The sequence below is a fragment of the Copadichromis virginalis genome, linkage group LG3 (genome assembly GCF_057382275.1).
Source record: "Copadichromis virginalis isolate Kocher_CV1m ecotype Utaka linkage group LG3, C_Virginalis_male_GT1.1, whole genome shotgun sequence".
NCBI lineage: Eukaryota > Metazoa > Chordata > Actinopteri > Cichliformes > Cichlidae > Copadichromis > Copadichromis virginalis.
Genome location: NC_140620.1, coordinates 38,710,285 through 38,852,939, shown reverse-complemented (window position 1 = coordinate 38,852,939; position 142,655 = coordinate 38,710,285). Strand labels below are relative to the sequence as shown.

The following is a 142,655-nucleotide window of genomic DNA, read 5'->3' as shown; positions in this document are numbered from 1 at the left end:
TACAGTTGCAACACTTGGTGTTGATCCAATTCTTAGTTTTATCTGAGCCACAATAGCAGTTCCAGAGTACTGCTGACTGAAAGCCAGCTGTGATGCAAGATATCTGTGAAAACTATATTCTAACTGAAAGCCAGCAGTATTTTCACCAGAATCTTTATTTGGATCCCACAATTCAGGTGTTAAAGAGGGTCACCGAATATGTGTTAATGATCAGACTGTACCATTCTGAGGCCATGCGATTCAACAAAGGCATCTGCATTAGAGCAGAGTCCATATAAAGACGGAGGGATGGAGCAGTCAACTTTGTGATTTTCCATAAAACTGCAAAAAGGTCATCAAAGTGTGTTTGGTGGACTCTCCTGTGCTAATGTGCCCTGACAAAAGCAGGATTTGAGAATGAGCTCTGGAGATTCAGCGGGAAACAAATCAGACAATGATGCCTTTGCTCTGGATGTCTGCATCACAGCCCAGTTACTCGTCTTTGTATGAGGAATAACAAAAGACTATGAAGGAACTGGCAGTAGTGCCAGTCAGTGATAGGGACTACAGTAGGAAGTGATTTGTTCTTGAAGGTAACTCCATGCTTAGCTAAGGCTTAACCTGCAATGGGATACACTGGCAGGTTTTACAACCTATGGATGTCCAAATCTGACCAGGAAGAATGCCAGACTTCACAAAAGGCCCAGTTTCTTATGTGGCCCATTGGAAAAATTCATTGCTCACCATTGGATTGGAGCCCCCACACCCCCAAGAAAATATTATGTCAATATGTTTAGAAAGAAATAATATTTAGATAAGGCATATTCCTCTGGGGACTCAGTACATCACATCCTTACAATGATGAAAGTGCACACTCTGCTTATAAACATGCTGATTTCAAAAGGATAGAAACACAGTGCAGATTTACTGTGTTTATGCAAAGATACAAAAGTACATCTCCAAAGAATGGATGAAAAAAAAGCCTTTTTAGTAGAGTTCTAAGGAGGACATGTTATGCTCTAACATTCCCTTTCTTTTTATTTACTGTAAATCTCAGGAAAAGACAAATGCTGTTTATCGTAAGGAGAACTGTAAGTAAACTTTGAGGAGAGTGCAACAGAAAGAGTAAAAGATTAGGCATCAGCGCTTCTGCTGTCCAAATTGTTGATATTAGACTGATCGTTGAGAGAGATTTCACTTCTCTGGAAGTAGCTCAGCAACATAGAAGTTCATTTATTCTCAAGACTCACACATTAGTGACTGGAGTTAGTTCAAACATGAAAAGAGAAGTCTGACGTCAGTTTCAGCGAATACAAGCAACACCTGAAGGCAGGCATGTCTCAACATAAAGAAGTCACAGACAAAGTCCTTACAATTAGGTGAATGTAGAAAGTTTAAATGCCAAAGAATTGCGACAGCAGGATTTACAGTGTGGGAGAACGCAAATCAAAAAAACAATTTTTTATTGCAGCCACTTCTTAGGAAGACATCCTTGGCCGGGGTCCACGTACCTGTGAGTGTATATAAGGAGGTTCAGAGATGATGAACCTCACAGTCCTGCACACTCAGGCAGCTCGAGAAGTGAAGGAGACGCACAGCAGCAGAGATCCTTCATATCTGAGAAGAACAAATCAGTTGAAGACTGAGCCTTCAGTAGATCCTCCACTCAATAATTTAAAAGCTTTAAGATGAAGACAAGTGTTGCCATCCAGTGCATCGTTCTCCTGGCCTGCATGGCCCTTTGCACTTCACATGGTAAGTGTGTTTCATCAGATTATGGAAAACTTTGTTGTATTTGTGCAGTTTGAGAGAAGCTAAGTTATGCTAACAAATCAATTTAGATATATTTATGTTTAAGTAAAATATGAAACTGCAGCAGTTTAACCTTAATTATCACTTTCTACCTTTTCCAGTTATTCCAAGGTGCCGGTGTTTGAAGACCAGTAAGTCTGTAAGAGGTCCCATCACTGAAGTTAAGGTGGATGAGCCTCGTCCATACTGCAACAGGAGAGAAGTCATGTAAGTACCCACAGTGACAGGAGCACATTATTAATAAGAGCTCAGTCATTAATAAGGATTGTTTATAAAGTGGTTTTAAATCAAAGCTTTCTTTACATGTTACAGAGTCACACTGAAGGATGGGAGTGAACGGTGTCTCGATCCTGAGTCTAAATTCACCATAATGCTGCTAGAAAAACTGTAAGTCACACAGATGTTTTTTCTTTCATTCGCTGTTATTCAGCTAAATGTGAGTTAAATGTTATAGAGGAAGTCAGTGAAGTTAAAACAGGAACATCAACTCACTTTGGAGCATCAGTGCGAGGCTCTGCACATCAGTGATTAAAAATCAGAATCAGCATACTTTATTAAACCCTAAGGAAATTGTGTGGGTTAGAGTTTCTCTTGTATGGTAACACAACACTGATGGTTTTACTGATGGTTGTAGAGCAGCAGTTTAAAGCTCAGGGTAAAAATGCATGACTTGATCTCTTCACTACCACTGGAGCTTCAAGGTCTCATCTCTGTGATACGTTGTCTTTGCAGGAATCAGATGAAAAATACGACCATCAGCCCTCAAACAACCACATCACCAGCCGCAGTGCCAGAATCATCATGATCCACTTTGCATGTTTAGCGCTGGTACAACATGTGTCGATCAAGAAGGAGCAGCACAGCTCGGGTTCTCATCACAAAATATAAATGCAAAGTAGACAGTGACAGCTACAACTGACAGCAAGTTGTAAACAGATTTAATATCAGATGTAAAATATTTATTATCCAAGTTCTCAGTCATTTTTTTCCGGAGACAATCAGGGACGGGCGTTGGAAATCTTATCATTCAGCCTGTCTTCTGATTGAATTTCTGATTAATAAGCTTTTTTTTTTTTTAAAGTATGTTTTTTGAGTTTTGTGTCAGACAGCAGTGCTCTTATTCAGTGCACATGCAGACATGATGTGTGTGATAAATGTGAGCAGTGGTTATAGGTTAATGTGTAATTTAGGGTTTGTAAACAATTAAAGAAGTGAACTTTTGTGGATACAGCATGTTTATGTACCATGTTTATTTTTAATGCTGAAAAGTTCCTCAAAATAAATAATAAATCTGGCGTTTGTTAAAAAAAATTACATCTTTTCACTTTATTATAACTAACAACTCACCAGTTTACCACCACTTAAGACACAGTCAGCAAAAAGAGAACAAAAACAAACAAAACAAAAGGAGAGGCCGAATCTAAATATCAATATGTTTGGCATTAAACCTGGTTTCACTTCAAACTATGAGCATCAACTGAAAGAAAAAAAGGTTCCAAGTCATTAAACTGCTTTGCTTTTATCTCTGAGCTGTGAAAGAGATTGATTCATGAGTGGTGATGTGTTACAGCATCGCTCACAGTAGATCAAGACAGCAGATTGGATGTAAGCATGTGTAAAAACACAGATATGCTTAAAAGGGAAAAAGTTTCTTTCTTCTGTAATTTGTACAAATTAGAGATCAAGATCAGTGTTATGTAGGACACTCACTGGCCATTGTATTAGGTACACCTCTCTAGTACTGAGCCCACTCTTGCTTTGGACTTCCTGTTTCCTTCATATCAGCTTGAAGCACTCTGGTCGTTTTCTGGCATCAGAACTCCCGCTCACTGGAAATTTCTTCTTTTTCTGCCCTTTCTCTGTAAACCACAGAGGTGGTTGTGTGGGAAGAAATCTGTAAATAAAAGTTTACAAAGAAGTCCCCTTTATAATTCCTGGACTGCAACTAAAAAGATGATAAACCTGAAATATCTAAATTATGACTGTTTTATGCAACTAATGCAACCATTTCACAGACTTGCTTGTTTTTTTAAAAAGCTTTATACACTTACACACTTTGCAAAACAAAATATGATCACGTTTAAATTGTGTAATTTCATTTGTAGTGAAGCATTTCTGGGATAGGCTCCAACCACCCCACCCCGCCCCGCCTGCAACCCTGACAACATTAAGTGGAGGATAATGAATGGATGGCATTTCTGAGTGGACTTGTTGTGGTTAAGCATATGCAGCTCCAGAGTTTGACCATTTTTTGTGCATTTTTGTAAAATTCCTTTGAACTTTGTTTTCTGTTGTAACTTTTTCAGGCCCTCTTGTAACTCATTGTTTATTTTGCATATGATGAAACACTTTCATCCCATATCTGCAGAACTGCCATTCCTCACTAAAAGGAAGTAAAAAATTTTGAACTAACGCCTAAAAGATGGTGTCAGCTTTTTCTGCAGACAAGATGAATGTACTTTTTGTCTAACTGAATAGTTTGTGTTTATTATCTCGGAAGAGGGCCAAATTAAAACAAAACAAAACAACAAAAAACATTATCATATAGTTTCAATACTGTTCACTTACCTCTGCCAAACAGTGACTGTATAAAGACTCGACCTGCATGGTTAGCTGTGTGATTGCAGAGGAATGTGCTGGGTGTCTGCCAGAAGGGAAATATCTCACTCTGCTCTTGAGATAACAGAGGTCAATGCTGTCACTATACCTGGTTTTGAGCCAGTTGTCGGTGTTACTCGTCATTACTCACATGAACTCCAGAGTAGTACTGTTGGCTCCAAGCCAGCAATAGTGCTGGAAAGTTACTCAAAACATCCAGAGCTTTTATTTGAATTCCACAGCCCTCCTTCAGCAGGTAATTCAGGTCCCAAACATGAACCCATCATACAAGAACAAAACCTCAGCACTGACAGGAATTAGTCTAGACGCAGGTGGTGAAGGTGGAGGCTTGGATGGAGCTCTGAGTGACCAGCATGAAGAGAGAGATGGGAAGTAGGTGGGCTGAGTGAATGAGAGTCAGAAAGGCAGAATAACACAAGAGAGCTGAGATATAAAGTACGCTGAACGGGAGCTGATTGACTCGAAGAAGTTGGTCAAGAAGATGATTGTACTAGAGCTGTGATGTCAGCAGTGTGGTAAAGTGGAAGCGTTGTAAAGGACAGACTAGCAGCCGAACACCCAGGAAAGCAGGCAGATCACTGATTACAGATCTTCCTTAGTGAACTTGCACATAGGATTCATTACAACTTCCAGCCTGAGAGACTGAACTTTAGAAATATACACTGTTTGGTCTTCTTGTAGACCAACTCTGCATGTGAAGTACAGATGGTATTAAGTCCCAGAGCCCAGATAAAGGAAGATCTTGACAACCTGTCCCTCCAGCCTTCAAGGTCCACTGCAACACAGCTGTATGGTCTCGCTGAAGGTCACGTTTGAACAACTTTCCTTGGAATTGAATATTTGTAAACTCAAATGTGACGCAATGAGGAGCTGTTAACAGGAATTGAAAGTACAACACAGCCACTGGATTTCTGCTGTGAGAGGACAGGAAACAGATTTTTTGCAGCCACTTCTTAGGAAGACATCCTTGGCCAGAGTCCACCCAGCTGTGGGTGTATATAAGGAGTTCAGAGATGATGAACCTCACAGTCCTGCACACTCAGGCAGCTCGAGAAGTGAAGGAGACGCACAGCAGCAGAGATCCTTCATATCTGAGAAGAACAAACCAGTTGAAGCCTGAGCCTTCAGTAGATCCTCCACTCAATACTTGAAAAGCTTTAAGATGAAGACAAGTGTTGCCATCCAGTGCATCGTTCTCCTGGCCTGCATGGCCCTTTGCACTTCACATGGTAAGTGTGTTTTTATGGAAAACTTTGGTGTATCTGTGCATCTTGAGAGGAGCTGAATTATGAAAACAAATCAATCTAAATATAGTTATGTTTAAGTAAAATATGAAACTGCAGCAGTTTAACCTTAATTATCACTTTCTACCTTTTCCAGTTATTCCAAGGTGCCGGTGTTTGAAGCCCAGTAAGTCTGTAAGAGGTCCCATCACTGAAGTTACGGTTCATGAGCCTCGTCCATACTGCAACAGGAGAGAAGTCATGTAAGTGCCCACAGTGACAGGAGCACATTATTAATAAGAGCTCAGTCATTAATAAGGATTGTTTATAAAGTGGTTTTAAATCAAAGCTTTCTTTACATGTTACAGAGTCACACTGAAGAATGGGAGTGAACGGTGTCTCGATCCTCAATCAAAATTCACCAAAGACCTACTGAAAGAACTGTAAGTCACACAGATGTTTTTTTTTCTTTCATTCACTGTTATTCAAATTAATGTGAGTTAAATGTTAGAGAGAAAGTCAGTGAAGTTAAAACAGGAACATCAACAGTCACTTTGGAGCATCGTGCGAGGCTCTGCACATCAGTGATTAAAAATACTGATGGTTTTAGAGTAATAGTTCAAAGCTCAGGATGAAAACTGCTTCTGGGTCACAGGACAAATCTGATGGATGAACAATTAACAAGCTACAATAATTGAATGGCTTTATCGTGTTTTTGCTAGTAAAATTCAGGATCGTCATTCTCATAATTTAGAAGGTGAAGTAGTTAAGAGAGAAATCACTGCTTGAGTGTTATGAGTTATGAATCTGTTCACTATCACTGGAGCTTCAAGGTCTCACGTCTGTGATTTGCTGTCTTCACAGGAGGCAGAAGAAAAGTCAGCATAAGACGACCGTCAGCCCCCAAACAACCACATCATCAGCCACAGTGTCAAACTCATTATGATGCACTTTGCATGTTTATTACTGTTACACAAAAGAAACCAGACATCATTCAATGAGAAGAAGGAGCAGCCGAGATCCGGTGCAGGTTTGTCCACCACATCCCACCGTGGTTGATGGGACTGAAATCTGGTGACTCTGGAGGTCATTTACATGCAGTCATCTCACTGCCATGTTCAGGACACCAGCTTGAGTTGTGAGATATGGCTCATTATACTGCAGGAAGTAGCCATCAGAAGATGTGTACACTGTGGTCATAAAGGGATGGACATGGAAACAGTAAACAGTGAACATTGTTCAGCTGTTGGACTGGATACATGTTTAAGTATTTGGGATTTTTTAATCTTTTTTTAATGCACTTATCATCAAGAGTGGCTCCTCCAGCTGATTTTAAACCAAAGCTCTCCAAACCAGCTGATATGAGAGATCCACTTGAGCTCGCTTCATAGTTCACCCCTCTGTTTTCCTTCCCTCGAGTGCAGCCTTTGTGTTTTGTGTTTTATTTCATTTCATCGTTGGTCTGTTCTGGATTATTTTTATAACGTGTATATTTTTGGATTCTCAGTGACTGAAATAAAGGTTGTTTTCTGTTTGCTTCACTTTCTTGCCTTTGAGTCCAGTATCTGGGTTCTTAACCTTGCACATAGTGACACAATCTCCTCTTTCATATCTAAAACAACCAATTCTGAGATTTTAAGAACATTTTGCTCTCTAAAAATGAGGCTTGATCGTCAGTGTTCAGTGTCAACACTGTGAACTGTTTACTATGATAATTTTGCAGTTTGCTTTAAAAATTTTGCTTAAACACGATGCAAGAACATGATACACATGTGTGACTCAAACAGCTTCATCATGAACTCGAGATCACTGAATCTGAATCCTGCATGAAAAGGTGTGTCGGGTTCTGAAGACATAACCATTAATCTTGTAAGAAGTGAGGGGATAAAACATCACTCTTTCACATTTAGCTGGTGAAAACTGTTTTGTGCCAAGACTAAATTTATTAGCCTTGATTTTGTGTTTAAGTCACTGCTTCCTGTAAGTAGTTGAACATGGGAATAATAATAATAATAACACATTTCCAAACTCCAGATGTGAAAAAGTTATCTGAGGTTTGGGAACTGGGAGCTGAGCCTGTCGTGGGTTTCTGCCAGGAGTGAATGAGACCTTTACAGGGGGACCCTCGGTCAAGGTTTAAATCTAAAATACAAACTCTCCAATCAGTTATGTGTTGATACATTTTATTAAGATTATATTTCACCCAACATATATTTTAGTTAGCAATAGACAGAAAATAGAAATCTAGAAAACCAGTGGTCATCACATGTACAGTAAAGACATCACTAAAACCATTTAAACGAACACTTTGTGGTGAAACTCTCCTGAAGTAAATGTCGACATCTGGATATTTGGTTCTGAAAATGTTGCACAGATGCTGAACTTTAACTGGAAGCTCTACTTGGATACTTTCCAGCACCATCCTCGAGGGTCACATGCAAATATGTTGATATAGGCTACTGAAGTAAAAAGTTGCGTTTCTCAGCTGCAGAGTTACACTGAAAGGATACATATTTAGGCTAGTTAGTGCCCAGTGACAGATTAATAAAATACTAGAAAATTCATTCAATTCAATTTTATTTACCAGCAAGCACCAAAAACATTGGCAACAAAGTGCTTTATATTGTAATGTAAGAGTAAAGAGAAAACTCCAACAATCAGATAACCACCTATGAGCAAGTACTTGGTGACAGTGGGAAGGAAAAACTCCCTTTTAACAGAAAGAAACCTCTGACAGAAGCAGGCTCAGAGGAGGAAGACAGGACAAAGACACGCTGTGAAAGAGAGCCACAGACTAATAATAACTAGTGACTAAATACAATAAAAAGTGAAGAAGTAGCACTCAGTGCATCATAGAAAGCACCCAGCAGCCTAGACCTCTTGCAGCATAACCAATTGGGCTGGGATTTCTAGAACCGATTCCATTACGATTCAATTTTGATTCAGACAGAAATGTTGTAATTCTTCATTTATCAGTACTGACAGTTGTGAGACTTCATCAGAGGTGTAAACATCACAGCAGATGCCATTCTGTCAAAGTAACAGAGGATGAAACACAGAAAAACATGAAGGAAATTTCTTGGCTTGTCTTTTTATAGCAGTTAACCTTAAAAATACTCTGCAGTAGATCAAAAACAGAAGAAAACCATGAACCAACATATGAACATTACCTGATGCTGCTGAAGTGAAGCAGAGCAAAGTTACAGAGGTTTTATTAGAGACACAGCCAAGGGTTTTGCAATTTCTCAGAATTTTAAAAAGTTTACACTTCTCTGGTATTGAACAGCAGAAATTAGATTTTCTTGTAGGAAGTCATATAAAAACAACAGCAGGAGACTGCGCTGTAAACAACGGTAGACTGGTGCGTAATACGCAAATCCAAATGTGCAAAACTGATATTCACCACAGTAATGCTGATGTCTGTCACAACACAGTAGACGGATAAGACAAACACATAGGGACTTGTTATTATTTCCAGTGTAGCTGCTAATGTCTGCAAGTGCTGGAATTGAGCATGACTCACACTGATTTCATCACAAGAATAAGATTAGATCTAAAACCCATCTAGCCCAGGGACTAGCTGACTGTGACTGACTTCCCATATCATTCACACAACATCGTCTGGTGTTTTCTCGCTGAGGGCAGGAAACTGAAGGAGAAACAGCCTCACCCACCAGACTGACAAGAGGCTGAACTCGCTCCCCTCTTCACAAAAAAAAAGACTGAGTTGTAATAAGCACACACACCAGCACCAGTCCCTTTACTACATTGCTACTGCTACTATTTCATACATTTCAGAGGCGTCCAAATAGACTACATGTCTTCATGCAAGGTATCTGTCAAAATACCTGAATATACCTGTCCAGTGGAAGCACGTTGAAGGAGTGGAGAAGAAAGTGTGAAACATTCTTAATGACGAAGTCTGCCTTGGTTTCTGCTGTGATTGGTGACCTTATTAATCTGAGAATTTCAGTATTTTTAAAAGTAATGGAGACGTTTTTTCTTGCATTCCCACACCCTTACAGATTTACTGCATTTACTAAATGCAATGATATACATGCACATCTGCAAACAATGAATAGAAAATGATCTTTTCAGCTGTGTTTAAAGGAACTTCCCATTTTCTTTCTTTTTATCATTTTATTTATTTATTTTATTTATTGGAAAGTGTTCAAACACTTTTATCATAAAGAGAAGTGTAAGTAAACTTTAAGCAGAGTGCATCAGAAACAGTAAAATATTAGTCATATCATATCATATCATAATTTGAGCTGTCTAAATTATTAATATTAGACTGATCATATAAAGACTTTATTGCATTTCACCTCTGTAAGTAGATCAGAGATACAAAATATCCTTTGTCAGCAAAACTCACATGTGAGTGATTGGAGTGAGTCCAAAATGAGTGAAATGTGACGTCAATTTCAACAGATACAAACGACACCTGAAGGCAGGCATGTCTCAACATCAACCAGTGGCACAGGAAATCTTTGCGAGTAAGTGAACGTATAAAGTTTAAATGCCAAAGGATTGCGACAGCAGGATTTCCACTGTGGGAGGACAGACATCGGAAAGTATTTTTTTCAGCCACTTCTTAGGAAGACATCCTTGGCCAGAGTCCACGTAGCTGTGAGTGTATATAAGGAGGTTCAGAGATGATGAACCTCACAGTCCTGCACACTCAGGCAGCTCGAGAAGTGAAGGAGACCCACAGCAGCAGAGATCCTTCATATCTGAGAAGAACAAACCAGTTGAAGACTGAGCCTTCAGTAGATCCTCCACTAGATACTTGAAAAGCTTTAAGATGAAGACAAGTGTTGCCATCCAGTGCATCGTTCTCCTGGCCTGCATGGCCCTTTGCACTTCATTAAGTAAGTGTGTTTTATCAGATTATGGAAAACTTTGGTGTATTTTTGCATCTTGAGAGGAGCTAAATCATGACAATGAATCAATCTAAATATATTTATGTTTAAGTAAAATATGAAACTGCAGCAGTTTAACATTAATTATCACATTCTATGTTTTCCAGTTGTTCCAAGGTGCCAGTGTTTGAAGACCAGTAAGTCTGTAAGAGGTCCCATCACTGAAGTTAAGGTGGATGAGCCTCGTCAATACTGCAACAGGAGAGAAGTCATGTAAGTGCCCACAGTGACAGGAGCACATTATTAATAAGAGCTCAGTCATTAATAAGGATTGTTTATAAAGTGTTTTTATATCAAAGCTTTCTTTACATGTTACAGAGTCACACTGAAGGATGGGAGTGAACGGTGTCTCGATCCTCAGTCTAAATTCACCATAATGCTGCTAGAAAAACTGTAAGTCACACAGATGTTTTTTCTATCATTCACTGGTGTTCAACTTAATGTGAGTTAAATGTTAGAGAGGAAGTCAGTGAAGTTAAAACAGGAACATCAACAGTCACTTTGGGGCATCAGAGTGAGGCTCTGCACATCAGTGATTAAAAATACTGATGGTTTTACAGAAGCAGTTTTTTCCAAATCAAGATCCTTTTTTTATTCAGAAAGTAAATAAGACAAAAAAGTTGGTTGATTTTGTTGTTAAAGCTTTAAAAGTTGTGATTTTTTTTGCAACCCAGCCTCATCTCTCTGATATGTTGTTTTCACAGGAATCAGATGAAAAATACCACAGTCAGCCCTCAAACAACGACAGCATCGGCTGCAGTGCCAGAATCATCATGATGCACTTTGCATGTTTAGTGCTGTTACAACATGTGTGTATTAAGAAGAAGGAGCAGCACAGCTCTCGTTCTCATCACAAAATATAAATGCATTTAATTCCTCAGCCTATCTTCAGGCTTAAGTTGTGATTACTAAGCATATGCACATTTATATATCTGCATCTATATATATTTATTTTTGTAAAGTATGTAACACAAACATTAATTTATTTGTGCTATTTTAACATTTTCACAGGTGAATTTAATGTATATTCGTACCATGTTTGTCTCTTTGATTCTGAAATGTACAACAGTGACTCCGACTCAATAAATCTTTAAGTTGTTGAATAAGTTACATCTTTTCACTTTATTATAACGACTAAATAATGTTTTAATTGTAAGGAGCTAGAGCTGGGCGATATGAGATTTTTTCATATCACGATATGTTTTTTTCATTTCAGGCGATAACGATATCTATCACGATATAAGCCAAATAACTATATTTGTAAGATTTAAATGTGCCGTTGCTCACAAGTAAAATGTGAAATAATCAGCAGCTTGTTTTTATTTAAATATTTATTTCCCATAATAAGTTCAACAGGGTAGATGTACTTAAGGAACATGAGACTTTTTCAGATAAATAAAGGCAAATATTGCAAACTACACAAAAGGCAGCCGCTAAAGCGTTTAAGTTTCAAAATAGAACAAACGAAACAGACTAAATTGTCAATTCCACTTAGAAACAAAATATTAATTCTAAAAATAAATCTTAGTTTGTTTTACAGAAGAACAGACAAAACTGACTAACTTTTGTCAATATCAAATAAACTGAGAACTAAAAGGAAATTCTCAATCTCTCCTTGTTGTATAGCTGAGCTTTTCAAACAGTTTTAACAGTTACTTTAGTCTGACAAAAGCCGAATGACGAATTAGCGCTTCCAGTCAGAGACTGAGGCTACGTCCACACGTACACGGGTATTTTTGAAAACGGAGATTTTCCGTTTAAAAAAATAATCCTGTCCACACATAAAGGCAGAAATGAAGAAAAACGCTGCTATGAACATGCCAAAGCAGCAGGTGGCGCTAGATTCCTAACCGTGAAGAAATGTTGGCCAATCAGAAGTCTAGAAGCCTCGGTGGGAAAAAGTAAACAAAGCTGCGGCATAGAAGCAGAACCGAGTCGTATGTGTGGACGGACAGTAACTGTGTGTATATGTAAGCATTTAAACACTGCAGAGAGTAGAATTAACAGTAACAGTATTGTAGAAATTCATTTCACCGAAACAATAACGTGGCGCACAGTGTGACGCATGCACCAGTTTATTGTATTTCCAGACTTGCTTTCGGCACAATTTACAGTGCACGCTACTCTGTTTTTTGTCAGACTTGAAATAGCCGAAATACCTTCACACTACGGAACTTCTATGGCTCTTCCGTTCGACAATCTCTCCGGCATTGGAACCATCATCTGTTTTCTCTTCGGTCACGCTCGGTTGATTTTTCTAGTCGGCACACTCATTTCCTCCATTACCCGCTGGCTGCTTCCCAAACAAACACGTGCGGCTTGGCACTTGTGCTGTACGTAACAAGTCACGCGACGTGACGCTGCGGCTGTGGTTGGTTCGGCTCTGCGCTACTTAGTTTGGATCGGCTGACCTTTTTTTTTTTTTTTTTTTTTCTTTCTTAAGAGGACAAGAGCGGCGAGGTCTATCGCGATAGCTTAATTTCTCTATCGAGTAAAAGTTATATCGCGATACATATCGTTATCGTTCTATCGCCCAGCTCTATAAGGAGCCAGAGGAAATATTAGACAAACAGGAACATACAAAGAGGGAAAGGTGCAACCAGCACAACAACAACATGAAAAAAAAAAAAATCCAATGAAACATTGCCTTTAAAATCTCAAAAGTAAGCAGCTGCTTCAGTTTAAACAGGACTTTTTTGAAATTACCAACACAAGAGTGCTGCGTCTTTGATAGAGTTTCTAGCAGGATAACAAAGTGTGTGTTATAACACAATATGTGTTATCCTGCGCACACCCAATTACACCACCAGCGAGACTCCTAACCTCTCTGTCCATGCTCCTCCCCTTCCCTCTCACACAGGGTTTCATGCTACTAGCACTTACATACTTAAAGTGAGAGGTACCCCCTTTTAGGTTCCAATCCCAAAACACTGACTTAAAAGTACTTTATGTAAACACATATATTTTCACATTTATTAATCCTGAAAAAATGACTTATGTAATGAATCTATGAATTATAAAACAAACATGAACTCAATCGTAAATAAAAATATAAAGCAGACGTCTGGCGCTTACACCAGGTATTACCAATTACGAGGTATTCCTAACAAAAAAGCAGAAAACTGTTTACATATTTAATGCAGGACATAGGATCTGATTATCTTATGATTATCATATCAAGAGTTGTACATATTGCTCCAGGAGTATAGAAGTCACATGGTCTAATGTCCAGGGCTTTTATTGTGAAAGATAAGCAGAAGCAGAAGTGTTTCCCGCACACTTTGCCCAAAGAAATGTTTGAAATTATAAATAATTTACAAAATTCTTCATATCATTTACAAATCCATCAGTATCTGTCCGACCTGCTGCACCCATACACGGTGTCAGGTGCAACGATCCTCAGCCATGGGTCTGCTTTCTGTCAGTCACACCAACCTACAAAGCTTTTAGTGTTTCAGCTCCACCCTCCGGAGTCATTTCAACTATTAGTAGTAATAGTAGTAGTAGTAGTATTGTGGTTGGGCGTGGTCTGTGGCGCGGCTGTGGGGGACGAGGACACACCTGAGCGGCACCCGTCAGTTTGACCCAGTATTTTGAGTTATGTTTTGGTGTGTTTTTGCATTTTGGATTCTTTTCTTATTATAATGATAATGATGATTATGACTCTATGTTTCGGTTATTCTTGTTTAGGGATTAGTTCGTAGGTTTTTGTGTTCTCATGTTTATTGCAGGTTTAGTTCAGTGTCTAGTCTGTCTCTCTGTGTCGTGTCTGCGTTTTTATTTAGTGGTGTCTTGTTTCCTGTTTTACTCTGAAGGTTCTTGTTCCCCTCTTATGTCAGTGTTTCTAGCTTTGTTCCCCCTGTCTCATTAGGTCTTATTCCTCCCAGCTGTGTTCCCCTTCTGTCTCTAATTCCTTGATGACTTCCTCAGTGTATTTAAGCCCAGTGTGTCTTTGTGTCAGTGTCAGATCGTCTGTTATCCTCACCTTGTATTTTCCCTTATTGTGACACTGTGTTTCATAGCCTGCTTAGTTACTCTGTGTTTATAGTTTTTTCCATAGTTCCTTCACAGAGTGTCTTAGCCTTTTTAGTTTACACGGTGTTCTCTGTCTTCTTAGTTTCAGTGTTCCCTAGTGTTTTTGTTATGCCTTCAGCCACAATAAAGGCTTGCCTTATTTTGGAAACCCAGTTCTGTCTCCACCGTGTCTGCTCTTGGGGCTACCTCATTCTTCACACCGGTGCACCCCGCCGTGACAGTTAGGGCTGTACAGGTCACTCTAAATCCTCTCACTCATGCTGCAATAGGTCTTGGCTGCTGGGGAATTCCCATGATGCATTGAGTGTTTCTTTATCAGTCACCTTTCTCAGTCACTGTGTTATACACCTCTCTGCATTTAATTGTGTGGATGCCCTCAGTGGGCATCCACACTATTGAGTTCCTCTTTCTCTTTATCCTTTATTCTTGTCGCTTCCGTACGTTTTTTGAGTTCGAACTACTCCCTCAGTTTTCAGCCGATTTTCTCCGTTCAAACTCTAAACTGTTCTGCTCTTTCTGCTAATGCCGGCTATATCTTTTGGTGTTTATTACTATTATACTTTTTAAAATATTAAGCTTTTTTCCTTTAATTTGTCCCATTGAAATGAATGGAAAACTTCCACAATTCTGCTAAAACTTGCTTGTTTTTCAAACTTAACTACTTCCTCATACTTTCACCTACTCCATTCAAACTTTAAAACGTTCTCAAATGATTGGGCTATTCCTGTGTGATTCAGCTTTTTCATATCTGTTACCATTTTCATTTAATGCCTCTTTAAGTTTTCAGTTGCAGCTTTGTGATTTTTCACAAAATACATGCGTTGCTATGGTTGCTATGCAATTAACTCAGAGTGGACAGTGAAACTTTGCGAATTTTCTCTTCATGTCCAAACAACTTCTTGCTACTCGCTCGATTTCCACTCAACTTCCACAAATTATACATCAAAACGTAGGTATTTTTGCTGGCTTTCAGAAAATGTCACTATCACTGTTGTGGAAGTTACAGATTTTTATCAAATCGCCTCAGAGCAACACAATGTCTGAAAACTCTCCATAGAAAGTGAATGGGGACTTTGTTCAAAATCACAGCTGGAACTCTCTAATGAGAGGCATTTTCAAATCGTCATATCTCCTTAACAAAGCAAAGTTAAGACATGAGGCTTGTGCCAATTCATCTTCAGACAGTGCTGACACTCAAGGTCGAAGCAGTTTTTGCAGTCATCTTACCGTTGAGCCATAAATTACGTTTGTTTGAGGGGTGGAAATCTGTCCTCCTCTCATTTTTCAAACTCCGAAAATGAAGCCGTGTCTTCTCTCGTCATATCTCCGCGACGAAAGAGCTACAAAGAGCTATGAAAATCGCAGTCACAGTTCACCAAAGTCCGCTGATTCACCCAGTACAAGAATTATGATTTTATCCCACCTAGTTTTTGAGATACACGACGTTTTGTAACTCCAAAGAACGGCGTTTTTCGCCTCTCATCGCAATCTAATTCTGACTGCTCATCACCCTGTTTTTCAGACACCCGCCCCCTTTCCAGGTGGCATGATTGGTAGGTCGTGGGTTCGATTCCACCTTGTTCAACATTTTTTTTTCACTACAAATTTATACACTATCACAGACCTGTAATTTATATTGATAATTTATTACAATTCTGCAAAGTTTTATGATTTTACCAGCTTTTCTAATATGGACCTCAGATTCTTGTTAACAGTCCATGGCAGAAATACATACAAGTACACAGCCTGATGAAGCAGACAGAAGCAGTACCTCTGATTGGTTCAGCATTTTCACCTCTTATCAGCACAAATCTCAGCCTCTTCTGCTGTTTTCATTAGAATTTTAAGCTTTTCCAGAAATTCTGCTGATTGAACTCTTTTCAGCAGAATTCTGCTGATTCACCTCTTTTCTGCAAAATTTTTAGCCTTTTCACCTCTTATCAGCACAAATCTCAGCTGTTTTCAGAAAAAACTCTTTTCAGCAGAAATCCTGCTGATTGAACTCTTTTCAGCAAAATTTTCAGTTTTTTCTGCTGTTTTCAGAAAAAACTCTTTTCAGCAGAAATTCTGCTGATTGAACTCTTTTTAGCAGAATTTTCACCTCTTTTATGCCCAAATTCTGCTTATTCACCTCTTCTGAAAAACTTTCAGCCTTTTCACCTCTTATTAGCACAAATCTCAGCTGTTTTCAGAAAAAACTCTTTTCAGCAGAAATTCTTCTGATTCACCTCTTTTCTGCAAAGTTTTTAGCCTTTTCACCTCTTATCAGCACAATTCTAAGCAGCTTCTGCTAATTTCACCAGGATTGTCAGTCTATCCACCTTTTCTTTGTGAGAATGAGTTTGGTGCTGTGAGGTGAGTCGCTGCCTTTAGAATAGAATAGAATTAGAATAGAATTCAACTTTATTGTCATTGCACATGCACAGGTACAGGGCAACGAAATGCAGTTTGCATCCATCCAGAAGTGCTTTAGTGATATAGATATATTACAATATATATTACCAATAATATAGATATGTGAGTATATTACAGAAATGGGTCTATTATGGTATGTTATAATGTACACGGTATGAAGTATGTTGTGAATATTCTATAACTATAAGTATGTACAGGCTGTAGTGAGTACAAGCTATGTACAGGATATGAACAGGATATAAATATGAAAAACTATACAGAATATGAAATAAATAACTTTACAGAATCTGGGATATACAGCTATACAGAAATGGGAACTATGCAAGTTGTAAACAGTTGTAGGATTAAAGATTATCGAATGTACAGAATGATTATTTACACAGAGCTATACAGTAGTGCAGTTAAGATAAGTGAGGGTGTAGATAGTTTCTACAGAGGCTATATAAAGTGCTAGTGGTTGTGAGTGGTGGTTCAGTCCATGTTATTATTGTGTTTGAGGGTACAGTTGTCCATTGTGGGTGTGTGTATGTTCAGTCCATGAGTTTAACGTGGGTCAGATGTCAGGAGGCAGAGTTCAGGAGTCTGACAGCTGTGGGGAAGAAGCTGTTCCGGTACCTGGTGGTCTTAGTCCGGAGGCTCCTGTGGCGCCTCCCAGAGGGCAGGAGGGTGAAGAGTCCATGTGATGGGTGACTGGGGTCTTTGATGATTTTCCCAGCCCTTTTCAGACACCGCTTCCTGTAGATGTCTTTTATGGCAGGAAGTGGTGCTCCGGCGATGCGCTGGGCAGTTTTCACGACCCTCTGCAACGCCTTCCGGTCCGAGGCAGAGCAGTTCCCGTACCAGACTGTTATACAGTTGGTCAGGATGCTCTCAATGGTGCAACGATAGAAGTTCACCAGGATGTCTGAGGACAGGTGGTTCTTCCTCAGAGTCCTCAAGAAGAAGAGGCGCTGGTGAGCCTTCTTGACCAGCTTGGAGCAGTTGGTCGTCCAGGTGAGATCCTCGGAGATGTGGACTCCCAGGAACTTGAAGCTGCTCACACGCTCCACAGCCGTCCCCTTAATGTGGATGGGTGGATGTGGGTCAGCATTCCTCCTGTAGTCCACGACGAGCTCCTTGGTCTTCTCGGTGTTAAGCAGCAGGTTGTTTCTGTCGCACCACTCAGCCAGACGATCCACCTCCTCCCTGTAGGCGGCCTCATCGTTGTCACTGATGAGGCCAATCACCGTGGTGTCATCTGCAAACTTAATGATGGTGTTGGAACCATCAGCAGGTCTGCAGTCGTGGGTGAAGAGGGAGTAGAGGAAAGGGCTCATCACACAGCCTTGTGGTACACCGGTGTTCATTGTGATGGTAGATGAGCAGCGGTTATCCAGCCGGACATGTTGGGGGCGGTTGGTCAGGAAGTCCAGTAACCATTTGCAGATGAGGGAAATGATACCCAGGTCTGTCAGTTTCCTGATGAGTTGTGAGGGGTGGATTGTATTGAATGCTGAACTGAAGTCTATAAACAGCATTCTGGCGTAGGTGTTGTTGTTGTCCAGGTGTGAGAGGACAGAGTGCATTGCGATGGAGACTGCATCCTCTGTGCTCCTGTTCCGGCGGTATGCGAATTGGTGGGGGTCCAGGGTGGGGGGGAGACAGGATTTGAAGTGTGCTAGGACCAGTCGCTCTAAGCACTTAGTGATGATGGGGGTGAGTGCTACTGGGCGGTAATCATTGAGGCAAGATGGGTTGGAGTTTTTGGGTATCGGGACGATGGAGGTGGATTTGAAGCAGGCCGGTACCACAGCGTGGGCCAAGGACAGATTGAATATGTCTGTGAGCACTCCTGCAAGCTCCCCAGAACACGCTCTGAGAACACGCCCGGGGATGCCATCAGGGCCTGCAGCCTTGTGGACATTGATCCTGCTCAGCACCGCTCCTACATCGGTGGGGGAGAGAGTCATAGGTTGGTGGTCTGGCGTCATGTCTGCTTTGGTTGTGGTTGTGGGGTTCCCTCGCTCAAAACGAGCATAAAAGTTGTTGAGCTCGTTGAGGAAGGAGACATCAGAGGATGCGGGGGAGGGTTTGGTGGTCCTGTAGTCTGTGATGGTCTGGAGTCCTTGCCACATGCGTCGGGGGTTGGAGTTGGAGAAGTGTTCTTCTACCTTCTTTTTGTAATGGTGTTTGGCTTTTTTGATGCCCTTCTTTAGATTAGCCTTGGCTGTACTGTAGGCGTGTGCATCTCCTGACCTAAAGGCAGTGTTGCGGGCCTTCAGGAGGAGACGAACATCCCGGTTCATCCAAGGCTTCTGGTTGGGGTACATGGTGATCCGTTTCTGGGTGGTGACACTGTCTGTGGTTTTGGAGATGTAATCCAGTACAGATGAGGCGTACTGGTCCAGGTCTGTGTGGGTGAACATATTCCAGTCTGTGTTTTTAAATCTGTCCTGGAGCACTGCGTCTGTCCCCTCTGGCCACACTTTAATTGTCCTCACAGCAGGTTTCACACGTTGGATGAGTGGTGAATACCGAGGTGTGAGGAACAGGGAGAGATGGTCTGATTGTCCAATGTGGGGGAGGGGTGTGGCTTTGTAGGCTCCAGCCAGGTTGGAATACACATGGTCTAAAGTCTTGTCTCCTCTGGTGTGGCAGGAGACATGTTGGTGGAATCTGGGGAGGACTATCTTTAAGTTGGTGTGGTTGAAGTCGCCAGCAACAATAAAAGCAGCCTCGGGGTGTTTATTCTGGTGTTTGTTAATGGCTGCAGAAAGTTCTTTCATGGCCAACCTAGCATTAGCGTCGGGGGGTATATACACGGCAGTGAGTATGATCGAAGTGAGTTCTCTGGGGAGATAATAAGGTCTGCATTTGACCATTAAAAACTCCGCATTAGGTGAGCAGTGACTCTCAGTAGTAGTGGAGTTCATGCACCAAGCATTGTTAATATAAATGCACAAACCTCCACCTCTGGTCTTGCCGGAGTCATCTGCTAGCCTGTCGGCTCAGTGTGTGTGGCGTCCTGCTAACTCGATAGCATTGTCCGGGCAGCTGTTGTTCAGCCATGTTTCGGTGAAAAACATGACATTTGAGTCCATAATCCGTCTGTTGTTAGTGATGGAGAGCCGTATCTCATCCATTTTGTTTGCCAGAGAACGGACATTGGCGAGAAAAATACTGGGTTATTAGTTATTATTAATCTCTGGCTCTCTTCCACGGCATATCTTTTGTCCCCTCACACCAGCCGGTTGAGGCAGATTGCCGCTCCTCCATGAGCCACAGTGCTTGCTCATGTGGGGGTCATATGATTATCAGGGTTTTTCTCTGCTTTCTTTGTATTATTATAGGGTCTTTACCTTACAGTATAAAGGAAACTATTGTTGTGATTTGGCACCATATAAATAAAATTTAATTAGACTGAAATGAGAACGACTTTCATTATTTTCAGTAGTGACAGAGACTTTTTTTCTTGCATTCTCAATTCCTGTTGTGAGTTTTAGTTTCCCTCTTAATAGTGGTGAATTTTTAAAAACAGTTCAATGAGTCACAGGTATGCAGCTGTTAAAACTGTCCTGTCGTTTAGCCTCCTCAGAGCCTCCTTAGATATGATCTATACATTAAATATGCATGAAAGAAACATATTTAATGTAAATCTCCATCCATACAAACAACAGGTTTTAAGCTACACTGAACCTCTCAGAGAATTTTTATCTCTTACAAAAATATCTATGGTTTTAGAGCAGCGGTTCAAAGCTGAGGGTAAAGACGTATGACTTGATCTGTTCACTACCACTGGAGCAAAGTCTCATGATATGTTGTGTGTAATTTAACATTTAAAGGGTTTGTAAACAATGGATACAGCATGTTTATGTACCATGTTTATTTTTAATGCTGGAAAATCCCTCTGGAGGTAGTTTTTAAAATGTTATATATTTTCACTTTATTATAACTCACCAGTTTACCACCACTTTATACACAGTCAACAAAAAGAGAACAAAAACAAACAAAACAAAAAAAGAGGGTGAATCCAAAAATCCCAAAGTTTGCCATTAAACCTGGTTTCACTTCAAACTATGAGCATCAACTCAAAAAAAATGTTCCAAGTCATTTAACTGCTTTGCTTTTATCTCTGATGTAACGGTAACTCAATCACATATTAACAGCTACTCCAGTTTAAACAAGATATTCTTGCTATTACTAAGGCAGGAATGCAGAGAATTTTATTTTAACAGATTTTCTGTCTTCCTCAGTACCTCCTCTCTTGGATAATTAAAAGCTTATCCTACACTGTAAAAAAATATTCCGTAGAAAAACAGAAAATGTCCTGGTAATTTTCTGCCAGTACATTTTCTGTTTTTTTACGGAGGTTTGACGGACCTTTCTGTAAATGATAAAACGGAAAATTCTGTAGATTTACAGTATACTCTCTGTACTATTTACGGACATTTCCTTCAGCTATAAAACAGAAAATTCCGTTTATTCACAGTATATTTTCTGTATCATTAACTGATATTTTCCGTTAATAGAAAAATTGAAATTTCTGTTTATATTACTATTTCCAAGCACTTCTTTTCACTGTAACTCATTAAATATAGTTCTTTATATCCTTAAACGTACATTTCTATGCAATTACAACCTAGTACACCATGTACTCAAAAATTCATAAATTAAAACTTAAATTAATTTGTGCTTCGTACACAACAACATTGGTACAATTAATGTTAAATATTCTTTTATTCTCCTTAACTCAAACACTATACTTAAATATAATGACAGCATCCATCTTGTCATAAAACTACTAAACAGCTGATACATGAACAAAATAACTCACAAGCTTTCAAATTTGAGCATTTTTATTTCCTTGAAATCAGGTTGCCCTCATGTAAATGTGTTTATTTACATTCATTCAAGTGGCTACCAAGTGTTTTCTTCAAACAGGACACCTGACAAACAAAAAATGTCATATTTAACGACATGTTCACATTTAATAATATCCAGAGTACCTTTTAGTTAGAATCACTGCCTTGTGGTAGTTTTGCCTCAGCCAAATGGTTAAGGTGTGGTTTACATCCATCTCTGTCCACTTATGATACAGTATACACATGTAGTCAGTTATAGCCAAACACCTTTGATTACTGAATTGCATTCACTTCATTAATGAAGTGAATGTAATTCACATTTGTGTGAACATTTGTCTGAGATTAACTCTTTGGGCTCTTTACCTTACAATATAACATACTTGAGTCAAAATTTGTTGACTGTTTAAGTGGTGCCACATGAATACAACTGAACAGATCTAAAGAAGATGTTCCTGAAATTTGGGTTTATTCGAACAGGACTGATGGATAACCACAGGACTTTTCCCCATATGATAACTACAACACATAATAAATTAAGACAGATTACTGTCCCAAACTTAAAGATAAAAGTGTATTTACGGGACTTGTTTTGTCAGTGAGGAGCAAAGTATAATTAGAAGTGCTTGTTCTGATGAAAAGTTAAACTGTAAACAGCAGCATAGTGAATAAGGATCTGTGTCCACGAATCCTCAGCAGTGACAACACTTAAACATCATAGTTCAAAATCCTTAATGCACACCTTTTTCTCCACGGTGTTCAAATTCTCTAAGCTGGTTAAGTAGAGGAAAAAGTCTGACATATTTCATGACCATTAAATGTTAGACAAGGCTCTGAAAACGAGGTTACAGTTACAAACAAAAACCTCTGCTTGTGCGCACAGACCCTAAATCACAACAAATAAGACAATAGTAAGACAAATTACTACAAAGTCTTGTTACCGCTCTTCATATAACAGTGTGACAAAGTCCTGAATGCAGCCTGCATGTTAGTACATCAAGGTCCATCTGAGCTTTAAGTAAAATACACTCAGCTTTTCCTTGGATTTTAAGAGTTGCTCAGTTCATACAGGAACTGCAGCAGTCGGAGTTAACGTGTCGCTGTGTTGCTCCTCCGTGTCAGCCATTGAGACTAGTCGCAATTTATTCTGAGGAAAAAAAGAGAAACAACAAGACATTTTTAAAAAGTTTGTAATTTTATAATTTTTTTTTACCTAGAGCATAAACAACATAAACAAAAAAAGGATTAGGGCTGTGCGATATGACGATATATATCAGATTACGATATAAAAATGTCTATCGTTTCATATTATACACTATTCTTTGTTTTGTGGTGTTGCAAAATAAACTGTTTACGGCAATATTTTTTTCATGGTTTTGATGGTCACTGTAGTTGCTATATTATTTCTTAAAGTTCTCTCCTTCTCTTATACTTAAAATAACCACACTATGGACGGACAAGTGACTGTTTTTACGCGTACTTTCGTTACCAACAATGAGGATAAAACCATCGTGTGGCTCCGCCGTCCGCTTGTTTATTTTCCACATAAACCTTTCACAATAAAGCTCAAGTTTCTGTTGAGACTTTTCAAACTAAACTGAAATGATATACATTATTCTCAAACATAAAATTTCAGAATATGCATCAAACAAATGACCTCAAATAAAAACATCAAGTAACTATAAATGGCGCTTACAGTCACCACGCAGATGAAGGCACAGAGAATACCAGCATGGCCAGCAAGGATGAGGCAGAACCAGAAGGACCAGTCAAAAGAAATCGAGGACCTTATTGTTAAATGAGGGGCTACCTCTGTAGCATGGACATGGTTTGGTTATGAAAAGTCTGACACGCCCCAGAAAACTGTACTATGCAAATTATGCCACAAACTGGTCCCCACCACCACTCGAACACGACAAACCTCTTTAACCACCTACACAAGAATCACATGAAAGAGTTTCGAGAGAGTTTACGAATGAAAAGCAAAAAAGAGTCGTCAGGTGCTCAAAATAATCCTTAGACTCAAACGTTAGAACAGGCTTTTCCTTGCAGCACGCCGTCTAATAAATACTCAGAAAGAAAATGACGGCCATTTAAACTCATGTCTAAAAATGTATAGTTTCATGCATCGGTCAAAACACTCGACTCCTGGTACACGACGCCCAACTGAAAACATTTCACATAAGTCGAGTTGCCCGAGAATCACAGAATGTACAGAAAATGCACTATTTTGTGATATATATCGTTATCAGGAGAGATACGTCTTATATTGGGATATGAGACTTTGGTCATATCACGCAGCCCTACAAAGGATTATAATTCACGTAGAGTTGCATACACATAACACCATTCTGTTGCAACAAAAGCAGTTTATAATTAAAGTAACATACATACCTTGAAAAACTAAATCAACCACAACATTAAACTCACCTTGTGTTTGTAGAGAAGGTGATCAGGGTTTTTCTTCATTTCCTGAGACCAGCTGCTCTGGATCATCACCAGCTTGTATCTTCATCTTTTTTTTCACTCGGGGAAGTCTTTCCTTTTCTTGGCCATTGCTCTGCACTGGAAAACCAAAGTGTGTGATCAAAGGTGAAATAAGGGATATTTTTCCACTGCAGGACTTAAAGTGCTTCAAGTAGTGATAGCTGTTGATCCATTTCTCAAATAATCTGTAAGGATCTGGATTTTTAAGAAAGATACAAATATCTCTGCTTATATTTGGCTAAAAGCTTGATATAGACAAGGCATATAGAGCCCCTGCACACCAGCACTGCGCTTACATTATAGTTCAATCAAGAAATAGTTATTATTGATTTATTATTGAATTTTTTTAGTAATAATTTTTAGTATTTAATCACATTAGCACAGTGGGGTGACAAAAATATTCCACATACAAGAAATGCTGCTCAGCATTTCATAAATTACATTTTCAATAAATGTTGGAGTAAAAACACAGTTACAGGGAAAATGTGTCTGTCTGTAAATATTAACTAAACATTTCTATGTGCTACAAAATAGACATACTGTAATTGTAAATGTGCTGAGGTGAAACTATACTTTCAATAATTTTACCACTACAGTCTGTTAACCACCGAAATAATCTATGCTGGTCAGCTAGCTAAAAGTCTTTACTTTAGCAGCCCAAATCAGAGGCTAACATTAGCATTTGCTAGCGTCAGCCAGGAAGGTCTGAGGCTTAAACTAGGGTTAGTGTAACTTTGCCTGAAACCCTTTAAAGTGTACAGTAGAGCCAACTGTAAAACACAGGTATTGATACAGTACTTATTAGAGTCCTAGAATAATTTCTAGAACCATGAAGTTCTCACTTTCCCAGTTATCCACATCGCTGACTTTCGCTAATTAGCTAGTTAGCAGTCACAGCTGTGTAATACCCAGAGAGACACAGACAGTTAACTATAATATTTATGAAAACTGGTTCAGCCACTGAAGGGCAAAACTGGTGGTATCACAGTAAAAATTATTTTAACATTAATTAAAATAAAGCTTAAGTCATGTTAAACCTAAATAACAATTATTTTAAAAAATGAGTCAGCAAAATATTCCTGACTTGTCTGGAGACAGCCGAAACCAGTTAACAAATACATTAACAATTCTTTCTAAATAAAAACACGGAGTCTTTTGAAAAACATTATTTTAATAAAACGAAACATGAGTTTTAATACTTACCACAGAAATTTGAAGGCAGTTTTTCCAACTTCAGAATCCAAAATCCAGATGAAGCCTGAAAGAAGCCTAATGGCTGCTCTTGCGCTTACTTTTCCCTCCTTTTCAGGTTCTTTTTCCCACAATGCATTGCAGTAGTTGAGAAATACAGAAAAATACCTGTAAATGACTAATACGGAAAATTCCTTCACGTTTATACAGTAGATTGTACTGTATTTTTACGGATTTTTTTTACAGTGTATGAAAGAGACTGATTCATGAGCAGTGATGTGTTACAGCATCACCGAGAGTAGATCAACAAAGCAGATGTAAGCATGTGCAAAACCACAGAAGAAACAGATAAAAACCCTAAAAACCATACATTTCACACCCGAGCCTCAACTCTCGTGGCCCGGTACCAAACGACTCAAGAAACGTTACAACAGAAAGTTTCTTTCCAGTGTTTTATAAAAATCATTGTCAGCCCACATTTGTACAAATTACAGATCAAGATCAGCTTTATGTAGGACAGCGGTCCCCAACCCCCGGGCCTCGGACCGGTACCGGTCCGTGAGTCGTTTGGTACCGGGCCGCGAGAGTTGAGGCTCAGGTGTGAAATGTATGGTTTTCAGGGTTTTTATCGGTTTTCAGTTATTTTGTTATCGTTTTTATTGTTAACTCGGTTTTCCTTGATCTTTTCACGTGTGTTATGAACAGTGTTGGGAAGGTTACTTTTAAAATGTGTTCCAATACAGAATACATGCCCCAAAATGTATTCTGTAACGTATTCCGTTACGTTACTCAATGACAGTAACGTATTCTGAATACTTTGGATTACTTACTATATTATCATGCTTTTTACAACAACGTGAATGTACTATTGCTGTGTGATTTATTACTATTACTGAACCGCGACTCCGAACTGTAGTAAAGGGACCTCTGACTAATACGGCGGGGTCCCTGTCGGCTCGTAGCCGAAAAATAGCTTTACTTTGTTGTGTGGGTCAACTTTTCTTGCGAGAGACAGAGAGAGGCGTTGAAAAGCTGCTCCAACGGAACTTATTGTTTTCGGAGGAAAACACGAACACGGTGTACAGTCGAGTCTTAATAGCTTACTTACAACTGGGCTCGTCAGGCACTCTTCTTGGCTGAAGTGGTTATTATTATATTTACATGCTTCCAGCTCCCGTTTTTGCTCGATGATAACTCCAACCTTTCCACTCCCCTTTTTCTCCCTCCTCGCGCTCACAGACACATAACGTGTATGGCAGTCCATTCTCCCTGCAACACGGACTACACTGCCCATGATGCTACATTCTTTAGAGCTATGCTTGTAGCATTCTGCCTGTTAGCTTAGCACAACAACAACAACGAAAAGGCGCTCTCTCACCCAGGAAACACACAGTCGCAGAGAGAGAGAGAGCGTCGCCCTGTAACCATGGCAACCGTAATGCTGCCGCCTGGAACAACAGAACGTAGCTGTCAAACAAAACCCAAACAGTCCTGACCCGCGACAAAATGAAACAGGAAAGTACCGCAGTGTAATCCATTTATTTCAACAAAGTAACTGTATTCTGAATACCACCTTTTTAAACGGTAAATGTAACGGAATACAGTTACTCATGTTTTGTATTTTAAATACGTAACAGCGGTACATGTATTCCGTTACTCCCCAACACTGGTTATGAATAAATCTTCTTTTTTCGGTACCAGTACTGGTTTTATTTTGTTGTATTTATCCGCGACACCTTAAAGGCCGGTCCGTGAAAATATTGTTGGGCATAAAGCGGTCCGTGATGCAAAAAAAGGTTGGAGACCGCTAATGTAGGACACTCACTGGCCATTTTATTAGGTACACTTCTCTAATACTGAGCTGCGCCCACTCTTGCTTTGGAGTTCCTGTTTCCTTCATATCAGCTTGTAGCACTCTGGTCATTTTCTGGCATCAGAACTCCCGCTCACTGGAAATGCATTATTTTTCTGACCATTCCCTGTCAACCATAGAGGTGGTTGCGTGGGAAAATCCCAGTAAATTAACGGTTTCTAAAATTCTCAGACCAGTCTGGGACCAACAACCATCCCACATTCAAAGTAACTTAAATCATATTTTCGTCTCTATTCTGATCCTTATTATGATGATAATTCTTTTCATTTCTGCAGTAACGTTTTCTTTCTCTTCTTTTCTCTTTCCATTAAAGTCAGTTTCTTGTTTTGCACCACACTCAGTTTTCTCTTGTCAACACAAATCTGTAAATAGCTTTATAAAGAAATCCTACTTTATTGTAACTGGATTGCAACTAAAAAGATGATAAACATGCAATATATAATTCATGCAACTAATGCAACCATTTCACAGACTTTATTTTTTATACGCTTTTTATAGTCAGCTGCATATTTCAGCTTCATTAGTAGATTTTAGGCAATTCATTGACAAAAGAAAAACTAAAACCTGAGATGAGACTTTATTTACTGTCTCATAAATTACTTTGACAAACTTCTATAATAATCTTCATTTTAGTTTATTATCAGCAAACTCCTCTAACAATCGCACCTTCTAACATCAGGGACTTTTAATGTGAAAGGTAAAGACAAGAAGGTGTCTTATTTACACACTTTGCACAAATAAAATATGATTACATTTAAATTGTGTAATTTCATTTGCAGTGAAGCATTTCCGGGGCAGGCTCCAGCCACCCCACCCCAACTGCGACCCCGGCAACATTAAGTGGAAGACACAGAATGGATGGCATTTCTGAGTGAAGTGTATTCAATTTGCTTACACATCTATTCATTAGCAGCCAACCTGTTCTGATTAAACATGCAACTCCAGAGCCAACAAACTGACAGCGATTCATCTTCTGCAGAGCATGTGTGCCAAATGTCAGTTAGCAGCAAATGTTTCAAACAATCACAAGCTTGATTTATCTTGAGAGACGAGGATTAGCGGATAAGCGACGTCGAGCATTTCTGGTGCTCAGTTTGCTTGTTCGGAGGTGAATTTTTTCCCTGTCCCTGCTGGATTTTGCAAGACCTGGACTTATGAGATTGTGTTACCTTAGGAGTGTTCATCCAGACTCTCCGGTTATTTGGCCCTCTGCCCCAGCAGCAGTGTTGGGAAGGTTACTTTTAAAATGTATTCCATTACAGAATACATGCCTCAAAATGTATTCTGTAACGTATTCCGTTACGTTACTCAATGACAGTAACGTATTCTGGATACTTTGGATTACTTAATATATTATCATGCTTTTTACAACTACGTGAATGTACTATTGCTGTGTGATTTATTACTATTACTGAAGGTCCGCGACTCCGAACCGTAGTAAAGGGACCTCTGGCTAATACGTCGGGTTCGTGTCGGGCTCATGGCCGAAAAATAGCTTTACTTTGTTGTCTGGGTCAACTTTGCTAGCAGAGACAGAGAGAGGCGTTGAAAGGCTCCAACGGAACTTATTGTTTTCGGAGGAAAACACGAACACGGTGTACAGTCGAGTCTTAATAGCTTACTTACAACTGGGCTCGTCAGGCACTCTGTTTGGCTGCAGTGGTTATTATTATATTTACATGCTTCCAGCTCCGGTTTTTGCTCGATGACAGCTCGTACTTTTCCTTTTTCTCCCTCCTCGCGCTCACAGACACATAACGTGTTTGGCAGTCCATTCTCCCTGCAGCACGGACTACACTGCCCATGATGCTACATTCTTTAGAGCTATGCTTGTAGCATTCTGCATGTTAGCTTAGCACAACAACAACAAAAAGGCGCTCTCTCACCCAGGAAACACAGAGAGAGAGCGTCACCCTGTAACCATGGCAACCGTAACGCTGCCGCCTGGAACAACGGCACGTAGCTGTCAAACAAAACCCAAACAGTCCTGACCCGCGACAAAATGAAACAGGGAAGTACCGCAGTGTAATCCATTTATTTCAACAAAGCAACTGTATTCTGAATACCACCTTTTTAAACGGTAACTGTAACGGAATACAGTTACTCATGTTTTGTATTTTAAATACGTAACGGCGGTACATGTATTCCGTTACTCCCCAACACTGCCCAGCAGCAAGTGGTATCTATTATCGTCACAGATCGAACCCGCAGTTTCTACATCCCCTAAAACGGGTCAGTAATGGTCGGTAATGGTTTGACTTATTCCTCATTGAGCATGGCGCTTCTCAATGCCCGATCTATGACAAATAAAATGTTCTTGTTGAACGATCTTATTCTTTCCAAAAAGCTGGATTTTTTTATTTTTAACTGAAACCTGGCAGCGTGATGGTGACTATTCTTCCCTTATCAAACTTTGCACGGGTGGGTACTCCTTCATCAGTCGGCCGCGGCATTTTGGTCGTGGAGGAGGTCTGGCTGTGGTGTATCGAAACTGGTTTCACTGTCGTTCATTAATGGTTGAAAATTTTTCATCGTTTGAACTACAGCTGGTTAAAATTGGAATTAAAGATCCGTGTTACTGTGCTGTAGTGTATTGTCCACCTGGCCCTAACAGTCCATTCTTAAGGGAGTTCGGTGACTTTTTGTCTTCCATCTTGAAGTTGTCCAGATTGTTAATAATTGGGGATTTTAATATACACATTGATGATGACCTCTGACCTCTTTGCCAGAAGTTTTCTTAGCATCATGGACTCGTTTTATTTCACACAGCATGTGTCTGGCCCCAGTCACACCTATATAGACTAGGGTTGCCAACCGTCCCTTAAAAAACGGAATCGTCCCGTATTTAGAAACAAAAGCACACATCCCGTGTTGAGCTAATAAGGGACGCACTTTGTCCCGTAATACAGTGAGAATCAAAAGTAGTCTATAAATGTTTATGGAATTAACGCTTTGTTTGAAAGCATAACTCCCAGCCCCTCTCCTGCTTTGTGACCAATGAGCTGACAGCACACTTATGACAATTCAGATTACCGCTCATCTCATTGGTCGAGGAAAGGTCGCTTGCGGAGAAAATACCGGAAGACAACAGATGACCACAACAAGAAGCATGGCCAACAGGGAAACAAACGCCGACACTGCGGTCTCGGACGACAGTACACCTAAAGCTGGGCAGACACTGTGTGATTTTTTCAGTCGCGTTATTCAGCTCCTGCTCAAACTGCACGATTGACTCGCAGGGGTTAGAAGTTGGTAGGTCACGATGCAGGTCTCACACTAGACCACCCGATGCTCTGATGCGACCCGAGTGCTCACACTGTGCCTCCATAACATGAAGGTTATAACAGAAAATCTGTCGCTCTCTCTCTCTGTCTTTCACTCACACAGACACACCACCACCATCAACTTTGCTAAATTGCTAATGAAAAACATTGATCAGGCAGCTGTGAATGAGCAGCAGTGTAAATCCAACTATTTTCACGGTTGTTGTGGTCGTGATAATTTTGTGATGCCACATCGAAAAGGCTCGGATGAGCTTTCCGAAGTTCTACAAGTTGTGCCTCCATCGCTTGTGTCCAGATCACACGCCGCACAGCCGTGCTGCTCCGTCTTTTTCACCGACGTTTACGTGTTTGCGCGTGAGCAGTGTGAGCGGCTCACGAGCGATTGATGATCGGGAGCTGCTCGAGGTGTTAATCGCTTCTCGTTACCCCACGTATACTACACGACGCACGATGAAGACCAAAATCGGGCCGATCACCAAATCGGTCGCACGACTCAAAAATCGTCTCAAAATGGGCCAGAAATCGCACAGTGTGAGCCCAGCATTAGAGCAGCAATGTTTGTTCGCCCAGAGAAAGAAAAAAAGGCTGCAAAAGCACAGGGAGGAATGGGAAAAGGGAAACACCTGGCTGGAAAAGGTCACCATAACACCTATAAAGCGCACTGCACTGTGTGCCGGCGCACTTTTTCCATAGGCATGCTTCTAATGGTGGGCACATGAAGAACATGAGGGGCGTGAAAGCTCAGGGAACCCTTAACCAATTTCTTGTCCACCAGGCCACGGCAGAAGCAGATATGGTATGTAAACACTGGTTTGTTTTTTAAACCCTCTGGTTAAGGTTAATATGGGCATGTGCAGTGAATATCAGCGCTATGTGGCCAGAAGTGTAATAATATAATTTATTTTGTGTAATAGACAACTGCAAGGATAGATGATTACAACAAATAGATGACTAATACATAAAAGTAATACATAGATGAATAATGATGATGAGTTAAGATGCGTAATCATGGGAACAAGCGGGTTTACAAACAGGAGCAGCTGATTAGCATTAGAAAAGCTGAAATAATACCTCAACTGAAGCCAATTGTACTAAATGCACTAAATGTGCACAGTTACAAGAATATTTTTCGTTCTATTGCTTTCTATTAATTTATATAATTTTAAGTTAAGCAGGACAGAGTTCTTTTAAAGAAAGATTTACTTTTATTCTCAAAAGTTAAGCATGACAGGCTTCTGTTTAAGAAAGAGACCTGTTTTACTGTGTTAATGTTGTCATTTTGAGCTAAAAATAAATGGCTAAATGATCATTTGTTTCCCATATGGTCATATCACAAAGAATAGAATATGCATCTACTTAAATCAAATTCAAGTCAAATGGATAAAAAATAATTTCACACACACAAAAAAGAGCTACAAAATTCACCACACTGGGAAGGGTGAAGACAACTAGGTTGCCCGGCCCTGGCCACGAGGTGTCCCTTATTTATTTTTCAGGGAGTTGGCAACCCTAATATAGACAGACAGACAGATAGACAGACAGACAGATAGACAGACAGACAGACAGATAGATAATGATAATGGATTGTGACAGTATTGGCCTCTGTTATCTCATGAGCAGAGTGAGCCGTATCCCTGCTGGCAGACACCCAGCACATTCCTCTGTATTTCCCTGGCAAACCATGCAGATAGAGTCTTTATACAGTCAGCGTTTGGCAGAGGTAAGTGAAAAATATTTAAACAAAATAATCATTTTTTTCTTAATTTGGCCCTAATACTCCTTCCTAGATAATTAACAAAAACTATTCAGTCAGAAAGAAAGAAATGTACATTGCTCTTGTCGGCAGAAAACGCTGACACTCTTTTACACTTTAGTTTAAAAATATTACTTCCTTTTAGTAGGAATGGATTGTTCTGAAGACGTGTGGTGAAAGTGTTTCATCATATGCAAAGTAAACAATGACTTACAAGAGCGCCTGGAAAAGTTACCACAGAAATCAAAAATGAAAACAAAATATGGTGTCACGGTGGTTAGCACTGTTGCCTCACAGCAAGAAGATCCTGAGTTCAATTCTACCATCAGGCCGGGGTCTTTCTGTGTGGAGTTTGGATGCTTGCGTGGGTTCATTTCAGGTTCCTCCAAAAGTCCAAAGACATGCAGTTAGTGGGGCTAGGTTAATTGGAAACTCTAAATTGCCCATATGGTTGTCTGTGTCGTGTGGGGGGGGGGTTTGGTGTTTCTTTTTTACACTTCTCCCATTCCTGGTGAACATTCGACGGATTCACAGCATCATCCAAGAAATGTACAGCTAGGATTTTGGAGCACTGCACAGGAGCGTGATTGTGAATACTGTCAAAAACAGTGGTGCCAGTGGTGGCTCCATAAGTTAAGCATACATGCTGGAAAATGATTCTTATAAACACCAGCACAAACTCCCTGACAAACCCCACTCTTTGAAACAATAAAAACACAAGCAAATAAGAGTAAAACACTGGTGATGATGGTGAACTGACAAAGTCTCTTGTAGACTGGAAAGAACAAAGCCAGTGTTCCTGATTAACTAATGTTTAATAAGGTGAGATAAATCCCAGTATGCTAGAACTTCACCAACAGACCAACAACAAAATGAGTCAGAGAAGCACACAGACCGGATGATCCATGCAGGACTGACACTGCCTCCATCTAACAACAGCCGCTCACTGCAGGTAAACAGGCTGTCTGAAGTGGCCCATGAGCTGAAAGTGCATAATCAGAATTTCCCTTTATACTATTAGCTGTCAGGTTCACTACTTATTATACTGTGGCCTGTAAGCAACAGCAGCAAGTCTGGTAATGGACAGGTGCAAGGTTATCAATGGTTACACTCACGTGCAATAAAGGGGATGTATGCTGTCTAACAAGACGTCTGATCAGTTAGTTTCACTAACTTATCTATACAAGGCAAGAGATTTCATTTTGTTTTCACGCATAACTAAATCTGTCTTTTAGCTAAAAATGATCATGATTCATCTTATAAGTGCTCATGGATCTAAATCAGTGGTCCCCAACCCCCGGGCCTCGGACCGGTACCGGTCCGTGAGTCGTTTGGTACCGGGCCGCGAGAGTTGAGGCTCTGGTGTGAAATGTATGGTTTTCAGGGTTTTTATCGGTTTTCAGCGTTATTTTGTTATCGTTTTTATTGTTAACTCGGTTTTCCTGGGTCTTTTCACATGTGTTATGAATAAATCTTCTTTTTTTCGGCACCGGTACTAGTTTTATTTTGTTGTACTTATCCGCGACACCATAAAGGCCGGTCCGTGAAAATATTGTCAGGCATAAACCGGTCCGTGGCGCAAAAAAGGTTGGAGACCGCTGATCTATATTAACTCATATTGTATTCTGTGTACAATACTCTGTCATGGTTCGGCTGTGTGGCAGGCAGGATGTAGGACCCAAATGCAGGACTCCAAGATGGGAATTTTAACTGAAAGAGGGGCACAGAGGAAAAACACACAGCAGAGCGACCACATGAAGGTTAACTTGGAAATACAGCCCAGACCGTGACATACTCACCTGCATTTCACTTTCTCCTTATCATCTAATGGAAAATCACTTACATTGATTGATTGATTGATTGGTAATTTATTTCAACATGTGAACAATATACAAGTACATTTAGAAAAGAAATAAGAGAGAAAAAAATACTATACAAATTACATACAAAAAAACATTCTGATTAATTTACATGTTGAAAGGGAGTGGGAAGAAGTATACACTTATTTAATCCCACCCCTGTCCCATAAATTATCAGTGAATATTTAGTCAGCTTCCTTACTGATATAATTTGTAATAAAAATAGTGAACAGATTTCTGATATACTATATACTATAATATCACATCATGAATTTTTTGTTTGTTTGTTTTTAAATAGAGACATTCACTTAATTTAAATATTTTCCTTTTCTTTATAGATCGAGAAGATCATATTTTTATAACTCTTTTTGAACAGTTTTATGTTTGGACATTGCTTTAATTCCATATTCAGTTTGTTCCATAGTTTCACTCCTTGAACAGAAACACAAAAGCCTTTTCTTGTAGTACGTACCTTCATTGTTTTGAAGTTACAAAAACCCCTTAAATTATAACTTCCTTCTTTCAAAAAAAAACATACTCTGAATATTACCTGGCAGTTCTTTATTTTTTGCTTTGAATAGAATTTGTGCTGTTTGGAATTTCACTATATCGTCAATTTTCAATATTTCAGACTGCAAAAATAGTGAGTTTGTATGTTCCCTATAACCTGCATTGTGGATGATTCGAATTGCTTTCTTTTGAAGAGTAAAAAGTGAATGTAATGTGGTTTTATAGTTATTGCCCCAGACCTCTGCACAATAGCTTAAGTATGGTGAAACCAGTGAACAGTAGAGAATATGAAGTGATGTTCTGTCGAATACCTGTTTTGCCTTGTTTAGCACTGCAATGCTTCGTGATACTTTGGAATGAATATATCTTACATCGATTATTACCCCCAGAAATTTATTTTCACTGACTCTTTCAATATCAACACCATTTATTTGAATCTTTGCATTTGTATTTAAACTACTATTTCCAAATAACATCAGTTTAGATTTATTCAAATTTAATGATAATTTGTTTTTATCAAGCCAGAACTTCACTTTACTTATTTCATTAGTCATATCCTCCAATAAATTCTGCAGATCATCACCAGAGCAAAAAATGTTTGTATCGTCAGCAAAGAGAACCATTTTTAATACTTTGGACACTTTACAGATGTCGTTAATGTACAAGTTGAAGAATTTTGGACCCAAAACTGACCCTTGGGGTACACCACAAGCAATGTCCATACATAAGGAGCAACCACCATTTATTTTCACAAACTGCTTTCTGTCACTTAAATAACTCCGGACCCAATCTAAAACTACCCCTCTGACACCATAACGTTCCAGTTTTCTTATTAATATATCATGATCTATAGTGTCAAATGCCTTTGTCAAGTCTATGAATAACCCAGCCACATATTGCTTTTTGTCTATGGAATTTGTGATGTATTCTATTGAATCTAATAGTGCCGATGATGTTGATCTGCTTGATCTGAATCCGTACTGACTCTCAGTGAGTAGTTTATGTTTATCTATAAATTTTTCCATCTGCCAAATACTGACTGTATAAAGACTCTGCCTGCATTGTTAGCTGGATGACTGCAGAGGAATGTGCTGGGTGTCTGCCAGCAAGGAAATGACTCACTCTGCTCGCGAGAAACCACAGAGGTCAATGCTGTCAGTATAGCTGGTTTTGAGCCAGTTGCCGGTGTTATGCGTCATTACTCACATTAATTCCAGAGTAGTACTGTTGGCTCCAAGCCAGCAGTAGTGTTAGGAAATTGGTTAAAATATCCAGACCTTTTATTTCAATCCCACAATCCCCCTCCAGCAGGTAATTCAGGTCCCACATATGAACCCATCAGAAACTCAGCACTGACAGGAATGAGTCTAGACGCAGGTGGTGGTGAAGGAGGAGGCTTGGATGGAGCTCTGAGTGACCAGCATGAAGTGAGAGATGGGAAGTAGGTGGGCTGAGTGAATGAGAGTCAGAAAGGCAGAATAACACAAGAGAGCTGAGATATAAAGTACGCTGAACGGGGGCTGACTGTTTAGGTCAGGAAAGCGATTCCGCTCCCTGAAGACCAACACAGAGAGACTGAGGAGGAGCTTCTTCCCGCAGGCGATACGGTCTCTCAATCACACCACCACACAGTACTGACTCACACATACAGTTCTTACACACTTACACACACACTGGACATTCTGGACATTGTTTTCACTTCATCACTTAAATCACTTTACGCATATTTGCACTGCACAAGACATAATGTGGATTGCACAACACTGGACATTATATTCTTCATTTCCAGTTAGTACTTCTACAGCTGCTGTTATTGTGTATATATTTATTTATATTTCTTCAAACATTCTTCTAAAGTTCTATATTGTGTATTTTGTTGTACATTTATTTTATTTTCAACTTTAATTTATATATTTTATCTTATTCTTTCCCAGTTAAATTTACCCTTCATTCTAATTTGTGTTGTACAGTTATTTCATTTTTAACCTTAATTTATATTTTATTCCTTCCTAGTTAAATTTACCCTTTTTAATTTTTCATATTTATTTCCTGTCTTATTCATAGCCTTTTCCTTTTTTGTTTTCTTTAGGTCACGAGCAGTTGTCCAAGCATTTCACTGCATATCGTACTGTGTATGACTGTGTACGTGACAAATAAAATTTGAATTTGAATTTGAATTTTGAATTTGACTGGCTCAAAGAAGTTGGTCAAGAAGATGATTGTACTAGAGCTGTGATGTCAGCAGTGTGGTAAAGTGGAAGTGTTGTAGAGGACAGACTAGCAGCCGAACACCCAGGAAAGCAGGCAGATCACTGATTACAGATCTTCCTTAGTGAACTTGCACATGATTGATTACAACTTGCAGCCTGAGAGACTGAACTTTAGATACAAGATAAGTGAATAAGGAGGAAGGCTTTATGTGCATTACTTTAAAACTGGTTGCCGTGGCTGGAGATGCTCTGAAGCCGCTGTCTAATAAAGATGCCTCCAGGGAGAGAAAACATGAGTGTGAAGCATCTTTATTGGAGGCAGCAGTAATTTTTTGTTGGTTTCTCATTGCTTTTTGTGAACTGTCAATTTCTCCACTTATACCAGGATGCAGTGTTGGCAGTTTTATATTACCCGGGTATACAGCCATGTAATTATTCTGTCTTTCATAAAGAGGCTTCATAAGAAAAATACACTGTTTGGTCTTTTTGTAGACCAACTCTGCATGTGAAGTACAGATTGTCCCAGAGTCCCAGAGCCCAGGTACAAGAACATCTTGACTATCTGTCCCTCCAGCCTTCAAGGTCCACTGCAACACAGCTGTATGGTCTCGCTGAAGGTTACGTTTGAACAACTTTCCTTGGATCTGGATATTTGTAAACTCAAATGTTACGCAATGAGGAGCTGTTAACAAGAATTGAAAGTACAACACAGCCACTGGATTTCTGCTGTGAGAGGACAGGAAATAGATTTTTTGCAGCCACTTCTTAGGAAGACATCCTTGGCCAGAGTCCACCCAGCTGTGAGTGTATATAATGAGGTTCAGAGATGATGAACCTCACAGCCCTGCACACTCAGGCAGCTCGAGAAGTGAAGGAGACGCACAGCAGCAGAGATCCTTCATATCTGAGAAGAACAAATCAGTTGAAGACTGAGCCTTCAGTAGATCCTCCACTCAATACTTGAAAAGCTTTAAGATGAAGACAAGTGTTGCCATCCAGTGCATCGTTCTCCTGGCCTGCATGGCCCTTTGCACTTCATTAAGTAAGTGTGTTTTATCAGATTATGGAAAACCTCGGTGTATTTGTGCAGTTTGAGAGGAGCTAAATCGTGACAATGAATCAATCTAAATGTATTTATGTTTAAGTAAAATATGAAACTGCAGCAGTTTAACATTAATTATCACTTTCTACCTTTTCCAGTTATTCCAAGGTGCCGGTGTTTGAAGACCAGTAAGTCTGTAAGAGGTCCCATCACTGAAGTTAAGGTGGATGAGCCTCGTGCATACTGCAACAGGAGAGAAGTCATGTAAGTGCCCACAGTGACAGGAGCACATTATTAATAAGAGCTCAGTCATTAATAAGGATTGTTTATAAAGAGGTTTTATATCAAAGTTTTCTTTACATGTTACAGTGTCACACTGAAGAATGGGAGTGAACGGTGTCTCGATCCTCAGTCTAAATTCACCATAATGCTGCTAGAAAAACTGTAAGTCACACAGATGTTTTTTCTTTCATTCACTGGTGTTCAACTTAATGTGAGTTAAATGTTAGAGAGAAAGTCAGTGAAGTTAAAACAGGAACATCAACAGTCACTTTGGAGCATCGTGCGAGGCTCTGCACATCAGTGATTAAAAATACTGATGGTTTTAGAGTAATAGTTCAAAGCTCAGGATGAAAACTGCTTCTGGGTCACAGGACAAATCTGATGGATGAACAATTAACAAGCTACAATAATTGAACGTCTTTATCGTGTTTTTGCTGGTAAAATTCAGGATCGTCATTCTCATAATTTAGAAGGTGAAGAAGTTAAGAGAGAAATCACTGCTTGAGTGTTATGAGTTATGAATCTGTTCACTATCACTGGAGCTTCAAGGTCTCACGTCTGTGATTTGCTGTCTTCACAGGAGGCAGAAGAAAAGTCAGCATAAGACGACTGTCAGCCCCCAAACAACCACATCATCAGCCACAGTGTCAAACTCATTATGATGCACTTTGCATGTTTATTACTGTTACACAAAAGAAACCAGACATCACTTAATGAGAAGAAGGAGCAGCCGAGATCCGGTGCAGGTTTGTCCACCACATCCCACCGTGGTTGATGGGACTGAAATCTGGTGACTCTGGAGGTCATTTACATGCAGTCATCTCACTGCCATGTTCAGGACACCAGCTTGAGTTGTGAGATATGGTTCATTATACTGCAGGAAGTAGCCATCAGAAGATGTGTACACTGTGGTCATAAAGGGATGGACATGGAAACAGTAAACAGTGAACATTGTTCAGCTGTTGGACTGGATACATGTTTAAGTATTTGGGATTTTTTAATCTTTTTTTTAATGCACTTATCATCAAGAGTGGCTCCTCTGATTTTAAACCAAAGCTCTCCAAACCAGCTGATATGAGAGATCCACTTGAGCTCGCTTCATAGTTCACCCCTCTGTTTTCCTTCCCTCGAGTGCAGCCTTTGTGTTTTGTGTTTTATTTCATTTCATCGTTGGTCTGTTCTGGATTATTTTTATAACGTGTATATTTTTGGATTCTCAGTGACTGAAATAAAGGTTGTTTTCTGTTTGCTTCACTTTCTTGCCTTTGAGTCCAGTATCTGGGTTCTTAACCTTGCACATAGTGACACAATCTCCTCTTTCATATCTAAAACAACCAATTCTGAGATTTTAAGAACATTTTGCTCTCTAAAAATGAGGCTTGATCGTCAGTGTTCAGTGTCAACACTGTGAACTGTTTACTATGATAATTTTGCAGTTTGCTTTAAAAATTTAGCTTAAACACGATGCAAGAACATGATACACATGTGTGACTCAAACAGCTTCATCATGAACTCGAGATCACTGAATCTGAATCCTGCATGAAAAGGTGTGTCGGGTTCTGAAGACATAACCATTAATCTTGTAAGAAGTGAGGGGATAAAACATCACTCTTCCACATTTAGCTGGTGAAAACTGTTTTGTGCCAAGACTAAATTTATTAGCCTTGATTTTGTGTTTAAGTCACTGCTTCCTGTAAGTAGTTGAACATGGGAATAATAATAATAACACAGACTCCAGATGTGAAAAAGTTATCTGAGGTTTGGGAACTGGGAGCTGAGCCTGTCGTGGGTTTCTGCCAGGAGTGAATGAGACCTTTACAGGGGGACCCTCGGTCAAGGTTTAAATCTAAAATACAAACTCTCCAATCAGTTATGTGTTGATACATTTTATTAAGATTATATTTCACCCAACATATATTTTAGTTAGCAATAGACAGAAAATAGAAATCTAGAAAACCAGTGGTCATCACATGTACAGTAAAGACATCACTAAAACCATTTAAACGACCACTTTGTGGTGAAACTCTCCTGAAGTAAATGTCGACATCTGGATATTTGGTTCTGAAAATGTTGCACAGATGCTGAACTTTAACTGGAAGCTCTACTTGGATACTTTCCAGCACCATCCTCGAGGGTCACATGCAAATATGTTGATATAGGCTACTGAAGTAAAAAGCTGCGTTTCTCAGCTGCAGAGTTACACTGAAAGGATACATATTTAGGCTAGTTAGTGCCCAGTGACAGATTAATAAAATACTAGAAAATTCATTCAATTCAATTTTATTTACCAGCAAGCACCAAAAACATTGGCAACAAAGTGCTTTATATTGTAATGTAAGGGTAAAGAGAAAACTCCAACAATCAGATAACCACCTATGAGCAAGTACTTGGTGACAGTGGGAAGGAAAAACTCCCTTTTAACAGAAAGAAACCTCTGACAGAAGCAGGCTCAGAGGAGGAAGACAGGACAAAGACACGCTGTGAAAGAGAGCCACAGACTAATAATAACTAGTGACTAAATACAATAAAAAGTGAAGAAGTAGCACTCAGTGCATCATAGAAAGCACCCAGCAGCCTAGACCTCTTGCAGCATAACCAATTGGGCTGGGATTTCTAGAACCGATTCCATTACGATTCAATTTTGATTCAGACAGAAATGTTGTAATTCTTCATTTATCAGTACTGACAGTTGTGAGACTTCATCAGAGGTGTAAACATCACAGCAGATGCCATTCTGTCAAAGTAACAGAGGATGAAACACAGAAAAACATGAAGGAAATTTCTTGGCTTGTCTTTTTATAGCAGTTAACCTTAAAAATACTCTGCAGTAGATCAAAAACAGAAGAAAACCATGAACCAACATATGAACATTACCTGATGCTGCTGAAGTGAAGCAGAGCAAAGTTACAGAGGTTTTATTAGAGACACAGCCAAGGGTTTTGCAATTTCTCAGAATTTTAAAAAGTTTACACTTCTCTGGTATTGAACAGCAGAAATTAGATTTTCTTGTAGGAAGTCATATAAAAACAACAGCAGGAGACTGCGCTGTAAACAACGGTAGACTGGTGCGTAATACGCAAATCCAAATGTGCAAAACTGATATTCACCACAGTAATGCTGATGTCTGTCACAACACAGTAGACGGATAAGACAAACACATAGGGACTTGTTATTATTTCCAGTGTAGCTGCTAATGTCTGCAAGTGCTGGAATTGAGCATGACTCACACTGATTTCATCACAAGAATAAGATTAGATCTAAAACCCATCTAGCCCAGGGACTAGCTGACTGTGACTGACTTCCCATATCATTCACACAACATCGTCTGGTGTTTTCTCGCTGAGGGCAGGAAACTGAAGGAGAAACAGCCTCACCCACCAGACTGACAAGAGGCTGAACTCGCTCCCCTCTTCACAAAAAAAGACTGAGTTGTAATAAGCACACACACCAGCACCAGTCCCTTTACTACATTGCTACTGCTACTATTTCATACATTTCAGAGGCGTCCAAATAGGCTACATGTCTTCATGCAAGGTATCTGTCAAAATACCTGAATATACCTGTCCAGTGGAAGCACGTTGAAGGAGTGGAGAAGCGAGTGTGAAACATTCTTAATGACGAAGTCTGCCTTGGTTTCTGCTGTAATTGGTGACCTTATTAATCTGAGAATTTCAGTATTTTTAAAAGTGATGGAGACGTTTTTTCTTGCATTCCCACACCCTTACAGATTTACTCATTAACAGATTTACTGCATTTACTAAGTGCAATGATACACGTGCACATCTGCAAACAATGAATAGAAAATGATCTTTTCAGCTGTGTTTAAAGGAACTTCCCATTTTCTTTCTTTTTATCATTTTATTTATTTATTTTATTTATTGGAAAGTGTTCAAACACTTTTATCATAAAGAGAAGTGTAAGTAAACTTTAAGCAGAGTGCACCAGAAACAGTAAAATATTAGTCATATCATATCATAATTTGAGCTGTCTAAATTATTAATATTAGACTGATCATATAAAGACTTTATTGCATTTCACCTCTGTAAGTAGATCAGAGATACAAAATATCCTTTGTCAGCAAAACTCACATGTGAGTGATTGGAGTGAGTCCAAAATGAGTGAAATGTGACGTCAATTTCAACAGATACAAACGACACCTGAAGGCAGGCATGTCTCAACATCAACCAGTGGCACAGGAAATCTTTGCGAGTAAGTGAACGTATAAAGTTTAAATGCCAAAGGATTGCGACAGCAGGATTTCCACTGTGGGAGGACAGACATCGGAAAGTATTTTTTTCAGCCACTTCTTAGGAAGACATCCTTGGCCAGAGTCCACGTAGCTGTGAGTGTATATAAGGAGGTTCAGAGATGATGAACCTCACAGTCCTGCACACTCAGGCAGCTCGAGAAGTGAAGGAGACCCACAGCAGCAGAGATCCTTCATATCTGAGAAGAACAAACCAGTTGAAGACTGAGCCTTCAGTAGATCCTCCACTCAATACTTGAAAAGCTTTAAGATGAAGACAAGTGTTGCCATCCAGTGCATCGTTCTCCTGGCCTGCATGGCCCTTTGCACTTCATTAAGTAAGTGTGTTTTATCAGATTATGGAAAACTTTGGTGTATTTTTGCATCTTGAGAGGAGCTAAATCATGACAATGAATCAATCTAAATATATTTATGTTTAAGTAAAATATGAAACTGCAGCAGTTTAACATTAATTATCACATTCTATGTTTTCCAGTTGTTCCAAGGTGCCGGTGTTTGAAGACCAGTAAGTCTGTAAGAGGTCCCATCACTGAAGTTAAGGTGGATGAGCCTCGTCCATACTGCAACAGGAGAGAAGTCATGTAAGTGCCCACAGTGACAGGAGCACATTATTAATAAGAGCTCAGTCATTAATAAGGATTGTTTATAAAGTGGTTTTAAATCAAAGCTTTCTTTACATGTTACAGAGTCACACTGAAGGATGGGAGTGAACGGTGTCTCGATCCTGAGTCTAAATTCACCATAATGCTGCTAGAAAAACTGTAAGTCACACAGATGTTTTTTCTTTCATTCACTGGTGTTCAACTTAATGTGAGTTAAATGTTAGAGAGAAAGTCAGTGAAGTTAAAACAGGAACATCAACAGTCACTTTGGGAGCATCAGAGTGAGGCTCTGCACATCAGTGATTAAAAATACTGATGGTTTTACAGAAGCAGTTTTTTTCAAATCAAGATCCTTTTGTTATTCAGAAAGTAAATAAGACAAAAAAGTTGGTTGATTTTGTTGTTAAAGCTTTAAAAGTTGTGATTTTTTTGCAACCCAGCCTCATCTCTCTGATATGTTGTTTTCACAGGAATCAGATGAAAAATACCACAGTCAGCCCTCAAACAACGACAGCATCAGCTGCAGTGCCAGAATCATCATGATGCACTTTGCATGTTTAGTGCTGTTACAACATGTGTGTATTAAGAAGAAGGAGCAGCACAGCTCTCGTTCTCATCACAAAATATAAATGCATTTAATTCCTCAGCCTGTCTTCAGGCTTAAGTTGTGATTACTAAGCATATGCACATTTATATATCTGCATCTATATATATTTATTTTTGTAAAGTATGTAACACAAACATTAATTTATTTGTGCTATTTTAACATTTTCACAGGTGAATTTAATGTACATTTGTACCATGTTTGTCTCTTTGATTCTGAAATGTACAACAGTGACTCCAAAACCGACTCAATAAATCTCTAAGTTGTTGAATAAGTTACATCTTTTCACTTTATTATAACGACTAATTAATGTTTTAATTGTAAGGAGCCAGAGGAAATATTAGACAAACAGGAACATACAAAGAGGGAAAGGTGCAACCAGCACAACAACAACATAAAATAAAATAAAAAAACGAAACAAATTGAATGAAACATTGCCTTTAAAATCTCAAAAGTAAGCAGCTGCTTCAGTTTAAACAGGACTTTTTTGAAATTACCAACACAAGAGTGCTGCGTCTTTGATAGAGTTTCTAGCAGGATAACAAAGTGTGTGTTATAACACAGTATGTGTTATCCTGCACACACCCAATTACACCACCAGCAGCCTGGTTTAGGGATCACACAATAATCTTTGTAAATACTCTTTACCAAAAAGGGAAATGTTTTCTTAATGACATTTTTAGTTACCAGGTATTACCAATTACGAGGTATTCCTAACAAAAAAGCAGAAAACTGTTTACATATTTAATGCAGGACATAGGATCTGATTATCTTATGATTATCATATCAAGAGTTGTTCATATTGCTCCAGGAGTATAGAAGTCACATGGTCTAATGTCCAGGGCTTTTATTGTGAAAGATAAGCAGAAGCAGAAGTGTTACCTGCACACTTTGCCCAAAGAAATGTTTGAAATTATAAATAATTTACAAAATTCTTCATATCATTTACAAATCCATCAGTATCTGTCCGACCTGCTGCACCCATACACACAGTGTCAGGTGCTACGGTCCTCAGCCATGGCTCTGCTTTCTGTCAGTCACACCAACCTCCAAAGCTTTTAGTGTTTCATCTCCACCCTCTGGAGTCATCTCAACTATTAGTAGTAATAATAGTAGTAGTAGTATTGTGGTGGGGCGTGGTCTGTGGCGCGGCTGCGGGGCCACCTGAGCGGCACCCGCAATCACGCCTCGCCAGCTTAAAACAGACTGAACTGGGTCCTGGCTGTTGTTGGTGGTGTATGGGCAGCTGGGAGCTGGAAAGCTGCAGATGTGAGTATTGCTGTGAACAGCAACCGCAACGAAGAAAAGTGTTAACAAGTGCTGAAAAGTGCAAACATGAGGTCGGGTCTGTTGTGCATTATTGTTGTTAGTAGTAGTATCAGTAGTACCAGCTTACAGCGTGGGCCAAATTGGTGAACAACCAAACGAGAAATTTAAATAAAAACTAAGAATATAAAATTACTCTTAAACAGACTGAACTTTAGACAGAAACAGCACTACAGCTGAATAACAGAAGTGGTTGATGGGGATTAGTTTAAAATAGGCTGGAGTGCTCTGAAGCAGCTGTCCAATTAAAGTGACCAGGATATGTTCTTCAATGCACATATTAAACAAATATGTAGGACCGCTTTCTTCCATTTGTGTAGTATCTCTAAAATTTGAAATATCCTGTCTCAGAGTGATGCTGAAAAACTAGTTCATGCATTTATTACTTCTAGGCTGCCCGACTATAATTCATTATTATCAGGATGTCCTTCTGTTAATCCAAAATGTTGCAGCAAGAGCACTGACAGGGGCTAGACAGAGGGAGCATATTTCTCCTATGTTGGCTTGGAGTCAGGAGGCAGACATTGTCTCTACTTTTAGGATTAAGCTTAAAACTTTCCTTTTTGATAAAGCATAGTTAGGGCTGTACAGGTCGCTCTAAATCCTCTCACTCATGCTGCAATAGGTCTTGGCTGCTGGGGAATTCCCATGATGCATTGAGTGTTTCTTTATCAGTCACCTTTCTCAGTCACTGTGTTATACACCTCTCTGCATATAATTATTAGTTATTATTAATCTCTGGCTCTCTTCCACGGCATATCTTTTGTCCCCTCTTCCTCCCCTCACACCAGCCGGTTGAGGCAGATTGCCGCTCCTCCATGAGCCACAGTGCTTGCTCATGTGGGGGTCATATGATTATCAGGGTTTTTCTCTGCTTTCTTTGTATTATTATAGGGTCTTTACCTTACAGTATAAAGGAAACTATTGTTGTGATTTGGCACCGTATAAATAAAATTGAATTAGACTGATTATTTTCAGTAGTGACAGAGACTTTTTTTTCTTGCATTCTCAATTCCTGTTGTGAGTTTTAGTTTCCCTCTTAATAGTGGTGAATTTTCAAAAACAGTTCAATGAGTCACAGGTATGCAGCTGTTAAAACTGTCCTGTCTTTTAGTCTCCTCAGAGCCTCCTTAGATATGATCTATACATTAAATATGCATGAAAGAAACAAATCTCCATCCATACAAACAACGGATTTTAAGCTACACTGAACCTCTCAGAGAATTTTTATCTCTTACAAAAATATCTATGGTTTTAGAGCAGCAGTTCAAAGCTGAGGGTAAAGACGTATGACTTGATCTGTTCACTACCACTGGAGCAAAGTCTCATCTCTGTGATATGTTGTGTGTAATTCATCTAACATTTAAAGGGTTTGTAAACAATGGATACAGCACGTTTATGTACCATGTTTATTTTTAATGCTGGAAAATCCCTCTGGAGGTAGTTTTTAAAATGTTATATATTTTCACTTTATTATAACTCACCAGTTTACCACCACTTTATACACAGTCAACAAAAAGAGAACAAAAACAAACAAAACAAAAAAAGAGGGTGAATCCAAAAATCCCAAAGTTTGCCATTAAACCTGGTTTCACTTCAAACTATAAGCATCAACTCAAAAAAAAAATGTTCCAAGTCATTTAACTGCTTTGCTTTTATCTCTGATGTAACGGTAACTCAATCACATATTAACAGCTACTCCAGTTTAAACAAGATATTCTTGCTATTACTAAGGCAGGAATGCAGAGAATTTTATTTTAACAGATTTTCTGTCTTCCTCAGTACTTCCTCTCTTGGATAATTAAAAGCTTATCCTATGAAAGAGACTGATTCATGAGCAGTGATGTGTTACAGCATCACCGAGAGTAGATCAACAAAGCAGATGTAAGCATGTGCAAAACCACAGTGTCATGCGGCGGCTGTGTGAAGGCAAGAGAGGACCCAAATGCACAGCTCTAGACACACAGGGATGAACTCAAAGGCAGGTCTTTATTAACAGGAACATAAGAAGTCATACAAAAACTATACTGGGAGCAACTAAAGCTGAGGCGCTGGGAAGACACGGTAAATGCACACAACCTAGAGGGACGACGCAACACAGAACAAAGGGACACTCTGACATAAATACACAGAAGGTAACGAGGGAAGTGGGAACACACGGGGAACACAGCTGAAGACAATTACTCATGACCGGGCAGGGAGGACACGAAACTGAAAATACTGACACCAAGATGTGGACCTTAAACACAACACAGTACATAGAGAAGAGCACAGAGAGAGAGGCAGAGAACAAGGATGAATACACGAGGGGATGAGGAGAACACAGAACACAAAGGACGGGAACACGGTACCAGAACAAACACCAAAATAACAGCATGGATAAAGGGGGGATCCAAATACCAAACCAAACAATCCAATGAACATAAGGAACGAAATACAAAACCACAGGAAAACTAAGAACACTGGGTCAAAATGACCCAGGACCATGACACACAGCTGCGCTTCAAAAAGAAAAGGTTTCTTTCCAGTGTTTTATAAAAATCATTGTCAGCCCACATTTGTACAAATTACAGATCAAGATCAGCTTTATGTAGGACAGCGGTCCCCAACCCCCGGACCTCGGACCGGTACCGGTCCGTGAGTCGTTTGGTACCGGGCCGCGAGAATTGAGGCTCTGGTGTGAAATGTATGGTTTTCAGGGTTTTTATCGGTTTTCAGCGTTATTTTGTTATCGTTTTTATCGTTAACTCTGTTTTCCTGGGTCTTTTCACGTGTGTTATGAATAAATCTTCTTTTTTTCGGTACCGGTACTAGTTTTATTTTTGTTGTATTTATCCGCGACACCTTAAAGGCCGGTCCATGAAAATATTGTCGGGCATAAACCGGTCCGTGGCGCAAAAAAGGTTGGAGACCGCTTATGTAGGACACTCACTGGCCATTTTATTAGGTACACCTCTCTAATACTGAGCTGCGCCCACTCTTGCTTTGGACTTCCTGTTTCCTTCATATCAGCTTGTAGCACTCTGGTCGTTTTCTGGCATCAGAACTCCCGCTCACTGGAAATGTATTATTTTTCTGACCATTCCCTGTTAACCATAGAGGTGGTTGCGCGGGAAAATCCCAGTAAATAAATGGTTTCTAAAATTCTCAGACCAGTCTGGGACCAACAACCATCCCACATTCAAAGTAACTTAAATCATATTTTCGTCTCTATTCTGATCCTTATTATGATGATAATTCTTTTCATTTCTGCAGTAACGTTTTCTTTCTCTTCTTTTCTCTTTCCATTAAAGTCAGTTTCTTGTTTTGCACCACACTCAGTTTTCTCTTGTCAACACAAATCTGTAAATAGGTTTATAAAGAAATCCTTCCCCACCTCTCTGGTGGGGAAGGAGCCTGAGTTAGTGCGTGAGGTTGAGAGGTACCGGCTAGATATAGTCGGGCTCACCTCCACACATGGCTTGGGCTCTGGAACCAGTCTCCTGGAGAGGGGCTGGACTCTGTCTCAGTCTGGAGTTGCCCCTGGTGAGAGGCGGCGGGCTGGGGTGGGTATTCTAATATTCCCTCGGCTTGCTGCCGGTACGTTGGGGTTTTTCCCGGTGGACGAGAGGGTTTGTTCCCTGCGCCTTAGGGTCGGGGAACGGGTCCTGACTGTCATCTGCGCTTATGCGCCAAGTGGCAGTTCAGAGTACCCAGCCTTCTTAGAGTCCCTGGGGGGGGTGCTGGAGGGTGCTCCACCTGGAGACTCTGTTGTCCTGCTGGGAGACTTCAATGCTCACGTGGGTAACGACAGCGAGACCTGGAGGGGCGTGATTGGGAGGAACGGCCTCCCTGATCTGAACCCGAGCGGTGCTTTGTTATTGGACTTCTGTGCTAATCACAGTTTGGTCATAACGAACACCCTGTTCGAACATAAGAGTGTCCATAAGTGCACGTGGCACCAGGACGCTCTAGGCCGTAGGTCGATGATCGATTTTGTAATCGTATCAGCAGACCTGCGACCATATGTTCTGGACACTCGGGTAAAGAGAGGGGCTGAGCTGTCAACTGATCACCACCTGGTGGTGAGTTGGATCAGGTGGCGGGGGAGGACGCTGGACAGACCTGGTGCACCTAAACGCGTAGTGAGGGTGTGCTGGGAACGTCTAGCAGAGGCCCCAGTCCGCGAGATCTTCAACGCACACCTCTGGCAGAGCTTCAACAGCATTCCGAGGGAGACTGGGGACATTGAGTCCGAATGGACCATGTTCAGCGTCTCCATTGCCGAAGCTGCTGCATTGAGCTGCGGCCGCAAGGTGGTTGGTGCCTGCCGTGGTGGTAATCCCCGAACCAAATGGTGGACACCAGAGGTGAAGGGAGCCACCAGGCTGAAGAAGGAGTCCTATCGGGCTTGGTTAGCCTGTGGGACTCCGGAGGCAGCTGACAGGTATCGACAGGCCAAGCGGAATGCGGCTCGGGCAGTGGCTGAAGCAAAAACTCGGGTGTGGGAGGAGTTTGGAGAGGCCATGGAAAAAGACTTTCGGACTGCCTCGAAGAGATTCTGGCAAACCGTCAGGCGTCTCAGGAGGGGAAAGCGGTGCTCTACCTGCACTGTGTATAGTGCTGGTGGAGCGCTGCTGACGTCGACTGAGAAAATTGTCAGGCGGTGGAAGGAATACTTCGAGGACCTCCTTAATCCTACTGACACGTCTTCCGAGGAGGAAGCAGAGTCTGGGGATGAGGGGAATGACCCGCCAATTTCCGGGGGCGAGGTCACTGAGGCAGTTAAACAACTCCTTGGTGGCAGAGCCCCTGGTGTTGATGAGGTCCGCCCCGAGTTCCTGAAGGCTCTGGACGTTGTAGGGCTGTCCTGGTTGACACGCCTCTGCAATGTTGCGTGGAGATCAGGGGCAGTACCTGTGGACTGGCAGACCGGGGTGGTGGTCCCCATCTTTAAGAAGGGGGACCGGAGGGTGTGTTCCAACTACAGGGGGATCACACTCCTCAGCCTCCCTGGGAAAGTCTATGCCAGGGTGCTGGAAAGGAGAGTTCGTCCGCTAGTCGAACCTCGGATACAGGAGGAACAATGCGGTTTTCGTCCTGGTCGCGGAACACTGGACCAGCTCTTTATCCTCTCCAGGATACTTGAGGGTGCATGGGAGTTTGCCCAACCAGTCTACATGTGTTTTGTGGACTTGGAGAAGGCATTCGACCGTGTCCCTCGGGGTGTCCTGTGGGAGGTGTTGCGGGAGTATGGGGTGTCTGGCCCATTGCTACGGGCCATTCGATCCCTATACAACCGTCGCAAGAGCTTGGTTCGCATTGCCGGCAATAAGTCGGACTCATTCCCGGTGGGTGATGGGCTCCGCCAGGGCTGCCCTTTGTCTCCGGTTCTGTTCATAATTTTTATGGACAGGATTTCTAGGCGCAGCCAAGTGGCGGAGGGCTTTCGCTTCGGTGGCCTCAGAATCTCATCTCTGATTTTTGCAGATGATGTGGTTCTGTTGGCTTCATCGGGTGAGGGCCTCCAGCTCGCACTGGAACGGTTCGCAGCCGAGTGTGAAGCAGCGGGAATGAGGATCAGCACCTCCAAATCTGAGGCCATGGTTCTCAGCCGGAAAAGGGTGGAGTGCCCACTCCGGGTCGGGGATGAGTTCCTGCCCCAAGTGGAGGAGTTCAAGTATCTCGGGGTCTTGTTCGCGAGTGATGGGAGAAGGGAGCCGGAGATCGACAGACGGATTGGGGCTGCAGCTGCAGTAATGCGGACACTGCACTGGTCCGTCGTGGTGAAGAGGGAGCTGAGTGTAAAAGCGAAGCTCTCAATTTACCAGTCGATCTACGTCCCTACCCTCACCTATGGCCACGAGCTGTGGGTAGTGACCGAAAGAACGAGATCGCGGATACAAGTGGCGGAAATGAGCTTCCTCCGAAGGGTGGCTGGCCTCTCCCTTAGAGATAGGGTGAGAAGTTCGGCCATCCGGGAGGGGCTCAGAGTAGAGCAGCTGCTGCTCCACATCGAAAGGAGCCAGCTGAGGTGGTTCGGGCATCTGACAAGGATGCCCCCTGGGCGCCTCCTGGGTGAGGTGTTCCAGGCATGTCCCACCGGGAGGAGGCCCCGGGGCAGACCCAGGACACGCTGGAGAGATTATATCTCTCGGCTGGCCTGGGAACGCCTTGGTGTTCCCCCGGATGAGCTGGAGGAGGTGGCTGGGGAGAGGGAGGTCTGGGCCTCTTTGCTTAGGCTGCTGCCCCCGCGACCCGGCTCCGGATAAAGCGGATGAAGATGGATGGATGGAAGAAATCCTACTTTACTGTAACTGGACTGCAACTAAAAAGATGATAAACATGCAACATATAATTCATGCAACTAATGCAACCATTTCACAGACTTTATTTTTTTATACGCTTTTTATAGTCAGCTGCATATTTCAGCTTCATTAGTAGATTTTAGGCAATTCATTGACAAAAGAAAAACTAAAACCTGAGATGAGACTTTATTAATGTTAGAAGGTGCTATAACAATTGCACCTTCTAACATCAGGGACTTTTAATGTGAAAGGTAAAGACAAGAAGGTGTTTTATTTACACACTTTGCGCAAATAAAATATGATCACGTTTAAATTGTGTAATTTCATTTGCAGTGAAGCATTTCCAGGACAGGCTCCAGCCACCCCACCCCAACTGCGACCCCGACAACATTAAGTGGAAGACACAGAATGGATGGCATTTCTGAGTGAAGTGTATTCAATTTGCTTACACATCTATTCATTAGCAGCCAACCTGTTCTGATTAAACATGCAACTCCAGAGCCAACAAACTGACAGCGATTCATCTTCTGCAGAGCATGTGTGCAAAATTTCAGTTGGCAGCAAATGTTTCAAACAATCACAAGCTTGATTTATCTTGAGAGACGAGGATTAGCAGATAAGCGACGTCGAGCATTTCTGGTGCTCAGTTTGCTTGTTCGGAGGTGAATTTTTTTCCCTGTCCCTGCTGGATTTTGCAAGACCTGGACTTATGAGATCGTGTTACCTTAGGAGTGTTCATCCAGACTCTCCGGTTATTCGGCCCTCTGCCCCAGCAGCAAGTGGTATCTATTATCGTCACAGATCGAACCCGCAGTTTCTACATCCCCTAAAACGGGTCAGTTTCGGTAATGGTTTGACTTATTCCTCATTGAGCATGGCGCTTCTCAATGCCCGATCTATGACAAATAAAATGTTCTTGTTGAACGATCTTATTCTTTCCAAAAAGCTGGATTTTTTATTTTTAACTGAAACCTGGCAGCGTGATGGTGACTATTCTTCCCTTATCGAACTTTGCATGGGCGGGTACTCCTTCATCAGTCGGCCGCGGCATTTTGGTCGTGGAGGAGGTCTGGCTGTGGTGTGTCGAAACTGGTTTCACTGTCGCTCATTAATGGTTGAAAAATTTTCATCGTTTGAACTACAGCTGGTTAAAATTGGAATTAAAGATCCATGTTACTGTGCTGTAGTGTATCATCCACCTGGACCTAACAGTCCATTTTTAAGGGAGTTCAGTGACTTTTTGTCTTCCATCTTGAAGTTGTCCAGATTGTTAATAATTGGGGATTTTAATATACACATTGATGATGACCTCTGACCTCTTTGCCAGAAGTTTTCTTAGCATCATGGACTCGTTTTATTTCACACAGCATGTGTCTGGCCCCAGTCACACCTAGATAGATAGATAGATAGATAGATAGATAGATAGATAGATAGATAGATAGATAGATAGATAGATAGATAGATAGATAGATAGATAGATAGATAGATAGATAGATAGATAGATAGATAGATAGATAGATAGATAGATAGATAGATAGATAGATAGATAGATAGATAATGGATTGCATTTATATAGCGCTTTTCGAGACCCTCAAAGCGCTTTTACAATTCCACTATTCATTCACTCTCACATTCACACACTGGTGGAGACAAGTTATCGACAGACAGACGGACGGATATTTTGACCAATTTCCCTGCACTACTGCCTGCTTGGAGTCAACAGTACTACTCTGGAGTTCATGTGAGTAATATGAGTAACACCGGCAACTGGCTCAAAACCAGCATTGTGACAGTATTGGCCTGTGTTATCTCATGAGCAGAGTGAGCCGTATCCCTGCTGGCAGACACCCAGCACATTCCTCTGTATTTCCCTGGCAAACCATGCAGATAGAGTCTTTATACAGTCAGCGTTTGGCAGAGGTAAGTGAAAAATATTTAAACAAAATAATCATTTTTTTCTTAATTTGGCCCTAATACTCCTTCCTAGATAATAAACAAAAACTATTCAGTCAGAAAGAAAAAAATGTACATTGCTCTTGTCGGCAGAAAACGCTGACACTCTTTTACACTTTAGTTTAAAAATATTACTTCCTTTTAGTAGGAATGGATTGTTCTGAAGACGTGTGGTGAAAGTGTTTCATCATATGCAAAGTAAACAATGACTTACAAGAGCGCCTGGAAAAGTTACCACAGAAATCAAAAATGAAAACAAAATATGGTGTCACGGTGGTTAGCACTGTTGCCTCACAGCAAGAAGATCCTGAGTTCAGTTCTACCATCAGGCCGGGGTCTTTCTGTGTGGAGTTTGGATGCTTGCGTGGGTTCATTTCAGGTTCCTCCAAAAGTCCAAAGACATGCAGTTAGTGGGGCTAGGTTAATTGGAAACTCTAAATTGCCCATACGGTTGTCTATGTCGTGTGGATTTTTTTTGGTGGTGTTTTTTTTACACTTCTCCCATTCCTGGTGAACATTCGACGGATTCACAGCATCATCCAAGAAATGTACAGCTAGGATTTTGGAGCACTGCACAGGAGCATGATTGTGAATACTGTCAAAAACAGTGGTGCCAGTGGTGTCTCCATAAGTTAAGCATACATGCTGGAAAATGATTCTTATAAACACCAGCACAAACTCCCTGACAAACCCCACTCTTTGAAACAATAAAAACAAAAGCAAATAAGAGTAAAACACTGGTGATGATGGTGAACTGACAAAGTCTCTTGTAGACTGGAAAGAACAAAGTCAGCTTTCCTGATTAACTAATGTTTAATAAGGTGAGATAAATCCCACTATGCTAGAACTTCACCAACAGACCAACAACAAAATGAGTCAGAGAAGCACACAGACCGGATGATCCATGCAGGACTGACACTGCCTCCATCTAACAACAGCCGCTCACTGCAGGTAAACAGGCTGTCTGAAGTGGCCCATGAGCTGAAAGTGCATAATCAGAATTTCCCTTTATACTATTAGCTGTCAGGTTCACTACTTATTATACTGTGGCCTGTAAGCAACAGCAGCAAGTCTGGTAATGGACGTGCAATAAAGGGGATGTATGCTGTCTAACAAGACGGCTGATCAGTTAGTTTCACTAACTTATCTACACAAGGCAAGAGATTTAATTTTGTTTTCACACATAACTAAATCTGTCTGTGACAAAGTGGGTGAGAAGACCATTTGTCTACATTCTTAGTTAACATTCTTGTTTTGATTTAACCATATTTCACATGTAATCTGCAATAGGCAAACATCTACTATCCCGGGTTTGTTTATGTTCTGCACTTTTACAGATTATATAATATAACATCTTGGTTTAAATCAATTCATGCAAGTTTGTTAAGTTAACATGTTATTTATTTCAACTGTTAATTTGTATTGTTTTGAACTTACCTTTACCTACCTGTCTTCCAGAAGCAAAAGGAGGAAATGTAGTTCTACTTCCTGCTTTATACCTTCTGGGTTCATCTGAGGTCCCAGGAAGGGACCAAGGGCAGGAGGGGAAGAATTCTTATAATTTAATAAAGTTGATTTTAAAGGGTTTATAAAGAAATAGATTTAATGTTGTGATATGTATTGATTACACCAGAGTTTATGTTGCCAGTCAAGAGGAGTAGTAGAGGATGAATATAATCATGTTCATCTCACCTACCTACTGAATGGAATAGTCCAGAGGAGAAAGTGTTTGATTAAGGGGACTATTTAAGCAGACGAACTCAGGTGTTTCAGAAGAAGGGTTCAGGTCAGTGTAGCTGTGTGCAGTTTGACCTTAATTTCCGTTGATTTAAGTTCAGTTATGTTTATTTGAATTGAGTTAATTATAGAGTTGAGTTTCTTATTTGTTTCTTTGTAAATATTCTTGGGCCACAGAATGGTGAATAAATCACTTGCTACACTGGACAGCATCAGTCTCCTGCACTTCTTTGACCGCTTAAGTCGAGTCCTACCACACTGTCTTTTAGCTAAAAATGATCATGATTCATCTTATAAGTGCTCATGGATCTAAATCAGTGGTCCCCAACCCCTGGGCCTCGGACCGGTACCAGTCCGTGAGTCGTTTGGTACCGGGCCGCGAGAGTTGAGGCTCTGGTGTGAAATGTATGGTTTTTAGGGTTTTTATCGGTTTTCAGCGTTATTTTGTTATCGTTTTTATCGTTAACTTGGTTTTCCTGGGTCTTTTCACGTGTGGTATGAATAAATCTTCTTTTTTTCGGTAGTTTTATTTTGTTGTACTTATCCGCGACACCTTAAAGGCCGGTCCGTGAAAATATTGTCGGGCATAAACCGGTCCGTGGCGCAAAAAAGGTTGGGGACCGCTGATCTATATTAACTCATATTGTATTCTGTGTACAATACTCTGTCATGGTTCAGCTGTGTGGCAGGCAGGATGTAGGACCCAAATGCAGGACTCCAAGATGGGAATTTTAACTGAAAGAGGGGCACAGAGGAAAAACACACAGCAGAGCGACCACATGAAGGTTAACAAAGCGACAACAAGCAGGGGAAGAGTGAGGATTAAAATACATAGACATAATGAGAAAAAAAAAGCTAATCTAGACATAATTCGCACAGGACAGGGGCTATCAAAATAAAACTGGAAGCATGACATTCTTCAGCGTGCAGACTAGACACTAAGACTTGGAAATACAGCCCAGACCGTGACATACTCACCTGCATTTCACTTTCTCCTTATCATCTAATGGAAAATCACTTACATCTGCCAAATACTGACTGTATAAAGACTCTGCCTGCATTGTTAGCTGGATGACTGCAGAGGAATGTGCTGGGTGTCTGCCAGCAAGGAAATGACTCACTCTGCTTGCGAAAAATCACAGAGGTCAATGCTGTCAGTATAGCTGGTTTTGAGCCAGTTGCCGGTTACTCGTCATTACTCACATTAATTCCAGAGTAGTAGTGTTGGCTCCAAGCCAGCAGTAGTGTTAGGAAATTGGTCAAAATATCCAGACCTTTTATTTCAATCCCACAATCCCCCTCCAGCAGGTAATTCAGGTCCCACATATGAACCCATCAGAACCTCAGCACTGACAGGAATGAGTCTAGACGCAGGTGGTGGTGAAGGTGGAGGCTTGGATGGAGCTCTGAGTGACCAGCATGAAGTGAGAGATGGGAAGTAGGTGGGCTGAGTGAATGAGAGTCAGAAAGGCAGAATAACACAAGAGAGCTGAGATATAAAGTACGCTGAACGGGGGCTGACTGGCTCGAAGAAGTTGGTCAAGAAGATGATTGTACTAGAGCTGTGATGTCAGCAGTGTGGTAAAGTGGAAGTGTTGTAGATAGGGTTGCCAACCGTCCCTTAAAATACGGAATCGTCCCGTATTTCGAAACAAAAGTACACGTCCCGTATTGAGCTAATAAGGGACGCACTTTGTCCCGTAATACAGTGAGAATCAAAAGTAGTCTATAACTTTTAATGGAATTAACGCTTTGTTTGAAAACATAATTCCCAGCCCCTCTCCTGCTTTGTGACCAATGAGCTGACAGCACACTTATGACAATTCGAGTATGACAATTCAGATTACCGCTCATCTCATTGGTCGAGGAAAGGTCGCTTGCGGAGAAAATACCGGAAGACAACAGATGACCACAACAAGAAGCATGGCCAACAGGGAAACAAACGCCGACACTGCGGTGCAAGTCTCGGACGACAGTACACCTAAAGCTGGGCAAACACTGTGCGATTTTTTCAGTCACGTTATTCAGCTCCTGCTCAAACTGCACGATTGACTCGCAGGGTTAGAAGTTGGTAGGTCACGATGCAGGGTCTTCCACTATACCGCCCGATGCTCTGATGCGACCTGAGAGCTCACACTGTGCCTCCATAAAATTAAGGTTATAACAGAAAATCTGTCGCTCGCTCTCTCTCTCTGTCTTTCACTCACACAGACACACCACCACCATCAACTTTGCTAAATTGCTAATGAAAAACATTGATCAGGCAGCTGTGATTGAGCAGCAGTGTAAATCCAACTATTTTCACGGTTGTTGTGGTCGTGATCATTTTGTGATGCCACATGGAAAAGGCTCGGATGAGCTTTTCAAAGTTCTACAAGTTGTGCCTCCATCGCTTGTGTCCAGATCACACGCTGCACAGCCGTGCTGCAACGTCTTTTTCACCGACGTTTACGTGTTTGCGCGTGAGCAGTGTGAGCGGCTGTGGTGAGACCCTCACGAGCGATTGATGATCGGGAGCTGGTCGTGAGGTGTTAATCACTTCTCGTTACCCCACGTATACTACACGACGCACGATGAAGGCCAAAATCGGGCCGATCGCCAAAACCGTCGCACGACTCAAAAATCGGCTCAAAATGGGCCTAAAACCGCACAGTGTGAGCCCAGCATTAGAGCAGCAATGTTTGTTCCCCTCAGAGAAAGGGAAGAATGGGAAAAGGAAAACACCTGGCTGGAAAAAGTTAATATGGGCATGTGCAATGAATATCAGCGCTATGTGGCCAGAAGTGTGATAATATAATTTATTTTGTGTAATAAACGACTGCAAGGATAGATAGTCATCTATTTGTTGTAATCAATACATAAAAGTAATACATAGGTGAATAATGATGATGAGTTATGATGCGTAATCATGGGAACAAGCGGGTTTACAAACAGGAGCAGCTGATTAGCATTAGAAAAGCTGAAATAATACCTCAACTGAAGCCAATTGTACTAAATGCACTAAATGTGCACTGTTACAAGAATATTTTTCTTTCTATTGTTTTCTATTATTTTAAGTTAAGCAGGACAGAGTTCTTTTAAAGAAAGATTTACTTATATTCTCAAAAGTTAAGCATGACAGGCTTCTGTTTAAGAAAGAGACCTGTTTTACTGTGTTAATGTTGTCATTTTGAGCTAAAAATAAATGGCTAAATGATCATTTGTTTCACATGTGTTCATATCACAAAGAATAGAATATGCATCTACTTAAATCAACTTCAAGTCAAATGGTTAAAAAAAATAATTTCACACACAAAAAAAGAGCTAGAAAATTCACCACACTGGGAAGGGTGAAGACAACTGGGTTGCCCGGCCCTGGCCACGAGGTGTCCCTTATTTATTTTTCAGGGAGTTGGCAACCCTAGTTGTAGAGGACAGACTAGCAGCCGAACACCTACGAAAGCAGGCAGATCACTGATTACAGATCTCCCTTAGTGAACTTGCACATGATTGATTACAACTTGCAGCCTGAGAGACTGAACTTTAGATACAAGATAAGTGACTAAGGAGGACAGGTTTATGTGCATTACTTTAAAACTGGTTGCCGTGGCCGGAGATGCTCTGAAGCCGCTGTCTAATAAAGATGCCTCCAGGGAGAAAAAACATGAGTGTGAAGCATCTTTATTGGAGGCAGCAGTATTTTTTGTTGGTTTCTCATTGCTTTTTGTGAACTGTCAATTTCTCCACTAATACCAGGATGCAGTGTTGGCAGTTTTATATAACCCGGGTATACAGCCATGTAATTATTCTGTCTTTCATAAAGAGGCTTCATAAGAAAAATACACTGTTTGGTCTTTTTGTAGACCAACTCTGCATGTGAAGTACAGATTGTCCCAGAGTCCCAGAGCCCAGGTACAAGAACATCTTGACTATCTGCCCCTCCAGCCTTCAAGGTCCACTGCAACACAGCTGTATGGTCTCGCTGAAAGTCAAAGTTGAACAACTTTCCTTGGATTTGGATATTTGTAAACTCAAATGTGATGCAATGAGGAGCTGCTAACAGGAATTGAAAGTACAACACAGCCACTGGATTTCTACTGTGAGAGGACAGGAAACAGATTTTTGCAGCCACTTCTTAGGAAGACATCCTTGGCAAGAGTCCACCCAGCTGTGAGTGTATATAAGGAGTTCAGAGATGATGAACCTCACAGTCCTGCACACTCAGGCAGCTCGAGAAGTGAAGGAGACGCACAGCAGCAGAGATCCTTCATATCTGAGAAGAACAAACCAGTTGAAGACTGAGCCTTCAGTAGATCCTCCACTCAATAATTTAAAAGCTTTAAGATGAAGACAAGTGTTGCCATCCAGTGCATCGTTCTCCTGGCCTGCATGGCCCTTTGCACTTCACATTGTAAGTGTGTTTTTATGGAAAACTTTGGTGTATCTGTGCATCTTGAGTGGAGCTGAATTATGAAAACAAATCAATTTAAATATAGTTATGTTTAAGTAAAATATGAAACTGCAGCAGTTTAACCTTATTTATCACTTTCTACCTTTTCCAGTTATTCCAAGGTGCCGGTGTTTGAACACCAGTAAGTCTGTAAAGATCGCTCTCATCACTCAACTCAAGCTGGATGAGCCTCGTCCATACTGCAACAGGAGAGAAGTCATGTAAGTGCCCACAGTGACAGGAGCACATTATTAATAAGAGCTCAGTCATTAATAAGGATTGTTTATAAAGTGTTTTTATATCAAAGCTTTCTTTACATGTTACAGTGTCACACTGAAGGATGGGAGTGAACGGTGTCTCGATCCTCAGTCTAAATTCACCATAATGCTGCTAGAAAAACTGTAAGTCACACAGATGTTTTTTCTATCATTCACTGGTGTTCAACTTAATGTGAGTTAAATGTTATAGAGGAAGTCAGTGAAGTTAAAACAGGAACATCAACAGTCACTTTGGAGCATCGTGCGAGGCTCTGCACATCAGTGATTAAAAATACTGATGGTTTTAGAGTAATAGTTCAAAGCTCAGGATGAAAACTGCTTCTGGGTCACAGGACAAATCTGATGGATGAACAATTAACAAGCTACAATAATTGAACGGCTTTATCGTGTTTTTGCAAGTAAAATTCAGGATCGTCATTCTCATAATTTAGAAGGTGAAGAAGTTAAGAGAGAAATCACTGCTTGAGTGTTATGAGTTATGAATCTGTTCACTATCACTGGAGCTTCAAGGTCTCACGTCTGTGATTTGTTGTCTTCACAGGAGGCAGAAGAAAAGTCAGCATAAGACGACCGTCAGCCCCCAAACAACCACATCATCAGCCACAGTGTCAAACTCATTATGATGCACTTTGCATGTTTATTACTGTTACACAAAAGAAACCAGACATCACTTAATGAGAAGAAGAAGCAGCCGAGATCCGGTGCAGATTTGTCCACCACATCCCACCGTGGTCTATGGGACTGAAATCTGGTGACTCTGGAGGTCATTTACATGCAGTCATCTCACTGTCATGTTCAGGACACCAGCTTGAGTTGTGAGATATGGTTCATTGGGCGACCGTGGCTCAGGGGGTTGGGACTCGCATCTGTAACCGGAAGGTCGCCAGTTCGATCCCTGGGCTCTCTGTCCTGGTCGTTGTGTCCTTGGGCAAGACACTTTACCCTACTTGCCTACTGGTGTTGGCCAGAGGGGCCGATGGCGCGATATGGCAGCCTCGCTTCTGTCAGTCTGCCCCAGGGCAGCTGTGGCTATAACTGTAGCTTGCCTCCACCAGTGTATGAATGTGAGAGTGAATGAATAGTGGTATTGTAAAGCGCTTTGGGTGCCTAGAAAAGCGCTATATAAATCCAATCCATTATTATTATTACACTGCAGGAAGTAGCCTTCAGAAGATGTGTACACTGTGGTCATAAAGGGATGGACATGGAAACAGTAAACAGTGAACATTGTTCAGCTGTTGGACTGGATACATGTTTAAGTATTTGGGATTTTTTATTCTTTTTTTAATGCACTTATCATCAAGAGTGGCTCCTCTGATTTTAAACCAAAGCTCTCCAAACCAGCTGATATGAGAGATCCACTTGAGCTCGCTTCATAGTTCACCCCTCTGTTTTCCTTCCCTCGAGTGCAGCCTTTGTGTTTTGTGTTTTATTTCATTTCATCGTTGGTCTGTTCTGGATTATTTTTATAACATGTATATTTTTGGATTCTCAGTGACTGAAATAAAGGTTGTTTTCTGTTTGCTTCACTTTCTTGCCTTTGAGTCCAGTATCTGGGTCCTTAACCTTGCACATTGTGACACAATCTCCTCTTTCATATCTAAAAAATGATGTTGTTACTCCCCGCTTTCTCCAAAAAGTATTTCCCATCCTTGGACCTTATATCCTGAAAATTATCAATACTAGTCTGTTAACCGGTCAAGTTCCTAGTGGGTTTAAACATGCAGTCATACACCCCTTACTTAAGAAACCTGGCCTTGATAGTTCTACTATGTCAAATTTTAGACCTATCTCCAAACTTCCCTTTTTAAGCAAGATCTTGGAGAGGATTGTACATACCCAACTGTTGGATTATTTGAGCGACTCGCAATTGTCTGAAATTTTCCAATCTGGTTTTAAGCCCTTTCACAGTACGGAGACAGCTCTTGTTAAAGTTATGAATGACATTCTTGTTGCTACTGATCGTGGTAAATATGCTGTGCTTGTCTTATTGGATATGACAGCTGCATTTGACACAGTGGACCACGACCTGCTGATCTCCCGCTTACATCACTGTGTGGGAATTTCTGATCTGGCATTGTCATGGATAAAATCATATCTTTCCGAAAGGAGTTTTTGTGTCAAGCTGGGGTTGGCCGCTTCCTCTGTGGCCCCTCTGCTTTGGGGTGTGCCCCAGGGATCTATCCTTGGGCCATTACTTTTCTCGCTGTATTTACTCCCCCTTGGTGCGATTTTTCGTAAACACGGAGTGTCATTTCATTTGTATGCCGATGACTGTCAGCTTTACTTACCTTTTAGTCATTTGGATACCTCCCCATGTCAATCACTCCTTGACTGTCTTAGCGATATTAAATTATGGATGGCAAATAATTTTTTGAATTTTAATGGTCGCAAAACGGAAGCAATTTTATATGGCCCGCATCGTTCTACTGATTCTCCAGATGTTGATTTTGGTGATTTGACCTCTCATCTGAAAAGTTCAGTCACTAATCTTGGTGTTAAACTTGATTCTGCGCTTACTTTTGAAGGTCATGTAAGTGGGGTGGTAAAATCAGCTTTTTATCACCTCAGACGCCTGTCGAAGGTTAAGCCTTTCCTTTCCAAACCCAATTTGGAAACTCTTATTCATGCTTTTATCACCTCACGTCTGGACTATTGTAATTCCCTTTTAATAGGGGTCGGGTCGGGCACCTTGTCACGCCTGCAGTTAGTGCAAAACGCGGCAGCGCGATTTTTAACCGGTAGTAGGAAATTCGATCACATCACTCCGGTTCTGGCTTCCTTGCATTGGCTTCCCATTGATTTTAGGGTTCGTTTTAAGGTCCTTTTATTGGTTTTTAAATCTTTAAATGGTCTGGCTCCTGTGTACTTAACTGACTTGCTGAAGTCACATGTTCCTCCTCGCTCGCTCCGTTCAGCTGAGCAGCTGCTGCTGTCGGTCCCTAAGTCGCGGCTGAAATGCAGAGGAGACCGTGCCTTTTCAATTGCGGCTCCGATGCTCTGGAATAACCTTCCCCTCCAAATTAGACAAGCGTCATCAGTGCAGGTCTTTAAGTCCAGATTGAAAACCTATTTTTATTCCCTGGCTTTTAACTCTGTAGGAAACTGACACCTTCTTATTTATTTTATTGTTTGTAATGATTTTATGGTATTTTTAATTTGGTTGTTGTTTTGATCTGTGTTGTTCAGCACTTTGGTCTGCCTGGTGTGTTCTTAAAGTGCTATACAAATAAACGATGATGATGATGATGATGATAAAACAACCAATTCTGAGATTTTAAGAACACTGAACATTTTGCTCTCTAAAAATGAGGCTTGATCGTCAGTGTTCAGTGTCAACACTGTGAACTGTTTACTATGATAATTTTGCAGTTTGCTTTAAAAATTTAGCTTAAACACGATGCAAGAACATGATACACATGTGTGACTCAAACAGCTTCATCATGAACTCGAAATCACTGAATCTGAATCCTGCATGAAAAGGTGTGTCGGGTTCTGAAGACATAACCATTAATCTTGTAAGAAGTGAGGGGATAAAACATCACTCTTCCACATTTAGCTGGTGAAAACTGTTTCGTGCCAAGACTAAATTTATTAGCCTTGATTTTGTGTTTAAGTCACTGCTTCCTGTAAGGAGTTGAACATGGGAATAATAATAATAACACATTTCCAAACTCCAGATGTGAAAAAGTTATCTGAGGTTTTGGGAACTGGGAGCTGAGCCTGTCGTGGGTTTCTGCCAGGAGTGAATGAGACCTTTACAGGGGGACCCTCAGTCAAGGTTTAAATCTAAAATACAAACTCTCCAATCAGTTATGTGTTGATACATTTTATTTAAGATTATATTTCACCTAACATATATTTTAGATAGCAATAGACAGAACTCTAGTTAGTCACATGTACAGTAAAGACATCACCAAAAGCATTAAAAACGACCAGTTTGTGGTGAAAATCTCCTGAAGTAAATGTTGACATCTGGATATTTGGTTCTGAAAACGCACAGACGCTAAACTTTAACTGGAAGCTCCACTTGGATACTTTCCAGCACCATCCTCAGTGGTCACATGTGAATATTTTGGGCAATACAATCAGGTAAAAATCTGCATTTCTCAAATGCAGAGTTGCAATGAAGGATACATATTTAGGCTAGTTAGTGCCCAGTGACAGATTAATTAATAAAATACTAAAAAAAATTCATTCAGTTCAATTTTATTTACCAGCACCAAATCACAACAACATTGGCAACAAAGTGCTTTATATTGTAAGGTAAAGACAAGAATATAGAGAAAACTCCAACGGATAATCACTTATGAGCAAGTACTTGGTGACAGTGGGAAGGAAAAACTCCCTTTTAACAGAAAGAAACCTCTGACAGAAGCAGGCTCAGAGGAGGAAGACAGGACAAAGACATGCTGTGTGGAAGAGAGCCACAGATTAATAATAACTACACTGTTAGCCTTTGCAGTAATTTCCATAGCTTAGTACTGCAAAATCAACAGTAAAAAACTCTAAAGGATGTTAGCAGTTTAGTACTGTAATTTGCATGTAATTGTGGGAAAATTCCCTGAGATTACATTATTTTTACGGTAACTCACTGTACTCATGGAAACAGCTGTAAAATACAGCAAATGTAACAATTGGTGATGTTACTGAGATTATACTATTACACCATCTGGATATCTGTTGTTTTCTACTGTAGATCTAAGAGTAATTACTTAAATCCTCATTCAGAGTGTATTACTATAAAATGCGATTCACTGTGAAAGTAGTATAACATATAAACTACAATATACAGCATAGATTTTAACTTAAGGAGTAAGTTGCAGCCACACTAAAATTTAATTCCTTGAACTGAATGGAACCTCATATATTAATAAATGTATTTGTTTATTCAAACAATGTGAAACATTATTAATACTATTAATTAATAGTATACTTGTAAGGTTAGTATTGTGATAGAGTCGAGTATATTTAATTATACTCTTGTAGACATTATGACATTATGCTAGTACAATTATGGTGAACAAAAAGTACATCCAAAAGTTAATTTCAAGAATACTGTTATGTACTAAAACGGGGGCCAATATAGTCCCAAGAAGCATTATTAGTATACGTACTAGGTAAGGTATACTTAGGAAATATAATTGAAGTATACTTATTTTTGTATGGCCAACAACAAAAACGAATGGCTACATTTAGAGTAATGTTTAAAAATGGCTTCATTTAGCAGGGTGTTCCTTTTTTCTCTTCTTATTCTTTCTTATACTGGACCTTCATTTGTTTTGTATAAGGTGGTACTTTTTAAGACGCCTCTGCCTAACTACAGTGAACTAACCTAATAATATGCTCTGGTCGTCATTTTACACAAGTTAAGGTGTCACATCCATGAAACCTACACCACTAACCAGCATCAGTCCTACAACTTCACTCTCAAAATTAATAAATCCTGGGACAAGCAGAAACTGTATTTTTAGCGGTGCATTTTGTTGCAGGCCAGACTGCTATTAAATGCTCTCCTAAAGAAATAATTCCTTTGTAGCACCACTTCGTCTTGGTTCAGAAGAGATGTCCTGGATATACGTGATAATGTAACACGGGTGTTTATGTTTGTTCATGTTCAGCACGTTGGGTTGTGTTTTTAAAGCGATTGTTACGTTTTTAAAGCTTTGTAATGCGACAGGTGCGATAGCCGACACCACACCTTCACCTGACGTACAACGTGACGTATGACGCACACGTCGGGTATGCACTTTCTAAACAACAATGGGGATAGAAAATATTGCTCGAGTGGTTAATGCTCCGTTCGCTGGTTGCCAACCACCATTAAATAACAACAAGAAGAAAATATTGATCTGCTTCTCTTAGTTTTGCACGTTTAAGACGCAATTCAGACTCAAACAAAGCTGTAAAGCAGGAGAACAACATGACCATCAACTATTCGGTGCCACAGATCCAGTTCGCTGCAGCACAGAGTGATGATGAGACCGTTAACATGTGCAAAAGTAGTCAGAGGTAACTGGATGTTCAATCGGGTTAAATGCAAGGTTGATTGGATTATATCTGAAGATCATATGCTATTCGTGATAACTCTGCTAGACTCCAAATTGCTCGTCCATGCGGGAGTATCTCAAAATTAAATGAAACCACTTAACACTTTTTCCCTAAAACGGACTGACATGGGACACATTAAAGTTGGATTGACACCAGCTAATCAGTCTGAAGGTAAGTGTTTTTTTTACTTATTCGAGAGAAGTCCAAAATGCGTTCTTATTACTGTTTGTTTTGACTTTTAAGCTACCCTACCAGGATATTTTCATTCAAATGCTAAGACAAAATGTCAATATCTATGAATGTGGAGACTCAAAAGACTAGTTAGGTTATGAGACTTGATAGAAAACTTGGACGTTTGCAACAGGTGAATCGGTGAACTACCGAGGTTGCGCCCAAATGCTTAAAGCTGTTAGCTGGTCAGTGTTTTCAGGTGTGCTTGTACTACCTGTACGGTGCGGAGTGCTGACTAAGTCACGTTAAACCCATTAAAGAGTCGAGCTCAAATATCTTTTCATTTTTGTGCACTGCTCTCTTGTCGGCACACATTTTCTGCCTTTTGTGAATAATTTTGATCATGTAAAAACTGGGAATTGGTCCCTATTGACAAGACTCTTATTCTTTTATTTTTTGCATTGCATATGTCATTTAGGAAAGGTAATTGGTCACTGAACTTTTTGCAACTATGTGTATTTCTAAATTTTGTGGCTTCAGTGCACGCAAATTTATATTGTTCAGTTTGCATGTTAAAAGCCTGCCAAGCACCCCAAGGCTGATTATGCTTGGTCAGAAGTCATTTATGAAATAGAGCTGATTAGACCGTATTAAAATTTCTGTTTGGCACAGGAGCTTTTCTTTGACACAGGTATCCAGTCTCTGTTTTGTTAGCTCAAATTTCTGTAATTTCCTTTATAAACCAAAGTTGTTGGACATGTGTCTCAGTGAATCCAGCAAAGTAACAATATTAAATTTCACATTACATATTACTGATCAACATGGTAGTCTAGCTACACCAACAGCAGAAATACTGAAGTCAATACTGTAAAGTTTAACAGCAGCACAAACTATAAACTCCAAAATAACCATACAGTTGATTCATCTCCGCTAATTTAACTGGGCTGACTCTTTGTTAGGTGTGTTTCATGTGCAGAATAATTCCCAATTATGTACAATTATAATATGTTAAAAGGGACTTATGTACATAAGGCCATTAATAATTAACTGTACATAGCTATTTGCTTTATGACTATCTAGACAGTGTGAAGAAGTGAAGTATTGAAATTATTTTATGTTGCATAATGACAACATGTTGCCCCTATACATTTAAGGACAAAGTTCAATGACCGCCACCTGCTGGATGGTGAGTGCAGAGGGGCGTGTAATCTTCTTTGGTTCATTCTATGTATTGAACCTGGAATACCAGGAGTCAGCGTGTGCAGGTTTTTTGTAAGGATAAACCCTGAAGAGGGAACAAAATGTACCTCCAAGTGTGGGACAAGCAGAAGGACTGGGACCACTGTGAAGCGAAAGGTTGTTCACATTAACCCTCATGTCACAACTTTCCTCCAGCGGCTTACTGAATTTGAGTGGAGAACTTCAAATTAGGTAACTGTTTTTGCCATTTTTAGTGAATTTCTTGTATAATTTAAGTGACCAATGTGTTGTTACCCATGTCTCCACAGATGATCCATGGCCCATGCTTTCTGGACATTTACACAAGACGAGCAACAATGAAGACAAGCTCTCTTGCCATCTTGCAAGACGCTGTCTCTGTCCAATAGGTTTTTTGAGTGCAACAGTTTTGATTTTTTTTCCTTCTTTTACCCGTTTGTTAAAAATTATTTCAGCTACTTACACTTTAATTGTCACATATATTGGCTCACCCTACAAATCAATGAACTCAGTCCACAAAACAAGATCAGGGTTCAGTGCAGGTCAATCAAGTTCCTTCACACCACACACGCTCATCCATGTCCTTGTGGACCCTGTTTTGTGCATTGATTTGGTGGTGTGAGCCAGTATTTTGGACAAAGTGTATATAAAGGCAGAAGTGTGGGGCTTGATATTATATTCATTACAATTCAGTTTATTTGTATGGTGCCAACAAAATGAATGCCAAGGCACTTCACACTGTAGGTTTAAGACCCTACAAAATATAACTAAGAAAACCCAACACCTGAGCATATGTTGTCTGCCATGATATGGATATTGCATCATATCGTTATTGTTTGTACAACCATCTGAGAAAATAATGGATTACATGGTTTAGTAAAAACAAGTGCTTCCTCAATGAAAATATGTTTTCAGTTCTTTTCAGTTTTTGATTTTGGAAATGTGTATTTCAGCAGGGAAAAATCAGAACTGAAATAAAGTGGTGTGAAGCACATGAATTATATTTTGTGTGTGCGTGTCTATCTATCCATCCATCCAATTTCTTTGGAACCCTCCAGTCTCTTACAGTATGTTACTGTTAACTGAAATTACGGTCAATTCCGACCTGTTAAACAGTAAATGGCCGCCTGTTGGGACACGGTATCCTCTAGCAGAGATGAATATTTTTGGTACTGATGATGCGTGATAACGGTAAGTTACTGGTTAATATATTGCAGTTTATTACCTTGCAGCGGGCTTACAGTGACATACCGTGAATAAACGGTAGTATACCAATTTCTTAATCACAGTATGATGTTACTTTGTTGATGTAATTTATGACATAGCGACATAACGGTATCTCACTGACATAACTGTCGCCAGTGAGATACCGTAAAAAAGGCTACGGTGCGTTACCATAATTTGTCCAAGAGTATTATACCACACCAGCAAAAAACGGTATCATCCTGCAGAACGGTAAGCTACCGTAACACGGCTTCACAGTATGACGCTGGCAACAGTGACGCCAGTATGTTACCGTAAAGTGGCGATGAAAAGTCTAACAGTGTAGTGACTACATACAGAGAGGTGTGTAGAAACACAAAAACATAGAAAGCACCCAGCAGCCAGGACCTACTGCAGCATAACCAATTGGGCTGGGATTTCTAGAACCGATTCCATTCTGATTCAATTTTGATTCAGACAGAAATGTTGTAATTCTTCATTTATCAGTACTGACAGTTGTGAGACTTCATCAGAGGTGTAAACATCACAGCAGATGCCATTCTGTCAAAGTAACTGAGGATAAAACACAGAAAAACATGAAGGAGATTTTCTTGGCTTGTCTTTTTATAGCAGATAACCTAAAAAATACTCTGCAGTAGATCAAAAACAGAAGAAAACCATGAACCAACATATGAACATTACCTGATGCTGCTGAAGTGAAGCAGAGCAAAGTTACAGAGGTTTTATTAGAGACACAGCTAAGGGTTTTGCAATTTCTCATAATTTTAAAAAGTTAAAATTTCTTCGGTATTGAACAGCAGAAATTAGACTTTCTTGTAGGAAGTCATTTAAAAAAAACAGCAGCAGACTGTGCTGTAAACAACGGTAGACTGGTGCGTAATAAGCAAACAAATAATGCAGAAAAAAAGAGATTTGAGATGGGAAACTGTTCTTGAAGTTCACTGAGAGAGAGAGAGAGAGAGAGAGAGAGAGCTGTGCAGGAAGTGTGGCTTTTATCGTGGTGGGAGCAAAACAGCAAAGGTCAGAGGGAATAAATGGCAATTTTTATCAAATGTGAAGCGTAGTTTTGATCTTCTTTTGTTGCTGGTTCAGTGAATTTTGATCGGAGAGAGACAAAACCTGCAGCTTCAGAATCTGTGAGCTGTCGGCTTTCAGCGCCGACAGCATGTCTGTGTACGTGCCGTCGGGTGAAAGAGGCCAACATCTCACAGATCCTGATGCGTCGGGTCTGCGCTTAGTGTTTACGTCTTTGTGTGGAATCCGTTTATCTGCTGTCATTTACTGTTTTAGCTGGGTGTTGAAATAGTTTGTGAGGTTTAACCTGAGATTCTGGCAAAATATATTTACATTTACAAATTCATTCAGGATTTAATGAATTGATATCGCTTTATTCAAGCTAAAATCGATTTTAATCAGAAAATCGATTATTGAAACCCACTCTAGTAACCAAGCGGGGATTCAGGGTCACTTCCTTATTGCCTTCATTTTCCAGCTGAAGACATCGCCACCTTGCTCACTGAAGCTTAGAAACTTCAGTGAACATCAAAAATGTGTCACAGATGTCACAAGCAGTCACCACAAGGTTGGTGACACAGACAAACTACCTCTATGGCTCGCTTGGGAGACTAAAGAGGAATGCGGCAGATGTCTATCAATAGGGAAGGTAATTACAGTTGAAACCTCCAGCTTACAGTTTTCAATCTTACTGGAACCACAATATCTGACAGCAGTTCCACAGTAGCTACTGCTGACTCCAAGTCAGCAGTAGCTACAAGTCATAATTTAAGTATTATTAGAAGTGAAGGAGACATTTTTCTTGCATTCCCTTACAGATTTACTCATTGACAGATTTACTGCATTTACTAAGTGTAGTGATACACGTGCACATCTGCAAACAATGAATAGAAAATGACCTTTTCAGCTGTGTTTAAAGGAACTTCCCATTTTCTTTCTTTTTATCATTTTATTTATTGGAAAGTGTTCAAACAATTTTATCATAAAGAGAAGTGTAAGTAAACTTTAAGCAGAGTGCACCAGAAACAGTAAAATATTAGGCATATCATATCATATCATATCTGAAATTGAGATCTCTAAATTATTCATATTACACTGATCATATAAAGACTTATGTGGTACATAATGCTTAGCCTTCAAAATAAGATGCAGTTGGTAGAAGCTATTTGACTACAGAGGACACTTGTTTGTCCAATTTGAAAGAGCTGTCCAGCAGCACACCTAGTGGAAGGCACGAGAGCCAGAGATTAATAATAACTGCTCATGCACTGCTTCCTAGAGTGCATGAGAGAAGTCAAGGAATGGCTTTTGGGCAATTCTCTTATCTTAAATGAAAAGAAAACCGAAATTGTGGTATTTGACAGTCATTTCCCCCGGGGCCAGCTAGTTGATACCTTTGGATCCCTCACCACTTTTCTCTCTGACACTGTTAGTAATCTGCACGATCTGATATCGTCATGTTGGTGTTGTTCCAGCATCAACATTGCAAGTGACCAATCAGAATGTTGTAACGTCATACTTTTGCGACTTCGGGAAAAACCGCCGTAAAACCAAAAACTGCACTTAAGCTGCGAGAAACCGCGTGTCTTTTGTCCTGTCTTCCTCCCCTCGCCCCAAGGTTGAGGCAAATTGCCGCTCCTCCCTGAGCCTGGTTCTGCGGAATAAATCTGTGATTTTCAAAGACTTTTTTTTTTTCTTGCATTCTCAATGATTCATGCTTTCGTTTCCCTCTAACTGTGGTGAATTTTAAAAAACAGTTTAATGAGTCACAGGTATGCAGCTGTGAAAAGTGCCCTGTCTTTTACCTCCTTGGCCTGATCATGTTAAAAGATTATGGCATTTCACTTCTCTGGAAGTAGATCAGCAATGCAAAAGATCCTTTATCAATGAGTGAACTGTGACGTCAATTTCAACAGATACAAATGACACCTGAAGTCAGGCATGTCTCAACATAAACCAGTCGCACAGGAAATCCTTATGAGTAAATGAAGGTAGAAAGTTTAAATGCCAAAGGACTGCAACAGCAGGATTTCGGACGGGAATAACGAAAAAAAAAAATTCAGCCACTTCTTACATCCTTGACCAGGGTCAATCTAAATATATTTATGTTTAAGTAAAATATGAAACTGCAGCAGTTTAACATTAATTATATTTTTCTACCTTTTCCAGTTATTCCAAGGTGCCAGTGTTTGAAGACCAGTAAGTCAATAAGGATCGCTCTCATCGCTTAACTCAAGGTGGACAAGCCTCGTCCATACTGCGACAGGAGAGAAGTCATGTAAATAGCCACAGTGACAGGAGAACGTTATTAATAAGAGCTCAGTCATTAATAGGGATTGTTCATAAAGTGGTTTTAAATTGTTAAATATAAATTTAAAGTCATATATTATAGTGCCATACTGAAGAATGGGAGTGAACGGTGCCTCGCAGGCTCCAAAGTGACTGCAGTGCGAGGCTCTGCACATCAGTAATTACACCTGCATGGAAGAAATATATTTAATGTAAATCTCCATCCAAACAAACAGCAGGTTTTAAGCTACACTCCGAGAAAATTTTTATTTCTTACAAAAATACTGATGGTTTTAGAGCAGTGGTTCAAAGCTGAGGGTGAAAACATATGACTTGTTCACTACCACTGGAGCTTTAAGGTCTCATCTCTCTGATATGTTGTTTTTACAGGAATTGGAGAGAAAATATGATCATCAGCCCCCAAACAACCACAGCATCAGGCACAGTGACAGAATCATCATGATCCACTTTGCATGTTTAGCACTGTACACTAGGGCTGCCACAAAAGATTATTTTGATAGTCGACTAGTCAGATCATGCATCCATTGGGCGTAAAACGTGCAGCTTATTGCACCAGCAGCATCTGCTCTTATATAACTATCATTAGCTTACAGCTTGAAGTGTTTAAGGTATGTGATAACTAAAAATAAAGACAAGATGATAGTTTTTTAAACTTTTAATGAAATTTGCAGATTGTTTTGGTGAAGTTTAATAAACTCAGCCGTCTGCTCCTTGCTACCTAAAATATAACAGGACACCGGAGTAAATTCTCGACCAGCTCACACTTCTGTTCAATCAGTTTTCTGTTTGACGTTTATTCAGCTGTGTGAAAACTGTAACTTTAATCTCAGCCAAACCGATTTACTCAGAAACAAATAAAACACAAAAAAAAGGCCAAACAATAACAGTTTTAAGTTATCTAAGTGACTTATATATATTTACCCTGAGTAGTGAAAGACGGCGGTGGGTTTGAAAACGATTTGCCGGGAGTCCGGTCTTCACACCGGCTCTAGTGAGCCTTGCCCCCGGCTAGCTATCGAGCTAGTGGAGCGCTTTTGAATATATGTGGTGTCTTGATAAACTGAGCAGATATTTGAGGTTTACACAGCTACAATCTCGCCTGAAAATATGTTAAATGTTTATTTTGTGACCCAGAAAGAATAATAAGAGTAATATTAAAACTAAGTAGCTGCCGCCATTGTTGGAAACTGGAATTGGCTGGGCCGCGCTATGAATTCTGGGATAGGTTGGGCCACGAAGGATACACCCGACCTGTCCTCCAAATCTGGGGAAATGAAGAACGCATTTTTCGGACGCGTTTCAGGGAGTCTTCGAATTTGTATGTCGCTTTAATGTAATCGGCCTACAAATGCGGCCTCTGAAGGATGCAGCCCCTGAATTTTTGTTCACAGCTACGATACCGGACACAGCTTCATCTTTTTCGGGGTTTAACGGCAGCTGGCATCCTTGTTCATGCAGTGCTGCCATCTTCCGTTTCAGTCCGTTATTACACTCTTAAATCCTACTACTTATTCCTGCGTCTTTTGGGATCTTGCAAAGCTTCAAACGACACGACGATTTTGATAGTCGACATAATCGTGACTAGTCGACCAATCGTGGCAGCCCTAGTTACAACATGTGTCAATCAAGAAGAAGGAGCAGCACAGCTCTGGTTCTCATCACAAAACATAAATGCAAAGTAGACAGTGGCAGCTACAACTGACAGCAAGATCTAAACAGATTAATGTCAGATGTAAAATATTTATTATCCAAGTTCTCAGTCAGAACTGAGTGTTTTTTTTCTCTCTTTCAAAGCTGTCACTTTGAATGAGACTGATTAATGAGATTTGATGACTTACATCTGTCACCATTTTTCATTGTGGGTCAGCTGTTTCACAGTAGAGATCTGCTGCAAGCATGTGATAACCTGTCACCACTACACTTAAAATGAAACTTTTTTGCCAGTATTTTTGTAAATTCTTGTCACATCACACCTATAGGTTGTGTTCAGCTCGGTAGCAGTGTTATGTAAAAGTGCAGGTTATATACTCACCAACCACTTTGTTAGTTACACCTTGTTATCAAAGGTTTGGACCCTCTTTTGTCTTCAGGTCAGTCTTACTGCAATTCTTTGTGGCACAGTTTCAACAAGGTGTAATGTTGCTCCCACATCTATTCATTGGTAGCCAACTTGTTCTGATTAAACATGCAACTCCAGACAGCAATTCATCTTCAGCAGAGCATGTGTGCCAAATTTCAGTTAGCAACAAGTGTCCTTCAAATAAAAGTTAAACAATCAGTAGAACCAGCATAATTTATAATCATTTATAATCATGCTCCACCTATACTCCAGATACCCACGGTGTGCCTCAAGGTTCTGTGCTCGGACCCCTACTCTTCACCATCCACATGCTCCACCTTGGTGATGCTCACTGTTGTCTCTGCTTTCCTCAGTACAAAACACTCTACACAGCTAACCACACAATCCTGAGTGAAATCAAACATGGATGTCATCTAACCTACTCAAGCTCAACAATAAGAGCTCTTGGTTGTGGCCCCCAAAGCTGTGCTCTAGAAGATCTGAGATCTGCTCATTAACGTAGACAATTGCCCCATCTCACCATCTTCAGAGGTTTACAGTTTACTCCACACTTTCATTGCAGGTTCATATCATATCTGTCACCAAAGCAGCTTTTTTTTCCTGTTAATGAATGTCTCTTGACTTTGTCCATCACTCACCGGGTCATGTTAAGGATTTCCTGCAAAGCCCTGGAGAGGCTCCAGTATGCCCAGACCTCAGCTTACCTTCAAATCCCTCAATGCCCTGGCCCCTCAGTACCTGTCTAACCTGCCGCACCCATACACACAGTCCTGGACACTATGATCCTCGGCCTTGGGTCTGTTGTCTGTCCCTCACATCAACCCCCAAACCTCCAAGCCTTCAATGTGCTTTTTGTTCATTTATATACTTTTGTAAAGTATCCCTGGGTTTCTTGAAAGGCACTATACAAATCGAAGTTATTATTATTAGTGTTAGTACTAGAATCTTCCCACGTGGGCCAAGTAGGCGAGCAAACACATGCTTTCATCTGCAGAGCTCTGCCATTAATAATCAGCCTGTCTTTTTCATCACTGTGTCATTTAAGATAAATGAAACAGAAGATTAGCTAAAATAATAACTCACCACATATTCTCTCTGTTTGCATGCTGATTAAAACAAATGATCTTAAACTCGTTTTTATACAACACTCAGAGTTTTCATCATCTTTATTTACTGTAGTCACTGTAAGCCACAGCAATAAGTCCCATTCTAACAATATGCCCACAGAGAAAGAGAAAAAATTCCCACTGACTTTGTTTTTAAATGATGGCAAGTTTACCAAGTCATCCCGTAATCCATCATTTAATATGTTAAAGTCATGTGACTTGTGCATGACCTATTATCATCCCACATTTACAATATTACCCAAACGTCTGCACGCAATTAATCATAAGGGAGACATATTTCATAACACAAACAAAAAAGACAGTGTCAGCTTTTTCTAATGACATGATGAATGTGGTTTAATTCTGACTAAATATTTCATATATGTATTATCCTTGTGTCAAAGCTACATGATGTCATGAACATTCATTTTTATATGGGTTAATCAGTCGAATAATTATTGCCTGTATGACATTTGAGATTTCAATTTAAAATGTTCTTTTAAATTATATATTGTTATAATTACACAAAATGTGTTCTAAACCCCAAACTGTTCCTGGTATACCTGACCTTTAGGACCCCCAGGCCTGTAGTTTTCTTCATTATCAGTTAGAGCCACTCCTCATCCTTTTCTTCTTCTTTTTTGGTGCAGCCCTATAAAATTGGGGTGCTACTGTGGCCTCTCCCCTTTGATATCGACTTTTCCCCAGTGGGAAAAGTCGATATCATTTCCTTTCCAACACTAATTATATCTTTATCCACCCTGATGTTTCTGATTGTGTGTTTTAGTTCATTATTGTCATTATTATGCCTGTCTTTACTAGATGCTGTGAATATGTGGTACATGTTTGCCACATATGTGTATAGGCACTGCTAATGCTAGCATGAACTCATAATTCTTGCTAGCTTAGAAGTTGTAGTGGGTTGAGTTAACCCTCGTCCCACCTATTGATTTTTGGCTATAGGAGCTGGAGTGGGCAAGTTATTTAGGTCTTTCTTTTTACCTTTCATTGTCAGACAAAATGCACAAACACACCAGTTACACAAATACAACAACAAAAAGTAGTTGTCAAAATTGAAAAAAAGAAAAAAAAAATGCGAGTTAAACACAAAAGAATTACAGCTCCACAACAAGCTGAACATAATCAACACATTACACACTCTTAGCATTCTTAACTTATTCTTATCACATCCTGTAATATTAGCAGAGTTGTATTAATAGCAGCCTGACAAACAACAAAATATAAACTTTTCTGTTAGCTCTGGTTTTGGTCGCCACCAGACGTAGAATGGAGTTTTATCTGTTTGCAGTGAGACTGAACCAAATCACACACACAAAAACAGCCCCTTGTATCAAAACAAAGAGCTGAAGGAGGCTAGAATATTACATTAAACCCATCTGACTGCTAAATTGGTCATAATAATGTGTTAGATTAATGCTATGCTCTTAGACTCTGTACTGTCTAAAGTACTGCTGCTTTTTTTGTACCTTATAGATAGCGAGCTTAAATTTCTGGTGTCCATGTAATTTTGCACCTTAATGTACAGGTGCATTAATGGCCTGTTAAAAAGAGATGCTAGATAGACTTACACTTGATACACTTGATATTTTATGTATTACAGCTGCATCTGACCCAGCTGAGGTCTACCAGTTAGCCTGCACTGTTTTTACAAAGGTTTCCATTAATGGTCAAATACTTTGTTTAGTTATAGTGAAAAAGCTGTAAAATGCTTAATTTTAAAACAGTACATTGTGGTGCAATGTGAAACCAGAGCACAGGGTATAAAAATGGAAGAAAATTGGTACTTTTAACTTAAATAAACTTTAAAACTTTACATTTTAAACCTATATGATCTCTCTTGGCCCTCAAAAATGACCACAGAGAGATCCCGAGGTCTAGCGTCTGTGTAGCTACACCTGTATACATAGAAACTGACTTTTCCTGGAGTCACAGTTTCACTGTTTCAAGAATTATATGAGTTACGCCTTTCACACTGAAAACATACATATACATAAACAACATAGTGTCTACTGTGCACTGACTCAGCCGTACATCTGCTCCTAAAGGTCAAAGGTCACTCTTTTGAGTATTCCAGTGTTCACGTTTCGGACAGTGAGGAAAGATAGTTTCAGAGAGACGTGAAGGAGGCCATCTTTGTCTGCTCTACCTAAACAACAGTCTGCCACCTACAATCCAGTCTTGAGTTCCCTTCTCAGGCGTTTCGACCCGCGCTCACACCTCGCCTCAGGTGACCTCAGTAGGTCACATGTTAGGACGCCGCAAGGTCTCACGGTTGTTTCAATGGTTGGCCCTGGTGACGGTGAGAACCTATGCCTTTTTTCACACTTGGGCACATGAGATGACTCACATGATCATTAGTGACTCAACCACCCATAGAACCAGGACAAATGGGGATGTTTGTGAAACTTGTATTTGTAGAAGGACTAGACCTGCATCACAGTTTCAGTTGTACTACGGCTGCATAAACTACGATAAACTGAGATTGTTTACAAAACTGTGTCTGCTGATCTTTTTCCTCTTTCAGTGTGAGAAGGGGGATCACAGAGTTTACACAGAGTGTTGTGCTTCTGCAGAATTGTGACAAACAGAAGGGACTCGCAGCCTTTTCCTGGACACCCAGACATACATGTCCCAACTGTGTGGTTCATTTCTGGGACTGCTGACCGCAGCAAGCATGGTGTCTAACCTCAGTCGGGCCTCTGATCGTCCCCTGAACCCACCGTCCCATGACTGCCTTCTGCTGCACATGTGAACGCAACAAAATGAAACCAACGTGCACACTCACACATACCTCTCTGTGCGTGTGTTTTTCAAAATTAATTGCAGAAGTTCACAACAATCACATGATTAGATGTATGTATAAATATTAGAGTGCAGATGCATGAAAACAGTTACAACAGCTGGAATACATCAGTCTGTGTTCAACAACAGAGCAAGCAGCCGCATCAGCAAGAAACAAGATGAAACTCTGTGTACTGATTGTGTTTGGGACCCTGCTCGTCCTCAGCCACGGTAAGAACTGGATCACTACACAGTAAGAAGTTTCTGTGTGAATAAACATTTCTGTTCTCTGGAAAGCGTAACGTGACCTTAATGTTTAGAAATTAAATTTGCTGGTGGAAATAGAAATAGGGAGAATATTTTTCCACATCTCTGCACGAAAATGGGAATTCATTTGCAAATACTGCATGACAAGAACAAAAAACAAACAAAAAAAGATTCATTGCTTACTAGAAATGTTCAAATCCACAAATACTTTTCTATAGTCATTTAAAATAAAATGCTAATTTAATGGATTTCATAGGTAGGATAGTTAAAAAGATTTAAAGTGCACAAAATGTGTACATTTCCCTCTATTTGAAAGAGTGTTTTGGAATTATTATCATTTTTTATTGACTTAGAAAAAAGAATACAAATGGATTAAAACTTTAACTAATGGAAAACCTTACTGAGCGTTTTACGGGCCCTTTTTTGTCCATGTGACTTTTCTAAGTGGTGTCACATTTCAGCGTGATCGTGACCAGACTGTTTCACCATCTATTACGGTACGTCTTTCAGTTCTTCAGTAAGAATGGAGAACGTCTTTGTGCGAGTATTTTACAAACAGGAAGATGACTGGAAGAGCAAAAAAAAAGGGAAGAGCTTTTCTTAAGAATGTCAAAACACCAACTTGGGAGGAGATGACGAAACGTGCCGTTGGAAAGCTTTCCAGTCACTGAGTTGTAGTTGTGTGTGTGTGTGTGTGTGTGTGTGTGTGTGTGTGTGTGTGTGTGTGTGTGTGTGTGTGTGTGTGTGTGTGTGTGTGTGTGTGTGTTACACTGACTGCCAAGCGAACTTTGGCACAGGCTGGCTTTGCTTCTTCCCAGCATGACTTCCTCCCCCGAGTTTCAATGAAACATCATTATGTAAAGCGCACGACTCATCTTGTTTAGAGCTGCTTTAGATTTTCTTTGACACTGGAGAATAATACAAGCTGTAAAACAAACATCACCCTGAAAACATTCACATGACCTTTGAAGTAAACGCAAGCTTAATTGATGTCTTCAAGTTTATATTCAAGTTCACGGGAGGTGAGAAAGGAAAGATAAAGCTGTTTGCTGTCAAATGTGTGCTAACGACAGGGATGCCGCCAATCAGCCGTGACTACAACACCCACTGCCGGTGCCTGCAGGTGGAGTCGAGGATCATCCCTCCAGACACCCTGAGGAGCATCAAGCTGTTCCCTGAGGGGCCTCACTGCCCGGACACAGAAGTCATGTAAGTCAGCCTGTCACAATCACCCTTTAAATCTAAAGGCTTATTATAAAAATAGGATTAGGTGTCTCACATAATCCAATTTAGATTTAGATGCTTTTAAAAAAGGAAATAATTTATAAAAAAAAGTATTTTTTGGAACATTTGGTCCCCAGTATCTTAAACAATCTTGATTAAGTCTTGTATAAACACTGTAAACTGTATATAATTCATGGATTGATTTAAATAAATACAAATAAATACAAAAGGAAACTTATTTGAGCTCGATCTGGCAAATCTCTTACATTTTTGCTTAAAAGTTTAAAAAGATTTGTGCCAATTAAGATTTCTGTAAATTATAAATTATGTGCATTTTGATCTTCTGACACTTTTAATCTCTTTCTCTGATTTAAGGGACATTATTTACATTTTTTCATGTTGCATCACTTTTTTAATCCAACTCGATCTTCCAGCCAAACTGGGAGTATCATCGCTCTTAAACACAATTCCAAATGTAACCTTAAAAATAATACCATAGCATATTGTTTTTTAAGACAAATTACTCAATTAATTAAATAATTAACTAGAAACTTATTTTATGGAAAACACTGAAGGCCTTTTTTTAAAAGCTGGCAGCAGTATTATTTGTTGAAACATGTTTAATGATGCTCATACAAACAGAGCATTGATAACATCGTTAATCAAACTGCCTGACGGGTACTTGGCTGGAATTAAACTCTTACACGGATCAGATTTTCTCTCCGTGAAGTTCCAGTAAGGCCTCTTGGAACTGTTTCCCAACACTTTTTACATTTTTGTATAACTTCACAGTGAGTTCACATGAAAACACTGAGGTTTGTCCACATCACAGTTTTGCAAATACCTGCAGAGATCAGCTCCACACAGAGTTTGTGTTTTCAGTCAACAGGTTCACTCTCATTTCTCTGATTGCACCATGTTGTCTTTAATCACCTGAGTGTTCAGTCTCAGTGACGATTTTATCGATAGCTGGTTTGATTACTGTAATCTGTGAACTGCACATGGATTTTCACTTGAAATTGTTATAATTCCCTCGACGTTTAATATGCTCTTTTTGGTTCTTTTAATTCCTGGTAACTGTCTTGTGATTGCAGTTTGACGATTTTGTGGGGGAAATAATTTAAATAAAGTGAATTAGATGCTGGCTGGCAGATCCAAAGCATCACAGAGAGGTTTGCACTGAGCACTACTTACCTTTAAGCACTGACTGACTGTAATTCTCTTTAATCAGAGCTGGACTGGCAAACGGAGCAAAGGTTTGTCTGAACCCTCATTCTGCCTGGGTGAAGAAGCTGATCAACTTCTTTCTGGAGAAGCAGCAGATGGGAATGACCTCCAAGAAACGGGCATAAATCCTGCAGTTGTCTGCAGCTACCTGACCACTGAGCCATGACTGAAGCCAATATTTAACCCACTTTTTCTTTTTCTTTTTTTTTGCTACTTTATTTTATTTCTACTGATTGTTTATTTCTGAATATTTTACACCAATATATGGAACAACACTGATTTTAGAAAAAGAAAAGCTTCCTGTTTTCAGGGTGTTAAAGGAAAAAAACCCACCAGTCAAGTGATTGTATGAGCAGATCTTGCATGTAGCATTAAATATGTAGCACTGTAATACGTAACACTTCCTTTTTTCTACTTCCTTTGGTGAATCTTGTTGATCAGCAGCAACAAATGATTTAATGCTAAAGAAACACTCAGATCAATGCAGTTATTGCATAATGAAAATTAAGTTGCTGCAAAGAAAATAAAAATGTTTGAAAACTAAAATGTGTTTATTGTTTATTCCAGCAGCCAACTCATGTTTGGCCACATAAAACATCAATATTGTTAATATGTTTATTATGGTATTTTTTTTAACATGTCAGCATATTATCACTGAAAAACTTGTGACATTCTTGATGCAATGACGCTTCAACTTTCCACATCAGCTCTTTTTCATGAATGCATCACTGTTTTAGCCGTTTGGCACTCTTAATATCAGATTTCAGAAAACTTCACTTTCAGAAGAAACATCTGAACAGCATTTAAGCATTAAAGCTCTAAACATACATTATTATGTACAGTATATCTGACCCATCGGGGTCATTAGCACCAAATAAAGTTTAGTTAAAGTAAAGGATTGTGTTGATCCACAAGAAGAGCAATGCACCAAAACCCACACACATTAACATTTACATAATATAAAAGCAAAACTTCAGATGTGAGAGGACTGTTGCATCCTCAAACCTGATATTTTTTTAAAAAAAAAAGATTTTGAATGTGATTCAAGTCATATCCTTCTTTCTTCACGATTCCTGCCTCCTTAATGAACAGTGGAATTGTAAAGCGCTTTGGGTGCCTTGAAAAGCGCTATATAAATGCACTCATTATTATTATTATTATTAACAACATTCCCAGCTCCAGCCACACTGAAGTATTCCCACTTCCACCATCGTGCTTCACTGTGCAGACGGTCTTCTTTGTGTTGCATGCCTCTCACTTCTTCCAAACATAAGCAGTGTGGCCAGAGAGTCCCAGCTTTTACTCATCTGACCAAAGGACGCCTAATCTTTCTCCACGTTGTCCTTAGCACACTCCAGCCTGGCTTAAAAGCATCTCCTCTGTAAGCTCTCACTGCATTCCTGTGCAGTGATTGTCTTCTTTGAGGCTACACTTTGTAGCTTTGAAATCTATCGCTTCCTGCATCTATTATTTAGGCAGACAGAGGAGATACCCCTAATATAGTGCTGTGAGCACATTAGCCTCAGACCAGCTGTTAAAACCTGTCTGTTTGTTTGTTTGCTTGCAAGGGGAAGCCAATCAAAGAAAGTCTGTTTTATAAGAATAGATTAACTGAGAGTCTGCACCAAGGACCAGTATAAGGTGATTCAGGATATTTTGAACCGTGAATCATGCAAAGCTACCCTGGAGCTGGAGATTAGCAACAGAGGTCCATTTTAAATATGCATTATATAAAATTTGGGTATTTGTTTTTTTTAATTAACTCATCCTATGTTAGCTAGAACGGAGTCCGGCCTATTTAACCACTAAAACTGTTTTTTCTTTTCATAAGTTCTGTTTGATAATAATGTGCTTTAGCGATCGTGGCTCAAGAGTTGGGAGTTCGCCTTGTAATCAGAAGGTTGCTGGTTCGAGCCCCAGCTCGGACAGTCTCGGTCGTTGTGTCCTTGGGCAAGACACTTCACCCGTTGCCTACTGGTGGTGGTCCGGTGGCGCCAGTGTCCAGCAGCCTCGCCTCTGTCAGTGCACCCCAGGGCGGCTGTGGCTACAATGAAGCTTGTCATCACCAGTGTGTGAATGTGTGTGTGAATGGGTGGATGACAGGTTGTGTAAAGCGCTTTGGCGTCCTTAGGGACTAGTAAAGCGCTATATAAATACAGGCCATTTTTTATGCTTTTTTGTAAAACTGCAAATTGAAAGTGCAAGTGTGTATTAACTCTGTTTATACACATGAAGTTTAAAAAATACAGTGTCTATAGAGACATTCATATAAAGCAAGATTTTCAGTGCAAAACACTTCACTCTTGGTCCATTTTAAGAAATGTAATCATCTTTCTATATACATATAAATTATACTCATAATGCTGCCGTTCACAGAAGCTGAAGTTGGAGAATAACAAATAAAGGCCGTATATGAAGACTCTAGAAAAACAGTAAAACAGTCAAAAATGCTCTTGCGTGTGGTCCCTGCAGTCACTTTAAAGCTAATAAACATCTGTCAGTGTTAAAATGACTGAACAGCAGCGTGCTGTCCTCTTTAACCAGTCACAGCTCCCACCACCAGCATGAAGAGTCTTCCTCTAACAATGTCCTTTCACAGGAGTTTCAGTAGTTGATATGAAATTAAATGAAGTCCTTATTCTACAAGATGAGTCTATGTTGCAGGAGGAAGCGGCGAATCGCCTGCTGCAACCACGTAACCCTTCCCTGGAGGAAACCACGTCTGCAGGGCTTCCATCCAGCTGCCGGTGTCGCAGAAAGTCAACAAGATGTCAAACACTGCGGACACAGGAAAACTTTATTACCCAAAGCAGGTGGTAAAGACCTTTCAGTGTCCTCTGGACAAAACAAAATATTTGCTTGCCTTGATTAACAGCCAGGATCTTTGAGTGGAAATTCTTCACGTTGTCTTTTTTCACCATGTACTCGTCTATAGGCAGCCTCGCTGTGTGGACGCTCAGCTCTCCGGCTCTGGACAGGCTCAACTTCTGCAGAGGAGAAAATAAACCTACTGGATATAATACTTACAGTCCTACTCTATGCGATGTCTGTGTTAGGATCAGTTTTACAGAAAAATACCTTCTGGATGCTTTCATCCACCAGACCACCGAGGACGTAAACCTTGTCAGCATCCACGGATTCCAACGCTGAAAACAAAGGAGGAAAAAAAATACCTTAATGAATGTCAGCAAATTATATAACGTACATGAGCTCACTGGCCACTGCATTAGGTACATCTTCCTAGTACTGGGTCGAACCCTCTTTTCTTTCCTTTTAATTCTTCATGGCACAGATTCAACAAGGTGCTGGAAACATTACTCAGAGGTTTTGGTCCATATTGACATGAGAGCATCGCACAGATGCTGCAGATTTGTCTGCTGCACATCAACAATCTGAATCTCTTGTTCCACCACATCCCAAAGATGCTCTACTGAGATGTGGGGACTGCAGGGGTCATTTAGGTTCAGCAAACTCGTGTTCAAGAAACCAGGTTGAGATGTTTTGAACTTTGTGGACGCGGCCATCAGAGGATGGCACACTGTGGTCATAAAGGGTTGGACGTGGATGGCATCAGTACTCAGGCAGGCTGTGGTGATTAAATGATGCTCAGTTTGTACTAAGGGGCTCAAAGTGTGCCAAGAAAATATTCCCCACATTATTACACCATTACTGCACTGCCTTGTATGAACAGTTTGCATTTCAGCAGGTCGTCTTCACCATGTCTGAATTAATAAATGCGCTGAGTTACAGCGATGTGATTGGGTGATTCGATATTTGTGTAAAAGAGCAGTTGAACAGGTGTGCCTAATAAAGCGGCCACTGAGTGTACATCTTGTGCAATATTTTTGTTTCTCTGTAAATATTTTATTTATTTATTTTTAGTGTTTTAATGCTGTTTTCTACTAATCTCATCTTATTAAAGTTCCACATAACGAGAAACTAATTTTGAAAATAATATTAATGAAATGCTAAACAGGAGCGGGACAAGCAGCAGCAAACATGACAGCCAAATGGCGCCACCTGCTGGACAAATGATGCATTTCAAGAGCAAAACAAAGACATAAATGAAATCTAATCTAATTTATTTTTCACACCTTCTTCAGCATCTGGAGTGAGGTAGACAACCGATGCTGGAGGAAACAGGTCCAGACAGCTTCCGTCTGTTATATCCATCTGAACAAAACAAACACAGGAGACATGAGCACCTGCTCATAAAACACTGAGGCAATTTTGGTTAAAACATTTTGAGAAACATAAACTCAAAAGTGTCCTTTAATGAGTGAATTACAGTCCTATAAATGCTTACATGCAAATTGTTTTAAAGATTTGCTGAAGGGTTTGTTCACTTAAAATCCTTTTAACTGTAAAAACAAACTTATATATATCACCGTGTAGTTGAGGAAGCCGTCATTCATTCGCACGCACTCTCTGTAGAGACGGCTGTCCTCTCTCAGCTCTGTCAGAAACAGGTGAAACGGTCGAGTCGCCTTCTTATTCGACCCGTAGAGCCGCCTCAGCTGGCCTGCCAGTCGGCTTATCTCCTGAAACACAAAACGTGCACTGCTGCAGTGAATAAACACCACCTTCTTAAATGAAAGGAGGTTTTTTTGGTAAGCTGAAAACGTTGTAAGGTTTTTCATTGTCCACCGACCTTATCAGACATGCAGTCTGTCATACTGAGGTCGACGCAGAGCTTGAGCCCCGTGGACCGAGCCTCAGCTAGACGCTCTTTAGTGATCGCCTTCATGACCCGCTTGGTAAACTGACGCTCTGTGCTAGCACCTGAATGTCAAAGAACACACAGGAAAGGGACAGATGCTGTGATGTCACCAGCTGGAGACTTTCAGTTCCTCCTTAAGCTTCTCTTTGTTTTCTCTTTACCGGACTCCAGCTCACGATTCATCTTCCTCCTCAGCTTCTCCTCCTTCCTCCTGCTCTTCTTCGCAGCCACTTGCTTCTCCCAGTGCCGCTGCTTCCTCAGGACATTCCTCTGTTCATTAACCAGACAAATAACTGTGAGCACAGCAATAATCCTCTCGAGCGTCAAGATATCAGAGGCACTGTTGGAAATCTCACCCTGTTCCTGTCATCCTCCTCTGTCACAGCAACCCTCTACATGTCCTCCTCCACTACATCCCTGAATCTTCTCTGAGGTCCTCCTCTTTTCTTCCTGCCTGGTAGCTTCATCTTCAACATCCCTTGTCCAATACATCAACCATTCCTGCACATGTCTCTAACTTCACCTCTAAAATGCTCAACCTGAGTTGTCCCTCTGACGTCTCTTTATGTCAGTGCCACTGCCTCCAAACCATCATCGCTACCAGACCAGTAATCCACTTAAACTACAGGAAACCAGATTTACTTATAAATGTTGTCATTGTCTTTAATCCTGACATTAATCTGCAGTACATCATCAAATTAAGCGTACAAGCACGTGGTCCCACACCTGGGTGTACAAATTAAAGAGGATCATCAGGTCATCTCATATCATGTTGACCTCAAACCTTTATTTAGCAGTTTTCACACCCCTGGATAAAAAAGTGTAATTTAAAAATTAAGTAATTTAGTGATATCTGCAATTCAGATGATGAAGGAAGCCTCAACTGTTTCAAAATGTTAATAATAGCATATAAAGCTCTGCGTGGCCGAGCCGCAGACCCGCTGAGACCTTGATCCTCTGATCGGTGCTTCCTATGTGCTCCCTGCTCTCATTTTAAAACCAGAGGTGATCACGCTTTTCAAGCTGTAGCTCCTAAACACTGGAACAGCCGTCAGTTCAGCAGAATCTGTGGTTTGTTTTAACAAGATTGCTGAAAACTCATTTTTATAGGTTTGTTTTTCTTTAATCGTTGTCCCATTATTTGGGGGTTTCTGTTCCTCTAGTGTGTGTGTGGAAGTGTGAATACAGGAACTGTAAGACCATATGTTTGATTATGTGTTTTTATTATGGGCCATGCTGACTGATCTTAATGTGTGCTTCCATCCAAACTGTGACGCACTGTGAGCCCTTTAAATGTGCTACACTAATAAAGTCACTATCATTAGTATTATCACTGTGCACTCACAGAACAGGGCAGGTCTTCTCTCCCGGGCTTGGGGTCCACAGCATCTGTCTCCACGTCGATGTGAAGCAGATCCATGAGCTCTGAAGTTCCATTCAGCTGCACTTCACTCGTTTCCGGTTTAGCATGAGCCATCCCAGCAGGCATGCCCTGCAAACACACACAAAAGAAACTTGACGCTCTTCTTTAAATGTCCACGCATTTCTCATGTTCTGTGGTTCATCTTGAGGTAGCTGCAGACTTTGAAACAGAGTCCGTGTGTGTGTGTGTGTGTGTGTGTGGAGACATTTCAGGAATTCCGTGTTTGTGTTGCTGTTTAAACCAAACTATAAACATAAACAGAAATTACTCAACGACACATTAACAGCAACACTGCAGGTTCAACAGAGAGAGAGCAGCGAACATGCCTGAGCCGGGAGATGAGTCGCCTCACAGCCTCCAGTTACTGAACATGTGAGCGGCGCAGATGAATGACGTAAGCGTAAATAATATGGAAGAGGCGGGTCAACATGATAAAAAAAAATAGGATTAATGCACTGTAACTCTTTATTGATCGGTCCAGAGCAACATAAACCCATTATTTGTTATTTTTTATGGTTTTATATTATATTTAAAAAACGTGGACAAAAACCAGGATTACTGTCAAATAGTTTGCTTTTACACTAAACAGCCAGTAGAGGGCGGTGTCACTTAATATGAAATGAATGCTGACGGATGGACGGACCCTTCATTTTGCTCTTTCACAGCATTCAATCCAGCACGTTTCTATCAAGAGTGTCTGCCTCATATCACAGTCTTTATATTTATCTTGTTTAGCTCCTTATTCTATTAGATTCAGGTTTTCTTACAGAGGACTCTACTATTTTATTTAAATCGCTTTATGTTCAGCTCCTTAATTTTATACTATTTTAAATGTTTAACCCTTGTTTATGCTGTGTTTTATTTTACTGAGCTGTTCTTCTACGTTTAAGCGTTGTTTGCTATAGGTCAGCTTTAATGTTGTGGCTCCTATAATGCAGGACTTCCCCAGCTTTGTGATGAAAACCACTTGTGCCAAGATTTTTACAATGATGCTGTGTAATAGTTCCCGCAGTTCAGTTTCCTGGGATTGTTAGCCTGCTGGCCTGTCGATCCCACTCGCAGTTCAGATTATTTAAATCTATGTGCCTGAGGAGGAAATTAGTGGACATGGATTACTTTTACTCTTATTGGACAAAAAGAAAAACTGCTACAGGACAGAAACATCTGCATTATGCTGCTAACACAACAGTCTCTTTGCGAGCAGCTGCACAGACAGCATGCTAACACTAATGTTAGTCAAGAAGAATGGTAAGTATGCGAAAATGTGTTTCAAGTCATTTTATGGGGAAACACAAACGTAATTCTAACGAGTTGTACGACGAATTACTTTCTCCTAGAGTAATTAGGTAATGCACTGCATTACTTTTAAGAGAAGTGTTCTATGCATTATGTGTAACACATTACTTTTTTGAATAATTACCCCACCACTGATCACAGCAAAGCGTTATAAATTAAGCTTGTGTTTACTTTTACTTCACGTCCTAATCAAGCAAAAATCCTGCAATTTATGTGTTTCATTACCCGCAGACTCAGTTTACACCTTAGTATGGATGGTTAATCAAATAAATATTTTATTGTTGCATCTGTTTACTTGTGGCATGGGGAAGGTTAATAATTTGGCGATTTTCATGAAGCAGTGGAGTAGCAGAAAACCCACTCTAAACATCAAAATCTTGTTATTGAACATGTAATATAGCTCCATGTGAGCTTTGCTGAAATGTAGGAAGTTACATGACTTTAATTGTTTTTACTTAATTAGCAGTTTAAGCTATTGCTGATTAATGGTGGCTTGTAATCAAACGTCATCCCTCTCTGCTTGTGTTTACCTGACAGCTGCCACAGACAGATCCAAAGAGACTAGAGACTTTCTGAAAGGATAATGAATAACTCTAAGCTTTTGTTATGAAGAGTACATTTCCATATCTGTAATTACTGTTGTTCTGGCACAAAAAAAAAGAAAATGCAAAACACTTGTCAAGATAGGAACAGGTTTACAGTCCTGTTTGTAGTCGGAAGACAAAAACAGGCGCACAGGTGACCTTTGCTAACAAATTGTTTTTATCATAAAAGTTTTTAACAAAAATATTTTTCTCATTTTATCTCTTTCTGTGTTACAACATGTATCGGCAGCATCCAGCCTTAGTGTGTGTTAAACAGATTGTTCCAAACCACGGCTCTAAATATGCGGATCAATCCTCTGTTATTGTTAGCATCCGAGGCTAACACGCGGCATGCGGCATCTCAGCAGCCAATGACAGACGTAGAGGAGGGGCATACCATCAGAGAGCATTGCGGGTACTCCAAAAGTAATTATTTATGTCACTTCAGAGCTCGCAGACGAGTACTGTTCGGTGTATTAACACCGAACAGTACTCGTTCGGTGTCACAACTACGATACGTGACCCAGTAAACATAAGCAGCACACACTGCTGTTAGCACCGTGACAGAGATGGACAGGGCCGTCATAGTAGTAGCTGGGTCGGGGCGCTTGTTCGTTAAGACTATACTTTCAGGGATCATTTCTATAGTTTCTAACTTGAGAAATGTGTTTCTAAAGTGTGTGGTCTCGCTAACCACGATGATGAGTTGGTGATACTCCTCCTTGAGCGCGAAGCGGGCCGAGAGACTTGATTTAGTTCATATGCTCTTTGCCTTTGATGACCGTTCACTGTTTCTTCGGAAACAGCGATGGGAGGAGTATGATCAGAGTGGTTACGAAATGCTGTTAAAAAGAAGTTGTTAATTCTATTGGTTGCATAGTCAGCAAAAGCTATGTAAGTGTGTTGAACTACTCGATTTTGAGTCACACCAAAAATCTCAAAGCATGTATGTTATGCGTAGGTGTTGTGCGTCCTAAAACGTTTTTAATACTGCTTGGATAAATCTTGATACCAAAGCCTTAATACTTTGAATTTACAAAAGCTAACAGTGAAGTAGATTAGTTATTTTAGATTGTTTTCATGTGTTTTTACTGTGATATATGTTATGTAATTTATATAGATATGTATATACTGTCCATATATTACTTTATGCTTTAATTTTATATTTTAATAATTGCACCTACTCAAAGATTTAGATTTATCTTAAAAAAAATGTATGTTATTTGGGGCCCCCTTCAGGTGGCATAAAGAGAGGAAATGATGTGCATTTCACTCCATGTTAGTCATTACTTAAATGTATGGAGTGTCAAGAGTGCCAACATTAATGAATAAATGCATCATTCAAAATGTTAATTAAATTTTCATTAAGTAATTAAAAATATCAGTTAATTTTATTAAAAATATATTTCAATATTTAATTAACTTGGTTTAGTTCCTGTGATGCATTGAAGCATGAAATAATTAGAAATGGTCTTTACAGCTCGGACGGTAACATTGATCGGTTACCCTGCACAGTGAGTCAAGACAGGTCGACATAAAAAAAAAACGGATCAGTTCTCAGTGAGGTTTTTTTTCTTTTTTTCTTTTTAATGATTTAATAAATTTTGGCATTTCTTCATAAAATCAGCATGATGGATCTAATAACTATCGTTTAGCTTGACTGAGTTGTGTAATAGCTGGTTTTCCTTCTTCATTATCTGACAGTTTATTTATTTACTCAGGTGATGTGAGTGAAGTATTCTCTGTGTACATCAAATGCAAGTTATTTGTGAAGTTTAAAGTAGGTTTGGAATACAAGTAGCAGCTCTGTTCTAATTCTTTATCATCTGCCTTGTAGTCCTGTGTCCTTCATTTTCACAGAATACATTGCGTTATTGTGAAAAATTCATCCTAAAAATATGCACGAAGAAAGAAAAAAGATAACAGTCAGCATGAAGCGAGCAGATCCTGATTTTACTAAACCAATAAAGGACGAAACTGAGATTTTGGGTTCATGATGGGACCACGCCTGAGGCGGCAGAGAAATCATTTCAGAGAGCCAGTGGTGAGCCGTTCTGTGACATGACAAGAATCAAATGTTCCACCATGCAGAATGAACATTTTGATTGCATCACCACTAGACAACATTGCAATTGGTCAGATGTGTTTAAAAGCATCCGAAACATCAGAAAAATTGAACTTGATCTGAAAAAATGAAAGCCCCTAAGTCGCTGGATGCAAAATAATTTTCTCTCTCTCTCTTTTTAACAATGTAAGAGTGTTGAGTTATTATACTGAATCACTCACAAACACTTAAAATAGAAACACTGACACAAGCTTTGCATTTAACTGTCATTAATAACTTTCACAAAGTGTAAAAACAAAGTTGCATCAAAGTTTGAATGAAATTGTTGCCATACTGTTTATTTGTATTTAAACATTACACTGAAAACAACAATAAACTAGCAGAGCCCCATTTTCAACAATATATTTTAGATGTTTAGCAGTAATGTGCTACCCCAGTACACGCTAGAAAGCCTTTTAGTCTGGATGTTATTAGTATGTATGCAATAAGAGAGGAAGGCCAAAAAATGCCTTCAGTTCACTGATAGTTTTACAAAAGCAGAAACACTTAAACAGATGTTAAGAGGTCGAGTCACAATCATTGTTTTGTATACAAAATCTTCTCCTTTTCACTCAAAGTGACTTTAAATACAAAAAATAAAAACAGCTAAAGAGCTGCTGTTAAAACTTCCATAAGGAGACATCATTTCAAGGAAATAAACGTATTGTATTGGTGATTAGACCCTGATGGCCCATCACAGCAGAACAGAACAGGACCTCCTGGAGTCTAGATGCTGGTGGCGGAGATGAAGATGGAGGCTTGGATGGAGCCTGAGTAACATGGGTAAGGCGGAGATGGAGCTGGGTTGCACGAGGGCAAATGTAAGGGAGAATAACACATGAGCAGTGAGGTTTAAAGACTGTGGAATGAAGGCTGATTGCCCTGAACAGACTGGCAGAAAGATGATTGGACAACACCAGTGATGTCACATTGAGCTTGACAACATGGGAAAGTGGAAGTGATGTAAAACAGACACTGTTTTGGCTTCCCTTCATTGGCTCCCTGTTAAATCCAGAATTGAATTCAAAATCCTGCTCCTCACATACATGGTCTTGAATAATCAGGCCCCATCTTATCTCAATGACCTTGTAGTACCATATCACCCTATTAGAGCGCTCCGCTCTCGCTCTGCAGGCCTACTTGTTGTTCCTAGAGTATTTAAAAGTAGAATGGGAGGGAGAGCCTTCAGTTTTCAGGCCCCTCTTCTGTGGAACCAGCTTCCAGTTTGGATTCAGGAGACAGACACTATCTCTACTTTTAAGATTAGGCTTAAAACTTTCCTTTTTGCTAAAGCATATAGTTTGGGCTGGACCAGGTGACCCTGAATCCTCCCTTAGTTATGCTGCAATAGGCATAGGCTGCTGGGGATTCCCATGATGCATTGAGTTTTTCCTTTCCAGTCACCTTTCTCACTCACTATGTATTAATAGACCTCTCTGCATTGAATCATATCTGTTATTAACCTCTGTCTCTCTTCCACAGCATGTCTTTTATCCTGTCTTCCTTCTCTCACCCCAACCGGTCGCAGCAGATGGCCCCGCCCCTCAATGGATTGGATTGACATTATTGTAGTCAGAGGTCTGCTCTGCGTTGCCTTGTTGACATGATCAAATGAAAGCATTTCAAAACAAACACCACCATATGTCCACAAATGCATTTATTATCAGTGAGAATAATTACCAATATATATTTTGCATTTCAAATCTCACATTTTGTGCACTCACTTGTCTTGTTAATGACTCTGAGCTGAATCACTGATGTGACATTGATGTAATCACCTTCTGCTGGACCTGAAATAATAATTTTAATCACTTTCATGTATAATCATCCAGTTTCTATATTAATGAAAGTGTATACTTTACCATTTTCAGTGTTTTCACATCTTCTGACTGTCTCATAGACAGAACGAACACCTGCAGGTCAGAGAAAATCAGTCACCTCATGTCTGTGATACTAATTTAAACACAAATATTCTTGCAAATAACATTTATATGAAAAGCTGCAGCAGATGTAATAAGTACAGTCTTGTTGCAAATAGGATCAGAATATTTGGAACTACGTGAAAAACTAACCATGAAGAAGAGAGGAGGATGGTTGCTGCTGACCATCCTGATTGAGCGTCTGCTCATTAGCAGTACCTTATTAAAAATGTAGGGGAAAAAAGACATTTGAACCTCATGATGCATTTGTGTCTTTGAATGATAAAGAGTTTGTAGTAAGTAAAGGAAAAGGTCTCACTGTTGGTTCTTCTGCAGCGATACAACAAGAGCAGGAGAATAATAATGAGAGCGACTCCACAAACCAGTCCAACCATCAACCACACAGGAGACGAAGAGCTGTCAGCTCCTGACACAGTTACAATAAACAATAATTAATTATTGATCAATTATAATTATATAAATAAATACTTTTATGAAATGGAGCAAGGTGACTGCGAGACTTAAATCAGACAATCTAATGTTCATTCTCAGTCATCAGACGTGTTTAGAAAACTCCATCAAATGCTTTGATCCTGCTCACCTTTAACTGACATCCAGCTCTGTGCTGACTCTCTTCCTGAGTACTGACACTTGTAGAAACCTTCATCAGACTTTGACACTGCAGAGATCTTCAGCTCCCCTCGGGGATCATTTTCAATAAGTTTGTCATTGTGATAGAAAAACACATTGGAAAGTATTTTTTGTGTTCTCAAACTGCAGCTCAGACTAACAGAAGCTCCCTCAGTCACAGGATGAACAGGACTCACCAGGATAGGACCATTACCATCATCTGTGACACAATCACACACAATTGTTTCTGTCACATCAGCTGGTGCACACTTTGAGAAAGAGCTGACAGACAATACAAATGTACAAATGCTTTTCATCATGAAGATCTGATCTTGTATTTTTCTCCAGATAAAATGACTTCACATACAGCAAAGCTGGGACAAATGTTCATGTGACGTCTAAATCATTCAGATCCAAGAAGTAAATGTATAATAACATACTCTGTACAGTGATGTTGACTGCACTGCTGAACTCTCCTGATCCAGACTCACACCAGTACACTGCAGTATCTGACTTTGATGTGTTGATGTCACATGTGGATCCAGTCATTCTGCTACAGTCAGAGAGTCGGCCGTCCTCAGAGAACTTCCTCACTCTCCACTCAGGGAAGTTTCCCTCACAGGTCAGTGAGACAGAGTCAGAGGTGAAGTGTTGCACTCTGTCAGGACTCACTGTGAGAGACGCTGCTGAATGAACATCTGGAAACAACATGCAGTGAAGACACAAAACTCACAGATGTTAGGATTAAAATATGAAACAGATATTGATGAGCTCAGTCTTGTTGAAAACATCTTGAATAAAAGTTACAACATAATCTCACTTCATTGAAAGGACAGAGAATCAAACTGACCTGCAGACCAGACAAACTTTGGCTGACTGTGATCAGTGTGATACTCTGGGTCTCCTCTTCCAGCTCTGCACACATATCCTGCTGTGTGTGTCTGTCCATGAATGATGTAGGAGTCCTGTGCAGTCCCACTGCCATCAGGTAGCAGCTCATAACTGGAGGATTTCTCTGATAGATCAGGAACAGCTTTATACCAGTAGAAGCTCCATCCTGCAGACGGATGTTCAACCTCACAGTTCAGAGTTACTGAGGCTCCAGGACTCAGCCATGATGGAGACACAGTGAGGACAGGACGGGGTTCATCTGTTCAACAAAGATTTTCTCTCAATGTTTCGTCTCTTAACTCTGAATTCAATGTCACTAAAATGTTGACTCACAAATATTTATGATGAACTTTAAGAGTGAGACTATCTAAACATGTCAAATATCTCAACATGTACTAATAAAAACACATTTTTATTTTAGAACATAAATTTGAATGAATCCAACAAATTTAAAGACCTGGGTGGAAAAAAGTGATTCATGTTCTAAAACCTCAATGGTGAAGCTCATTTGATCAACAATATAATATGTTATAAATTCTGTGATTACCTAGTTCAAATGCTGTAATTAATTTGAAGCATAGCTGAGTTTATTGATCAGTGATCAAAATGTACTGGGTTTTTTGTATTTATATTTTTTATGTATCAAATTTGTGTCAAAATAATCTGGATGAAAGATCTTACATGACACAGTCAGTGTGATGATATCACTCCACTCTGAGAAGAAATAGTCCCTTCTGCCCCGGCAGCTGTATCCTCCACTGTCAGACTCAGTAGCTCTGATGATTCTGTATTCATTGGATGTTGGAGGTGTGTTTAACTTGGCTGCTCTCCATTCATACGCCCACTGAGCTCCTTCACCTCCCTGAATCTCACATCTGACAGTGACTGTCTCACCGCTGTATATCTGAGGCCAGGATGGCTGCAGGGTCACAGTGGGCTTACTGGGAACTGTTCACAGAAAAATATCCAGTTAGACACAAATACAAACATAAAAACTCTGCTGTTTATAACATGAAAGTAAAGTGAGAAAAAAAATAGCGGATTCACAGTTTAAAGACTGAACAACAAAACAAAGTCATAACATTTCATAGCTTTCAAACTGTAACACAACATTTTTAGTAAAACGTACAAGTATTTACTTGTACAGTTATCATCTTTTATTGATATTCCTGAGTTGTATTGATATCCATTTCACAAAGACGTCAAAATCAGTGTGGTAAAAAAAACAAATATAAAACTTTTGATTGTTAAAGTTTTTTGTCTTCAATCTAGAAAAAACACAAAGAAAGCCTGCAGCCACTGGCATATAAATATCCTGTTGCTAATGTATTTTTTATAGTTGATAGTAAAGTTTTTTTTGTAAAGATCCAATAAATTGATGAAAGGCTTGTAATGATTTTTTTCTCTGATAACCAGATGGGCTCTTTCAGAGTGCACACTTTGTCACAATGAAACTAAAGTTCTTCTATTTTCTCATTTCCACCTCTCCAAGTCAGAAAACAAACCGAAGAACAGCACAGATCACATAACTTGATCTGTCTCAGTCTGGTAGAAATAAAATAATTAGACTCACGAGTTTCTGTAACTGTGACGTCACTGCTGTCCTCTGTGTAGTAAACTGGATCTCCTCTCCCTCCTCTGCAGTGGTACAGACCTCCTTGTGAGACACTAATAACTCTGTTTGCTTCATTTCCTCTCATGAGCTGAGCTTTAGAAGAGACTGAATCACGTCTGAACCAGTCAAACTTCCAGCCAGCAGAGCCCTCCACAGAGCAGCTCAGTGTCACACTGCCCCCTGCTGGTATGATTGAACTTTGTGCTGTCAGTGTGGCTCTGGGTTTACTTGCTGTTGATGTTACAGGAAAAAGTTAAACAGATTGTTACTTGATTATTAAAGAAGAAAAATGTTACAGTAATGAAAAAAATCACTAGATAATATAGTTACTAGAATCAAATATGAAACAATTATTCTGCAAATAATGAATACAGACTATTTGCCAACTGGAAAAATAAATAGATAAAAAATCAAAATGAATAGGCCAGCATCCAATAAAACGAGGCTATATTGTAGTCTGCAGTTCATTAAAGTCATTAGGTGAAAAACAATGTGTGTGTTGGTTGTGACTAGGGCTAACCCACCCCTAGTTGTGACATCAGACTCTTTGACTAAAACCTGAAACCTCTGAGGATTTAATAAAACAGATAATATGAATGAAAGATCTTCAACTTACTTGAAACTGTCAGTGTGACTGAATCACTCCACTCTGTTTCATGCTGTGAACTTTTCATTCTGCCCTTACAGCGATAGTTTCCACTGTTGGATGATGAAGCAGAAATAATCCTGTATTCATTTTGATTTGGAGGTTTTATGGTGCTGTTTGTTTCCCACTCATAATCCCACTCAGTGTCTCCTCCATGGATCTCACATCTGACAGTGATCGTCTCTCCTCTGTATATCTCAGACCAGTTTGGATACAGAGTCACAACAGGCCTGTTTGAGACTGTTAATGTTCAAGAAAGTACAATAAAAACACGTGAATGTCAAAAGGTTCAGTTACCGTTAGATGTAGTGCTTTGTGGGAAGTTACATTTAAACTCACCAGTTGTGTCAATCCTGACTGGCTGGCTCCACTCTAAGTAGTAAGCTTCTCTTCCTCCTGTGCACCAGTAGAGTCCTCCCTGTGAGACTCTGATTTGCTTATTTGATAGAAAAACTCCATCCTGTGGACTCAGAGGTTCACCATACTTCTTTTTGTACCAGTAGTATTTCCATCCAGATGATGATGATGGGTTCACAGAGCAGGTCAGGGTCACACTGCCCCCTACTGGAACAGCTGTGTTATCAGCTCTCAGTTTGGCCTTTGGTTTATCTGCAGTTCAGTTTAAAATGAGAACATAAAAGTAAATGACTGAATCCAAACAATTTAAAGAGTTCAGCATGAAGCAAAACAAAAGAGTCGTGGTCAAAAGTCATGCTGGCATGATTTCGGTGTTTGCTGTCACAGTAGCCTTCACTTTCTCTCCTGTAATTCAAAGATCAAAAGTATAAAATTGCTGCTCTGAATGTTTGATGCAAACTTAAATAATGTGAATCATTCAATTCAACACACTGAAGCTCTACAGAGACTTTGGAGTGACGTGTTAGACAGCTTCTAATCAAAGGGGTATGAAGGTATAAATACTCTATGCTGAGCTCAGAGCAGCATATTTCATATTGGTGTTTCCTTTAATCTTTCATTTGTCATCTATGTGTACAGGGACAGAGATTAATAATAACTGATTATTGAATTATTATTAAATTATTGAACAGGGAGCAGGAGAAATATACTCTCCTTTTGGTAAATACAAGTAAAGAGCAACACATATGGTATAAATGGTAAGAAGAAACAATTTCTCACCTGCAGCATTTCCACGGAGGATTGTGCTGAGCACTAAAACAATGAATTAAATTACATCAGATATTAGACAACTGACAATCAGAAGGTGCAAAACAATCTTTGATCTCACAGAAGAAGTTATAAATTCCAGGCACAGCAAGAAATCTTACTGGATCTGAAAAAAAGCATTTCACACAATTAACCATGAAATATTAGTACTCATAAATACATTCGATTGGGACACTTCTTTTTTTGAACATTTGTTTTATTTGCTGATGACACACATATCGTGTACCCGGTTGTAAATTGCAGAAACCTTTGAACCAGATCACTTCAGAAATTAACAAAATAAAACATTGTTTGATCCATCCATCTTCCACAGGGCTGAACCATTGGGGCAGCAACCTAAGCAGAGGCTAGCTAATTTCACGTTTTAAGAATACACTGTTTATAGATAAAATGTAATTGTCACCGGTGAGAAACATTTTCCTTCATCACTGCCATTCAAACAGTAAAGGTGTGTATTGTACTCACAGAATAACCCCAGCAAACAGAGCAAAGAGTGCCCCATCCTCACGTCCAGCCCTGCACGCTGATCTGCATCTAATCTCAAAGGCTTCAACTTTGCCTTGATAAAGAGAAGCTGCACTTCATGTAGATAAGACCAGAGTTTATATTCAGCTCCTCCTTCTATCACCTCTCTGTGCTTCCTTCCCGTTTCCACCAACCTCAAACAGCTCCTGTAGCTTTGACCACAGCAGCTGCTTGACGTGTTCACATTTCCTGTCCACTGCAAACATTTACCTTGTTGCCCCCCTCTGAAAAACCATTACCGTAATTTGTAAATTAGTTGAAAAATACATTTTTAAATAATTAAAAAAGAGCCAAATGTAACAAATGCAATACAACTTTAAAGTCATATATGGTATTTATAATGTAATATTTGCTTTTAAACAAATCATTCAGAATGACTGAATCAGTAATGACTGATTGATCCTGCAGGTGTACTTCAAATAAGTTTTAGTTCTTCACAGATCTTCTCGTCTCTATTTCAGTGGTAAAGCTTTTCTAACTTATCAGAGCTTATAGGCATCTGATTTTCTCCTTTGGAGTCTGTATTCTCTTTAAACACCTTTTAATTAATTTGTTTTTCCTTTTGATTGTTTATCAGAGGAATTATGTTGAAATTCTTCTTTCAGTCTGCATAAAAACATGTTTATGCATTTTATTTGAGTCACAGCTCAAATATTCCCATGCAGTTCTATAATTAAAAGGCTCCTCTGACCTCAGAATAGATGTGTGAATGTTCTCACCATGTGGTGCAATTATAGTTTTAAGTCTGGCCCCAGAAAAAGGAAATGACTCACTGTGCAGTTGAACTGAAGGTAAAGACCTGTATGTTTCACAAACTCAAATATGAAAGAGATTATTAAAATTTTCTTTTGTCGTACTTCCTGACTTCAGTGCTTATGTGGTAAATGACAGTGTGGCCTGGACAGATGTGATTGGGACACATTAGGCTAAAGGTTGAGGCTTCATTCTGCACTTTTACTGTCAGATCTCCAACCATGTGTTCTGGACTCTCTGGTAAAGACAGAACACTTTAGCCTGGCGTGGTCTTAAAGATTACTAAGTGGTCACTTATCCCATGTAAACTAACACCCATTTGGAACAATCCAGATATTTATCAGAAAACAAATAAAATGAAAAAGTAAGTTCTTCACGGTACGTTGCCTCTTCACCACTGACACTACTTCTTCTAGTGTAGCGTCAGCTACCGATGCGTACAGGACCGAGCGCCCTCTGCTGGCGGAACTTATACAACAGTAAAACTTACATTGCAGTGGCCTTACTAAAAGAAAATGTATCTGAGCATCAAATAAAATGGGGGGCTACTATTTTCATGTCTCTGTCTTTAACATAGTGCCACATTCTTTTTTTTTTCAATCAGTGTTGAATAATAAGATTGTGGAATGCACGCCACACACATACACAGTTTGATGCTGAGAGATGTCACGTTTATTTCTGACTTTTATGAAACAGTTCACAGTCTAATCAGCACCGGTATCAGCTTTTTCAAGCAACCCTTCTCTCCTCTCACTAAAAAGGGAAAAGAGAACTGTTATCAGTCCAAGCATCACTAGCTGTGTTCTCACGGCACCGCTGCGTTGAGCTCACTGCACCACTCCTGCCCTGCAGCTGAGCCAGGGAAGACACCTCTGGAACATAGATGTTCTAACTTTCCAGAGTGCTTTCTTATAGAATAATAAAGAATTTCTCCAGAATAAATGTTGATCTTCTAAATTTCTGACATGCCATTCCCTCTCCAGCGTACAAGTTATCTGCTTTAAGGTACAGTGGTGCAAAAGTGGGTGCAAGTTCCCCCACTTAAAATGATGACAGAGGTCAGTAATTTGCACCAGAGGTACACTTCAACTGTGAGAGACAGAATGTGAAAAAAAAAATCCATGAATTCACATGGTAGGATTTGTAAAGAATTTATTCGTAAATCAGGGTGGAAAATAAGTATTTGGTCACCTCAAACAAGGAAAATCTCTGGCTCTCACAGACCTGTAACGTCTTCTGTAAGAAGCTTTTCTGTCCCCCACTCGTTACCTGTATGAATGGCACCTGTTTGAACTCATCATCTGTATAAAAGACACCTGTCCACAGCCTCAAACAGTCAGACTCCAAACTCCGCCATGGCCAAGACCAAAGAGCTTTCGAAGGACACCAGGAAAAGTATTGTAGACCTGCACCAGACTGGGAAGAGTGAATCTACAATAGGCAAGCAGCTTGGTGTGAAAAAAATCAACTGTGGGAGCAATCATCAGAAAATGGAAGACATACAAGACCACTGATAATCTCCCTCCATCTGGGGCTCCACGCAAGATCTCATCCCGTGGGGTCAAAATGATCATGAGAACGGTGAGCAAAGATCCCAGAACCACACGGGGGGACCTGGTGAATGACCTGCAGAGAGCTGGGACCAAAGTAACAAAGGTCACCATCAGTAACACACTACAACGGCAGGGAATCAAATCCCGCAGTGCCAGACGTGTTCCGCTGCTGAAGCCAGTGCATGTCCAGGCCCGTCTGAAGTTTGCCAGAGAGCACATGGATGATACAGCAGAGGATTGGGAGAATGTCATGTGGTCAGATGAAACCAAAGTAGAACTTTTTGGTATAAACTCAACTCGTCGTGTTTGGAGGACGAAGAATACTGAGTTGCATCCCAAGTACACCATACCTACTGTGAAGCATGGGGGTGGAAACATCATGCTATGGGGCTGTTTTTCTGCCAAGGGGACAGGACGACTGATCCGTGTTAAGGACAGAATGAATGGGGCCATGTATCGTGAGATTTTGAGCCAAAACCTCCTTCCATCAGTGAGAACTTTGAAGATGAAACGAGGCTGGGTCTTCCAACATGACAATGATCCAAAACACACCGCCCGGGCAACAAAGGAGTGGCTCCGTAAGAAGCATTTGAAAGTCCTGGAGTGGCCTAGCCAGTCTCCAGACCTCAACCCCATAGAAAATCTGTGGCGGGAGTTGAAAGTCCGTGTTGCTCGGCGACAGCCCCAAAACATCACTGCTCTCGAGAAGATCTGCATGGAGGAATGGGCCAAAATACCAGCTACTGTGTGTGCAAACCTGGTAAAGACCTATAGTAAACGTTTGACCTCTGTTATTGCCAACAAAGGTTATGTTACAAAGTATTGAGTTGTATTTTTGTTATTGACTAAATACTTATTTTCCACCCTGATTTACGAATAAATTCTTTACAAATCCTACCATGTGGATTCATGGATTTTTTTTTTCACATTCTGTCTCTCACAGTTGAAGTGTACCTCTGGTGCAAATTACTGACCTCTGTCATCATTTTAAGTGGGGGAACTTGCACAATCGGTGGCTGACTAAATACTTTTTTGCCCCACTGTACGTGTTTGAGTATTATACTAGGGAATCAAGTACTTTTGATTTGAGGCTCTGTTTTTCAGGGGACCTACAGGATTCAGAGCTGTGCGTAGTGACCATGTAACACTAGATAATCAACTGCTGTGTGAGTAGAGTTTTGGTAGCTGTTCTGGACTGTATCGCCATATGGCAGCGGTCCCCAACCCCCGGGCCTCGGACCGGTACCGGTCCGTAAGTCGTTTGGTACCGGGCCTCAAGAGTTGAGGCTCAGGTGTGAAATGTATGGTTTTCAGGGTTTTTATCGGTTTTCAGCGTTATTTTGTTATCGTTTTGATCGTTAACTCGGTTTTCCTGGGTCTTTTCACGTGTGTTATGAATAAATCTTATTTTTTTCGGTACCGGTACTAGTTTTATTTTGTTGTATTTATCCGCGACACATTAAAAGGCTGGTCCACGAAAATATCGTCGGGCATAAACCGGTCCGTGGCGCAAAAAAGGTTGGAGACCGCTGCCATATGGTACTGAAGAAGGTAACAGGGAAGTAAATCCTGCTCCAATCAGGTCTCATCTTATCTTAATGACCTTGTAGTACCATATCACCCTATTAGAGCACTTCGCTCTCGCTCTGCAGGCCTACTTGTTGTTCCTAGAGTATTTAAAAGTAGAAAGAGAGGAAGAGCCTTCAGTTTTCAGGCCCCTCTTCTGTGGAACCAGCTTCCAGTTTGGATTCGGGAGACAGACACTGAAGGAAACTGTTTCCAGGGCCTACTCCGTGGATCGGCTTCCTCCGAGGCGTGGACGTCTATCAGCAGAGAATGTACCTTCACCTATCAGCAGAGAATGTCCCTTAGTCTGTAACACAGTCAAATATATTCTCAAGTAATATTCAAGCATGCCATTCAGCGTGTTAGTACGAGCAGCTCGGGAGCAGCTTGGGAGAACAAGAAAACAGAGACTGCTTTAGATTGTCTTCCCAAAGTGACTCAACTTTATTCACAAGTACAACAGTTTATATAGAGGGTAAAATTCATGAGACAGCAGATTATCAGTTTAAACCAGTACAGACCAAGATAAGGCAGCGTCTTCCTGCCCTTGGGTGAAGAAGCATCCTTTGTGTAGTTTATTAGTTCAGCTACAATTGTGATTATCTCAGCGACATATTTTCAAGGCACAAAACGAAGAGTTCTTACATTAGTGAAATCTGAAACAAACCATTTGGCCTTCAACAGGCGTCTCCTAAAAGATTAAGAAACTAATGTAGCTGAGGGAGTGATCTCTGTGGTATTTCAACCTTGTACCAGCCTGTGATTCTCACACATCAATTCTTGGGTCAAAGAGAAAAATAACTAAAACAAAAGGGGCCTTATTGAATGACAGAGTTTTCCTGCATAATGTCACTATAAAACAATATCCAGTAAATGCTCCCATGGTACTAAAATACCTAACAGACACTATCTCTACTTTTAAGATTAGGCTTAAAACTTTCCTTTTTGCTAAAGCATATAGTTAGGGCTGGACCAGGTGACCCTGAATCCTCCCTTAGTTATGCTGCAATAGACATAGGCTGCCGGGGGACTCCCATGATGCATTGAGTTTTTCATTTCCAGTCACCTTTCTCACTCACTATGTATTAATAGACCTCTCTGCATTGAATCATATCTGTTATTAATCTCTGTCTCTCTTCCACAGCATGTCTTTATCTCGTCTTCCTTCTCTCACCCCAACCAGTCGCAGCAGATGGCCCCGCCCCTCCCTGAGCCTTATTCTGCCGGAGGTTTCTTCCTGTTAAAAGGGAGTTTTTCCTTCCCACTGTCGCCAAAGTGCTTGCTCATAGGGGGTCATATGATTTTTGGGTTTTTTCTCTGTGTGTATTATTGTAGGGTGTACCTTACAATGTAAAGCCCATTGAGGCGACTGTTGTTTTGAGTTGGTGCTATATAAATAAAATTGAATTGAATTAATTATGTCCTTAAATTTCTTTACAGCACTTTCAGAAAGACTGTAATGGAACATATTCCCCACTGCTGTGTAATCAGTTATTCTAAATGTACATTTAGAGAAAAGAGAGTTTTCAGGGAATACTAATAAATCTTCCATTTCTATGCCATATACCAGAACAAGATCCAGAGTATGATTAAAGTGGCTGGTGGGATCTTTTACATTTTGAGAAAAATAAGTTGAGTCTAGTAATATATTAAATGCAGAGTTGAGGCTGTTGTTTCCTTTGTCTGAACTGAGCACTAAATCAGACACCAAGTCTGATAAATCAGAGAGAAACTCTGAGGAAGGGCCAGGTGGATGACAGATAACAACAAATAAAACTGTTTTGGAATTTTCCAATTAAGGTGGACAAAGGTAACAGTCGGGCTTTGTTAACTTTGTCTAGGTCATTAGTTACTTTTGTAATAAGTTAGTGTGCAGGATTGATCTGAGTTCTGACAAGCAGCACAAGCCAAAATTGTTTTGGCAAAGTTACATACCGATTCAATGTCAGTTTTAGTGACCTTTGATTGGCATAACTGGGTGTCATTCTGCCAACATGAGTTATGGAGCATGATTAGTTTTTGGGACTCCAGAGGCAGGTGACAGGTACTGGCAAGTCAAGCGAAGTGTAACCTTGGCAGTAGCTGAAACAAAAGGCCGGGCAATGAGACCATGGAGTCAGACTTTCAGTCAGCCTTGAAGTGAGTCTGGCAAACTGTCAAGTACCTCAGGAGGGGAAAATAGCTTTTTGCTCACAGTGTACATGGTAGAAATGGGGCGCTGTAGATCTCTTCTCATGATAAAGTCAGGCAGTCAAGGAATTATTCAATCTCAGTGACACCATATTAAGATTAAACCATCACTGGGGAATAAAGAAGTGAAGTACCTGAAGGCCCCATTATACCCACCGTAATGATTGCTTCACTCACCGCTGTAACGTTAGCCATAATGGGACCATTATGACTGCTATGTTTCCTGTGTCGCAGTTTCGCACACTGAATTTACATCCTGTGTTGCATTCCACAATCTGTATGTCACTTCAGGTGGCTGTGCACCTGTCATTTTTTGTAACCTGGTGCGTTGTGCTGCAGCTGCTGCAACTGGGTTGAAAACATGAGTCATATTCCAGGACAGAAGCTCAGAGAGATACAGATGTACAGAGGGAGATGTTGGAACAGTTTGTAAACTTGTGAGTTTGTGTCAAAAACTTTGCAAAAAAACATAGCGGCTTCTGGTTTTTAATTCTCTTCTTCCTATATTACTGTGTATTTTCCATAATAGGTGTGAGTGGCACACCTATCATTTAGAAGAATACTGGAGCTGCTTACTGCGCCTTAACGGCAGGTATAAATAGAAGTGACTGTGTGGCAAGACCTCTGAGATTTTCTTTAAGTTTCTCAAGGTTCTGGATGTTGTGGCTGACAGACCTACACAACATTATGTGGGCATCGGGCACCATTATGACCACTTGCCTAATATTGGGTTGGTCCCTCTTTTGCAGCCAAAACAGCCCTAATATATCAAGGCATAAACTCCACTGGACCTCAGAAGGTTTGCTGTGGTTTCTGAAAACAAGATGTTATCAACAGATCCTTTAAGTCCTGTAACCTGGGGCCCGTTCTTCGTACGTCGCTTACTACATCCAAGATCAAATGACACATCCAAGACCAAATCATCGCGCTAACCGTGAGCTCGCTAATCCAGTTCTCCGAACACACCTGCTGTTGACGATTAGTACAGCTGGATGAAGTAATGTGAGATCACTGGGTGTCGTAAAAGGGGCTACGCATCGATAGTAGAAACATTGATCGGCAACCCTCTGATTGGTCGGCGAAAATGTCGAAGGAGCGCGCTCAGTATTTTTCGGCAGAAGAGCAAGAACCCTTGAGTGCGGGATTTCAGGAGTTTCAGAGTTTAATTAAAACGCAAGGGAACACTGCAAAGGCTGCAAAAGCAAGGAGAGAGGGCTGGCAGAAAGTTGCTGACAAATTAAACTCCTAAGTAATTTAATAATAACAATAATAATGGAGTGGATTTATATAGCGCTTTTCAAGGCACCCAAAGTGCTTTACAATGCCACTATTCAGTCACTCTCACATTCACACACTGGTGGAGGCAGCTACGGTTGTAGCCACAGCTGCCCTGGGGCAGACTGACAGAAGCCAGGCTGCCATATCGCGCCATCGGCCCCTCTGGCCAACACCAGTAGGCGGTAGGGTAAATTTATTATATTACACTATATTATATTATATTATATTATATTATATTATATTATATTATATTATATTATATTATATTATATTATATTATATCCTCTTTCACATTAGAGCCACAACAGGACCCACTAGAACATGGGAACAAGTAAAAGTGAAATATAAGAATATTCTACAGAATGGTAATATTTATCACTTATATTGCTTTTCGTCTCTTGGAAAGAGACCCTGAAATAATCTGTTTGTTTGTTCATAACAGCAACCAAGAAAAGGGCAGAGCAAAAAAAGACAGGTGGTGGTCCTGCACCCCCTCATCAACAAGTTGGTTAAGTGAATAATACCCTCACGGGAATATCGATATCTCTCTATGAGCACACTGTCGCGCTGAGCTAAAGGATCCTGTCTATCCCGCAATATACGCTGAATTCTGAAAACTCTCCTTATCAATCTTGCACCTTCCGCAATGGGTGGCTCGCGTATACGGACAGGACATGGCTGCGACAGGCTTCCCAAATCCACCTTCGCTTTTATAGCCGTGGTCTCTCATCTTGATTACACAAAGTAATTTACAATTACTACTCTGAAATATGAATTACATCTGTAATAATCACATACATGTAATAGAATGTTAATAGTACATTTCCCTTTTTTAGGAAATGACCTGTATGTATCTGTATGGAATCAATAAATGGATCAGGTGCTGCATTATGTTTAGTTACATTGATGTTTTTTATTTATGGTGAAACAGTGATGGAATATCGCTGTTGCTTTCGTATAAATGAAGCGGACATACCTGCGTGGCCGCGATCTAATCCTGTTTACATAAAGTAAACCTGCTCCCGAGCAGGTTTACGCTTACGGCTCTGTTGCTATGGCAGCAAGTCCCAGATGAGCTTCGGGGAACCGAGCGATCCAAGATCACGCGAAATCTTCAACAATCAAATCCAGCTAACCTACTTAGCGAGGTACGAAGAACGGGCCCCTGGAATTTGGAGGCCAAGTCAAGTTTTCTTCTCTAATATATTCCACCCACCAGGAGGTGCCATGATGAATAGTTATTCAGTGTTATTTACACAGCTGATTGGTATATAGCGCACACATATTTCAGTATAAATACATATTTTGAACATATAAATGGTATGAATGAATAGGAATATGTTAAAATAATGTAGAGGAGGAAGCCTTTAATAGTCAGTTTGACGGGGCCTGCAGAATTTAGGTTAGGTGGCCTGAATGCCTCACCAGACATTACACCTTTGGTTCTATACTTTACATCTTTCATTGTCCTTATCTGGTCTTTAAGTCTAACGTTATTTACCGTTTCTGGGTCCAAACTCCACTTCAGGTCCCAAAGTCAACCCAACACTGGAAAATCTGTCCATTCTATCAGCTATCAGGGCTAAACTGCCAGGCATCACACATGTAGCTTCAATTGTTCTTCCTCGTTTTAGTTCTGAAGGCTGATGAAAGAAAAACATATGAGATCATTGTTATTTTAAAGTGCTGAGATGGTACAGATAAGCCCTAGTGCTCTAATCACTATCTGCTGTTGTTTTCACTGATTAGTTTTTATTAAACCAACTTAGGTGCAAACTCAGGTGTGACTTACAGATTCATTACATTATCATATTAATGTACTTCTACCTTAAATTATGTTTATGCTACATCATTGTGACGTTGGTTACATCTCTTCCACCAAAAAAACAACCACGATGTAGTTTTTTTCCTTTCAAATACAAATTCAAAATGAGAGTTCACTGTCTTGAAGGCCATCACTGCCCTGCCATAATGCTAGCTGAGCTACACTGGCGCAGCCTTTGACCAGCTGGTTGGACTCTACAAATTGACATTATCATCACAGGCAAAAAAAACATTTCTGTAACACGCAGACAAACGGATGCATTAGTATCAATAAGACATAAATGATTTAATGTGTTATCTGTCAAACATGCTTGAACATTTATAGCATTTCCATGCAGAGGCTCTTAAAGGAAGCTTATTTTCAGCATGACAAATAAGCTTTTCAAACCACAGGCTACATTTCCTCTTTTCTACGTGGCCCAGTTAGAAATCATGAGATCTCTCAGTGATAAAAATGAGCCTGCTGGAGAATAGATGATGAACACAACCAGAAGAACAAAGATATTATTCTGTATTGTCATCTTTGTACTTTGATATTTTACTATTACTTGAATAAAACATAATCACTGTATTTCTTTGCAGGTCTATATTTTTCTAAAATAGCCTCCTGTGAAGCGCAACAGATTAAAAAAAATTATTTTTAGCGTGAATCTTTTTAGTAAAGCGACCTACTACCGATCATTCCCCACCAATCAGTTTTACCTCTAAATTGGTTTTATTTGCATTTATTTATTAATTTATATGTAGACTTCATCAGATAGGTGCATCAGACACACAAAGAATGTGGGTAAAGAGGACGAAAGATTTGATGACATCAGATGAAATGAGCACTTCACTCATGAGAAGAGGCTGAGGGAAAGTTTAAAAACAGCCAACACTTGTGTCTTTTTCTGAAACAGCAAAGATCCTGCACAACATTTGCTTAACTGTATCCCACACACATGACACACACATTTTTAAAGGGGTAGGTTGAGGTACTAAAGAAAAACAGTGATGCATTTTTTTTTTTTTTTTAAATGAGCTCATTAATTCAGCGCTCTCATAGTGTACAAAACTCAGCCTTAAGGCTGAAGGACAGGTCTCTGTACAGCACTGTCAAAGCCAACCTTAGGAGTGGCATCAAAAGCCCCTGTTCCTTTAGTACCTACTCGGATCAAATCTCCACAGCTTGGACTGTCCAGTTTTTCATTACAATCAGGTACTACCGAATGTGCATAGCCTTTGTCATACTAATGCATCATAGCATCCCATGATGTAATTAGTATGTGACATGAATGCTACAACAAAGGTTGATGTCGAGGCAAGGATATAGCTGCTGCTCTGTCTGTAGTGTTTTGTCAGACTCGGGGGCCACAGTGCTGTTTTTTTTGTCATAATTTCCCTCTTTGCCAGGTTTCAGAAATGGTGCTTTTGATTTTTGTGAATGAAACGCTTTCATCACTCATCCAGTGATGCCACTGAATAGCCAATCGGTGGCATGTAATCTGAGGACATCACATTTTAAGTACCTGCTCAGATAGCTTGGAACCCCAGCTGAAAAGGGATAAATAGGCCAAGGAAGCCTACAGGGGTGCATATTGACTCACTATGCACAAATCAGCATTACACAAAAGTACAGACTGGACCTCCCCAGTAAAAAAGCTGCTTAGCATAACGTCAGAGCAGTTGTCACTTCCCATTATGTCGATCGCTTTAGTTCATTTTGGAGGGTTGTAAGCTGTTTTAAATGACATGAGTGCCTTTAAATGATGCTTTTTCGGTGGATTCATGCGCAACACTGAACAGCTGAAACATGTACTCTCAGTCTGACACACAACAACACACTTTATTTATATCACACTTTTATTAACAGAGTTACAAAGTGCTTTACAGAAAGAATTTATACATATTAAACATCAAGTAAAATGGTTAAAAACATAAAAACAGATCTACAGTACATTAAATTCCATTAAAATTATTATATAATGGTAGTGAAACAAGCAAAACACACTGCGCGATCCTTTCTGAAGGAAATATAAACTCAGGCTATCAGGATCATTGCTTTGAATTCAAAATATTCTCCTTTTCACTCAAAGTGACTTTGAGTTTTTAAGAGACTTTAAAGAGGAAAAAAAGAAAAGAAAAACAGCTAAAGAGCTGCTGTTAAGATTTTAGAGCTGAGGCTGAACTTGTATTGACATATTGTAGTAAGAGGTCTCCTCTGGGTCACCACGTTGCCCTGTTGAGGTGATCAAATGAAAGCATTTCAAAACAAACACCATCTGTTTTGTCCACAAATGCCTTTATTATCAGTGAGAATAATTGCCAATGTATATTTTGCAGACCGTTGTGGGAACAGTTTACCCTGCCCGGTATAGGGCTACCGGGGTCCCGCCCTCGAGCCAGGCCCGGGGAGGGTGCACGAGGGCGAGCATCTGGTGACCCGGCCGGGCACAGCCCGAAAAAGGGACAAGGGCCCATTTTCCCACAGGCCAACTACCTACAGGGGGCACAGTAGGGGTCGGGTGCAATGTGAGCCGGGCGGCGATCATGAGCGGAGGTCGTGGCGGACCGATCCCCGGCTACGAAGAGTGGCAATTAGGACATGGAATGTCACCTCTCTGGTGGGGAAGGAGCCTGAGTTAGTGCGTGAGATTGAGAGGTATCGGCTAGATAAAGTCGGGCTTACCTCAACGCATGGCTTGGGCACTGGAACAAGCCTCCTGGAGAGGGGCTGGACTCTGTCTCAGTCTGGAGTTGCCCCTGGCGAGAGGCGGCAGGCTTGGGTGGGTATCTTGGTATCCCCACAGATTGCTGCTGGTATGTTGGGGTTTCTCCCAGTGGACAAGAGGGTTTGTTCCCTGCGCCTTAGGGTCAGGGAACAGGTCCTGACCGTCATCTGTGCTTATGCGCCGAGTGGCGGTTCAGAGTACCCAGCCTGTTGTCCTACTGGGAGACTTCAATGCTCATGTGGGCAATGACAGTGAGACCTGGAGGGGCGTAACTGGGAGGAACAGCCTCCCGCATCTGAACCCGAGCGGTGTTTTGTTATTGGACTTCTGTGCAAACCACAGTTTGGTTATAACGAACACCATGTTCGAACATAAGTGCACGTGGCACCAGGACTCTCTAGGCCACAGGTCGATGATTGATTTTGTAATTGTATCACCAGACCTGAGACCATATGTTTACTTAGGTAAAGAGAGGGGCTGAGCTGTCATAACCACCTAGTGGTGAGTTGGATCAGGTGGCAGGGGAGGACGCTGGACAAACCTGGCGTGCCCAAACGTACAGTGAGGGTGTGCTGGGAACGTCTAGCAGAGGCCCCGGTCCGCGAGATCTTCAACTTACACCTCCGGCAGAGATTCAACAGCATTCCGAGGGAGACTGGGGACATTGAGTCCAAATGGACCACGTTCAGCACCTCTATTGCGGAAGCAGCTGCACTGAGCTGCGGCCGCAACGTAGTTGGTGCCTGTCGTGGTGGTAATCCCTGTCCAAATGGTGGACACAAGAGGTGAGGGGAGCCACCAAGCTGAAGTCCTACCGGGCTTGGTTAGACTGTGGTACTCCGGAGGCAGCTGATAGGTACCGACAGGCCAAGCGGAACACGGTGCGGGCAGTGGCTGAAGCAAAAACTTGGGTGTGGGAGGAGTTCGGAGAGGCCATGGAAAAAGACTTTTGGACTGCCTCGAAGAGATTCTGGCAAACCGTCAGGCGACTCAGGAGGCGGTCCTCTACCTGCACTGTGTATAGTGCAGGTGGAGTGCTGCTGACTTCGACTAAAAAAATTGTCAGGCGGTGGAAGGAATACTTCGAGGACCTCCTCAATCCCACTGGCACGTCCTCTGAGACGGAAGCACAGTCTGGGGGCAAAGGGGATGACCCGCCAATCTCTAGGGGCGAGGTCACTGAGGCAGTTAAACAACTGCTTGGTGGCAGAGCCTCCGGGGTGGACAAGGTCTGCCCCGAGTTCCTGAAGGCTCTGGATGTTGTAGGGCTGTCTTGGTAGACATGCCTCTACAATGTTGCCCTCAAGGATACTTGAAGGTGCATGGGAGTTTCCCCAACCAGTCTACATGTGTTTTGTGGACTTGGAGAAAGCATTCAACTGTGCCCTTCAGGGGGTCCTGTGGGGGGTGCTCCGGGAGTATGGGGTGTCTGGCCCATTGCTATGGGCCATTCAGTCCTTATACAACCGTTGCAAGAGCTTGGTCCGCATAGCCGGCAATAAGGCGGACTCGTTCCTGGTGGGTGATGGGCACCGCCAGGGCTGCCCTTTGTCACCGATTCTGTTCATAATTTTTATAGATAGAATTTCTAGGCATAGCCAAGTGGCAGAAGGCTTTAACTTGGGTGGTCTCAGGATCTCATCTCTGATTTTTGCAGATGATGTGGTTTTGTTGGCTTCTTCGTGTGATGGCCTCCAGCTCGCCTTGGAACGGTTCACAGCCGAGTGTGAAGCGGTGGGAATGACAATCAGCACCTCCAAATCTGAGGCCATGGTCCTCAGCCAGAAAAGGGTGGAGTGCCCACTCCAGGTCGGGGACGAGTTCCTGCCCCTAGTGGAGGAGTTAAAGTATCTCGCCGCTGCACCTCCACATCGAAAGGATCCAGTTCAGGTGGTTTGGGCATCTGACAAGGATGCCTCCTGGGTGAGGTTTTCCGGGCATGTCCAACTGGGAGGAGGCCCAGAACATGCTCCTCCACATTGAAGGGAGCCAGTTCAGGTGGTTCGGGCATCTGACAAGGATGCCTCCTGGGTGAGGTTTTCTGGGCATGTCCCACTGGGAGGAGGCCTAGGACACGCTGGAGAGATTATATCTCTCGGCTGGCCTCGGAACACCTTGGTGTTCGCCCGAACAAGGTGGCTGGAGAGAGGGAGGTCTGGGCTTCTCTGTTTGGGCTGCTGTCCCCGCGACCCGACCACGGATAAGCGGAAGAAATTGGATGGATGGATACAATTTGTATTTCAAATCTCACATTTTGTACACTCACTTTTCTTGTTAATGACTTTGAGCTGAATCACTGATGTGACATTGGTGTAATCCCCTTCTGCTGGACCTGAAATAATAATTTTAATCACTTTCATGTTAAACACAGCTATTGTATAATCATCCAGCTTGTATACTTTACCATTTTCAGTGTTTCCACATCTTCTGACTGCCTCATAGACAGAACGAACACCTGCAGGTCAGAGAAAATCAGTCACCTCATGTCTGTGATACTAATTTAAACACAAATATTCTTGCAAATAACATTTATATTAAAAGCTGCAGACGGTGTAATAAGTACAGTCTTGTTGCAGATAGCGTCACAATATTTGAAACTACGTGAAAAACTAACCATGAAGAAGAGAGGAGGATGGTTGCTGCTGACCATCCTGATTGAGCGTCTGCTCATTAGCAGTACCTTATTAAAAATGTAGGGGAAAAAAGACATTTGAACCTCATGATGCATTTGTGTCTTTGAATGATAAAGAGTTTGTAGTAAGTAAAGGAAAAGGTCTCACTGTTGGTCATTCTGCAGCGATACAACAAGAGCAGGAGAATAATAATGAGAGAGACTCCACAAACCAGTCCAACAATCAACCACACAGGAGATGAAGAGCTGTCAGCTCCTGACACAGTTACAATAAACAATAATTAATTATTGATAAATTATAATTATATAAATAAATACTTTTATGAAATGGAGCCAGGTGACTGCGAGACTTAAATCAGACAATCTAATGTTCATTCTCAGTCATCAGACGTGTTTAGAAAACTCCATCAAATGTTTTGATCCTGCTCACCTTTAACTGACATCCAGCTCTGTGCTGACTCTCTTCCTGAGTACTGACACTTGTAGAAACCTTCATCAGACTTTGACACTGCAGAGATCTTCAGCTCCCCTCGGGGATCATTTTGAAGAAGTTTGTCATTGTGATAGAAAAACACATTGGAAAGTATTTTTTGTGTTCTCAAACTGCAGGTCAGACTAACAGAAGCTCCCTCAGTCACAGGATGAACAGGACTCACCAGGATTGGACCATTACCATCATCTGTGAAACAATCACACATATTGTTCCAGTCACATCAGCTGGTGCACACTTTGAGAAAAAGCTGACAGACAATAATAAGAACAGATTGTACAAATGCTTTTCATCATGAAGATCTGATCTTGGATATTTAAAATCTACGGTATGTGTCATATTTGTTTTACCACATAATTACTCCACATACAGCAAAGCTGGGACAAATGTTCATTTGATGTCTAAATCATTCAGATCCATGAAGTAAATGTATAATAACATACTCTGCACAGTGATGTTGACTGCACTGCTGAAATCTCCTGATCCAGACTCACACCAGTACACTGCAGTATCTGACTTTGATGTGTTGATGTCACATGTGGATCCAGTCATTCTCCTACAGTCAGAGAGTCGGCCGTCCTCAGAGAACTTCCTCACTCTCCACTCAGTGAAGTTTCCCTCACAGGTCAGTGAGACAGAGTCAGAGGTGAAGTGTTGCACTCTGTCAGGACTCACTGTGAGAGACGCTGCTGAATGAACATCTGGAAACAACATGCAGTGAAGAGACAAAGCTCACAGATGTTAGCATTCAAAATATCACAGTAAAAATACTACTTTATCTTCTGAAGATCAGTGAAAATATTTTAATTAAGGTATTTGGTCAGTCAATCAGTGTTTACACATTAAAAAATCTCATAGTTGTTAAAGCAACAATAACTTTATACATACAATAATACAACATTAAATGAAGTCACTTGCACTGAACCATCTGGGTCTCTCAGTAATAATCTCGGGCATCATTAGAAGCTACTTGAAGTTTTTGTAAACCTGCTTTCCTGTAGTTTGTCCACAGTGTGCAGTACACAGAGGTGTACAGTATGCGCTACACAAATCTTCACACTATCCGAATGCACTAAATCTGTGTAAGAGAGTGTTTGCTTTTGTTTACATCATTCAGCCAACAAATGTCTTCATCATCTGTCATGTGATCTGTACTAAGATGTCCAACATATGTAAATGGACTGATTCTTATATAGCGCTTTTCGACTCTCATGGAGTACTCAAAGCGCTCTATACAACATACCTCATTCACCCAATCACACCCATTCTCACAAGCACTTTATCTATACATAGTGCTTTCTAAGTACATTCACACTCCGATGGATGCATTGGAGAGCAAGTTGGGGTTAGTATCTTGCCCAAAGATACTTGACATGCAGACTGGAGGAGCCAGGGATCGAACCACCAACCTTCCAATCAGTAGGTGTCCAGCTCTACCTCCTGAGCTACAGCCACCCTGTGACGTTATTACAGATCAAAGATTACAAACTGACCTGCAGACCAGACAAACTTTGGTTGACTGTGATCAGTGTGATACTCTGGGTCTCCTCTTCCAGCTCTGCACACATATCCTGCTGTGTGTGTCTGTCCATGAATGATGTAGGAGTCCTGTGCAGTCCCACTGCCATCAGGTAGCAGCTCATAACTGGAGGATTTCTCTGATAGATCAGGAACAGCTTTATACCAGTAGAAGCTCCATCCTGCAGACGGATGTTCAACCTCACAGTTCAGAGTTACCGAGGCTCCAGGACTCAGCCATGATGGAGACACAGTGAGGACAGGATCTGTTCAACAAAGATTTTCTCTCAATGTTTCGTCTCTTAACTCTGAATTCAATGTCACAAAAAATATTGACTCACAATTGGAGATTGAGTATCAGAATTTCAGGAGTGAAACCATGCCTCCAAACAGGCTCCTTCCAGCTCTCATCTATATAGGTTCCCCCAGTTCCACAAGCGGTTCATTCTCATTTACGTTCCCCACACTCCCTCCCCTTTTCAATTCAACTCCTTTGCTTCTATTTAGTACATGGGGATCTGTCATGCCCGGGAAACGCCGGGACTGGCATTTATTCATTTGTTCGGCAACATAATACCCTATAAATTCTATGAATGCATAGTTCAAATGCTATAATAAGACCATTTGAATTTTGAAGCATAATTTGAAGCAAAACAAATTTTTTTGATCAGTAATAAGAATGTAACCCAGTTAATTCTGTATTGATGTTTTGGGGGGGGGGGGGGGGGGGGGTATATTTATATTTTTATGATTTTTTTATTTAAATGTATTATAACTATACTTTATTTTTATAAGAAGGATACAATTAGGACTGTACATCAAAACAAAGTCACAATATATTAATTTATAACTTTCAAACTGTAACTGTAAGAGTTTTAGTAAAATGTGCGGTATTTACTTTTACATAACAGTGTCCAAAAAAAGAAGGCCATATTGTCGATTGCAGTTCATCCATCCATCCATCTTCATCCGCTTTATCCGAGGCCGGGTCGCGGGGGCAGCAGCAAAAGCAAAGAGGCCCAGACCTCCCTCTCCCCAGCCACCTCCTCCAGCTTATCCGGGGGAATACCAAGGCGTTCCCAGGCCAGCCGAGAGATATAATCTCTCCAGCGTGTCCTGGGTCTGCCCCGGGGCCTCCTCCCGGTGGGACATGCCCGGAACACCTCACCCAGGAGGCGCCCAGGGGGCATCCTTGTCAGATGCCCGAACCACCTCAGCTGGTTCCTTTCGATGTGGAGCAGCAGCTGCTCTACTCTGAGCCCCTCCCGGATGGCCGAACTTCTCACCCTATCTCTAAGGGAGAGGCCAGCCACCCTTCGGAGGAAGCTCATTTCTGCCGCTTGTATCCGCAATCTCGTTCTTTCGGTCACTACCCACAGCTCGTGGCCATAGGTGAGGGTAGGGACGTAGATCGACCGGTAAATTGAGAGCTTCGCTTTTACACTCAGCTCCCTCTTCACCACAACGGACCGGTGCAGCGTCCGCATTACTGCAGCTGCAGCCCCAATCCATCTGTCGATCTCCGGCTCCCTTCTCCCATCACTCGCGAACAAGACCCCGAGATACTTTAACTCCTCCACTTGGGGCAGGAACTCGTCCCCGACCCGGAGTGGGCACTCCACCCTTTTCCAGCTGAGAACCATGGCCTCAGATTTGGAGGTGCTGATCCTCATTCCCGCTGCTTCACACTCGGCTGCAAACCGTTCCAGTGCGAGCTGGAGGCCCTCACCCGATGAAGCCAACAGAACCACATCATCCGCAAAAATCAGAGATGAGATTCTGAGGCCACCAAAGCGAAAGCCCTCCGCCACTTGGCTGCGCCTAGAAATCCTGTCCATAAAAATTATGAACAGAACCGGAGACAAAGGGCAGCCCTGGCGGAGCCCATCACCCACCGGGAACGAGTCCGCCTTATTGCCGGCAATGCGAACCAAGCTCTTGCAACGGTTGTATAGGGATCGAATGGCCCGTAGCAATGGGCCAAACACCCCATACTCCCGCAACACCTCCCACAGGACACCCCGAGGGACACGGTCGAATGCCTTCTCCAAGTCCACAAAACACATGTAGACTGGTTGGGCAAACTCCCATGCACCCTCAAGTATCCTCGAGAGAATAAAGAGCTGGTCCAGTGTTCCGCGACCAGGACAAAAACCGCATTGTTCCTCCTGTATCCGAGGTTCGACTAGCGGACGAACTCTCCTTTCCAGCACCCTGGCATAGACTTTCCCCGGAAGGCTGAGGAGTGTGATCCCCCTGTAGTTGGAACACACCCTCCGATCCCCCTTCTTAAAGATGGGGACCACCACCCCGGTCTGCCAGTCCACAGGTACTGCCCCTGATCTCCACGCAACATTGCAGAGGCGTGTCAAACAGGACAGCCCTACAACGTCCAGAGCCTTCAGGAACTCGGGGCGGACCTCATCAACACCAGGGGCTCTGCCACCAAGGAGTTGTTTAACTGCCTCAGTGACCTCGCCCCCGGAAATTGGCGGGTCATTCCCCTCATCCCCAGACTCTGCTTCCTCCTCGGAAGACGTGTCAGTGGGATTAAGGAGGTCCTCGAAGTATTCCTTCCACCGCCTGACAATTTTCTCAGTCGACGTCAGCAGCGCTCCGCCAGCACTATACACAGTGCAGGTAGAGCACCGCTTTCCCCTCCTGAGACGCCTGACGGTTTGCCAGAATCTCTTCGAGGCAGTCCGAAAGTCTTTTTCCATGGCCTCTCCGAACTCCTCCCACACCCGAGTTTTTGCTTCAGCCACTGCCCGAGCTGCATTCCGCTTGGCCTGTCGATACCTGTCGGCTGCCTCCGGAGTCCCACAGGCTAACCAAGCCCGATAGGACTCCTTCTTCAGCCTGGTGGCTCCCTTCACCTCTGGTGTCCACCATTTGGTTCGGGGATTACCACCACGGCAGGCACCAACCACCTTGTGGCCGCAGCTCAATGCAGCAGCTTCGGCAATGGAGACACTGAACATGGTCCATTCGGACTCAATGTCCCCAGTCTCCCTCGGAATGCTGTTGAAGCTCTGCCAGAGGTGTGCGTTGAAGATCTCGTGGACTGGGGCCTCTGCTAGACATTCCCAGCACACCCTCACTACGCGTTTAGGTGCACCAGGTCTGTCCAGCGTCCTCCCCCGCCACCTGATCCAACTCACCACCAGGTGGTGATCAGTTGACAGCTCAGCCCCTATCTTTACCCGAGTGTCCAGAACATACGGTCGCAGGTCTTTGATACGATTACAAAATCGATCATCGACCTACGGCCTAGAGCGTCCTGGTGCCACGTGCACTTATGGACACTCTTATGTTCGAACAGGGTGTTCGTTATGGCCAAACTGTGATTAGCACAGAAGTCCAATAACAAAGCACCGCTCAGGTTCAGATCAGGGAGGCCGTTCCTCCCAATCACGCCCCTGCCACTCGGCACATAAGCGCAGCTGACAGTCAGGACCCATTCCCCGACCCTAAGGCGCAGGGAACAAACCCTCTCGTCCACCGGGAAAAACCCCAATGTACCGGCAGCAAGCCGAGGGGATATTAGAATACCCACCCCAGCCCGCCGCCTCTCACCAGGGGCAACTCCAGACTGAGACAGAGTCCAGCCCCTCTCCAGGAGACTGGTTCCAGAGCCCAAGCCATGCGTAGAGGTGAGCCCGACTATATCTAGCCGGTACCTCTCAACCTCACGCACTAACTCAGGCTCCTTCCCCACCAGAGAGGTGACATTCCATGTCCCTATTGCCAGTCTTGGCAGCCGGGGGTCAGTCCGCCAGGGCCTCCGCTCCTGGCCGCCACCTGGCACACAATGCACCCGACCCCTATGGCACCTCCTGCGGGTGGTGGGCCTGCGGGAGGATGGGCCCATGTCTCCTCTTCGGGCTGTGCCACCAGACGCTCGCCCTCGGGCACCCTTCCCGGGTCTGGCTCCAGGGCGGGGCCCCGGTAACCCTATCCCGGGCAGGGTAAACTGTTCCCTCGATATACTTTTCATAAGGGTCTTCTTTGTCTGGTCCCTCACCCAGGACCAATTTGCCATGGGAGACCCTACCAGGGGGCAAAAGCCCCCAGACAACATAGCCCCTGGGATCCCTGGGACACACAAACCCCTCCACCACGATAAGGTAGCGATTCAAGGATTGCAGTTCAGACTTCATTAAAGCCCCTTTTCCATTAGTACCTACTTGGATGTTAGTACATAACCACTAGGGGTGCAACAATACTCGTATCAACCCGTTCGATACAGTGCTTTCGTTTCAGTACCCATATGTATCGAACAATACAACATTTTTTATTTATTTATTTTATTTATTCTTTTCTTCTGACGATGTTGTCTGTGTTGAGAGCTCAGTGGATCTGCATTCGACTACTCCGCCTAGGCTGCACTGTCGAGTGCAGATCCACTGAGCGCAGCACAAACTAGCAAGACAGAAGTTAAGCTCGTTGCAACATGGCAACTGCCTCAATGCTACCCGAAACTGAACCTCCCCCACCCTCATTCAGATCTGGCGTTTGGAACTATCATGGTTTTCATGTGAAGCATGACCCTGATGGTAAGCGAGTCATGGACAAAAGTAAAACAGTATGTCGGATGTGCCACGCAATGCTCAATTTGTGGGAACTAGTGCGTTAGCGCAGTTAGCTTGTTAACATGTTGACGCCGTCCAGCCCCATGCACGGGGCGATCCGTGGTAGCTTGTTAACGGAGATTTGCCGCGTTATGGTGTTAATGTCATTTTAACAAGATTAACGCTGACAGCACTACTGGGAACACAACGAATATGACTGCACATTTACGCCGACAGCATCCTAGTGCAAAGACAAGTGGAAGCAGACAAAAACAACAAGCACGCATGCTGCAAACTTTACCCAAGTCATTTAGACAGCCGTTAGCACATGATTCTCCTTATGGGGACCTGATATATTTAATATGCTGCTGAGAGTATAGCCCAGAAGAAGTGTATAGTATAGCTTTTATTTTGGAAAGAGCCATTTCTCTGTAATAAACTCTCTTTTCCAAAGATGAGTGATTTCTCGATCAGATAGATTTTTTTTTATTTTGTTGTTTCAGCAACATTCAATTTAAAAACTGTACTTTTGAGTTAAAATATATATTTATAATTTTAATAAATGATAAATTAAAAAGGCATGAACATTTTTTGTATCGAAAAAATATCGAACCGTGACACCAAAGTATTGAACCGAACTGTGAATTTTGTGTATCGTTGCACCCCTAATAACCACGCAAGTTAGGTAGTACTAGATCGTAGTGGAAAACCAGTCGATCCGAGTTGAGTCGTGGCAATCCATGGCAAGTCAATCTGAGAAGGTACTAATGGAAAAGGGGCTTAAGTGAAAAAGCAGTGTGTGTTGCTCATGAGACCAGACTCTTTAAGCCAGACCTGAAACCTCTAAGATTCATTTCAAAAACAGATAACATGCTAAAAGAAACTGAAGCAACTGCATCATATGTTGGTGCAACAACTAGTACTGCACATGTGCAATAAAAATAATAAAAAAATAAAGAAGAGCTGTCAATGGATTTAGCTTTTGATGAAACATCTCCAACTTACATGATACAGTCAGTGTGATGATTTTACTCCACTGTGTTAAGAAATATCCCATTCTGCCCCGGCAGCTGTATTCTCCACCATCAGACTCAGTAACTGTGATGATTCTGTATTCATTGGATGTTGGAGGTGTGTTTAACTTGTTTTGTCTCCATTCATACGTCCACTGAGCTCCTTCACCTCCCTGAATCTCACATCTGACAGTGACTGTCTCACCGCTGTATATCTGAGGCCAGGATGGCTGCAGGGTCACAGTGGGCTTACTGGGAACTGTTCACATAAGAATGATCCAGTTAGGAGACAAACAGAAACATAAAAACTCTGCCATTATTAACATAAGATTAGAGTGACTGCAAAACAGTTGATTCACAGACAAAATGTTTAAACATGAAAACAAAGTCACAACATTACAATTTCTGTAACTGTAACACAACATTTTTTGTAAAATGTACAAGTATATACTTTGTACATGCGAGGGCTATCAGGCCCGCTATGTAGGGGTGTAGGAATGTACAAGTTGACGACTGAGAGATGGATCTGGGTCCATGACACCCCCAGTGCAATTAACCCTGGCACCAACAACTATAAAAATGTCTTCACCTGTCTGGCTGATGCAGGTATGGAAGAGGGGCTCCAGGGTTCCAGTTCAAGAAACGGTGGCTGCCTAGAGCACACTGTGCTGTCAGACATTAACACAGCCTAGCACAATTTCCCTCTAATTGTCTATACCCAACCAGATAGTCAGGGTGCCCCTAACACAGAGTAACGTGGGTTATAAACATCAAACAGTTATTTTTTAAAGAACGTGAAACTTTAATTTGTTCTGCTGGCCCCTTTAAATCTCAACCATCCATCAGTCACCATGGGCTCTGAAGATCATGACAGGCACGAAACAAAAATACAAAAAAAAAAGACATCATGACAGTTAAAAGAAAAGATAGGTTCAATAAATTGGACAGGCGATGGTGTTCCCACTGTTGTAAAACCCTTGCTTATGCTAGCTCAGAGGAAGAGAGTTCCACAACCTGCTCTGTTTCCCTTACTCAGCCTTGCATGCTGTATAACAAGTAGGCCCTGATCCCGTGACCTCAGGGACCTGCTAGAGACATAGGGCTGTTACCACAAGGTTCCTGATAGATGATTTAACAAATGTCGAAAGGGACCAAGAGCATTCATGATCTTACAGAGAAATCTGTCAGATACGGCTACAAAGCACAACGGCAGTGGTCCCCGAGTCTGACGGAAAGCCATAGACCGAGCAGCAGGTATATTCTTGCCTCAATGTCCACCTTTCTTGTAGCATCCATGTTGCAGCATGCTTGGACACGTTGCTTTTTTTTTTTTTTTTTGCCTGTCCCATTTGGTTCTTTAGCCATCAGAATTGTTGTCTGAAGACCAACAAGGATACCCAATGGATTTACTTTGCCAAATGGATCATCGTGGTATTGCCGTATTGGTCCATTTGGTCGATCTTTGTTTTTATTATTTATTATTGGACACGTTGCTATGACGACAACCACAACCAGGTTAGGGAGTACTAGATTTTTATGGAAAACCAATCAGTCGAGTTGTGGCGTTCCATGGTGATTCGATCCGAGTAGGTACTAATGGAAAAGGGGCTTTTGTCTCTGGGTGACAGAGGTTATGAAAAGGCGGCACGTTCACATACAGCTGAATGAAGTAGGGTGTTGTTCACTTTGTTCTCTGCGTCAGGTTCGTAGAATGTGCCCAAACTCAGGCCAGCAACGGGCAACACAAAGGTACGTTTTTAGATTTCGCCTGCCTTACCCAGACAGGACACTTGAGGCAATATATAGCAGACTCGACACGTTGCACACACGCGCCCATATATACAGTTAACATCTTTTATTGATATTCTTGTGTTGGAATAAGTCTGCTTTGCATAATATGAACTTGGAGGTTAACAAGCAAATCAGTGTGGGTAAACTGAACGTTAATGAGTTTAATAAAAATGAACATATAAAACTTTAGATTGTCAGTCTAGAAACATACATGAAGAGAGCCTGCAGCCATGTGAATATTATGCTGCTCATTTATTTTCTTAATAGTTGATGCTAAAATGATTCAAATAAACTGAAGGCTTGTAATGATTTTTTTCTCTGAGAACCACAAGGGCTCTTTCAGAGTGCACACTTTGTCACAATGACACTGAAGTTCTTCTATTTTCTCATTTCCACCTCTCCAAGTCGGAAAAAGAAACAGACAAACAGCAGAGATCACATAACTTGATCTGTCTCAGTTTGGCAGAAATAAAATAATTAAACTCACTGTTTTGCATAACTGTGTCGTCACTGCTGTCCTCTGTGTAGTAAACTGGATCTCCTCTCCCTCCTCTGCAGTGGTACAGACCTCCTTGTGAGACACTAATAACTCTGTTTGCTTCATTTCCTCTCATGAGCTGAGCTTTAGAAGAGACTGAATCACGTCTGAACCAGTCAAACTTCCAGCCAGCAGAGCCCTCCACAGAGCAGCTCAGTGTCACACTGCCCCCTGCTGGTATGATTGAACTTTGTGCTGTCAGTGTGGCTCTGGGTTTACTTGCTGTTGATGTTACAGGAAAAGAAAAACATTGTCACATGATTCAAGAAGAAAAGTGTTACAATAATGATCAAGCTTATAAAAACCTCACTAGATAATTTAGCTACTAGCACCAAATACGAAACAATTATCCTGCAAGTGATGAAGGAAAATTATTTGTCAAATGGTAAAAACTAAACAAATAAATAAATACAAAATTAAATAAAAGTCATCAGGTGAAAAGAATGAAGTGTGTGTTAGTTGTGACATCCATCTCTTTAACTAAAACCTGAAACCTCTGAGGATTTGATAAAACAGTTATTAAAAGATCTTCGACTCACTTGAAACTGTCAGTGTGACTGAATCACTCCACTCTGTGGTTTCATGCTGTGAACTTTTCATTCTGCCCTTACAGCGATAGTTTCCACTGTTGGATGATGAAGCAGATCTAATCCTGTATTCATTTTGATTTGGAGCTTTTATCATGCTGTTTGCTTCCCACTCATAATCCCACTCAGTGTCTCCTCCATGGATCTCACATCTGACAGTGATCGTCTCTCCTCTGTATATCTCAGACCAGTTTGGATACAGAGCCACAACAGGCCTGATTGGGACTGTTAATGTTCAAGAAAGTACAATGAAAACACATTATTATGAAAAAGTTTAGCCATCATCTTATGTAGTGCTTTGTAGGAAGTTAAATTTAAATTTACCAATAGTGTCAATCCTGACGAACTGGCTATACTCTGAGGAGTATCTTCTACTTTTCCCTCTGCACCAGTAGAGTCCTCCCTCTGAGACGCTGATTTGGTCATTTGACAGAACAATTGCATCCCGTAGTCTTACAGGTACACCATACTTCTCTTTGTACCAGTAGTATTTCCATCCAGATGATGATGATGGGTTCACAGAGCAGGTCAGGGTCACACTGCCCCCTACTGGAACAGCTGTGTTATCAGCTCTCAGTTTGGCCTTTGGTTTATCTGCAGTTCAGTTTAGAAAAAGAACATAAAAGTAAATGGCTGAATCCAGACAATTTAAAGAGGTCCTGTGCTGGCCCATGTGTGGATTACCTCTGCCAAACCTGATCCGGGCCACCAAAGGGCCGTCATTCTTTGCACCAGTCAATCAGAAGTGCCAGCTTGATGCTGGATCAGGGGAAGACCTGTTTTCTATGGGCCTGGGCCACATAAACCAAACCACAATTGGGCCAGATATGGCATGCCATCACATAGACCAGGGGTCGGCAACCTGAGGCTCCGGAGCCGCTATAGTCCATATAGTCCATATAGTGCGGCTCCGCGTGGTTTGGGAAAATAAATTAGAAGTATTTAGCAGAAGTGTATTTTTTTATGTTAGTTCTTTTTTTCTCTTTTTTTTTAACTTGTAGTTCTTAATTGTAAGATTATTGTGATATTGAAATAGAAAAATAAAATTATATTTTATTATTTTTTCATCGCTCAAAATAAGCGTCATACCCGCTGAAACGACATGCATTTATCGTGACTTTCAACCCCAGGTAGGCCAATTATGGATCTTCGGATCCACATTATGTCAGCAGCTCCACCGTGAACTATGTTAAAAACAAACACCGCTCACAGATGACAGCTTACAGTCCTGCGTAAAGATGAAAGTGACTTCGTACAGCCCCGATTTGCAGACGCTGTGCGCAGAGGTTCAGGAGCAGAAGTCCCATTGTAAACATACCACGGCAGACCCTGCGATGTTTCCATGAACACGCTTTTCAGCATCTCTTTCTTGATCACTTTTCACACACGGTTGCTGTACACATACAGCCGGCTGTAGCTTTTCAGCTCACAGCCCGACACACACCAACAACAGCATAGAGAGCACAGACGTTAAGGCGGCGAGGCGTGATTGCGGGTGCCGCTCAGGTGCATCCTCCTCCCCTGCAGCAGCGCTTCAGACCACGCCCCGCCACACACATTAACCAGGTAAAATACATATTTAGGCAGAATTTTGCAAATATCTATTTTCTTTTTTTTTTTTTGCAGCATAGTGCTTTTTTTCCAATTATTTTTTAAAAGTCAGGTCAAGGCTCCAAAAGCCCAAAGGTGATATAAGGCTGGCGGCTCACAACAGTTTTTGTTTGCTACACGGATCATTTTAGTTCACCTGGGTGTCTTTCCTTTTGTTATATTTCTTTAAGAGTTCAAAATGTGTTCATTACATAAATAACATGTAAGTTTCTCTGTAGCACTTCAAGGATTTCACAAGCAACACACCTTAGTTGTTCACACAAAGCATAAAAGTAAAAAACAATATATACAGTGTTATCTTCATTTTAGATGTCAACAAGTATTTGCGGCTCCCACTGTTTTCGTTTGCGTGGAAACCGGGTCCAAATGGCTCTTTGGGTCTTAAAGGTTGCTGACCCCTTACATGGCCTGGCCCATATCTGGATGACATACATCTTATCATGCCAGAAGTCAACCAGCAGTGCCGGCTTGATACCAGATCCGGGCCAGACCTGCCTGCTATGTGGGTATGCTTTATTAAAAAGGAAAGTTTTAAGGCTAATGTTAAAAGTAGAGATAGTGTCTGTCTCCTGCATCCAAACTTTGAGCTGGTTCCACAGAAAAGGGGCTGAAGGCTCTGCCTCCCATTCTGCTTTTAAATACTCTAGGAACCACAAATAAACCAGCAGTCTGAGAATGAAGAGGTCTTTTGGGGTGATTCGGTACTATAAGGTCTCTAATATAAGGTGTGAGAAGACTGGTTTTAGAGTCGATTTTGGATTTAACCGGGAGTCAGTGAAGAGAAGCCAGTATAGGAGAAATGTGCTCTTTTTGCTAGTCCCTGCCTGTATCACTCGCTGCAGAATTTTCATCCACTGAAAGTTTTTAAGGGAGTAATCACCTTGGATTTATCCAAGAAGCCAGAATGGGAGAAGTATGCTCTCTTTTAGTTTTCAAGTTCAGACAACATATATGATACAAACGGGAAGAAAGAAAAATTCCTCACCTTGAGCGTTTCCATGGATGACTGTACTGAGCACTAAAATAATGGAAGAAATCAGATATTATTTAACTGACAATCCGAAGATGCAGCACAACCTTTGATAACGTAGAATACATTCCAGAGACAGTAAGAGATTTAAGGTTGGGGTGTTTTTGATCTGAAAAAAGCATTTGACACAATTAACCATGAAATATCATAAAACTGACAGGTAACAGGCAACAAATGGTAAAGATGGGAGAGTAGAAATGAAAATGTTTTTACATTGTTTGTGGAGTCCCACAAGGGCTAGTGTTGGGACCAAAACTATTTCTTATGTATATAAATGATATTTGCAAAATGTCAGATTTTTTTTCTATTTGTTTTATTTGCTGATGACCAGTGTTGGGAAAGTTACCTTAAATTGGTAACTTAATTACATTACTAGTTACTTCTATCAAAAGTAACTCAGTTACTTCAAGTTACTCGTTACTTTAAAAGTAACTAGTTACTCAGGAAAGTAACTTTGGTTTTACTCAGAATTCTCTTGTTAACGTGTTGCTTCCGTAACTTGATAGCCAGCAAGCTTGTCTTCTAGCACTGTGCCACCTACCAATAGAAAGGAAAAAATCATGTGCATTGTCAGGTTTATATAGTGGATTGTCATTTATGCTTAGAAATATTTACTTATTTATGCTTAGAAGTGTATAGTTGATTGCATATTGAAAGAATGTCTCATCTTAAGAGGTCTGTAACAACTCTGTGTAGCATGAAGAGGGGAGTGCGTTCACTCCTCTTCAGAGTGTTCTGGCATAGATGACACACTTCCTAGGAGAGGTCGTACCTTCTCTTGCTGATATATGGTATAGCAAACATACGTATATCTGTTTGAGTGTAAGAGCCAGGAGTCTAGCGTTTCAGATGGACCGCTAGACTCCTGGCACCAGCTTTGGGGAGTCTTCACGGGGTCACATCTTGACCCCCCATACACACACACATACTACACGACACACAGACAAGGTATTCTTTGTCTGCATGTATACCTATATGAAATGTCATATGTTAATGAACTTGTGCATATTCATGTAACCACAATAAAAGGAGCGCTACAGGTAACCTGGCTGAGAGTCAAGATCAAGTGGGCGGAACGACATCTGGCTCCAGTCGGGTCTCCCTCGTGCACGAGCAATACAAAGAACTTTGCCTACTTGTGTCTTGCTTTGCTGTGTAGTAAATTGTCTCGTTCCAGCAGTGGCCCTGTGCTAGACAGACCCATCATGCATATTTCCACGAGAGAAATCCCACGCCTCGACCGTCGTTGACCGCCGCCATGATTTTAGCCTACGCCACAACGTCACGTGCGCTTTTTACATCCAACACAAAAACTGCAGTCGTGGTGCTTTTGATTGTACTCAGAACTCAGAAATTCTGCCTTCCGAGTAGGAAGATGTAGGCAACACCAGACTGCAGATGAGCTGCTTATAGGGCTGGACTGGGACAGAAAATCGGCCCAGGCATTTTGACTAGAGACCGGCCCACCATTATAGGAAAAATCATAAAGCCTTTGAATGAAAACAAACGCTGTTGTGACAGTGATGTTCACTGTTTTGATGGTATATATGCATCAATCTATCAATCATTTGTTGTAAGATTCAGATAATTATTTGTTAAAAGCTAGACATTTTAAATGAGAATAAGAAAGAAAAGTACTACTTTGTGCCCCCCTCTCCCTGTTAATGCCCCACCTGCCACCCTGGCAAAACTTTGCTAGACCCGCCCCTGCACAGTTACCAGCTGTCAGCTACATTTTTTTAAAAAAGGATCCTGGTGTTATTTGTCTCTCAGAAACAGTTTAGAACTTATGTCAGGGTTATATTGTTGATTGTCATTTATGCTTAGAGTTTTATAATCAATGTCATGTTGGTAGAGGTTTGATCCTTGGGAGTCTGCAAAGACTTTGTTTGCATTCCAGAGTGTTCTGGGATTCACACCTACATCCTGGGAGCATGGGAGAGGTCGTACCTTCTCTCATTGTTTTGTGGTAGGATAAACATATCTATGTCTGTTTTAGTCTAAGTGCCTTTTGTTTAGATGAACTGCTGGACTTCCAGACCAGCACGTCGTTTATGGGGTCACATTCTGACCCCCACACACACACACATACTTACACAACGCACAGGCAAGGTACTCTTTGTTTGTATGTATACGTCATATGTTAATGGACCTATGTATATTCCTGTAACCTCAATAAAAGAGCAGTGTTACGAGGGAGCAGACGAGAGCAACTGGGGTCAAGCGAAGGGACGGCGTTTGTCCAGTTGGTCTTCCTCGTATACGAGAAACATAAAGAACTTTGCCTGCTTGGTGTTCAATGCTTTTTGCTGTGTAGTAGAATTGTCTTGAACGTTCCAGCGAATAGGTTTATGCTACGAACCTATCAACTTCCCTTCAACTCATTCATGTCACCTAAAAGGTAAACCTGTTTCTCCATCACCTGTTCAGCTCTGATGATTCAGTAAGGACATCTCCTGGTTTCTTCATGTTTCCCTCTCACCAGATATCCAAACCGATATCATGACCAGCAGCTTTTACAGCTGTGGCTCCAGCAAAGATCAGCTGATACTAGAAATTGACATTGAATAAATTCTAACAACAGCTGATCAACCTTAAAAGTGATGCTGTTGTTTAACGCGACCTCCGCTGGTTTCCTCTTTCTGGCGCAAAGTGGGCAATAAACAAACAAGAGAGAAAAGCTGATCAGCTGATCATTGATCAGTTTCATGATTGAAGTAGAAACAGGAGAGAATGAGAGAAGAAGAGGCAGCTGTGCAGCAAATACACAGAATAACTCCAGCTTTGTGCCTTTTTCATTGTAGCTGAAGTCCAGGACAAACTGTGCTCCTTTTCAGCTCAATACGAAACGCGTAATATTTTCTCTGAATACGAGACGATTTTTTAGGGAACGGTTGGCAACTCTAATAATTAACCTTATGAACAAAATAAAGTTCAACATCAGTAACATCATAGCACCACCCAGCTGTATAGAAACCCCGTCATGCTAGCTAGCGCGTAGTACGAAAAAGTCAGCACAACGAAAATAAACTCCACCTAAACTTGGTTTATATCTGACCCAGATAGACTGCAGGTCATAACTTCTTACCTGAAGTTCAGTTCACCTGACACTCGGACGGGCGGCCGCCTCGAGTGTCTCCTCCTGCCTCCCCTTTCCCTCATCCACCTGCTGGCCTCCACCACTTGCTAATGTTACTGAATCTGTGGAAGCTCCGCGAGAGCCACCACACGAAGTAACAAATAACGAGCCTATCTAAATCCCAGTAACGATTAATGCGTTCCTAATTTTGGCATAATAACTAGTTACCGTGCTCGTTACCACAATAATAACGTAGTTACTGTAACGCGTTACTTAATAACGCGTTAGTCCCAACACTGCTGATGACACAAATATCTTGCACCTTAATCACTTTAGAAATGAACAAAAAAAATGGTTTGCTCCATCCGTTTTCTTCTTCTTTTCAGTAGCTGGGTCATGGGCACAGTAGCATAAACAGAGAAGCCCAGACCAACCTCTCCCTAGCCTTATCCTTCAGCTAATCTGGGGGAGCATGGAGGTATTCGCAGGCCACCTGAGAGATGCAATCTCTCCAGTGAGTCCTGGGTCTGCCCCGAGACCACCTTTCACCAGGAGGAGGCTCTGGGGCAGATGTAAATGTAGATGGCAATAACTGCTGGCGTAAATAAATTATTGCTAAATTGATATAAGACCAAATTCATGGTATCTGCTGAGCAGCACTCTTGTACTTGTGTCACAGCTGTCCCCTCAATTTTAATAGCACTTTGGTGTTCACACAGTGACATTAACTATTTAGTTACTATTAGTTACTCAGCTGTACCAATACACGCATCCAACAGACCACTTTTCACATGGACAAGGAGTGGAGTAGTTGGGTCTTCTCACACCTCTATTGTTTGGGAAGGAAACAATGGGGGTTTCCTTCCCAAAAATGGGAAGGAATTGTTTGGTGTCAAACACCCCAGCCCCAGGCCAGGTGTGGGTGGCCTGGGGCTGGGGTCGGCTAGTGATCTACAGTTGACTGCACTCCATGAGCGTCTGGCATGAGCGTCTGAAGGCAGGACAGTCCTGGTCCCCAAGGACCCCCAGGACATGTCCCATCCAACTACTGACCAATAACCTGCCACAGTACCACATGGAAGCTCCTGTCAGGCATCATAGCAGCGAAGATGAACAGGAATATGGCTGAATATATGAGCAGGGCACAAAAAAGAATTTGCAGGAATACCAGAGGAGCAAAACACCAGCTACTGGTAGACAGAGCAGTCACCCAAGACTGCAAGACCAGGCTCACCAACCTTCAAGAAAGCCTGTCACTCGATGCCCCACACCTGGATCCTGGAATGCTTAGAAGTACACAAGATTAACAGGACCCTAAGAGCCTTCGTCGGCACTCTATTTACAGTCTATTTACACCTGGGAGGAACACTGGTTTGAGTGAGGCGTCAAGGAGGCCATTTACGTGAAAAGGGAAGGGTGCAAGATACTAGCAGGCAGGGCATATATGGAACGTAAAACAGGGATGTTTCTGCATTAATGCGAATCAGTAAATACCAATATTAAGCTGCCATGTTGAAAATAAAATCAGAAAATTTTTAAATAATGCTACAACACAATTCTTGCCCAGTAGCCTTTTTATATCCAACACTGTTTCTTTTTATTATTTTTTTTATAGAGTTATCATTTGACAATGCACATATGCAGTAGTCATATTAATCATACTACATGTTATTATTATTATTTCATTTGATTTTTTCATTGTTGTTGTTCTTATTACTAGCACGGGTGCTGCACTGAACATAGTGTAACACTGACACAGGTATGAGGTAATATAACATCAAAAACAAGCAAAGGCAGATATCAAAAAGTTTAAAGCAACCATAACAGCAGCAAATGTAATGTGTGAAGTCTAGTTCACCTATCAGCAAAGGGAACTAGAGACCAAGATGCCAATGTATCAACAAATAGGATAGTTAGGTTAGTTAACTCAGCTCAGCTAAATTCACCAAAAAACTGTTGCAGCACAGTTCCTTTTAATTTACACTTCCTGAATCTCCTCTTTGAGTGTGGACAAATGTTGTCTCACACTGCAGCTAATCTCAACCACCACAAGGGCATGTGACTTAATTTTTCTATCCAATAGGAAGTGTAAATTGACAGTTCAAGCGAATCAGACCACAGGTTCAATCGGAAAATTGCTCAGGATAGGGAGGCAATCAGGTGAAGAGGTGGTAAATCAGAATTGCAAACATAAACCTCAAGCAGTTATGTTTGTATCTGGCAACAAATATCTGTAGGTTCTGTATTTTTTTGCGCTTTGTCTGCATCTTTTTTCTGTTATAAAGATAGCTGAGACTTGTTGGAGTCTCATTAAGCAATTTATGAAAAAAAGTAGAAAAAATATTGTTTTATTGAGGATTTTGTTACATTTTTGTACACAAAGGTGTCAAGATCATCAACGCAGTATGGATGACATGTATGAGTAAAAGACACCAGATTTCATAAATTTGACTCAAAAAGAGATTTCCTCCAGAAATCCATGCCACAAGCTATATCACAGCTAAAATGATCACCAAATCAAAAAAAAAAAAGTTGGAAAAAATGTACAAAAGGGTTAAAGCAGGGATACACTATCACCATTCACACAGAGAAGGTTTGTTTTGTACTCACAGAATAACCCCAGCAAACAGAGGAAAGAGTGCCCCATCCTCACGTCCAGCCCTGCACGCTGATCTGCGTCTAATCTCAAAGTGTTCGACTTTGCATTGATAATAAATGCATAAAACCAGTTTTTATTCAGCTCCTCCTTCTGTCACCTCTCTGTGCTTCTTTCCCTTATACACCAACCTTAAACAGCCCCTATAGCTTTCACCACAGAAGTTGTGTGACGTGTTCACATTTCCTGTCCACTGCAAGCATTTAAGCTTCTCTCCTGTTTTGTGTTCCTACCTTTCTCTGTGATAGAGAGGCGCTCTCTTAGTTAGGTGACACACTTTGCAGGTCATAGTTCTGAATACTTTGATTGTGATCCTGCTGGAATTTCCATCTTCTCAGCCCAGCTAGTGTTTTGTGTATTCATAATTATTCATGTTGTCATAGATGTAATCTACACAAAAAAATCTTTGCCACACTCTGCGTATCAGCATTATGAATCAACTCCGAGCCCTGTGCTGGATCCTATGTGAACAAATGTTAAACTTGCAGCCTTTTGCTTTTCTATTTTTTCTTCTTATCTTTCTGTAAAAGTGTTATCCAATCACCTTTTCACTGTTTGAGGGTGCTTAGGCCGTTGCCCTGCCTGCCTTGTCAGACGTTCAACCTTATTTTTATGTCTTTCATTGTCTTTATAATCTGTCTGTGATGTCAGCTATCAGGGCTAAAGCATATTATCTGGGAGGCTGTGCACACTGAGCTTCATTTATGTTACATCTTTGTAATGTTAGTTGAACTTTTTCAACAAAAAAAACAACAAAAACTTTATTAATTTCACTCACAGTAGAACCTTCATCCAAACTAAAATTAAAATCTAGTCTTTGTGGTGTTAGATCAGCAGCATCTCCATCACTTTCCTCCTGTGTGAGCATGGCCTCTGCTGTTTTACAGCTTTGTTCATTGTACAGCAGTTTAAAAGTAGAGACATTTCATAACAGCCAGGCTCAGTCGACATCTCACTGTGATCTTGTTTTTGTGAACTGGTGCACAATTGATAACTGAACAACGTTGACTGTGCGTGTGAGTCCAGCAGACAGGTTGGAGTCACACTGATGTCATCATTACCGGTGTAAGAACCATTTCTGTAACACCAGCCAATAAGATAAATGAGTGTTATGAGTGGCATTATTGCTATTATTCCATTATGGGTAAAAAACAAGCAAACCCAAAAACCAAGATATCTGGTAACCTGAAGACGTCAGACTCAAACAAACCACAGGCGGAATTTCCTGTTTTCTAGGTTACCTACTAGTAGGTAAAAATAAGCCTGTCAGCAAACAGACTGTGGCAAACATTAGTCTTTCAGACAAAATTAGTCATAGACTGCTCAGAAGAACAAATATTTTATTCTGTAATGTTATGTTTTCAGTGTGACCTTTTAATGCCTAAATTGCTTCTTGAATAAAATATAATCACTGTATTCCTTTGTAGGTCCGAATTTATTGGAATTCTATTTCACGATTTTAAGTTTTACATCCACTATAAACTATACTAAATTACGGTGGCCCCTAGAGACAAAGCACGTACAAACTCCAAAACACTTGCAAACTAAAAAACACATGCAAACTCCAAAACACGTACAAACTCCAAAACACTTGCAAACTAAAAAACACATGCAAACTCCAAAACACGTACAAACTCCAAAACACTTGCAAAATCCAAAACACTTGCAAACTCCAAAACACATGCAAACTAAAAAACACATGCAAACTCCAAAACACGTACAAACTCCAAAACACTTGCAAACTAAAAAACACTTGCAAAATCCAAAACACTTGCAAACTAAAAAACACTTGCAAACTCCAAAACACTTGCAAACTAAAAAACACTTGCAAAATCCAAAACACTTGCAAACTCAAAAACACATGCAAAGTCCAAAACACATGCAAACTCCAAAACACGTACAAACTCCAAAACACTTGCAAACTCAAAAACACTTGCAAATTCCAAAACACAACGGAAGTGCTCCAGGACGCTAGGGGCAGTGTTGAGCTTTTGTTACCTAGTAACTACACAAGCCAGGAAGTGCCAATGACCGGATTTGGGGTTTGCAGCCTTAAAGGCCGCATTTTAAGGCCGATTACGTCACAGCGACAAGAGAAGGCTTTCCCAATTCAAAGGCTGCTCGAAATGCGGCCCTCAAATGCGTCCTTAATTTCCCTGAATTTTAAGGATGGGTCGGTGTAGCCTTCATGGCCCAACATATCCCAGACTTCATAGTGTGGTGGTGGTGTGGATAATTTTGCCGAAAAAAAACGGTGGAAGCGGAGCGGAGGAAGAGTAAACTTTCAGAAGTAATTACTGAATATTATGTCACTTATTTATGCGCAAATATTTTTTTAATGAAGAACATTAAACCATTATTGTTGGCCACATGTCGGGAAAGTTATGTGACATTAGCGATGTCTGTACTTTCAGAATTAACTTGGTTTTAAAGCCTTTACTTTAAAAAAATAGATATATAGTCGACCTTAATCTTACAGAGATTGTGATGATTTTGTGGATAATTAAAGTCAGTCATATATCCACAAACACAACAAGCTGAAGTCAGTGATGCTGCTCGGTTTGCAGTCCTGAATATCACGGCACAAGCAGGATTCACTGCACTGTTAATGTTAGCTATTTTACATTGCTGCCTCTGTTCGGTGGTGTCGAGCCAAACGGACTTTAACGTGTGTTTGAACGAGCTGACGGTTCACTCATTAAGCTGAAAGAAAGATGCTTTAATCACAGGAGTCACACATAGGGCTGAACGATATATCGCATTTGCGATAATATCGCGACATGATCAAGTGCAATTTTCTAACCGCAAAGGCTGCGATTATACTCTAGACATGTCCAAATTCATGGGCTGCATCCTCCTGAGGCCGCATTTGTAGACCGATTACGTCACAGCGACGCGCCGAGGGCTGTCCAAATTCGTAGACTCCTCCAAATGCAGCCGACAAATGCGTCCTCCTTTTCCCCGAATTTGAAGGATGGGTCGGGTGTGTCCTTCGTGGCCTACCATATCCCAGAATTCATAGCGCGGCCCAGCCAAACTACTAAGTTTTAAAATTACTCTTACTAATCTTTCTGGGTCACAAAATAAACTTTTAACATATTTTCAGGCGAGAAAGTAGCTGTGTAAACATCAAATATCTGCTCAGTTTATCAAGATATCCCATATTTGCAAAAGTGCTTCGACGTTTTCAGAGACGTCTTCTACCCACCAGCTCGATAGCTAGCCGGGAGCTCGAGGGTTACTGATGCCGCCGAGAACGGCACAACTCCCGGCACATCATGTTCAGATCACCGCGGACTTTCGCTGCTCGGGTTAAACGTAATATATAATTCACTTAGACAACCTAAAAATGTTATTGTTTGGCTTTTTTCAGTGTTTTGTTTGTTCGTGAGTAAATCGGTTTGGCTGAGATTAAAGTTATTAGATTAGATAAAATAAAACTTTATTAATCCCCCGGGTGGGTTCCTCCTTGGTTTTCACACAGCTGACTAAACGTCAAACAGAAAACTGATTAAACAGAAGTGTGAGACGGTCGAGAGTTTACTCCAGTGTCTGGTTATATTTTAGATAGCAAGGAGCAGACGGCTGAGTTTATTAAACTCCACCGAGACAGCGGTGACGCAGATCAGAAGGCTAGACCATCCAATTTCACAGCCTTTAAATTTTAAAGGCGTGTTTGTGTGTGTGTTTATACAATTGCTATTATGTTTGCACTTTATGTGTAATGTTACTGACTGCAGAGATCAGTAAGATGTGTGTATTTTTTATTTATTCGTTTTATTTATTTAATATTATTTTTTAATTGAATGACTGTCTAGTAGTTCACAGATGTCGAAAAACTGAGTGTGGTAAAGCCACTGATTTTTTTTTATGTATATTTCTGCAATCTGCACATTGTACTGACTTTCATTTTAATGTTTACACCAGGGTTCCTTGTCAGCACTTTATGCTCAGATGTTTGTAAGCTAAAAATAAACTATTGTGTATGTTCAAATATACTGTTGTGATTGAAGAAGTTAAATAAAAATGTCAGTCATCAATTCATGCATCACCTCATGTTATCATAACAGAGGTCTGTCTTCCAGGAAAGAACAGTTTAAAATTAATGTAATATAGTATTGGCCATACTATATGATGTATTGCTTGTCTTTGTTTAATAATACAGAAGACAAAGACCTTAAAAAATAATCGCATATCGCATCGCAATCGCAATATTGGGGCAAAAAATCGCAATTAGATTATTTTCCATAATCGTTCAGCCCTAGTCACACATGTGTCCACTGCACCATCTGGGAACTCTTCTTGTTTCGTAATAACACAAACACTAAATCCTCCTTCTTTTGTGCTGTTTTGTAGCAGTGTATACACCTGAGACTTTCACCTGTCTGTCTGTCCTGCACTCGCTCTCTTTTTCTTTCTCTCTGATTGTGGAATAAAAGTATGAACATGTGTTTATAAGTTACACTTATGTTTGAATCCTGCAGCTTATCACACATTTGATTTCCATGTGTGACAACTGCAAGTGTCCAGAGTGAGGACAGACTGAGGGACCCACTGCTGCACATCATCTGTGAGGCTTTGCACCCCTGATGATCCACCAGGACAAACTCAACAGTGTGTGAGGAAGAGGAGGAGGAAGAGCCAGCAGCAGCTGACAGATGGAGAGAATAGACAGACTGTTCCCTGTTTGTGAAGGACTGCTAGGAAAGTTTAACATAACTAATTGTCTGTCCTGAATCAGTCTTATTAGGTAATGTTCAAATAATTTGATCATTCCAGTGTTTTCAGTGTGGGAGAAAGTACTCAGGGCCTTCAAGTTACACACTATGAAAGGAAGCAACAAGTTCAATGTTCAGAAAAATAAAGTTTGTATCAGCAGCAGAATGGAGCTAAAAATAAATGTTTGTTTCAGTTCTATGAAGCTTTGAGTATTTTGGATTAGTAGTGTTTGTTGCATCATATTGCTGTAATTGTTTATATGCTTTATATATTCTGAGGTAAGTTGATCTATAGTGTTACATCATATTCTATAAGGATGTTATGTGTTTGTATACTTTCTGCCCAGTTTGGCAGCCAGGTATCCCAGAATGCACTTCAACAATCAGGGATTTTCCAGGCTCTAAATCTAATCTGTTTTAATTTTATTAACAAAATTGTCCATTTCCTGTTGTTTCTGTCCATTTGATAAACAAATAATTACCTCGTGCTTGAAATAAAAGGTCACATACAACTAGCATTCTTACTGCAAAGTTTGTAGTTTGTACGTGTTTTGGAGTTTGCATGTGTTTTTTAGTTTGCAAGTGTTTTGGAGTTTGCAAGTGTTTTGGAGTTTGTACGTGTTTTGGAGTTTGCATGTGTTTTTTAGTTTGCAAGTGTTTTGGAATTTGCAAGTGTTTTGGAGTTTGCATGTGCTTTGGAGTTTGCAAGTGTTTTGGAGTTTGTACGTGCTTTGTCTCTAGGGGCCACCGTACATGCTGCCAACAGTGGGATACAAGTGGTGGAGAAAAAGAGGATTAAGATCCAAGGGGGAGTCATACCCCGTGCATATGGAATGTGTAACGACATGGAGAGATTGTCTCGATATGACAGGGCTAAAGCATATACTACATCAGTTAGAGCAGTGGTTCTTAAGGTACCGAACCCCACCAGTTTCTTCTGTGGAACCAGCTTCCAGTTTGGATTCAGGAGACAGACACTATCTCTACTTTTAAGATTAGGCTTAAAACTTTCCTTTTTGCTAAAGCATATAGTTAGGGCTGGACCAGGTGACCCTGAATCCTCCCTTAGTTATGCTGCAATAGACGAAGGCTGCTGGGGGATTCCCATGATGCATTGAGTTTTTCCTTTACAGTCACCTTTCTCGCTCACTATGTGTTAATAGACCTCTCTGCATTGAATCATATCTGTTATTAACCTCTGTCTCTCTTCCACAGCATGTCTTTATCCTGTCTTCCTTCTCTCACCCCAACCGGTCGCAGCAGATGGCCGCCCCTCCCTGAGCCTGGTTCTGCCGGAGGTTTCTTCCTGTTAAAAGGGAGTTTTTCCTTCCCACTGTTGCCAAAGTGCTTGCTCATAGGGGGTCATATGATTGTTGGGTTTTTCTCTGTATCTATGAAGCGCCTTGAGGCGACTTATGTTGTGATTTGGCGCTATATAAATAAAATTGAATTGAATATGCGCATTCACTGAACCCTCTTTAGTGAAAAATAAAATATGATTTTTTTTTCAAATTCAAGACATAGATATGTTTTTTTACTGGTGCACAAAATTATCCGTGCATGTCACGGCGGAGGCTCTGCCGAACCCCTGAGACCAACTCACCGAACCCCTAGGGTTTGATCGAACGCAGGTTAAGAACCACTGAGTTCGAGTATGTCACAGGATTTTCACCTCAAGATACAAACAAGTATCTGTTTTTTAGTAAGGTGAATCACTTTGCAAAAGGAGACGTTAATTCAAGCTTGTAGAAACCTTCATCAGACTCTGACACTGCAGAGATCTTCAGCTCCCCTCGGGGATCATTTTGAATAAGTTTGTCATTGTGATAGAAAAACACATTGGAAAGTATTTTTTGTGTTGTGTGTTGTGTCTATCTGTTTTCACCCCCGTGTCCTGCATACTTAAATATCACAGTGATAATGATTGCTACTACTCCAGTATGTCAGATCATATAAACATGTGGTATGTACATGTTTATATGATCTTACTTTTGCTTAATAAGTTCAAATAAGTTATGTGCTAAATATTAAACTTTTTTCTGAAACCACAGGCTTAATTTCCTCTTTTCTTGGTTGTCTAGCCAGAAATCATGAAGTCAGTCATGTAGATAAAAATAAGCGTGTGGGAGAATAGACGTAACCAACAAAGGCCTTTCACACAAATAAGAGTTGCAGGCTTCTCCGACGTTATTCTGCGTTGTCATCTTTGCAGTTTGAGCTTTTGTTATTTCTTTGCAGGTGTGAATTTATTGGAATTTAATGCAGTGTTTCACATCCATTAAAATATACAACATTTTCCATTTGCAAAGTGATTTATTCAAAGACACAAATACGGGTCATAAACAGCCTGCACGGTGCTCAGCAGCTCTGCTTTCAGATCTGAAGATGTTGAGTTTGACTGTACACTGTGTGTTTAGACACATGATGGCAGTGCTGCAGAGTAAAAAGGCAGAACGAAGGCTGCAAACACACAAAATTCAGTTATTTGACCATTCAGTTTTTTTCAAACACTTTCGTGAACTGAATTATTGCTGAGAAAATGAGACCAAAAAACCCCACTAATAGCAGTAAGCGGCTGTGAAGAGCTGGACATGTCAAAATTCAAAGGATGTGCACTTCTTCCTCTTCCTCATCAGCACCTGGGTTTAAATCTGGGACTCTCCACCATTTGACCCTAGAACTGAAGAAGCTTATTGGATGAGAGGTGAAACGTCTTCAAGCAACTTAAAGAAGTCCAGACGCTTTTCTTTACAAGCTCCTTAGACAACTATTATAAAGGTGCATTTCCATTCCTACCCTGCTGGAATGGAAATACAACACTCAAAAACACAGCAGCAGGAGACAGAGAGGTTCCCACAAAGAGTCCTTACACTTGATTTTCCCCAACACAGTAATACTGCTTGTCTTTCGGCCCTGGAGTTTGCTTTCCCTTAAAAATTTCAAACATGTTGTCACACCACCACTGATAATAAAACCTCTAAAGTTCCCTCTTGGTCCTGTATCTTAGTTTAAAGATTTCTCCAGCTCCTCTGCATCGACTACATTTTAATAAAACATATTCAGTTGGTTCCTTCCCTGAACACTTTTCACACAGCCGTGCATAACACTTTCCACCTACAAGCTACAAAGTGAGTTTAATCCTGTGTGACCTTTTCTTAATTTTCTTAATGTGATTCATTCCCTTCTTTTTCTCCTTGTTGTCTTCACTTGTGCCACTTTTCCTTGAATTCTGGATGTGTCTTCCTTTTGCCCCTTTTACCCTTGTGTCCCACCTATGTTGCCATTTCTTTTTAAAATTGTAATTCTGTTAGTACTTTTAATTCCAGTAATGTATCCAGTACATGTCACTTTCTGACATCTCTGTAGGGATTCAATCATTTATATGTAGAATCAGGATTTCAGGCACAACAGTGTGTGTAAATCTAGCAAAATCTAAGGATGCGTAGCAGGATGATGTGACAATAAGCTTTATCTGTTCATGTGCAGTGAAATCAACGGCTCTCCCATGCCTTATTTGACAGAAAATTGAGCATTTACTTGATATGTATGATTATTTGATGATCAAGAAACTGTATACTTGAATAAATCATGCAACAGTTTAGTTTAAAAAAAAAAAGTTTAGCAAAATTAATTTTACTACAACACTGATGACTTTCCTTTGGCTCTAGCTAGTAAAGTTGTTTTTTTGTTTTTTGTTTTAATTAAATGGACAGAAATAAAAGAAAACATACTATTACCTATTACAAAACATAGTAATCATACTCAGTCAGAGCCCTTTGAATAAAGCTTACTCAACAGCTCTGAGTGATGGTGGACTCCGACCCAGTGACGAGGCGTCACTGTCTAGAGGCTGGTGCAGTGTGGAGGTGGAGGTGGGGAACTGGGGCAGCCAGGTATCCCAGAATGCACTTCAACAATCAGGGATTTTCCAGGCTCTAAATCTAATCTGTTTTAATTTTATTAACAAAATTGTCCATTTCCTGTTGTTTCTGTCCATTTGATAAACAAATAATTACCTCGTGCTTGAAATAAAAGGTCACATACAACTAGCATTCTTACTGCAAAACATATTTGAAATGTACTAACTTTGCATGAAAATTCTCAGGAGTTTAGTGTAAGATAATGTGATTAGTTTGCAGTACTGTGCTAATTACCCTAAGTATGTTGGGGGTCACTGTTAGGTTACATGAAGTGCATCAGACATCAGATTAAATTAAAGTTGTTGATGCTGATCAGATTCAGACACTGACTTCCACCTTTACATTTTCCAGGGGTTAGAGGTCAGCCAAGACAAGTCACGTAACATCTGTTAGCTTGTTTAATCCAGTTAGCTAAATCCACAAAAAGCATCAGCTGATCACAGCCTGTACACAGAAAAATCTACTGGAGCTCACAACAGAAATTATTGTGACTCATTTCTAAGTGATTCTTTCCACCACACGGCGCCACTGCAACCAATCTGAGTCCCACTTTAACCCCTGACTCATTTTTCTGTTTAGATGTGGAGCCAAAGTCACCCATCTACAATGCAGGCAACATCAAGCTAGTTATTATTATTCCCTTTATTCTCTTGTTTTCTACAAAGCTGACGTTCAAACCAAATACATTCATTAGTAAGAATTTAACTTGAAATAATGACTGATATCCCCAGTATTAATATAATTGTATCATGGCATTAATATGACAAGAGGTCAAGAAAGCTTGGCATAAATAAAGAAATAATTAAAAAAAAATTTAAGCCAATATAAATGTCCTACAAAGAGTTACTTTTACTTTAATACTTTAAGTAGATTTCAGAGCCTGTACGTTTTCACTTTTACCAGAGGTTTTTTGTTTTTTTGTTAAAGTATGTGTACTTCTACTTGTATGGGACTAATGTATGTACTTTTGCCACCTGTGGTGAACAGACTTTCAGAGCTTGGCAAGTTGGAGCTACATTATCTTCTGTTTAGCACCACAGAGGAATTTACTGGGGAAGCACATCCTTTGCAGAGATTATTAATAATAATAATATTGCTATATTACATTTTAAAATATTTTAAGGCAGTAGTAAGATTTTTGTAACTGTGTGTTTATTGAGTTTTAAACTTTACACTGACACCAAGATTAAACAAAACAAAACCAACATAGCAGAACAAAACAAAACAGACAAAACAAAACAAACAGACTGGCAACCCGGCTCATGAATACAGGGAAATCAATGGAAAATCCAGACATTTTGATTATGAGATACGATTAGCAATACATATATGTGTATTGCAGTGATCTGCTTGCATTATACCAGGGCCCGTGAGAAAATAGCAGAAATATCCAAACCGACATAAATAATAAATGGGTCCCATATTTTATGAAACCTTTTGTCCCTACTATGTAGCCTGCATGTTAGCCATTGAGTCTTAGATGGGGCCGTGTCCGTGATCTAGTTCAAGAGGACACATTTCCTTGCACAGAATGTTAACAGTTCATAGAGCTGCTTTCCAAACTTCCCCCTGATTTTGTCGTTTGCCACTCCAAGTAGCATACACAGTGGATTGCATTCAGTGTCAGTGGTGAAGATCTTATCCAATTCACACTTTATGAGAAACCAGAATTATTGTATTTTCCGGCAGGACCATAGACAGTGCGTGAGGTTGCCCACCTCTATTTTACATTTAGGGCACAGCGGAGAAAGGTCTGAATTGTATTTATGGCATTGAGAAGGTGATATGTGAGCTCTGTGTAGGATTTTAATTTGGATTGCCTTAACTTTATTACAGACGCTCAGAGATTTAGCATTCTCCCATACCTCGTTACTGATCTCTATATGTAATTCCTTTTCCCAAGTGCTCTTCAAATAGGTTGTGTCAGTGACCCCAAATTCTGTTAACAGGCCATAACAAATTTTTATAGAAGTTCTAAGATTTGGCTGAAATATCTGCTTTTCACATTTAGAGACGGTTTGATTAGTGAGTATTGTTGTAGCCCTCTGTATATGGTCCCTCACTTGTAAATATCTAAAGAAGTCATGCCTATGAATGTTGTATTTATCGATTAGCTGGTAAAAGCACATAAGGTTAGACCCGTCCATTAAGTCAGAAAAGGTAGAAATACCATTCGCAGCCCAATTCCGAAAGCTGGGGTCAGTGGTCCCAGGCAAAAAAAGAGGATAATCGGATAAGGGAGTGAAAAGAGATGTTAAGTGAGACCTTCCTTCTAGTTTTTGAGCCATTCGCCTTTAACAGTAGATAATGTGAGTGGGTTGCTACAGAACGTTGTTAAGGTCTTAAGTTTCCCCACAAAAAGCAAACTTTGCAAACGGAAGTTAGACATAGAGCTCTCAATATCCAACCAGACAGGAGTATACCCAGTCGGCAGCTATACGCATATGGGTGCTCAGCTGATACTTCCTTATATCTGGGAAATCAAGGCCCCCTTTTGAGGATGGAAGACATAACGTGGATATTTTAAGACGAGGTTTCCTCCCTGCTCAAACAAAGGAGCTAAACCAGCCATTTAGA

At 40.8% G+C, this 142,655-nt stretch overlaps 10 protein-coding genes, 1 long non-coding RNA gene and 1 other non-coding gene across 13 annotated transcripts; 8 read left to right on the top strand and 4 right to left on the bottom strand.

Moving 5' to 3' along the window:
* The first annotated feature begins 1,512 nt into the window (after positions 1–1,512).
* LOC146714598 (interleukin-8-like) lies at positions 1,513–3,709 on the top strand. The gene is made up of 4 exons (XM_085452751.1): positions 1,513–1,734; positions 1,893–1,998; positions 2,104–2,178; positions 2,524–3,709. Exons 1-4 carry the CDS (start codon positions 1,668–1,670, stop codon positions 2,594–2,596), a joined length of 321 nt encoding a protein of 106 aa, XP_085308877.1. The 5' UTR covers positions 1,513–1,667; the 3' UTR covers positions 2,597–3,709.
* Positions 3,710–5,424: 1,715 nt separating this feature from the next.
* LOC146714597 (C-X-C motif chemokine 11-1-like) lies at positions 5,425–7,174 on the top strand. The gene is made up of 4 exons (XM_085452748.1): positions 5,425–5,639; positions 5,791–5,896; positions 6,002–6,076; positions 6,498–7,174. The coding sequence occupies exons 1-4, from the start codon at positions 5,573–5,575 to the stop codon at positions 6,577–6,579; spliced, it is 330 nt and encodes a 109-aa protein (XP_085308874.1). The 5' UTR covers positions 5,425–5,572; the 3' UTR covers positions 6,580–7,174.
* A 3,139-nt stretch (positions 7,175–10,313) lies between these two features.
* On the top strand, positions 10,314–11,610 carry LOC146714596 (interleukin-8-like). The gene is made up of 4 exons (XM_085452750.1): positions 10,314–10,504; positions 10,663–10,768; positions 10,874–10,948; positions 11,260–11,610. The coding sequence occupies exons 1-4, from the start codon at positions 10,438–10,440 to the stop codon at positions 11,330–11,332; spliced, it is 321 nt and encodes a 106-aa protein (XP_085308876.1). The 5' UTR covers positions 10,314–10,437; the 3' UTR covers positions 11,333–11,610.
* Positions 11,611–22,307: 10,697 nt separating this feature from the next.
* On the bottom strand, positions 22,308–25,555 carry LOC146714595 (uncharacterized). Its single transcript, XR_014918834.1, has 3 exons — positions 25,534–25,555; positions 24,274–24,408; positions 22,308–22,990 (listed from the first exon to the last, which is right to left on the bottom strand). It is a non-coding gene; the product is annotated as an uncharacterized LOC146714595 (long non-coding RNA).
* A 12,305-nt stretch (positions 25,556–37,860) lies between these two features.
* On the top strand, positions 37,861–39,588 carry LOC146714594 (growth-regulated alpha protein-like). Its single transcript, XM_085452747.1, has 4 exons — positions 37,861–38,052; positions 38,211–38,316; positions 38,422–38,496; positions 38,915–39,588. Exons 1-4 carry the CDS (start codon positions 37,986–37,988, stop codon positions 38,994–38,996), a joined length of 330 nt encoding a protein of 109 aa, XP_085308873.1. The 5' UTR covers positions 37,861–37,985; the 3' UTR covers positions 38,997–39,588.
* A 3,129-nt stretch (positions 39,589–42,717) lies between these two features.
* Positions 42,718–44,082, top strand: LOC146714593 (growth-regulated alpha protein-like). The gene is made up of 4 exons (XM_085452746.1): positions 42,718–42,918; positions 43,077–43,182; positions 43,288–43,362; positions 43,674–44,082. Exons 1-4 carry the CDS (start codon positions 42,852–42,854, stop codon positions 43,744–43,746), a joined length of 321 nt encoding a protein of 106 aa, XP_085308872.1. The 5' UTR covers positions 42,718–42,851; the 3' UTR covers positions 43,747–44,082.
* A 15,203-nt stretch (positions 44,083–59,285) lies between these two features.
* Positions 59,286–61,346, top strand: LOC146714592 (permeability factor 2-like). Its single transcript, XM_085452745.1, has 4 exons — positions 59,286–59,500; positions 59,652–59,760; positions 59,866–59,940; positions 60,359–61,346. Exons 1-4 carry the CDS (start codon positions 59,434–59,436, stop codon positions 60,438–60,440), a joined length of 333 nt encoding a protein of 110 aa, XP_085308871.1. The 5' UTR covers positions 59,286–59,433; the 3' UTR covers positions 60,441–61,346.
* Positions 61,347–77,881: 16,535 nt separating this feature from the next.
* Positions 77,882–81,074, top strand: LOC146714591 (interleukin-8-like). Its single transcript, XM_085451002.1, has 3 exons — positions 77,882–78,024; positions 79,134–79,269; positions 80,516–81,074. The coding sequence occupies exons 1-3, from the start codon at positions 77,973–77,975 to the stop codon at positions 80,634–80,636; spliced, it is 309 nt and encodes a 102-aa protein (XP_085307128.1). The 5' UTR covers positions 77,882–77,972; the 3' UTR covers positions 80,637–81,074.
* A 1,642-nt stretch (positions 81,075–82,716) lies between these two features.
* On the bottom strand, positions 82,717–87,027 carry trmt10b (tRNA methyltransferase 10B). Of its 2 annotated transcripts, none has more exons than XM_085450999.1 (9): positions 86,981–87,027; positions 86,577–86,723; positions 85,393–85,501; positions 85,163–85,293; positions 84,900–85,052; positions 84,606–84,684; positions 83,590–83,657; positions 83,375–83,498; positions 82,717–83,289 (listed from the first exon to the last, which is right to left on the bottom strand). In XM_085450999.1, exons 2-9 carry the CDS (start codon positions 86,718–86,720, stop codon positions 83,165–83,167), a joined length of 933 nt encoding a protein of 310 aa, XP_085307125.1. In that variant the 5' UTR covers positions 86,721–86,723; positions 86,981–87,027; the 3' UTR covers positions 82,717–83,164. The 2 variants fall into 2 exon arrangements, with proteins under 2 accessions (XP_085307125.1, XP_085307126.1); XM_085451000.1 differs by lacking the exon at positions 86,981–87,027 and adding an exon at positions 86,928–86,964.
* A 2,124-nt stretch (positions 87,028–89,151) lies between these two features.
* On the top strand, positions 89,152–89,367 carry LOC146714589 (small nucleolar RNA U3). Its single transcript, XR_014919468.1, has one exon. It is a non-coding gene; the product is annotated as a small nucleolar RNA U3 (small nucleolar RNA).
* Positions 89,368–93,135: 3,768 nt separating this feature from the next.
* On the bottom strand, positions 93,136–98,255 carry LOC146714588 (Fc receptor-like protein 5). The gene is made up of 8 exons (XM_085452619.1): positions 98,153–98,255; positions 96,679–96,948; positions 96,306–96,579; positions 95,652–95,920; positions 94,760–95,026; positions 94,038–94,337; positions 93,628–93,885; positions 93,136–93,407 (listed from the first exon to the last, which is right to left on the bottom strand). Exons 1-8 carry the CDS (start codon positions 98,253–98,255, stop codon positions 93,136–93,138), a joined length of 2,013 nt encoding a protein of 670 aa, XP_085308745.1.
* A 10,892-nt stretch (positions 98,256–109,147) lies between these two features.
* Positions 109,148–123,787, bottom strand: LOC146714587 (Fc receptor-like protein 5). Its single transcript, XM_085452618.1, has 11 exons — positions 123,760–123,787; positions 123,389–123,658; positions 122,427–122,699; positions 120,141–120,407; positions 114,540–114,830; positions 113,490–113,747; positions 112,987–113,235; positions 112,705–112,812; positions 112,539–112,604; positions 112,329–112,379; positions 109,148–109,431 (listed from the first exon to the last, which is right to left on the bottom strand). The coding sequence occupies exons 1-11, from the start codon at positions 123,785–123,787 to the stop codon at positions 109,364–109,366; spliced, it is 1,929 nt and encodes a 642-aa protein (XP_085308744.1). The 3' UTR covers positions 109,148–109,363.
* Between the last annotated feature and the right edge of the window lie 18,868 nt (positions 123,788–142,655).

Bases quoted from the DNA above. Each gene is read 5' to 3' on its own strand.
- LOC146714598 (XM_085452751.1), top strand. From the start codon at position 1,668: ATGAAGACAAGTGTTGCCATCCAGTGCATCGTTCTCCTGGCCTGCATG. The intron at 1,735-1,892 runs GTAAGTGTGTTT...TACCTTTTCCAG, and splicing joins GGCCCTTTGCACTTCACATG to TTATTCCAAGGTGCCGGTGT. The intron at 2,179-2,523 runs GTAAGTCACACA...TTGTCTTTGCAG, and splicing joins ATAATGCTGCTAGAAAAACT to GAATCAGATGAAAAATACGA.
- LOC146714597 (XM_085452748.1), top strand. From the start codon at position 5,573: ATGAAGACAAGTGTTGCCATCCAGTGCATCGTTCTCCTGGCCTGCATG. The intron at 5,640-5,790 runs GTAAGTGTGTTT...TACCTTTTCCAG, and splicing joins GGCCCTTTGCACTTCACATG to TTATTCCAAGGTGCCGGTGT. The intron at 5,897-6,001 runs GTAAGTGCCCAC...TACATGTTACAG, and splicing joins TGCAACAGGAGAGAAGTCAT to AGTCACACTGAAGAATGGGA.
- LOC146714596 (XM_085452750.1), top strand. From the start codon at position 10,438: ATGAAGACAAGTGTTGCCATCCAGTGCATCGTTCTCCTGGCCTGCATG. The intron at 10,769-10,873 runs GTAAGTGCCCAC...TACATGTTACAG, and splicing joins TGCAACAGGAGAGAAGTCAT to AGTCACACTGAAGGATGGGA. The intron at 10,949-11,259 runs GTAAGTCACACA...TTGTTTTCACAG, and splicing joins ATAATGCTGCTAGAAAAACT to GAATCAGATGAAAAATACCA.
- LOC146714594 (XM_085452747.1), top strand. From the start codon at position 37,986: ATGAAGACAAGTGTTGCCATCCAGTGCATCGTTCTCCTGGCCTGCATG. The intron at 38,053-38,210 runs GTAAGTGTGTTT...TACCTTTTCCAG, and splicing joins GGCCCTTTGCACTTCATTAA to TTATTCCAAGGTGCCGGTGT. The intron at 38,317-38,421 runs GTAAGTGCCCAC...TACATGTTACAG, and splicing joins TGCAACAGGAGAGAAGTCAT to TGTCACACTGAAGAATGGGA.
- LOC146714593 (XM_085452746.1), top strand. From the start codon at position 42,852: ATGAAGACAAGTGTTGCCATCCAGTGCATCGTTCTCCTGGCCTGCATG. The intron at 42,919-43,076 runs GTAAGTGTGTTT...TATGTTTTCCAG, and splicing joins GGCCCTTTGCACTTCATTAA to TTGTTCCAAGGTGCCGGTGT. The intron at 43,183-43,287 runs GTAAGTGCCCAC...TACATGTTACAG, and splicing joins TGCAACAGGAGAGAAGTCAT to AGTCACACTGAAGGATGGGA.
- LOC146714592 (XM_085452745.1), top strand. From the start codon at position 59,434: ATGAAGACAAGTGTTGCCATCCAGTGCATCGTTCTCCTGGCCTGCATG. The intron at 59,501-59,651 runs GTAAGTGTGTTT...TACCTTTTCCAG, and splicing joins GGCCCTTTGCACTTCACATT to TTATTCCAAGGTGCCGGTGT. The intron at 59,761-59,865 runs GTAAGTGCCCAC...TACATGTTACAG, and splicing joins TGCAACAGGAGAGAAGTCAT to TGTCACACTGAAGGATGGGA.
- LOC146714591 (XM_085451002.1), top strand. From the start codon at position 77,973: ATGAAACTCTGTGTACTGATTGTGTTTGGGACCCTGCTCGTCCTCAGC. The intron at 78,025-79,133 runs GTAAGAACTGGA...TGCTAACGACAG, and splicing joins CCTGCTCGTCCTCAGCCACG to GGATGCCGCCAATCAGCCGT. The intron at 79,270-80,515 runs GTAAGTCAGCCT...CTCTTTAATCAG, and splicing joins TGCCCGGACACAGAAGTCAT to AGCTGGACTGGCAAACGGAG.
- trmt10b (XM_085450999.1), bottom strand. From the start codon at position 86,720: ATGCCTGCTGGGATGGCTCATGCTAAACCGGAAACGAGTGAAGTGCAG. The intron at 83,658-84,605 runs GTGTGAAAAATA...CTTTGTTTTCAG, and splicing joins CACTCCAGATGCTGAAGAAG to CGTTGGAATCCGTGGATGCT. The intron at 83,499-83,589 runs GTATTTTTCTGT...TCTCCTCTGCAG, and splicing joins TGGATGAAAGCATCCAGAAG to AAGTTGAGCCTGTCCAGAGC.
- LOC146714588 (XM_085452619.1), bottom strand. From the start codon at position 98,255: ATGTTTGCAGTGGACAGGAAATGTGAACACGTCAAGCAGCTGCTGTGG. The intron at 95,027-95,651 runs GTGAGTCTAATT...TTCTGTGAACAG, and splicing joins CGTCACAGTTACAGAAACTC to TTCCCAGTAAGCCCACTGTG. The intron at 94,338-94,759 runs GTAAGATCTTTC...TTTGTTGAACAG, and splicing joins CATCACACTGACTGTGTCAT to ATGAACCCCGTCCTGTCCTC.
- LOC146714587 (XM_085452618.1), bottom strand. From the start codon at position 123,787: ATGACGGCCCTTTGGTGGCCCGGATCAG. The intron at 114,831-120,140 runs GTAAGTTGGAGA...TTTGTTGAACAG, and splicing joins CATCACACTGACTGTATCAT to ATCCTGTCCTCACTGTGTCT. The intron at 113,236-113,489 runs GTATGTTATTAT...ATTGTTTCACAG, and splicing joins AGTCAACATCACTGTGCAGA to ATGATGGTAATGGTCCAATC.